At 42.8% G+C, this 124,206-nt stretch overlaps 7 protein-coding genes across 15 annotated transcripts; 1 reads left to right on the top strand and 6 right to left on the bottom strand.

Moving 5' to 3' along the window:
• Nucleotides 1-6,122: 6,122 nt before the first annotated feature.
• On the bottom strand, nucleotides 6,123-16,444 carry saraf (store-operated calcium entry-associated regulatory factor). 2 transcript variants are annotated; one of them, XM_037472778.2, is made up of 7 exons: nucleotides 16,176-16,444; nucleotides 11,610-11,788; nucleotides 10,196-10,376; nucleotides 9,834-10,090; nucleotides 9,473-9,626; nucleotides 7,682-7,773; nucleotides 6,123-6,908 (listed from the first exon to the last, which is right to left on the bottom strand). In XM_037472778.2, the coding sequence occupies exons 1-7, from the start codon at nucleotides 16,243-16,245 to the stop codon at nucleotides 6,846-6,848; spliced, it is 996 nt and encodes a 331-aa protein (XP_037328675.1). In that variant the 5' UTR covers nucleotides 16,246-16,444; the 3' UTR covers nucleotides 6,123-6,845. The 2 variants fall into 2 exon arrangements, with proteins under 2 accessions (XP_037328675.1, XP_037328676.1); XM_037472779.2 differs by having other exon boundaries at nucleotides 9,834-10,121; nucleotides 16,176-16,443.
• Nucleotides 16,445-18,112: 1,668 nt separating this feature from the next.
• On the bottom strand, nucleotides 18,113-38,368 carry galnt7 (UDP-N-acetyl-alpha-D-galactosamine: polypeptide N-acetylgalactosaminyltransferase 7). 4 transcript variants are annotated; one of them, XM_037472271.2, is made up of 16 exons: nucleotides 38,228-38,368; nucleotides 30,801-30,912; nucleotides 29,895-30,213; nucleotides 26,872-27,038; nucleotides 26,441-26,571; nucleotides 26,120-26,199; nucleotides 24,853-25,035; nucleotides 24,425-24,607; nucleotides 23,281-23,398; nucleotides 23,048-23,170; nucleotides 22,679-22,794; nucleotides 21,596-21,698; nucleotides 21,390-21,488; nucleotides 20,936-21,064; nucleotides 20,742-20,772; nucleotides 18,113-20,151 (listed from the first exon to the last, which is right to left on the bottom strand). In XM_037472271.2, exons 1-16 carry the CDS (start codon nucleotides 38,228-38,230, stop codon nucleotides 20,045-20,047), a joined length of 2,004 nt encoding a protein of 667 aa, XP_037328168.1. In that variant the 5' UTR covers nucleotides 38,231-38,368; the 3' UTR covers nucleotides 18,113-20,044. The 4 variants fall into 4 exon arrangements, with proteins under 4 accessions (XP_037328168.1, XP_037328167.1, XP_037328170.1 ...); XM_037472270.2 differs by lacking the exon at nucleotides 38,228-38,368 and adding an exon at nucleotides 33,284-34,010; XM_037472273.2 differs by lacking the exons at nucleotides 24,853-25,035; nucleotides 38,228-38,368 and adding an exon at nucleotides 33,284-34,008.
• A 43-nt stretch (nucleotides 38,369-38,411) lies between these two features.
• On the bottom strand, nucleotides 38,412-52,776 carry asb5b (ankyrin repeat and SOCS box containing 5b). Of its 2 annotated transcripts, none has more exons than XM_037472276.2 (8): nucleotides 52,466-52,776; nucleotides 51,897-52,056; nucleotides 43,015-43,094; nucleotides 40,756-40,863; nucleotides 40,436-40,589; nucleotides 39,748-39,882; nucleotides 38,809-39,000; nucleotides 38,412-38,726 (listed from the first exon to the last, which is right to left on the bottom strand). In XM_037472276.2, exons 2-8 carry the CDS (start codon nucleotides 52,015-52,017, stop codon nucleotides 38,599-38,601), a joined length of 918 nt encoding a protein of 305 aa, XP_037328173.1. In that variant the 5' UTR covers nucleotides 52,018-52,056; nucleotides 52,466-52,776; the 3' UTR covers nucleotides 38,412-38,598. The 2 variants fall into 2 exon arrangements, with proteins under 2 accessions (XP_037328173.1, XP_037328174.1); XM_037472277.2 differs by having other exon boundaries at nucleotides 51,897-52,040.
• Nucleotides 52,777-67,289: 14,513 nt separating this feature from the next.
• spcs3 (signal peptidase complex subunit 3) lies at nucleotides 67,290-71,985 on the top strand. Its single transcript, XM_062564661.1, has 5 exons — nucleotides 67,290-67,559; nucleotides 68,614-68,689; nucleotides 68,881-68,955; nucleotides 69,166-69,281; nucleotides 71,846-71,985. The coding sequence occupies exons 1-5, from the start codon at nucleotides 67,417-67,419 to the stop codon at nucleotides 71,976-71,978; spliced, it is 543 nt and encodes a 180-aa protein (XP_062420645.1). The 5' UTR covers nucleotides 67,290-67,416; the 3' UTR covers nucleotides 71,979-71,985.
• Nucleotides 71,986-72,031: 46 nt separating this feature from the next.
• kdm2aa (lysine (K)-specific demethylase 2Aa) lies at nucleotides 72,032-92,874 on the bottom strand. 4 transcript variants are annotated; one of them, XM_037472267.2, is made up of 26 exons: nucleotides 92,314-92,874; nucleotides 91,664-91,802; nucleotides 90,900-90,978; nucleotides 90,713-90,759; nucleotides 89,029-89,207; nucleotides 88,421-88,527; nucleotides 88,203-88,296; nucleotides 87,849-88,002; nucleotides 87,654-87,769; nucleotides 87,449-87,575; nucleotides 87,109-87,365; nucleotides 86,923-87,000; nucleotides 84,667-84,794; nucleotides 83,398-83,521; nucleotides 83,193-83,321; nucleotides 82,799-82,882; nucleotides 82,254-82,508; nucleotides 79,225-79,260; nucleotides 78,945-79,059; nucleotides 78,192-78,803; nucleotides 77,943-78,105; nucleotides 77,028-77,273; nucleotides 75,526-75,689; nucleotides 73,896-74,042; nucleotides 73,509-73,727; nucleotides 72,032-73,120 (listed from the first exon to the last, which is right to left on the bottom strand). In XM_037472267.2, the coding sequence occupies exons 1-26, from the start codon at nucleotides 92,347-92,349 to the stop codon at nucleotides 72,939-72,941; spliced, it is 4,017 nt and encodes a 1,338-aa protein (XP_037328164.2). In that variant the 5' UTR covers nucleotides 92,350-92,874; the 3' UTR covers nucleotides 72,032-72,938. The 4 variants fall into 4 exon arrangements, with proteins under 4 accessions (XP_037328164.2, XP_037328165.2, XP_062420642.1 ...); XM_037472268.2 differs by lacking the exon at nucleotides 82,254-82,508 and having other exon boundaries at nucleotides 72,032-72,905; nucleotides 73,043-73,120; nucleotides 92,314-92,873; XM_062564658.1 differs by lacking the exon at nucleotides 82,254-82,508 and having other exon boundaries at nucleotides 72,032-72,905; nucleotides 73,043-73,120; nucleotides 79,225-79,257; nucleotides 92,314-92,873.
• Nucleotides 92,875-94,073: 1,199 nt separating this feature from the next.
• Nucleotides 94,074-100,270, bottom strand: LOC119218125 (syntaxin-3-like). The gene is made up of 10 exons (XM_037472279.2): nucleotides 100,071-100,270; nucleotides 99,271-99,345; nucleotides 99,068-99,167; nucleotides 98,913-98,987; nucleotides 98,483-98,553; nucleotides 98,024-98,132; nucleotides 96,963-97,036; nucleotides 96,315-96,449; nucleotides 95,789-95,899; nucleotides 94,074-95,445 (listed from the first exon to the last, which is right to left on the bottom strand). Exons 1-10 carry the CDS (start codon nucleotides 100,098-100,100, stop codon nucleotides 95,368-95,370), a joined length of 858 nt encoding a protein of 285 aa, XP_037328176.1. The 5' UTR covers nucleotides 100,101-100,270; the 3' UTR covers nucleotides 94,074-95,367.
• Nucleotides 100,271-115,019: 14,749 nt separating this feature from the next.
• Nucleotides 115,020-123,774, bottom strand: hand2 (heart and neural crest derivatives expressed 2). Its single transcript, XM_037470830.2, has 2 exons — nucleotides 122,643-123,774; nucleotides 115,020-116,538 (listed from the first exon to the last, which is right to left on the bottom strand). Exons 1-2 carry the CDS (start codon nucleotides 123,258-123,260, stop codon nucleotides 116,413-116,415), a joined length of 744 nt encoding a protein of 247 aa, XP_037326727.1. The 5' UTR covers nucleotides 123,261-123,774; the 3' UTR covers nucleotides 115,020-116,412.
• Nucleotides 123,775-124,206: the final 432 nt, after the last annotated feature.

The following is a 124,206-nucleotide window of genomic DNA, read 5'->3' as shown; positions in this document are numbered from 1 at the left end:
GAGTTTGCGTTCTTTTATACTGATAAAATTGAAGGCATCAGACGCGCCATCAATATCTCAAACAGAAATGTTGGATCACCACCCTAATTAGGCAAAAGTAACAGAGCAATGATGACAAGCTTTAATGTCATAGACTCTCAAACTCCTAGTGGAAACGGTGACAAATCTAAAACCATCCACCTGCTGTCGTGATACTCTACCTACCAACTTCTTTAAGAATGTTTTTGACTGCCTAGCAACAGACATATTGCAAATAGTTAATAACTCTATTCAGTCAGGCCATTTCCCAAAAGCCTTCAAAACTGCAGTTATTAAACCTCTCCTAAAAAAGCGAAGCCTAGATTTCTCTATTATCAACAACTACAAACCAATTTCAAATCTACCTTTCATAAGTAAAATAATTGAGAAAGTTGTCCTACAACAACTTAATCACTTCCTGGCTTCAACTGGCTGCCATGACAACTTCCAGTCAGGATTTCGACCTCTTCATAGCACCGAGACGGCCCTTATTAAAGTTGTAAATGACATCCGTCTGAACACAGACTCTGGCAAAGCTTCAATATTAATGCTATTAGACCTCAGTGCTGCATTTGATACTGTCGACCACTCAATACTTTTGGACAGGTTGGAAAACTGGGTGGGGCTCTCAGGCACAATCTTAAGCTCAAGATCAAATCAAAGACTGGATGTGTCAAAATTTCCTACAACTAAATTCAATTCAATTAATTTTATTTTGTATAGCCCAAAATCGGAAATTACTAATTTGCCTCAGAGGGCTTTACAGTCTGTACACATGCAACATCCTCTGTCTCGAAACCCTCACATCGGCACAGGAAAAACTCCCCAAAATATGAAAAAATCCTTCAATGGGGAAAAAAGGGAAGAAACCTTAGGGAGAACGTCAGAGGAGGCATCCCTCTCCCGGGATGGACAGACTGATGTCATGTGTACAGAATGAACAATGTAAAAAAATGTACAATACATTCAATTCCTCTAACAGAAATTATACAAGTAATTGCAAGTAGCAGAATAGGTGTACGGCAGGACCACTGTGTGGTGGAAATTTGTGGATTGAAGCCTTGTGAGAAATCAAAAGTATCTTGAACTCGCTTTATGATTAAATATTTATTACTAACTAGAATATAGAAAAATGATAAAGATTACAGAAATCATCAACACAAGCCATAAGTACAGACAGAAGTCAAATGACTACAATTCAGCTGAAAAGGGACAGATTGTTCCTTCTCCCTCAGAGGAGCAGGAAGGATCTGACAAAGGGACAGAGGGAAACAGAGAGTCTTATACCTGAGCTAAGAAGTGACCCCTCCCCTTAACCCTCAGGACAGACTTGAGGAAAATTCCAAAAGGTCATAAGTCAACACTCCTGACCCCCCTCGGTGACGCCCAGTCAATCACCAACCCCAAAAACAAACAACACACAGGATAAGGATTAGTCAAGGCATCTGTTGGCTTCTCTGTTTGACTGGAGGCTATCGTAAACCCGGACAGGTCACAGGTTTCCCGAGAAAGGTCACCCCACAGTCCTGAGGGGCTCACACACAAATGCTGCTCATCAAATTCTTCCCCAACACACTGCAGGGACAACCACCATCAGATCGAACCACCATCCAGAGAGGCTTCTGTGGGAAGGGAGAGCAGAAAGATGTTGGTTTATGATGACAGTAATATGAATCATATTTAAAGTAATGGTGATGGCAGCAGCTGGTGTCAGCAGAGCCATGCCAGGAGTCAGAACCAGGGTCCACACGAAACTATGATCCACGGAGACCTGCTAGGCGAGAAAGCACAAAGAACTGCCGGAAAGAAGCTGAAATTAGTGATGTACATAAATAAAACATGGATGATTGTGGAAGGAGAGATTGGGAGTGAGAGAGGGGCTCGGTGTGTCCTAAGAAGTCCCCCGGCAGTCTAAGCCTAGAGCAGCTTAACTAAGGGCTGGTCCAGGCTAACCTGAGCCAGCCCTAACTATAAGCAATATCAAAGAGAAACGTTTTAACCTTTGTCTTAAATGAACTGACCGAGTCTGCCCCCCGGACTGAAAGTGGAAGCTGGTTCCACAAAAGAGGAGCTTGATAACTGAAGGCTCTAGCCCCCATCCTATTTTTTAAAACTCTAGGAACCACAAGTAGCCCAGCATCTACGGAGCGTAGATGCCTTGTAGGGCAGTACAGTGTAACAAGCTCTTTAAGATAAGACGGTGCCTCACCAGCAAGTGCCTTGTAGGTGAGGAGAAGTACCTTAAATTCTATTCTTGATTTAACAGGAAGCCAGTGCAGAGAAGTTAGTACAGGAGTTATATGATCCCATTTCTTAGCTCTTGTTAATACATGTGCAGCAGCATTCTGAATCAACTGGAGAGGTTTAAGCGATTTACAAGAGTAGCCTGATAGAAGTAACAAATGCATGAACTAGTTTTTCTGCATCACTTTGAGACAGGAAGTTCCTGATTTCCAATATATTACCTAGATGAAAAATGGTAGTCCTTGAAGTCTTCTTTATATGAGTTGAAGGACATATCCTGGTCTAAGAGAACTCCAAGCTTTCTGACAGTGCTGTTGGATACCAGAGCAATATCCATCCATAGAGACTATCACGTGACAACTGACTTTCGAAGGCGCTCTGGGCCTATCATGATTACTTTTACTTGATTACGTTTTTTCTGTGTTTAGCATCAGGAAGTTGCAGGTCATCCAAGTTTTGATGTCTCCAAGACAATCCTGAAGTCTAACAAGCTAGTTGGTGTCTTCTGGCTTGATCGATAGATAAGGTTGAGTATTGTCTGCATAACAATGGAAGTTTATGCAGTGTTTTCTGATATTGTCGCTCAAAGGAAGCATACACAGGGTAAATAAAATCGGTCCAAGCACAGAACCTTGTGGGACTCCGTGACCAACATTGGTGGTCCTCGAAGATTCACCATTCACAAACACAAACTGGGATTAATCCGATAAATAAGATTTCAACCAGCTGAGTGCAATTCCTTTGATGCCGATCAAGTGTTCTAGTCTTTGCAGCAGGATACAGTGATCGATGGTGTCAAATGCGGCACTGAGGTCCAGCAAGACAAGAAAAGAGACGAGTCCTTGGTCCGATGCAAGTAGAAGATCATTTGTAATTTTTACCAGTGCCGTTTCTGTGCTATGATGCACTCGAAATTCTGACTGGAAATCATTGTTTTGTAGAAAGTCACATAATTGATTTGTGATTTCTCAAGGACCTTAGCGAGGAAGGGAAGATTAGAGATAGGTCTGTAGTTAGCCAACACCTCTGGAGCTAGAGTAGGTTTCTTAAGAAGAGGTTTAATTACAGCTATCTTGAAGGACTGTGGTACAAAGACAGATTCATAATATCCAGTAGGGATGTGCTAATTAACGGAAAAACTTCCTTAAGCAGCTTAGTTGGAATCGGATCCAGGAGACAAGTGGAAGAGTTGGATTTCAAAATTGTAGAAGTCAGTTGATCAAGGTTGATGGAAGAGAAACTATTCAAGTAGGTATCAGGGCCCACGGCTGCGTCCAAGGTTCCTACATCCGAGGACGGGTCGGCTCCGGTTGGGGGTAGTAGAACATCAATTTTCTCTCTGATAGTCAGAATCTTATTATTGAAGAAGTTCATAAAGTCGTTACTACTGAGGTCCACAGGAATACACGGCTCGACAGCGCTGTGACTCTCTGTCAGTTTGGCTACAGTGCTGAAGAGAAACCTGGAGTTGTTTTTATTTTTCTCGATTAATGATAAGTAATAAGATGCTCTTGCGTTACGGAGAGCCTTCTTAACGCTGTCTTGCCAAGTTAGCCTAGAATAGATCCTTCTGATTTAGTGGAACGCCATAACCGTTAAAGTTTCCGCAGTTTGCTTTAAGTTCTGGGTTTGAGAGTTATACCAAGGGGCGAACTTCCTTCTTGTTGCCATTCTTCTTTTGAGGGGAGCAATACCGTCCAGCGCCATTCTCAAAGAGCCTGTGGCAGTATCAACAAGATGGTCGATTTGTGACGGACTTAAGTTTTCACAGGAGTCTTCTGATATCTTGAGACAGGACACTGAACTTAGAGCAGAGGGAATGGCTTCTTTAAACGAGGCTACAGCGGTATCCGATAAACATCGACTGTAAAAACCCTTGGCAGGAGGAGGAGATTCTGGTAGTAGAAATTCAAAGGTTATCAGACAATGGTCCGACAGGAGAGGGTTCTGTGGAAAGATTGTTAAATGTTCTCACATCACAATACCATACACAAGAACCAAGTCGAGCGTGTGGTTAAAACAATGAGTTGGTTTGTTTACACTCTGACAGAAACCAATTGATTCCAGCAAAGAGAGAAATGAAGTACCAAGGCTGTCGTTATCGACATCCACATGAATGTTAAAATCACCCACTATAATTACCTTGTCCGTTTTAAGGACCAAACTCGTTAAAAACTGAAAATTCACATAAAAATTCAGAATAAGGACCTGCGGCCCTGTACACTATTACAAAGAGAACCGGCTGGATTAATAAATAGCTCATAAATAAATAGCTGCTACTCCACCCCCTCGGCCTGTGCCTCGGGGGATATGAGTGTTAACATGACTTGGAGGAGTCGCTTCGTTTAAGCTAAAGTACTCCCCATTCGATAGCCATGTTTCAGTAAGACAGAAAATATCAACATGGTTGTCAGATATTAGTTAATTTACTAAAACAGCTTTAGAGCACAGAGATCTAATATTCAAAAGTCCCCCTTTAATTCTCCTAGTTTGTTGCACCATTGTATTATTACTTTTAACTTTGATTAAGTTATTAAATACAACTCCTCGGTTGTTTACCTTTAACTTAAATAACGGTGTCCGTGGGGCAGAAACGTGACTGCTCGGAAGGAAATGAAGACAAAACTGAGATCATTGTATTTGGTGCGAAAAAAGTAAGGTTTAAAGTAACCCAACACCTTCACTCTGTGTCCCTGAAAACATCAAATAAAGCCAGAAATCTGGGGGTTATTATGGATTCAGATTTATACTTAGAGTCACATAAAATCAGTAACAAAATCGGCCTACTATCACCTCAAAAATGTAGCACGACTTAGAGGGCTCATGTCAGCTCAAGACTTAGAAACACTTGTACATGCCTTTATAACTAGTAGGCTAGACTATTATAATGGTCTCCTTGCAGGTCTTCCAAAAACTGTCTGGCAGCTCCAGCTTCTTCAGAACGCTGCTGCTAGAGTGCTAACAAAGACCAAAAAATGTGAGCACATTACACCAATTCTTAAATCCTTACATTGGCTCCCAGTATGTCAGAGAATTAATTTCAAAATCCACTACTGCTCACATATAAATCACTACATGGTTTAGGGCCAAAGTATATCACTGATATGCTTCCACTACTACCTACATTGCCCTTTTAATTTTTTAATTAAACAATTTTAATAAGATTTTAATCTCTCACTCTGTAACTTTTAATTCTTTTTATATTTACAATTTTATTTGCTGTTTTTTAATTGTCTTTTAATTCTTGCATTTTATTTCACTTTATTGCATGACATTATGTGAAGCACTTTGAGTCTGCCTTGTGTATGAAAAGCGCTACACAAATAAACTTGCCTTGCCTTTTCTTCTTGTCATGTGAATATTTATGGAAATATACTGTGTATCAAGGCATTATCAAATCCAACCCAATTAAGAATATCAAGTTGCTGATATAATAAAAATAATAATAACCAACACTTACCATGCCTGAGAGCAAAACTGCACCAAAAGCATCTCTCAACTATTTGTCATATCTGATCATTTCTGACTCCTTCTGCACATGTGGATGTAGGCCAGGTTGACCGGATGGTTAGGGGGCCTAGCAAGAACACAAAGGAAGGCAATCAAGCACTTTCTCTGCATACGAGTCAGAAGACAAGTCCACCTGGACTTTGTGGAAGAGGCTGGTGTTCGCCCAGGCGACACAGAGCAGCGCAGCCCCATCACTCTTTTAAAAACATATCCTGCAATAACTGTTTGTTGAATGGCTGAAGCACGCTGGAATGTCTGAGAAACTGGGATCAAATGGGAGATGCTTTTCTGGGATTTCAAAATCCTACGGTTAAGGATGGAGTCTTTAATGAAAAAAAGAATGACAATAGCTTGATTGAAGATTTAATTAATATTGAAAGACCTCAACACATGTACTTAGATTCACTAACTGGTTACAATGGACCTCAAATAGAGACGATCTATTGATCGATTTATTGAAATACAGAAAATAGAAGTTTATATGGCTCGTCTCAAGACAATTACACCAAGTAGAACCTACAGCAATGTTTTCAAAACTCTTACTTCAACTCTACCTACTTTAAAAACTTCAGCAACCAAAGCCCACATTGATAATTGGGAAGATCAAATTTGTGTCTAAATTATTATTTTCTCATTATTTATTTATTTATTATATAAAAAATCTGTTTTTTTGTTCTTGAATGGTAAAAATATGTAGAGACACATTTGATGAATCCAAACTCATTTTATGAAAACAGAATTTATGTTTCAGCGCTTGATTCTTGCCTCTGCTGTGTTCACTTTATTTTGTTCTATGCCTGCCTTTTATTTTACAGGAATGCAATAAAGCCGAACATACTCATTCATTAACAAAGTCAACAGAAAACCATACACTGGAGACATCAAGCTATAGCTCAAACCACCTTTTCACAGGAGAATATGAATGCCTTCATTCGGGAGCTGAGATCTAAGTGACCTCTGAAAGTAGAAAAAAATAAGAAATAACAATGCCGTTATTCAAGTTCCTCCTGCATGTTGAAAGCGCCTCCTCACGGTGCTTTGGTCCATCCGTCCATCACTGAGCCCGTCCTTTATTATTCCGTGTTTATTAACTGTCCACCTCCACAACTTTCATCTTCTTTTAGTTCCTCCAAAACCTGGCGAACAAGGATGTGAGTCAGTCAGCTGGTCTCTGGAGTCTACTGGACATTTATTGTTAACTCTTTGCATTCCCCAACAAAAACTAAAGTGGAGGAATTACCTCGCAAGTATGGCAACCAAATTTCAACATTGTGACCTACTGATCATTGGCCCTGGTACAACCATGATCTGTATTTGCTTTTATTTCCACCTTGGATACCTCCTAAGCAATGCGGATGAAATTGGTCTAAATAATAATATTCATTAGGGGTGGGTGACATGAATAAAATCAGTGAATTTACTAAATGCTTGAAAAACAATCAAAAGAAAAAAAGTAAAAGTAGATGTTAAGGTGGCTTTCATATTTGGATCAGCATCTTTTCCCTCCTTACTAACCAAGACCATTTAGTTGGTATTTCTGGCACACGTTTGAAAAGAAATTGACTCCCCAGCAAAGAACTGTACAAGACAAAGCAAACAATCTAAAATATCAGATATAAGTCAGTCGAAAGCATCTGTTGCACCTGCGCTTCGATCGCTGTCATTGAACGTATGCAACAAGGGCTGAGGCCCATCAGAGCTCAAGTGGACCAGCAATAGAAAAGAGTACTCTTCCAAATTCACAGAGAACAGTGAAAGAAAAAATAACTGGGTCCCTTTCCTGTGGCTCCACTGAGTTTGTGTAAAAACGAACCATATGTGGGATCACCTTAAGCATAAATGCCTTCATGAATATCTTTCCACCAAACATGGTAAAAGGTTGATGACCTGTGTAAACAGACAGTCCTACCGGAAGCAGTGCGTGTCCCAGAGGAAGATGTGTAGCCTCCAGCAGGAGGAGGTCCGTTGTAAGGGGAGCGATCATAGTTGTTGGACTGGTTTCTGCATAAAACACACACACAGCACAAATCACCAGAATGCTTGGAATAGAGTGGAAGCTGAACCATTCCCCTCTCTCTCTGTGTGTGTGTGTGTGTGTGTGTGTGTGTGTGTGTGTGTGTGTGTGTGTGTGTGTGTGTGTGTGTGTGTGTGTGTGTGTGTGTGTGTGTGTGGAAGGAGTGCGGAGTGACCGGAGCGTGGCGTGAGGTGAATTGTTTGATTGTGATTTCTAGCTGTAATTTCGTTTAATTTCGGATCTTTTAGTGTAAATGTGTGGTTGTGTGTGTGGGTGATTAATTTGTGCGTGTTTGTAGCCGATCGGCGTGCAGCACGCACAGATGGACCTCACGGGGCTAACACGGAAGCACGGCGTGAAGCTTCCGCCGTTCGTACCGGACGATGCGCTGCTCGCCGAGTTGGTGAAGCACGGGACGGTGGTGTCCCAAATGAGGAAGGTGTCCTCAGGGTGTAGGTCTCCTTTGCTGAGACATGTGGTGTCTCACAGGAGACAGCTCCACATGGTCCTCACCAAGACCCAGGCTCTCAACCTGGTGATCAAGGTGAGGATCGAGGGGTTCGAATACGTGATGTTCGCTACATCGGACGATGGGAGGTGTTTCCGGTGTGGTGGAGAGGGACACCTGGCGAGGGGTTGTCCAGTAAAGTCCTCCTCTCAGGACCAGAACCGGGAGGGTGCTGGGGGGGCCGGGGAGGAAGAGGGGGCTGGGGAAGCCCAGGAGGTTGTTGGAGAGTTGGGTGAGGGGGTGAGTGAGGCCCAGCCGGTCGGTCAGGTGGGCGAGGGGGTGGGTGAGGGAGTGAGTGTGGCCCAGCCGGTCGGTCAGGTGGGTGAGGGGGTGAGTGTGGGGATGAGTGTGGCCCGGCCGGTCGGTCAGGTGGGTGAGGGGGTGAGTGTGGCCCAGCCGGTCGGTCAGGTGGGTGAGGGGGTGAGTGTAGGAGTGAATGGAGAAGCGAATGTAGCCCAGTGGGCGAGTCTCGTGTGTGACAGAGTGAAAGAGAGGACGAGTGGGATGAGTCGTGAGAGCGACTGTAAAGGAGCTCGGGGGTCGCTCGATGGTGGGATGGGCGTCTCCGACAGTGAGGAGGAGATGGAGGAGGGGAGGGTGGGCTTTAAGGTCCCCCACCTGAAAAGAAAGACGAGGGCCAGTAGAGGAGGCTCTCAGGCAAAGAGGGGAGGGGCGTCGAGCAGAGGGGAGGCGGGGGGTGGGGAGTCCGACTCCTCTTCGGGGTGGGGCTCTGCCATCAGTGTCTCCTCAGGTGGGACGGTCTCCAGGAGGTACGGGGCTGGGCAGGTGAAGGAGTTCCTGCTGGCCACCAAGAACGAGAGGGGAGTGAGGCTGGAGGACTACTTCTCCGACGTGGAGAAGTTCGCTCGCTCTGCCCGACACGGCAGCATGAAGAAGGGAGCTGGAGACTTCACCCAACAGGAGGTCTACAGGTTGAGGAAGTTCCTCCTCAAGCTCAACCGAGAAGGGGGGAGCACAACCGGGACCGAGTGAGGCATCAGTCCGGCTGAGGAGGTTCCTGAGCGGGGCGGCCCATTGGAAAAGAGACTGATTTTTTAAATAAATTATAAATTATATACCTGTTAGATTGTACAAACATTGATATTGCTTTACGAAAAAATAAAGGTTTTTTAAAAATCAAAAAAATCTCTCTCCCTCTTTCCCATCTCTTTACTGACCTATGACGACCAAAGAGATATCCCAGCATTCCTCCTGTTCCCATGCCGGTCCAGAAGCCCCCACCTGTGCCAGGAGAAGCATGGCCTCCTGGGTACTGTTGCCTGTCAGTGTAGTCACTATGGAAACCGTAGCCTGGGTTGGAACCAGGATTGCCTTAAAACACCACAAGAGAGATTCAAGAGTTCAGCAAAGTACGTAAATTATTAACTACGTAGTGCTTATTCAGCTATTTCTACAATAGAAGAAAGCATTGGGCTCATATTACACCCACATGTATTCCTGAACATTGTTTTCCATGGAGAATCGGTGCAAACATCATCTGCCACTCTATCCTCCCTTTAGTGTATCTGCATGGCTTACCTGTGAAGTCGGGTTTGAATCCCGGGGGCGGTGGTGTTGCAGTGGAGCCATGGCGATTATCCCTGGGGTAACCTGCCTGTCCATCGCCCTGCCCCCAGGGGGACGTGTTCCCGCTGAGGAACAGCTTGTATACGCCGTATGCCACGAGCAGGAGCACAGCAACCACCAGCAGACCTCCGGAGTCCCCACTGGCTGCAGGTTCGCTTTGACGACTCTGCTGGCTAGGCGGGTGGCGTTGGTGGTTTCCAGAGAAAGCGCTGAAGAAACTAGATGCTAAACCACCAAGGCCTGAGACAGATAAATAAAAACGGCACTTTTCTAAATATCTCCAGCTTGTGTTTTTATTGCATCTATCCTCCTACCTCCAAAACTTTTGGTTCCAGCGTGTGACGTCCTCCGGCCATGTTCAGTCAGCTCCAGAGTGTACTCCAGCCCACAGGAGCCTTTCAGGATGAGGGCATCAGCAGGGTTTCTGTAGCCCTCACAGCTCACCTCCATGCGACCAAATCGGTAGGCATTGTCCATATCAGTCTTACACTCCCACTGTGAGGAGTACATGCAATTCAATACCGTATCCTCATATTAAAACACACTAAGGGTGAAGGTTACACACAAACAATGTCTCACTTTTTGTATTTGTTTTTAAATCAGACTTTATGACTAGCAGATATGTCTGTTATATGTATATCTCAGTTTATGTCCGCTGAGAGAAACGGAATTAAAGTCTGAACTAGCAACACTATGATGTAATGTCCCCAACTCACTGTGCAGGTGATCACACCAATGCAAATTACCAATAGGAATGTTATCTGTGGATTCCCATCAGCAAACACAGAAATTGGTACCAATGTTTGTCATTACTTATAGGCTGACTTATGCATTGATAGAATTATATTAAGGCCCTTCAGCTTGAGAAATCAGTCAGGGGGGGGCGAAACATTTTGGTTTGTGGTAATTAACAGGCTAAAAGAAGTGACAAAGTGTAGTGGTCAACCAATTACAGTGAAAGTACATCAGTGCTTTACACAAAAAAAAAAGATATTTTCTAGGAAAAAATAACTATACTTATTAAAAGTTATGATCAGTTGTCTGTAGTCTGTTACAATAGTTTATTGGAGTGCCCAGGTATTACAAAAAACATCTGGTGCTCCTAATTACAATAATTTAAACTCTGCTGCATGGTCTAAGTGAACTAACTTAAAATATTGTGATGTTAGCCATGAATCTGCAAATAAGGACAACAGCATAAATTACCAAATACTGAAAACTATAAATGTAAGAGACATAAAAGCATTTAAATCTAATATCAAGGTGTAATAAAGACTGCAGAAATTGTGAAATATAGTTTTCTGTAACAAGGGGTTATGAAAGAGCATCACTACTTTGGTCAATTTCTAGTGTCTGAACAAGGATTCGCAATGCACTTTTTTTTAATATATTCTCTCTAAGTATCTTTTCTGACCATTTTCTAATCAGAGAGCATTTTTAAAAAGTGCAAATATTTAGACTATAGACTATAGCCCACAAATGTAACTGGTTGTAAGGTTTAACAAGTTTATTTTGTTTTATTTTATCTTCTTCATGGCAAAACATCAACTCAGACTTAGGGAAGTATTATGCTAAATGTTCACGGTTTGGTTACATTATGTACCATATTATTGATGGGGAAAGATATATAATTTTTATTAAGGAAGTGTTTCAGCCACATTTGTGAGTAAATGATACTATATACATTGTCTTTCTGTCTCAGCTGCCCACCAAACCAAACCTCTTCACCTGTACATCCTCTCCGTCCCAGCCTTTGTTCTGACATTGCACCACCTCAGGGACGAAAGCCTGGCATCCTGCAGAGCCTCCAACACACTGAAGCTGAGGGACTGGGCTGGAACGCCTTGCTGTGGTGTATCGATCCTTGTACAAAGTCAATGCCTGCACATCACGCAGCAGAACGCTGCCTGAAGGGGGGAGAGGAGAAAAAGAGTGGTTTACATTGCGTCAGCATTGCGGCAACTGAAGTAAAAAAGATAACTGAAAGGGACATCCATAAATATTTTCCAGGCAAATTGCAGGCCTCGGGACGATATTTTGTGGCCCCCAGCTTAATATGAAAGTTTAATGTTAAGGCTGGAACATGCTTCTGTGTGAGAGTGTGCGTCTCTGCATCTTGTGTCGACGGACTCGTTTCAATTCATGGTTCTAAAAGGCTTGCGCGTGTTGCGGAGCAATTCACCACCAGAACACTAGGTGGAAAAACGTTTGTTGAAGACGACCTAGAGAGTGACCTTTGTGTGTGGAAGTCGTTGGTTTGTTTATTTATCCGTTTTGCACCGTGCATCGCCACTGCCGCTTTTCAATCCTCCGCAACTTTGTACACCCTTCGACCGGCAAATCAACCTTTTTGCGGAGATCTACGTCCACTATAAGGACCCCATCCGCACGTCCGTATAGTCCGCCAACAACGAGTTATATCAGTGGACAAAAACTCTTATTCTCTCGTAAAAAAAATCGTTTTAATAATGGCGGAATTATGCTATGAAACCAGAAATGTGAGACTCCTGAAAGGATGTAGTTAGCAGACCAATCACAGCCTTGCGGGCTGCATAGACTCACGTAGCTTTTGACACAAGTTTATAAAATGGGGTGAAAAGGCAGTGTTGAGGATTAAATATAATCATGCATGCTCACGCTAGACTGCAATTACACTTGAACAATAATTGAATAATAATAATAATAATAAGTGGAGGCAGTGTATGACCCGGAGCACACAAACATGTTGATAAAAAGGCTGCACGCACTCTCAGGGTCACGTCCATACATGGGACTGGGTGACCATGGCTCACACGCAAAACAGCCTTAATATGGAGTGAACCTGTTGCTAAAGAACTACACGCACTCCAAGGGTCAAATGTAGATAAAACAGAATATTGAGACTGACATGTCTCACACACAGAGACATGTATGCATTGAACTCATGAACAACGGGAGACGTGATGATCCGAGAGCCTGAAGGGATGGCCATCCCTGTGCTCCAATGGGGCTCTCCGAATATACTGTCATAAATAAGGCCGCCTCCATCATAGTGAACCAATCAAAAATGCTCTTAAAGACTATATATTCCGAGCGCACTTTGTATTTAGCGCCCTTTCATTGCTGTTGCTAGACAGATTGAAACAGGTCCGTGCACGCATGACTGCAGGACGGAATACTCCTGTCACAAATAAACATTGTCATATTGCTTTGATTAAAGTCTCAAGTCTGGTCCTTGCTTTGCTCATCACGACAACAGCAAGAGGCTCTTGTATCTGCGTGTCCTTGCATTTCTCTGAAAACGCAGAAGCATAAACTAGTCTTTACAATGCAGAGGGACTTATTTAGGCTATACTGCAGTGACGGTATCAGTCTTTGTGTCAGTAATTAATAAAGTGACATCTTGAGCAAAGGCGACTTCGGTTTCCAGCAGAGAAAACAAACTGAACACACACACACACGTTTATTTTTGTTAAATTGAAGGCAAATTCAAGGGTCCCCACGGCTCCTTTACGCACACGCTGCAAGGTTTTGGAGCTTCTTTACACAGAGAGATTATTCTAAACCGCAGCAGTTTATAACACGTCATTCAGTAACAACACGCCGGAACAAACATGTATAGAGAAGTGTGATGCTGTGACTGAAAGCAGTGAAAGCCCCGACAGTGTGGCCAGAAGAAAGTCGTGGCAACTGCCTTGAGTTTACGGCAACTGCCTCGTGTGTTTACTCGGTCAAGAGAGTTAGCTCGAGCGGTGCCACGAGTTCAGGTACCGGTCACTCGGTCGAGGTTGAGTTATAACAACAACAAACCCTGGTTCACAGCGGAACTCCGAAAACTACGACTGCAGAAGGATCAGGCATTTAGGAGTGGGGACAAAAACTTGTAGAGTCAAAATACAGGTTTAGCAAGGCAGTGAAAGAAGCTAAACGACTGTACTCTGAGAAACTCCAACAACAGTTCTCAGCTAATGACTCTGCTACAGTTTGGAGAGGCTTTAAACACCTCACAAACTACAAGCCGAAAAAACCCCATTCCATGAATGACCTCCGCCTAGCAGACGAGCTGAAAGAGTTCTACTGCAGATTTGAAAGACAATGTCCTGACTCCATCCCCCACAACTTTACCACCCCTCCCTCCCCCGACCCATCAGTGGCTCACACCTTTGGATTACCCTCCCCTCCCCCACCGTCCCTCTCTGTCCTGGAGAGAGCCGTTAACCGGCTCTTTAAAAGACAGAACCCCCGTAAAGCAGCCGGTCCGGATTCAGTCTCACCCCACACCCTGAAGCATTGTGCTGACCAGCTGTCTCTGTGTTCACCGCCATCTTCAACACCTCCTTGGTGACATGCCACGTTCCAGTCTGCTTCAAGGCTTCCACCATCATCCTTGTTCCCAGGAGAAGCCCAGGATCACAGGACTGAATGACTACAGACCCGTCGCCCTGACCTTTGTAGTCATGAAGTCCTTTGAACGGCTAGTCCTGTCCCACCTGAAGACCCTCACTGACCCCCTGCAGTTCGCCTACAGAGCCAACAGGTCTGTAGACGATGCTGTCAACATGGCCCTCCACTTCATCCTCCAGCATCTGGACTCCCCAGGAACCTAAGCAAGAATCCTGTTTGCGGACTTCAGCTCTGCCTTCAACACCATCATCCTGTCTCTGCTGCAGGACAAACTCTCCCAGCTGCACATGCCCGACTCCACCTGCAAGTGGATCACTGACTTCTGTCCAACCGGAAGCAACACGTGAAGCTGGGGAAACATGTCTCTGCCTCTCAATCCATCAGCACCGGTTCCCCCCAAGGCTGCGTTCTTTCCCCTCTGCTCTTCTCCCTGTACACCAACAGCTGCACCTCCAGTCACCAGTCCATCAAACTCCTGAAGTTTGCAGATGACACCACCCTCATTGGACTGATCTCTGGTGGGGATGAGTCCGCCTACAGGTGAGAGTCTGACCACCTGGTGACGTGGTGCTGACAGAACAACCTGGAGCTCAACACCCTGAAAACGGTGGAGATGTTTGTGGACTTCAGGAAGAACGCAGCCCCACCTTACCCCCTCACCTTGTGTGACTCCCACGTCACCACTGTGGATTCCTTCAGTTTCCTGGGCTCCATCATCACCCAGGACCTCAAGTGGGAGCTGAACAACAGCTCCATCACCAAAAAGGCTCAGCAGACCTGCCAAAGACGATGATGGTGCACTTCTAGACGGCCATCATCGAGTCCATCCTCTGCTCCTCCATCACCGTGTGGTACGCTGCAGCCACAGCCAAGGACAAGGGCAGGCTGCAGCATGTCATCCGCTCTGCAGAGAGGGTGATTGGCTGAAATCTGCCGTCTCTCCAGGACTTGTTCACTTCCAGGACCTTGAAGCGGGCCAGAAAGATTGTAGCCGACCCCTCTTACCCCAGACATAAACTCTTTGTGCCCCTTCCATCCGGCAGGAGGCTGAGGTCCATCAGGACTAAGACCTCCCACCACACTAACAGTTTCTTCCCTTCGGCAGTCGGGCTCATCAACAGAGCCCGGGTCCCACCGACTGACTCTCATGTACATTCACTTTGTCACTTTCTGTTTAGCTGGTGCCATTGTATCATTTATCGGCGTTTTATGACTAAACCAATTACAATTAACACTAGTACAGTTAAAGGGCGTATTGTATTGTCACATGTTGGCCAATTATAAAACATTAATGTCACTTATTTGGCACAAAAACGAAAAAAAAAACAAACAAAAAAAAAACGGCAAGTGTCGAGGCACCACTGCCACAAAGTCGACGCAGCTGTCGTGAAGTCGTGGCAGCTGCCTCAGAGTCGAGGCAGATCCACAGCTCATCCGGGCGTAGATCCCTGTGCTTTGGACCGAGAAGCGTGTGTAGTAGCAGCCGCTACAGGGGACGGAATCTGATGGGAACGCACTACCCGCCCCTTACAATCTACAGAACCATATTCATATTCAGAAGAACCCAATGAAGTTAAATAACTTAGTAATGACAATTGAGAAGTTTGGATTTTTGTCAATTTGTTCTTGTGGAATACCTGATGCAGCCCAGCCTCACCCAGATACTGCCTCCAGCAGCCCCCAGGTCATTTGAGTTTGAGACCCCTGCGTTAACAGTTTCGTTGTTTGATGGACATAAAACCTTTTCAAATTCACGAAACATATTGGAAAGCCGTTTGCGGAAGTTGTATGTTTTGGTTTCGCACTGCTCACTTCAATTTCCAGGTTAAGTAAAAACAAAACATGTGAATTATTAATTAAACAGTTGGTAGTACTGAAACAGAGGGGAGCAAAAAGAATTATGTGACCTACCGTCATCCCAACTTTTGATGTGTCCCACAAACAGAAACTGCAACACAAGTATGACGTTACACCGTTTCATTTCTTTGTCGTCTTTACCCCAAAACGACCGTCCCCGTTTTTCTCAACAACTAACGTGATTTCAAGCTATTATTTAAGAGGTGCCGTCTCACTTCGAGTTAAACTACCGGGAAAAGCATTCAGCTACACTCGATGTTACTGTCGGTGAAACCACAACATGCCGTAGCTTTATGTAACCTCATTTCCGGGTTGTCATCGGTTTTCCGCTGTTGTAGCCAATAGGGGAAGCGCACGACTGCCACACAGAGACCGGATCTGACGTCAGAGAGCATGCACGATGTTTATGATGATTTTTATTTCTTATCTTTTCAACTAGTGTGATTTGTGAACGTGTCTTTACAGAATTGAGTACAGGGAGCTCACAACTGTCGTTTCAAAAGATTTGCTACATTGTAAGACTACAAATTGAGAGAATGACTGGTTGAAAAGTCAAGAGTTGTGAACTCTTTTATTGCCCTGCAGACTAACATAAAAAATAGAAAAGCGTAGATTCAAAAAGTAACTAAAAGGGTAATCATAGCACATATTTCCAAATACCATGGAAATACAACTGATATTTCTACATTTAAAATTATGCGGCTTCAGGTAATTTAGAGTCACCAATCAACCTAATGCCCAAAGCATGTGGAAAGAAGCCGGAATACAGGAGAGAACCCACACAGACACAGGGAGAACATGCAGACTCCACAAAGACAAATTCAGAACCTTCTTGTTGTGAGGCGACAGTGGTAACCACCATGCCGCCCTGGTGATATGCGCCGCTCAAGAACATTATATCTTTTATTAGGATATGGCATGAATTCATTGCCCTTCTCTGATAATGATCTGGTCAGGTAAGTAGCAGAGTTTTTTTTTAAAATCAGTTTCAGCTGCATTGGTGATGCTGGAATTAACAGGTGCTGTCAGGTGCACTAGAGGGGCAACAATGAGACGACCCCTAAACTAGGACTGGTTTTGCATGTGGAGGCTAATTCCAGTTTGTCTCTCCTGAACTCTTTGACTAGTTTCCACTAATGTTGGCTTTAGGTAGAGTTATTATTACTACTGGGAGCATGAGGTCTGTAACCCTACAGAATTGTACTCCAGGATGACACATCCACACGTGTCGTTGCAAGATTTGATGCGTCTCCCAGCACAATCTCTAGAACACGGAGATTCCAGGAGACAGGAAGTTACGCTAGAAGAGCTGGACTGGACCGTAGACGGTCCATAACCCGTCAGCAGGACCAATATTTGCTGCTTTTGGCAAGAAGAAACAGGATGAGCACTGCCTGAGCATGGATGACCTCCAGCAGGCCCCTGGGGTGAATGTCTCTGCCCAAACAATCAGAAACCGACTTTATGAGGGTGGCTTTAGGGCGTCCTGTAGTGTGCCCTGTGCTCATTGCCCAGCATGATTCAGCATGACCGGTTTGGTGGTGGATCAGTGATGGTCCAGGGAGGCAAATCCATGGAGGGACGCGCAGACCTCTACAGACTAGAGAACTGCAGTCTGACTGCCTTTAGGTACCGGGATGAAATCCTTGAACTCATGGTCAGACCCTACACTGGTGCAGTAGTTCCTAGGTTCCTCCTGATGCACAACAATGCCCAGCCTCAAAATCAGGCACTTGCATTGTTAAAGTGATGCAGAAAAATGAGTTCATGAGAGGTAAGATGTAAATGATGACACTAAGTGATAAAGAGGTTTGAGTGGTATGAAGACTAGAAAAGCACAACACATCTACAGTTAATTTACCATTTAGGACTCTCTGGCCACCATGACCCCTTGACCCCTCCACAGCACCATATCAAGGTGCAGTGACTTACTTTACTGAAATCACATTAACAAGGAAATGACATAATAAAAGTAGTAGTTGTAGCAGTAGTAAAAATCAGGTATTTTATTTGCTTAATCATCCATAGTTCACATATTACATTTCTGCTATAAGTTAGATATTTACAACGTCATTCAAGGCCCTTAGAAATTATGATCATCTTTACAAAGGAATTTATTTACATTGTACAAAACATTGCATACATTTTCATCCACTCAACAAACCCGCTTTCCCTTGCAAAACAAAAAAAAATCCCATCAAATCTTCTTTATTTGTTGTTTTCCCTAACATAAATGCATTTTGCACTGGTAGCGTTCCCCACCCAACAACCCGGTATATACTTTTTTAATTTCCAACCGTGAGTTTCTCACAGTCAGTCAGCTACTGTAATTACTCATTAATACAGTCAGTAAGGCAGGCAGTTCATAAGTCCTCAGGCAGTAAAAATATGCTCTCCTTGATATTTCCAAGTTTCTCGACAGTATTTTTGTGTCTGTGGAAGTTGGTAAAACTAAATTTGAGCAGATAGAGATAATAATAGAACTAAAGAAGAACCAATGGAATAGAAAATAACAGTTATTTGTGGTCATGCTATTGTGCATTTGAAAGCATATTCAGGCAATGAACAACAGGAGCGGACCTCACAATGCGGAAACCGCATGGTAAATATTGTAGATTCCTAAGCCATATATTCCTATTCTGCTATACTGACAGTTCTGAACTGAATGTTCTATTCACAGCTGCAAAATCTGTTCTGGCTTTACAATCTGTACACATGAGTCATTCTCTGTCCCAAAAGTGGGGATGACATAGCTGCATACCTGAAAACCCACAGGGGTGAAAAAAGTGACAACGAGAGTCTGGCTCCTCACGTCACATCAAAAACGTTTTATTGCGAAGATCACAACATCACTTTTTTTCCTTGTCTCTGCAATCTCATTAACTCTGGAGGGCTAGTTGACACTACCCCCCCCCCCCCCGCCCCTCCCCCCAAATAAAAAGTCTTTGGATCTGCACCAATCATGTGGATGACCTTTTTTAATTTTAAAACTGCATATTTTGCCAAAAAGATGCAAGGATAAGCTGAAACTGAATTATTCAGTGGGTTGGATGTTGTCGCAGACACCAAGCAAGAATCTGTGTACACTACTATGCACGAGAGGTTTACAGAGGAGAACCTCGGCATTCTGAAGATAAAATGGAAGTGATAACCGAGACCAGCAGGGGGAGGGAAGGATTCTTGATCAATACGGCATTCACTGAAGAACGTATAGCTTCAATACACTACATTTACCATCGACCTTGATAGAACAACCATATTTAAAGTGCCTTTAAAGCCTAAAAGCAATCTTAACCTGACTTGCAGACCAAAGCAAACATTATGCCAGCCAGTGTAAACACATCCTCCACCAATAAAAAGGACTCTTCAGTTGGTGAACTGATCAGTTTGATTAAAAAGTTGAATAACTACATGATGGTTCCAAAGTCGGAATTGATTATTGATTTCATAAATTAATGGAGTGTCTTTTTAAAAGACCAGAGAGCCCAAAAGAGCAGATAAGAGATAAACAGGGTAAACAGAAACGCTTTGAAGGAAGGAGACACAGCCCAAACGGTTTTCAGTTCAGTTTTAGTCCAACAAGTCATTGTGAGGACCCAGAGCCTCAGACTCCAAAGCAACCAGCCCTTCTGCTGCCACCTGGAGTGTCCATGTGTCTGTATAATGCATGACCATGTTGGCCAATGGTACCAACCAACAGTTTGGGATTCAAGCTGTTGCATAGTCAATACTCAGTATCAGTTAATGTTGGAGGTGACACCGAGTGGTAAGAATCAAAAACATAGTTTCTTTGAAAGGACAGTATCGTGTGATATAAGTGTAAACCTATGGTTGTATTTCTTGGTGTGTGTGTGTGTGTATTGTACGGTCACCAGATTTCCCGCCATGCTGCAGGTGGTTTTCTTTGTGCGGGATGTTGACTATCAGACAGCTACTATGTTGTTCATCTCCCATTTCTGCGTGGTTTTACTGGTGTCACAGTCTGATGTGAAGACTTTGTGCAGCAGGTCGGAGCGATCCAGACATTTCCCTATTGGGTTCATACAGAAGATGAACATGTGTAACATGGTTTGAGAAGTTCATATGGATTACTGGAACCATATTAATGTAACAAAAACACATTCCTAAGTAATCTTGTGGTGATTTAACTATGATATGTACAATGTTTTTGTTACAAAAGGGTCCCTTTAAATGGTTTATTAAATAGTCCCAGTAAACCACGATGCATATACCATTCTAAACTAATTGTATCTAAAAAAAAACTGCCAACAATAGCACAAATATATTAAACTTGAGAAACAACACTACATTTCTTCAAATAAATGTTCTTGTTACATATTGTCTGACACTGATATAACTGTTAGCTCAGCTAATTGGGGCTGATGCTATTGTCACTAGTTACTTGTTAATTGTGCCTGACAGGCAACTAGTGTTTGATGCATCCTCCGTCAGAGTGCGGTACTTATGTACAAACCAAAGTGCAATGACTACAGACAACAGTGATAGTGTGACACCACAACTGACTGATAATTTGAAACAAAGCCTTGCTAATCATCCTTCTACTTGTGATGACAATGGATCTCTGTGGTCAGTGTTGAAAAAGTGCAGATATCCATTTACCTGTTGTTACATGAGTGAACCGATGGAGGTCCTGGAAAGAAAGAGAGTGGATTAAGTTTTCTTCATTCCAACACTTCTATTCTAATTTCCAATGCATCCATTTGAGTATGCGCTCATCCTTTCCTGTTAGCACCCACTGAAGAGTAGAGCACTGATGAGATGTTTTGTTTTTATCAGCAGTGTGTGTCGCTCACCTTGAAGTACTTCCACTCATTGTGCTGCTTCTGGTCACAGTGTGTGATGATAACAGCAGAGTTATCCCCTCCTCTCGTTAGGCACTGGTCATACTGCATCAACTGGTCTGCTTCATTGATGCGGAACAACTACACAGACACACACGGAGCCAACGCTGCAGTAATTAATATATCACACAATTAAGTAATATAACCTTAAACATGTCTAACAACTGCAACTAAATGTTTTTTCAGAGTTCCAACCAAGGACACCGTTTATTTCTAACAGAGAGAATAGTCAAACGGTCTGGTTGATCTTTGAGTGGGTAAATCAGACAGGACTGCATATTGTTGGTCTATTCTCTGGCCAACATGCTCATCAGAGACCAAACCCAACCAGATGACGACTGTGTCCATCTGTACTGATTCAAGCTAAAGGAGGTGTGTGTGTGTGTGTGTGTGTGTTTAGGATTACCTGGTTGCCCCCCATCCTGTGGCATGGTCCTATTTCCACATTCCCCCCATTGGTGTGTCCCATACTGTCAATACAGTAACTTGTCTCAAAGCCTCGAATCTACGCGGACACCCAGACACACACAATCTAAAGACACAGCACACTTCAAAATGCTCCAAATTAGTTGTCAAACAACATGAAATGAATAGAAATATGTGTGTCTGTACCTCCCCCCATTCTACATTTTTAGGAGGTAATGGGTAGTGCAGTGGAATGTCATATGCTATTTCCTCCATGAACCACTTGAAGCTCTTGCATCGATGTTCCTCCCTGACAAAACCACAAAAAAACAAACAAACAGTGAACCATAGATCCACAATCAATGAGTTTACATTTTCACTGTGTCACCCATATGACCAATTCTAAAAGTAAATGGAGCAACTGGATGCCTTTTAATCTCTTATTCAACATGTTGAGAATGTGTATAAAGTTGAAGTTCTTTTAAATGTATACAAAAACGCTTATAGCAACTGCATAAATAAGTAAATAAATATACACTATGACCCAGCTGACCTGAACCGGAAACTAAAACTAGATATTCCTGTGTACATTTCTCTTCTGAAAACAGATATAAATATATAGATAAATATGGATAATGATTATAGACAGTAAAACCATTTTTCCAAGTTCATTCCATTTTACAGATGAGTATTATCAAGTTGTGACTGAAAATATATTTCCAGCAGCATGCAGCAGAATCAGGTGCCTCTTAGGGACGGCAAACTTGCCAGAGAAAAGATGCCACTGCATTGATTTTGCAGTACTCCGATTTTGACTGTGACATTGACCTTTGATCCATAATATTTGATATCCTGTGCAATAATCCAATGAGAGTTGAATGCCTGTTCTAGTTCCACTTTTTAAGTGTTGAAGATCTGTTGAAACGTCGTAATCCTGACATCCATCAGCTAACTTCCGCCCTTTCTTCCCCTCCAGAGGTTTGTTCTAAATCAGCCAAATCTATGGACTTTCCCTATAGTTCGATATTATTCCATTATTTACATGTCATTTAGCTGCCGCTTTTTTTCCAAAGGGACTTACAAATGAGTACATTTCAACCATAAGGAAACAAACTCAAATGATCAGTGCAATTTCATCAAATGTTGATTGTCAACGTTTGCCTGGAACGCCTAGAAATCAGAGGGGCTTTAAGGTGTGTAGCAAGTGATGAAATGACATGTTGGTGTTGGAAACATGACAGCAAAATCTAGTCCTAATAATACTAATTACGCATATTTTGTCAGTTATACCTGAAGCGTTTAAGTTCACTGATGTCTCCGTACGCCAGAGTGAGAGTTTCAGGACGGCTGGCGTAGAAATAGTCCTTATATTCATCCCACCAGGTCTCCACCACACGAACATAGTTCTGTAGACACGACAATGTATTATGTTAATATGACATAAAACATTTCTTCTTTCTGAGCTATATTATAATGCTGATAATAATAATAATTATGTTAACTGTGCGCCCATTCCCACAATGAACATGATTTATAAAAGAAACATTGCTTACACAGCATTTAAAATCTAATCAAAGTGTGCATGTGCAGATTTCTGTCTTTGGGGTTTACAGAGTTTTAGACATGAATCTACACAGAACAAAGCATAAGCGGCTTTACCTTTAGAGTGGGTGATGATCCAACATGTGCCGGTGGAGGGTTGCCTTGCCATCCCTGAAGTCTGTAGATATGTCCAATACGAGAGCAGGGTACAAAGAGCAGCTGGCCACCACACTGCCAGATCTACATAAATAATACACACAGTATATTTAAAAATAAAGATGATGATTGGTCTAAACGCTATGTGGCCATTCAGCCTCAGTCGGTATAAAATGGGCCGATTGCATGTCTACCTTGTATGATATTTCAAAATTCTCTCCTCCCCATATCTGCAGTCCTGGGTCATACAGACCGAGCTCAAAGAAGAAGTCTCTCTCAATAGCAAAGAGACCACCCGCCATTGCTGGAGACCTGCCGGTATAAGAAGAGACACGACACATCCACAAACAGGTGCATCACAAGCAATGTTTCCATTCAATTGTCAAACTAATTTAAAATTAGCTTTAGTCACAAAACAGCAAGAAATATGGCTACATAATTTGTAGAACCCATAGATGGCTGTAATTCGCTACTAGGACCAAAGGGCGAGGACCACCTTTAAAGAGCGTAAAAAATATTTTTCTATATGTGAATGGAAAATCGCATCATTAGTCCTCACACTTTCTTCATTTTAAGGTTGGTCTGAAAATCATGCATAATAAGAGTTAATTTATTTGAAACCTTGGCATCAAGATTGCCTACAATTAAAACTGTGTTGTTTACTGTATTCAGGGCATGTCTATGATTAAGGGGTTTAATGTCCACATGGCGAAGGCTGAACCGGTGGATATCAACAGGTGGCGTTAACAGCATTAACACTGATAATAGAGTTACAGCATAAGGGTGAAGGACACTGGATGCTGTGCTTCTGAGAATACTCCCTTCTCTGCTTAAGACAACATGAAAATGTAGCCCCTTTTAAGCACATTCAGTCAGTTACAGTAGTAATAACAAACAGGAAAATCATCCTGACAAAGAAATACACAAAAACAAATTAGTAGAAGCAAATGGAGGAAAAAAGAATGACAGAAAATGATGAATGACAGTGAAAGGGGAAAGGTGGGGGTGATGGTGCCCCAGTCCGAACCCGATTGACACCAGAAGTTCCTCTGTAGACCCGACAAAAGGTCCTAACACAAAACCATCCCGCTTTTTGATTCAGAACCAATCATTCTATTAAATAGAAGCTGATGGTGGCCAGACAGCCAGGTACATTTCAGCAGTTCTACAAACATCTGTATTTCAATCCCTCTGGTTTAAGATTTGTTTTTCTTCCCAAGTTAGTTATGGTAGTCTTAATGTCAGCTATATAATTAGCACCGGGGTTAGTTGGGATACATTTGTCTTCTGTGTTGATGACACTGTCCAGATTAGTCAGTAGGGATTTGCTTTCTGTACCTATATGGCTCAGTCTTAGATTTTCTGAGTTTTTTTTCTGCTTCTCCCAGGGGAACTCTCTTCCAGAGCATGCTCCAATCCCATGCTCCTCTAGCGAAGCCGTCCTCGTCTCCTCCACCCTGGGGCTCGATGGTGAACCTCTGGCCGTGGACTGAGTCGATCAGAGGCACGGTACACACCGTTCTGACAGATTGGGGGTGGGGTCATGCATACAAGATAGGGGGAAGAGAAGGGGATGAAGTGGAGGGGTGAAAAGGAAAAAAACGGACAAATGCGGACAGTAGTGCCAGTAAAAGATGCAAAGACATTGGGTGGGGTGTCAGGGACAGAATGAAGCACAGTAGAAAATGGGACATGTGGGAGGGAGGGGATGGAGAAAACAAACAGAACAGGGATGAGGGTTAGCATGCTGGCTGCGGTGAATGTACCGGTAGGGCTGGGTGGTATGTTTTCTCTGGGCCTTCTCTCTCTGGCTAAGCGGTACTCTCTTCCAGAGCAGGCTCCAATCCCATGCTCCTCTAGCCAGGCCGTCCTCGTCTCCACCTTGCTGAGGCTCCATACTGTACTCATTACCATCTATATAGTCTATTAGTGGCACTGTACACACAGTCCTACAAACATACGAACAAAGACACACACACGCAAACTGTACTGTAGTGATAAGGTCAATTCCTTCCTTTCCATGACCTTGAAAGGTTAAAGATGTGACTTTTACAGCTGGAATATTAAGTAAAGATTACAATAACTAAAATAATTCAGTCACTGACCGAATTCTTTTAACAATGACAAAAAACTCTGCGTCCATCATTTTGACTGACTGCGCGACCCAGATTTGGATAGCTACGGGTCACTGTGCTGTACCAGTGCGAGCAGCAGTCGGAAAATCCCCATTAAGAGTGTGAGGTGATTCCATCATTATCAAGGTTCAAGCACCATATTGGTTTTCCCATCAATCAAAATTGGTTCACTCTTCAACTTGCTGCCTTACACACAAGCTTCATTCAAAGAACGGTGCAGTGTTAAGAATGAACTAGCTGCCCTCAGAGCATACAGACATGATGGGAGTCTTTTCATAACAAAAACATTTTAGTAAAATGACGGGATAAAAATTGACGGAATTTGTAAAACGAGAATGAGTAATGCATATCGTGTCTAATTTCAAAATGACACTAGAAACTTTCAGTTTTGTCACATCAGAGAATCATTCCTGGGAACGGGCAAGATGCATAAACAGTACATACAGCCTGGAGTTGGTACAAAAACAGGATGTTTTGATGTGTTGATAGATATTCAAAATCTCTAGTCTCTGTCTTCACAGGGGGATGCTTGTTTTCATCTGTGGCATAACAAACATACTGCATGGAACAGTTTCCCGCATCAACAGTGCTTTAGTAGTCTGTTACAGCTGAAAGCAGAAGTCGTCTTAGTCGACCACCAACAATGGATAACTGAAATGCTGTTTTAAGAAATAGTGGCAAAACAATTTTGAGAACAGGGTTTCCTGTTCACACTATAACTTACTGCCAACCATAAAAAGCAAAACATGTAAAAGGAAAGATTACTTGTGATTGCGTAGATAGAATGCAAGACAGGAATAAGTCATCTATAGTGGATGTTAACCCATCTTTAGACGGTCCAAAGTAATTGACAGGCCTTATCGTGTACGCTCAACAGGTGTGTGTGTGGGAGCATTACCTGTCTTTTGAAATTGGAGCAACAAGTGGAGCATACCAGTTGATTCCAACCTCGCAATGAGCATCCAGGTAGATCAGCACCTAAGTAAGAAAACAATTGGATGTCTGTGTTCCTTTGTTGTCATGGTGTCAGTCGGATCAGAGCTACCAGCTGTCAATTAGTGTTTCACAACTAGTACGACCTAAGGGTCCAAGGTTAGAAACTGTATCTGGAATGGTGTACTAATAAGACATTTTCAAGGTAGAGCAACAGATTACATGAAATATTCACAGTAGTGACACCATTCATAGTAGGAGCAGCTGAAGTATCATGATTGGATACCTGTCCTTTAGTGGCCTTGTTCGCTCCAATACTCCTGGCCTGGATCAGTCCTTCTCTCTTCTCATTTCTGAAGAGCTGGACAAGACCATTCCATTGTTTGATGTACTCCTCCAAGCGCTCCTTCAAATGCTCTACACACACAATATCATGTTACACCTTCACAGTTTATTATGTAAACCACTAACAGACGTAATTGTTTGACACCTAACAACAGCTGGGTTCAGAGCTGCTCATATGTTTGAACAGCATCAACCTAGCCGTTTTCCCACCAGCTTAACCACACTGCCACTGAGTTACTACATCACACACATCCATGCTTTATGACTTATCGTTGTGCGTTGGTGCTGGAGTATTAAAGAGGTCATCACAATGCAGCTGTGATTACATTTTTTAACCCACTCATATAAAGTATGCAAGGAAAGCAAACCCACCTTTGTTGCTGAAGTCATCTATCATGACTATCTCAGCCAGGTATCTCCTGGGAGTCCTCTTGATGACACTGTGGACTGTTCTCATCAGCGTAGACCAGCCTTCATTGTGGAAGACTATCACCACACTGGAGGTCATCAGTCTTTCATCATAGTGCCAGTACTTACACCTGGAGAGGTGGGACAGAGGGACAAAGTTAAAGTAAAGTTAAACTCATTCATTCCAGGTCCCCATTAGGAATGGCTTATAGGCTGTCACTCATAGAAGGTTTGGTTGTGTTAAAAATGAGTGAAACAGCCATCTTATGCAGTGTGACAATGCATGCATGTGTTGGTGGGAAAGCATATTGAGTGGAGCAGTGGGAACGGTGTGTTCTTTATTTTTTGCTCTGTATCAGTTGAGTTTGGAAACGTTTTTTCGCCAAATCGGCATAGCTGGGATAAGTATGTGTCGCGTATGTGACCAACTGAATGCGTAAAGATTTAAAAATATCTACTAGGAAAGTTGTACACTTAATATGAATTGTATGTGTTTGTTTTATTGCTGTATCTGTGGTCGTGTGCTAGTTTTACTGTAAAGTGTATTTGAGTAGCCTACCATGTAAAATAAATAAAATGTATTATTATTTATCCTATACTTTGCCTTAAAAGTGGTTGGAAAGTGCTGGAAAGTTTGTAAATTGTGTAGAAATTCCTTACAAGATGCCTGCTCACATATTTTACCTAAACTGATTTTAGCAGTTAAAAAAAGGCTAATTTTGCACCATGCAAACTTCACCTTGAGGAATTGGCCCTTGTTTTGGGGAGGACTCAGTGTGGGACAGCTAATGACTCCACTGATCCACCTCCACTTTCCAGTATTACACATCAAACCCAATCACCCATTTATACACATATGTGGAAATCTTCTTAGATGTAACACATTCTTCTGTGGCCATGTAGGTAATAAAGATGTGTGCTAAGGACTTCAGTGCCAAACACATACTTGTCACACTGACAGTACGTGCATTTATTTACAGTTTAGGCATATAGTGCCATACAGAGCATCTGTGGGATGGTGAGAGCTTCATGCTGGTCCCATCTGTCCCCAAACACACTCACGTCTGACAGCACGTCTCATTGTCAGCGCTTCTTCATCCAACACATGGTTCATCATGGTGCAGGAAGAAACACCAGTGAATGGGACTTTATATATATCACCCTCACGTTTACAATTGTTCACTCCTCAATGAACAGTTGCGCCCACTTGGACCCCCACAACCCCGTCCCGTCGGTCCGTCCGCCCGCAATAAGAATTCTTCTTCTTATTATTATTTCACCACTTCAATCGCACTTTTGGGGCCTTTGCCATGTTCAAAAACTCTTGCATTTTTTTAGTTTTGGTGCTGGATGTTAACTTAAAAGTAAATATTCCTGAAAAACATTGCAGGTGTTTGTTACGATCTGAAAAGGCTGTGTGTGGGAAGGCAAACGTGTTTAGTCATGTAATGTGAAAGACTCAACAATGCATAATCTACATAGGTCAGAGCACTTGAAGGCAGATTGTTTACTGGGGTGTGTACAAGCCGCACCTTCGGTCTTTGTGTTTGATAAGTCAATCATCCAGTTAAATTAGACTGGCATTATAATGTCGCATGAACCAAAAGTAAACAGTTTCTCATAAGTTAAGACCAATCACATTTTTGTTTGCGAAGACTAAATGTGTATTTGTTGTTAACCAGTGGGAAACCGCAATAGCAAGATATATATATATATATAAATAAAAGGGAATTTGGCTAAATTTTATGAACATTAAAATACATTAAAATAAGTTTTCCCGAGGTGATCCAGTGATTCCAGAGGATGTCAATGCTGCCAACCACCAAACAGATTCAGAAAGCCAGGGGATAGGCAGGTCTCAGACCCATGCAGAGCACTGAAACAACGGTGTTCTCTCTTGATGTAGCATTTGTTAAGAGATTTTATTGTGAAGAGATTTTATTGTGAAAAGACCGAAAGGTTGGAGTTATTAAGTGTTTACTGTATTAGTTCAGTCCTTACATATTATTTTATTACCTTCATAAAGTATCAGAACAGGAGTTTTTCCCTGTGCCGATGTGAGGGTTTCAGGGCAGAGGCTGTCGCATGTGTTCAGACTGTAAAGCCCCGTGAGGCAAATTCGTTATCTGCGATTTTGGGCTATACAAAATGAAATATATTGAATTACATAACCCTCGGCTTCACATGATGTTGTGGATTGCCTCACTGTTTGGGTGACACATAAACAACAAGCACAATGGGCAACAAGACCTCAATGATTCCTCAATGCATCTTGCATGCATTTGAGATTGGATCACTCGAGGCTCACGTGGTGGTAAACTGGAAAATGCATTGGAATGCTACAAGTGGGTTTTTTGCTGAAATACAGAAAAGAGAAAATACTGCCATGACAAAATGTTGTAGGACAAAATGATCAGTTGTAATAGTATAGTAATAGACTACTAGTACTAATGTTATACTAGGAGTAGTAGTAGTAGTAGTAGTAGTAATCAAACACGTTTGCAGTTGACCATGTGGCTGTGGCTGAATAAATTAACGAAAAACTACAATACCTATCCCAAAAAAGACTATTTTTTGAGACCCAAGCCTGAATGCAGGGATATCCTTTATATGTATATGAGGTCACAAATATGAATTTAGTGGCAGATTCAAAAACTTGTACCTTCCGCCTACTCTGAGAAATGTGTCACCAGAAAAAAAATCCATTGGAAAACCATGTTAATGTTATGTATATGGAGACATAACTCAAACATAAAAAGATAGAGAGCTGAAAAGCTAGCTGGAATGTCCTGAAACAGATAGCTTAATTATTTAATAGCTAAAAACGTGAAGGAGCCGAAAGCTGGCACGGAATAGAAGAAGAATAAATATGGTTAAGTAATATATAAGTTGAAAAAAGATTCAAACAATAAGGCTTAGCATGCTGAAACAGCAATCCAACCAAACGAAGCAGCAGAATTGCACTTAGTGTAAAGAGCAGTACTTACTCTTCATGGCGTATATCATTAATGGTTCTGTCCAGTGAGATCATGTCACTAGCAACCATGTTGAAGCCAAACTCTTTGATTGAACTCTGGACGGCATCTTTGTACTCTGGACCCAGGACAAAAGGCTTGGCTCCCTCTCCAGGACCGCCGGGGACCCCCGGAGGCTCGGGTTCCTTGGGCTCAAAGTTTCCCAGGATACCTTTCTTCAGGACAGGGCTGGTGTGGCCTTGTGAGTGGGGCTTGAATGTCACATATTGCTGCTGGATCACCTGTTTTTGGTTCTGCTGTTGGTCAGGATGATAGCGATCGTTGACCCTCCCTGGAGACAACCAAGCACAATACCACAACATAGTGCTGATTTTCAGCATTAAAAGAAATGGTTTTATCCATAGCGAGATGTACTGTACAACCGGGTTCCTACAATCTAATAAAGTACATTTCTAAACTTTTAATATCGTTTCAACAAGAATGTCATTTGATTACTGTTACACCATCATACTGGCTAAAGTATCAAAGATCAATGAAAAGATCTAGAGCGGGCATTTCTCTTCTTTCTACAGTTATAGAAAACTGATGAGGCAGACATCAATGCATTTTAAGATTTTTGGACGATGATATAACGTATGGTATGAGATATAAAAATAAAATATACAGGCAGAAAATAACAATGATACAATATAGATATAAGTATGTTAAAACATGTATGTATATACATTCATTTCCATTCGTTTACCTACTTTGCAAAAACTCCTTTCCAATAAAAGTCTAAAACTTGTACACATAATATGTCAGATAACCTTTGGAAACCCTTGAACCCTTGCCATTCTAAAAGCCTGTCTTTTTCTCGAGAATATAGAAGATGGTTTTTTTTATAGGATGTTTTTAAAAAATGGAGCTGTGCCTCACCATGTTTTAGTCTGATGGAGTTGAGGTCCACCTCCACCCCTTCCACATGAGGCCAGGGCACCACAGGCTTAAACTGATCAGGTAGGTCTCCTTTGGGCAGCCCACCATTATCCTTTATGGGAGGGATAGGACAAAGACATACACAGAGAATATACATTATTGACATTGCATTAGAACATAACACAGCAATTACAATGCTGGGGCAAAGAATAAATTAGTAATAATAAAACAGCTACCTGTATCATTTGGAAAGTTTAATTAGAGGAGACAACAAACCAGACACATGCTCCGTTTGTCATGATGAGCTTTAAAAGATCATTTATGACTCAGTAACCATTGTGCTTCTACAAAAGGTGACTTTGGACCCCTGGCAGAGCGATGCATTACTTCCCATTATTTGTGTTGTCATGCATGAACACAATGTTTATACATGCACATTCCAACTAATGGTTTTAAACATTACCTACGGTTGTGCTTTTTGGCACAACTGTAGGTAAACAATTTGTTGAGGTCACAGTATCCTTAACCTTTGACTATTAATTATAAACAGTACATTGTGGAGTCCAAATGACCATGGATGCTAAATTTGAGGGGACATTGAAGACATTGAGGGCCCGAGAATGGGTAGACTGAGAAAACATATTGCCTCAGTTTTTTTGTTGCTTCCCTTTTCTTTGAAGTTGTATTCCCTCCAAAAGACAATTTTGTGGTATACTATCATTGATTCACATACACTAATGTCTTTACGAAATCTTAAACGGTTCTAAATATAAGTTTGAGAGCTTTGGTTTAAGAATTTGAACTTCTTATGTTAAAACAAGCACATGTGTTCCTGTGTGACACACTTTACTTCCGCTTTACTCTGGTGTTGTTTGCACTGTTGCCTCATTTGTTCCATCTCTGTTTTGGGATATGAGGGTTTCACAATTGATAGATATGCTTTTAAAATAATATTGTGAAAATAGTTTGAAAGTGTACAACATCTTTAAAGACTTTTAAATGTTGTAAATAATATTAAAGCTTCAAATAACCATTCATATAATGAAATCACTTGGAGTTGCACCACCGGATTTACTGGTTATATCACCTGACATTTGAAACCATTTCAGACTAAACTGACACCTACTAGGATACAAAGAACTAGCTTTGGATATGGTTAGAACCTTCATGTATATAATGTTTGAACAGAATAAGGGGATTTTTAATAGTTTAAAATTTGTTATACCCCCTGATGTGGAAGGTACCAGCATACCTAGTCCATGATTTGAGGCATGGAAATTTGAAAGTAAAATATATATATATATATATATATATATAATATATATATATATATATATATATATAATATATATATATATACATACATACACACACACACATAATTTGAATAACCTTAAATTGTATTAAAACTGGACCGGTTTTAGAAACTTAAATTATACATGTCATTCATTTATACAATTCAATTACGTAAAAGGAAAGCTGGATGGACTCAGACACAAAAATATGCATGTCATGTCATTAAACCATAAATATATCCATCAAAACAGACAACCAAAACAGCAATTAGCTTAGCTAGTGATAATATTCGAATACATTCTTTTAAGATACATTTTTATTCACAATTTCTTAACCCGTATAAGATCTGTTCTTGGTAACCCAACACTCTCAGACCTGCTCAATGTTACTGTTTAGTACTACTTTAAGTCGAGTAAGTAAGTATTGGTTTATTATTGCATAATTAGATCGTTATAGATTTGGCTCCTTATAATATGTGGAGAGTATGTATTCATAATATGTTACATAATATCTACCTCCATATGTCGATAGCACATCATTTATCTGATAACCTCAACATAAACTAACGCTAATAGGCTTTGCGCATAGACAGTTTCTCGTCATGATGCAAAATCAAATGTTAGTCGGGACAAATGTTCGGTCTCGTTACCATATGGCAATAGTGCTCGTCAACATACTTTCTGCGAAGTTAATAAGTAATATTTAACTTCGGGACAGTTCCGCCTTAACGAGGCATGCCACCGACATGGTGACATATGCGGATATGTATCCGGTTTGATTAAGGACAGTAGACCTAATGATAACAGTAACATGGTACTGCAATGGTATTACACGACAGAATATGTAACTGGTATGTGAAATACAAATCTTTACAAAGCATACCAACATGAGAAGAAAGTATCGAGGTTAGCGTTAGTAGCTATTATTTGTTAACAATAAGTCTCCATGACAACGATGTAACGTTAGCTAGTAGAGCTAGCCAAAAAGCCGAATGGGTGATTTTACCATTTCGATCTATTATGAATGATATTTTTACTCCTGGAAACACACAATCCGCTACTAAGACCATGCTTCCATCATCAGTCCTTATACCCACAATTCATTTCGCATGGGCTGACAATTGATTAGGTTACACGCAGTTTCCTCCTGGCTACTTTCGGTCCACTTGGTTGATATTGTCAACTTACCCGTTTTCCAAATGGATTTTCATCGTTGTTTTTCGGCGACAGAGAAGACCAGAACACCAACAACCCAAGAAAGGTCCCAATGAAGAGCAAACTCCGTACAATGAATCCAACTTTTAGCCTCATTTCGGATGCTCTACCCGGCTAAGCAGGCTGAAGACAGATAATCTAGGCTAGATGCTAAGGTAATTTAGCAGGAGCTAACCGGCTGCTGGTGCGGTCACAACTAACGACAGCGCTAGGTCGCTACGACACCGGCGCACACTGGACAGGACGGGGGTGCTTCACGCTAAATACTGACACAGGCTAATGGGAACGGCTCCTTTTCCGGTTTCGACGCTGTGCCCTCGTCACATTTGGTCTCTCTGAGCTGCTCTCGCTGACACAGTTCCCACGGAGCAGCCCCCTGTGGGTTCTTTGGACCAAGCGGGGACGCACACACCTGTAGCGCGATTAAATGGTTCACCCCACTTAGGTAACAATACTGCCTGACACTCTGGAATATTTACCCTGCAGTTTCAATACACACCGTTAGACATTGTCATGGACTTTCAGGTATTAAAGCAGGTTTACTGGGTGTGGGAGTAGTAATAAGCGGTTACATTGGACACGTCCACATCCCTCTGACAAAGGTTTCAAGGAGATGCATTGCCAAGCGATACAGCACAAAAGATCATCTAGAGGATTATGGAAGTAAATCTGTGCCATCGGGGGTTGAAATAAAAAGGTGATTGAATTTCTAGCACTGAATATTTATGCATTGAAATTATGTACCTGAATGTTTTTCAACATTAAAACACTGCAAAAAAATTCAACCTAAAAAGAAAAAAACTGTTGAAATATTCAGCCGCAACAGAAATGGAGGTTACAATATTCAACCCAAAAAATGTCAACCTTGACACACCAACATCCGGGATACTAAGGAAGAGCAATCGATTCTAGATTCAAGATCAGGAGCGTGCGTCAAGCGAAAGGAGCGAGCACCCAATACACCTTGGGCTTCGGATTGTAGCCATGTCCGTTAATAACGGGGATTTAACTCTTCTTTAAGCCATCAGTGTGGCAACGTATGAAGAAATACATAAAAGAACATATAATGTTCACCCTGAACCAAAACGTTTGCTTGCCACTGACGATATACAACTTTATTACAACTATACAAATCAGCTATAATCCTATTAGCTTGGTTGGCCGAGTGTGTAGCTCAGCTGCTTTGTGGCATAATGTTATTTTGCGCAGTTTTCGTACAATTAGCGTTATCATATGAATAAAAAAAGCAGGACAATATTTATGGAGGACTAAAAGTGCCACAATTAAGTAAATAAATACACAATTAAATAATTACTTAAATGTGTCATTAATTAATTAAAATTAGAAAAAAATACATAAATGTGTACTTAAATGTGTCATTAATTAATTAAAATTAGAAAAAAATACATAAATGTGTACTTAAATGTGTCATTAATTCATTAAAATTAGAATTAAATACATAAATGTGTCATTAATTAATTAAAATACAGATTCATTTTATAAAAAATACATATTTCACTATTTACATTTACATTTCATGATCCTGCGTTGCAGTGCTTCATGAATTACTTAAAACTGTCAAACTGACCCATCAAAGTCAGTGGGCGGGGCTAACGCGAATCCAGTCTGATCCATTGCTTTGGTAGAGTACCTGGCCACGGCAGTATTTTGTTCCTGGCCCAAACTCTTTGTGGCATATAGATGGCCACCATAAGCTCATCAGGTCAGTGATATTAGCAGATAATTATCTTTCTAGATGTTTCATTACAATTCATGTGTTTGCAACAGGTGGAGATTTGTTGTCCACGGTGGGGTGGATGGATTCAGTCGTTTAGTAGCTCTGCATCAATCCAGTATCCGGAATTGATTTGTCTTGACTTGATACACAGGGTAACCAATCAGGTTAGGTTCCGCCTACCAACTTTTGATGGGTCAGTTTGACAGTTTTAAGTAATTCATGAAGCACTGCAACGCAGGATCATGAAATGTAAATGTAAATAGTGAAATAAGTATATATGTATTTTACATAACATGAATCTGTATTTGAATTAATTAATGACACATTTATTAACACATTTATGTATTTAATTCTATTTTTATTTAATTAATGACACATTTAAGCAATTATTTAATGATGTGTTTATTTATTTAATCGTGGCACTTTTAGTCACATGTCACTTTTTCAAACATTTAGAGAGAAAATCATGTAAATACATGCAACAACTTTTCCAAGTACAATGTTTGGCAGTAACACAAAGTTGTTAAATAATAAATGTTAAATCTAAATGTAAATGTTAAATATAAATCTAAATGTTAAATATAAATCTAAATGTTAAATCTAAATGTAAATTTTAAATGTAAATCTAAATGTTAAATCTAAATGTTGAGTTTAAAGGTCAGACATGACGACTGACATTCCCCCCACCCCATCGCCGAGCATCCGCATCCGCCAAACGCGGCCGTTTCCCACCGCCGTTGATCGGACCATCGGGGGTCAGAAATGTCCATCTGCGGCCGTTCGAGATGGTCCGATCGACGGGGTGAGAAACGGCCGCGGTGCGCGGTACCCCTGCTCTATAACAAGAGCTAATTCATACGGACTTGCCATCTTGGCTTGCTCCATGAATTACCGTAAATATTGTAATTGTCAGTCGTCATGTCTGACCTTTAAACTCAACATTTAGATTTACATTTAGATTTAACATTTACATTTAAAATTTAGATTTACATTTACATTTAAAATTTAGATTTAACATTTATATATAACATTTAACATTTACATTTAACATTTACATTTAACATTTATTATTTAACAACTTTGTGTTACTGCCAAACATTGTACTTGGAAAAGTTGTTGCATGTATTTACATGATTTTCTCTCTAAATGTTTGAAAAAGTGATATGTGAATATTGTCCTATTTTTTTATTCATATGATAACGCTAAATGTACGAAAACTGCGCAGGATTTTAGAACGTGCAACATTTTACAAACGGCGCCCCATATTTCTTCATACGTGGCAGTGACGTAGTGCTCACTTATACAATCGTAATCGCTGCAATGGATATTGGATGCATTTTTGAACATTTTCAGCACATTATGTTTGCAAATGTGTGACGACTCAAGTGACAGAGGCAGACAACACCTGCCTGCCAGGGGAAAACAAACACGCACCCGTAGCCAAACCAGTAGTTCAAAAACCAGTAGGCACGTAACACCGCCACTGAAAAATGGGTTCACGTTTCAGACTTTATGAGCAAATACAGGATCCCTTTGAGATAAATTCTAAAGCCTCGCATTAAGACGTACATCCCTTTATGTAAGACTCTGCGCTACTTGCAGGTCGCTGTGTTGTGCCAGATCCTCATTAAAGTTTGCCCGTGGTCATGAAGACTCATTTAACGTTACGTGGACTTTGAATGCCGCTTACTACCCAACTGAGATCGGCTTGTGCCGCTCAGAAAAAGGATCCTTCCACCGACCACTTTCCGCACTCGGCGCTACTGCGGTTATTCCTGCATGTCCTGTCGGGTTTATGCGTCTGCACGCTCCGTTAAAGCCGCTGCCCCCTCCACTACGATACAGCGGCTCATGTGCCTCTTCAAGCGCGTTCCTAGATTCAAAACTCCGCCAATCACTCCTCACAGCTTGTCCAAGGATCTCAGCATCATTAAATTAATTCAAAACTAGAAGAAGAGGCGTATTCTGAGCGGCTGTACACTCTCGTTTAACTTCCGCTTAGTTCATGTCCAATACAGTCTGTTAATGTACAAATGTCAGCTGTCTATTACGGAATCTTACAGACACAAACCACACTGATGGAGTTGGTGTGATGTTGGTGTGTCAAGGTTGACATTTTTTGGGTTGAATATTGTAACCTCCATTTCTGTTGCGGCTGAATATTTCAACAGTTTTTTTTTTTTTTAGGTTGAATTTTTTTGCGGTGTTTTCATGTTGAAAAACATTCAGGTACATAATTTCAATACATAAATATTCAGTGCTAGAAATTCAATCACCTTTTTATTTCAACCCCCGATGGCACAGATTTACTTCCATAGAGGATGCTTATATGACTGGACTAAGAGTTTTAACTAGGCTTGTTGCTAATTTTGTATTTAAGTCCGCAGTCAAGCACAAAGAATTATTCCCATGAGACTACATAATTAACCTTACACAATATTAGAATGTTAAAAAGTCTAAGTGGTTGTGTTATAGACAAATATTATGTTAACATAATCATGCAGACACCTGGAGCAGAAGAGCATACTTGGTAGTAGAAATTATAATACATGTGATTATGTTTAGCATTGGAATTATAGTTTGTGTGTTATTGGACAGATGCTAATTGCCATCCCCCAAAGAGGAGTTTTTTCTCCTGTCAGGTAGTTAATGAGGAAAGGATGTACGACCGCCCTGCGAGGAAAATATTTTGATTTTGGACCATATAGAACTGAGTTAAACACAATGGTTAACATGTAATGAAATGTGATGATTGAAGAGTGGAATGAATGAGTAGTTATTAAAATGTATTAGCTATTAGATTATGATATTATGCATTTTATGTTATGTTTTGCTGCCGAAGCTTTAAGCCAAAGGTGTGATCATTGAATGTGCTGGAGTATTAAGTGAATAGGGATTGGTCAGGTCAATGAGGGATAACACCACTTTTTATGACCTCTTGTGGGCGACTGTGGGTGAGTGGGGAGCGGGGTCGTCCTCCAATCAGAGAGTTAGCGGTCTGATCCTAGGCCCGGCTAACCTGCAAGTATATGTGTCCAATGGGTTAGTTACTGATGGGCAGGTGCCACTGTGTATGGCAGGTCCTGTCATTAGTGTATGAATGGGTGAATGATGTCATGTAGTGTTAAAGTGCTTTGAGTGGTCAGAAGACTAGAAAAGCGCTGTACAAGTCCATTTACCATTTGTTTCAGAAGGGCCGAGGGTAACAGTAGTGATCAGAAGTTAACACAGCTGTGAGGAAATAAATTCCAATATTTAGAAATTTTCATATTGAGCTGGATAAAATAATTTCAGTTTGGGTCACCAACTGTCACAAAAAAAACAATGTCAGCATCACAAAGGCATTGCACTATTTTCCCAAAGTCAACTTGCAGTAGAGTAAATCTTTAGTGTATTTTGGTGTGTGACATTGCAGTAGCACAAACAATTATACTGTTTAAAACATTGTGATGTGTTGTGACATGAATTGGTTAATAAGGGGCTTGGTTAAAGTAAGGTCACATGAAATGAAGTTGCCTTCCCCTGTCCTGCTGTATGTGTGCCCATCCTCTTATAGATGCGCCAGGTAGTCAGTGAGCAGGGTAGGGAGAGGAAGAAGAGGGAGCAGTTTCAGTCTGGATCGACCAATCAGGTTCCTGATCCGGAGTCGACATAACTGGCACAGACTCCTCGGGCCACCTAGGAAGAGACATGGGGATATTCTCACTTGAATTCAGAGTGATTACTTGAGTCAATGTTCACAATCAAGATATTGCAATACCTTCAAATGTCAGTAGCAGCTGTTTTGTTTTTCCACCAGCAGGCGCTAGCTCAACGGGCCGCTGATCGTTATCGTCTCTGATGTTGACATTAGCTCCGTAGTCTAGTAACACCAACACCTGTTCTGCACTGTCCTGTCTGGCAGTGGCATGTAGAGGACTTTCAATTCCTTTCCCTACATTAACATCGGCTCCTAGAGAAGACACAGACAGACTCTGACTGTAGATGGAAGAGAAGATAATTTGACAATATGCAGTGCAACGAATTAGAATAAATTGGGGTTCCGAAGATTTTATACAAACATCACTTCTTCACAGATAAACTGTCTTAAGTCATGGAGCCCAACCCTGGGGTCAAAACCCCAAAAGAGGTCCTAAGAAAAATCCTGGTTCTTTGACACTGCATCATTTGACCTCTTCAATCCTTTAACTGACACATCCCCAATAGGAAAAAAGCCCACACCAAGGCCATGACCCATGCCAAGGCAAACATTTAAATAAACAAAGGTTAGAAACCAAAGGATGGGTGTTAAATCCAAGCCTCCTTAGCAGTTTCGGTTTTCATGGATTTTGCTTTTCACTTATTTTAATATACTCATCCTCCTAGTACTTTAAAAGTCTCGTTTCAGAAATCTCCACTTACTGCTCTTTTGTGTTTCCCGCCTGTGGGACTGTACTTTGTCTCACCAATTAGTCTCATTTGTCTAAATAGTTTTTCCTGTCCCTCATCCTCTTTAGCCCTAGTTTGCGTTCCAGCATTCTTATTTCAGTGTATTTCTCTAGATTTCTCTAGAAGACCTTTCATAAAGCAAGAGACTGCAAAATGTATTAGCCATTTTTTGGTGCATTTATTTGACATACGTTTGGGCATTTCACTAAAGCTTTTCATTTTGTCAACAAAAAAAGACCAAAATAGCAGAAATAAAGTAAATGTGACACACCTCTGTGCAGCAGGATCTTCGAGCATGCTGTGTGTCGGTGTAGACAGCTCATGTAGAGAGGAGTACCCAAGTGGGACACTTCATGGTTTGGATCTGCTCCATGAGACACCAGGGACTCCACACACTGGCTGTTACCTGGAAGCACACATACAGTGATTAAACATGCAGAAAGATCATTTTAAAAGAAAATGTGGCTTCTGCTGTGACCAGTTACTGAGCAGTAGCAAGGGATCAAGAGTAAGTCAACAAACTTATCATGGTTTTCGAAAGAATCTGGTACTCACTGCTTGATTTTTGCTACATGTTAACAGCTAAAAATTATACGCTTCTACGTGCATAGGCATCATAAGCTATGTTTAATAGGCAGTCTCACAAAAAATGCAACCATGCATAAGTGAGGCGAAACATTCAGCCAAATTCCACCTACATGATGGGGTAAGAGCTGGCCAATATAGAGAAAATCTCATTAAAACATTTAGGTTCAAATGCTTTTTCAGAGTTTTGCAACAATATCAAAGGGTTCACTAATGGTGCTTTTGCTAAATATTCACACAATAAGATTTTTGGTTTATCGTCACCAGTGATTTATGCAATATCCAAAATCCAAGTAGTATAATATTGTGCCATGACACAGACTAATACATTTCTGACCGTTTAAGAATACACCGTCCCTTCTCTGTGTATTTACCTCTCTTGCAGGCTTCGTGCAGAGCCGAAGGGAAATGTGTGTGGGGTGTGTGTGTGTGTGCTCCATTTTGCAGCAGCAGTTCCAAACAACCGACACTCCCAGAGGCACAACAGTTGTACAGAGGAGTGACACCGTCGATGGTGGCAGAATTCACCTATACTCACACATATGTAGGTCAGAAAACAGTCACTGCACACACACGCACATTGGTGTATAACTGGAAATCTCCTGATGTCTTATGACAGTGAAAATGTTTTAGTGTGGCCAAATGGTGAACATGTGATAACAGTTGTGATGGTTGTGAGATGACGAACACCTACATTAGCTCCAGAATTTAATAATGCTCTGACACAGGCCACATGTCCTAACAGGCAGGCCTCATGGAGAGGGGTCACATGATCGATGGTGACAATGTTGGCGTGATATCCCTAAAAATTCCAAGCACACAACATTACAACTTTAGTTGTTAAGGAACCATACTGCCTTGTTTGAATTTGTCTATATACAGTGAGGAAAATAAGTATTTGAACACCCTGCTATTTTGCAAGTTCTCCCACTTGGAAATCATGGAGGAGTCTGAAATTGTCATCGTAGGTGCATTCCCACTGTGAGAGACATAATATAAAAAATATCCAAAAAATACTAAATTAGATGGTTAGCTGTTACTAACTGCTAACATGGCCAAGACCAAAGAGCTGTCCAAAGACACTAGAGACAAAATTGTACACCTCCACAAGGCTGGAAAGGGCTACGGGGAAATTGCCAAGCAGCTTGGTGACAAAAGGTCCAGAGCAATCATTAGAAAATGGAAGAAGCTAAACATGACTGTCAATCTCCCTCGGACTGGGGCTCCATGCAAGATCTCACCTCGTGGGGTCTCAATGATCCTAAGAAAGGGAAGGAGGTACAATACATGGCCCTGGTCATCCTCTCCTTAATACAGTGCAGTCACCCTGTCCCATGTGCAGAAAAACACCCCCAAAGCATGATGCTACCACCCCCATGCTTCACAGTAGGGATGGTGTTCTTGGGATGGTACTCATTATTCTTCTTCCTCCAAACACGTTTAGTGGAATTATGACCAAAAAGTTCTATTTTGGTCTCCTCTCACCACAGGACTTTCTCTCATGACTCCTCTGGATCATCCAAATGGTCATTGGCAAACTTAAGATGGGCCTTGACATGTGCTGGTTTAAGCAGGGGAACCTTCTGTGCCATGCATGATTTCCAACCATGACGTCTTAGTGTAGTACCAACAGTAACCTTGGAAACGGTGGTCCCAGTTCTTTTCAGGTCATTGACCAGCTCCTCCCGTGTAGTTTTGGGCTGATTTCTCACCTCAGTTAGAGCATTGAAGATGGGTCGAGGCTGGGTGTTCCAACATGACAATGACCCAAGCACACAGCCAAGATAACCAAGGAATGGCTCTGTAAGAAGCATATCAAGGTTCTGGGGTGGCGTAGCCAGCCTCCAGACCTAAACCCAATAGAGAATCGTTGGAGGGAGCTCAAACTCTGTGTTTCTCAGTGACAGCCCAGAAACCTGACTGATCTAGAGAAGATCTGTGTGGAGGAGTGGGCCAAAATCCCTCCTGCAGTGTGTGCAAATCTGGTGGAAAACTACAGGAAACGTTTGACATCTGTAATTGCAAACAAAGGCTACTGTACCAAATATTAACATTGATTTTCTCAGGTGTTCAAATACTTATTTGGAGCTGTTTCATACAAATAAATAGTTAAAAAATAAAAAAAAAATTAGATTATGTCTCTCACAGTGGACCTACAATGACAATTTCAGACTCCTCCATGATTTCTAAGTGGGAGAACTTGCAAAATAGCAGGGTGTTCAAATACTTATTTTCCTCACTGTATTTATGACTTGTAAGACTCAAGTGTCATAACAGAATAACAAAGAGAGTTTGAGATTTCTTTTCTTTATATATTTTATGATTTCAATTTTACTGTGAGCTATACATTTAGGACTAATTCAAAATAATTTAAATATCACATCTGTGTATGGCATCTATTTGCTCGCTTTGTCAATGTGCCTCATCGGGACACAGAATCGAGTTGACCCGATCATTACACCTGATAATTACACCACATACCTTTGAAAAAATAAGATATGTAATAATGCTTGAGCTACAAGGATATTGAAGCCGTTTCATCCAATGATCCAAACACAACTCAAACAAGCCCAAACAGAGTTGGAAAATATCTCATGTATTTCCTTTAGATAATTCACGGACGGCCATGGAAAAAAAGTAAAGAATCGAACAACATTTGAAAAGCTAAAAAAACACGGAAGAAAGCAGAAGATTGTTAGAGCATTCAATGCTCAATCCAGTGATATATGTAACATTCTCTCACGACAATTCGCTGTTTCTGCACTGTAATAAGTCGCTTACATCTTGCGTGACTCACAGACCTTGTTGCTTTTAAATGATCAAATGGATTTTTTTAGGATTACGCACACAAATTAACGAGACGAATTTGGACGAAGATCAATCACTGCAAAAATTCCTGAGTCTATGAGTGTGTGTGTGTGTGTGTGTGTGTGTGTGTGTGTAAGGATCCTACCTGGGCCAGCAAAGTGCGCAGGGCGAGCAGTCGACCCTGAGAAGCTGCTTCATGGAGAGGGGACCGATCTGCCCACGACCCTAGACACACACAAACCATCACGGAAACAGACATACACTTGTGTTACAAGTATGCCAAAATATACCACTTAACTGACACTGTTTCTGTTGTGTTTCAGAAAAGTTTCCAATGTGCCTTTACATTTCAATCACATTCTTTTTTTTGAAAGCATCATGACTTTAACAATCTCAAACTTTTGGCAATTAGATACAACACTTATTTACACCTTGACTTTCACATAAAAACTCACCGTTGTCACAGTTACCTACTGAGGTTTTAAAGTATTGTAGCGATCGGAGCGGCGGATCGAGTTGGGCGGCGCTGGTGGGCGCATTGCATGATGGGACAATCCTTAGATGCATTTCTGTTATGTTGATGTTCTGGTGTTTAAGATTATGTGTGTTTTCTAGGGTCTGTTATGTTGTGCTCAAATGTTACTGTTTAATGTTTTAATTAAATGTTTGATGTTTTGTTACAGTTTAATGTGTAGGAGTGTGGGCACCATGACCCAACTTGGTATGGCTGTGGGTGAAGTTCTTAGTTCGACGCCTTAATAAAGTGTCTATTTCCTGGGGTCGTGCGGTGTATGAAACACAGGAAGGGCAGCAAAATTAATACCAGTCTCCTGTCTCGTTCATCTGGCCAAGCTCGCCACATTGGTGTCAGAAGTGGGATATAGCTACTAGAATGCAGATGGAGATGGAGATTGAAGAGCTGGAGAGGGCCCTAGGGCAGACCCAGGGCCACTTGCGAAGCCTGATGCGGCAAAAGATGGAGTCTAATGAGGATGGACAACGCCTAGCCCTCCCTGATGGCTGCAGCACCAGACGGCTACGCCAGCAGGGGAACGTCTCAAGGCCTCACCCACCACCCATGGCTACGGAAGACCCTCGACTGCCCAGGACGGCTACTACCAGCGAGGGCCTGCTACCTACCAACACCCCCGACCAGCCACGGGTCTTCACCCCTGGCCTACAAGGCTCCTCAATCAAGCCAAGGACATCAGTCAAACTACCCAAATACGATGGGACGACACAGCTGGAGCCATATTTGTCACAAGTCCATCTAGCAGCCCAACACAGCGGCTGGGACAGCGAAGAGGCTGCCACCCATCTAGCCCTAGCATTAGAAGGCAAGGCAGTGCAGGTGCTTCGTGACCTAGCTCCAGCGGAACAAGGGGACCTACAGGCCCTAAAAATGGCGTTAAAGAGGAGATTTGGACAGCGGCTCCTTGTTGACCAGAGCCGGGAGGAACTAGCCAGCCGCCGCCGCCAAGGAGAAGAAAGTTTGGGTACCTTCGCAGCAGATGTGCAGCTACACGCTCGACTGGGTTACCCGCACTTCCAAGCAGCGGCACAAGAAGAACTAGCCCTCCACGCCTTCCTGAGAGGACTTGCACCTGAGCAGTTGCGTCAGCATGTCGCTCTCATCAGACCCCAGACCCTCGGTGATGCACTCCACGAGGCTGAACGAGCAGAGGGAGTACTCACCGCATGGCCCAGCCAGAAAAGAACTCTCCACCAACAGCCATGCGTCAGGCTTACCGATTATGACGAGGAAGAAGAAGCAGAAGAGGTCCGTCAGGTGAGGCCTCCACCACAACGAATGCAGCCCTGGCCTCCAGCACCCAGGCGGCGTCCCCCCCAGCCTACTGACCGCTGCTATCGTTGTGACGAACCGGGTCACATAGCCAGAAATTGCCCAGCCCCAACTCCGAAACCCAGAGTCACTTCACCAGCGGGAAACGACAGAGGAATGGTGTAGCGAGGGGTGCACCATTCCGGCCTCCAGCCCCCCTCCATGGCCGATGCACTTTAGTCGGCCGCCTCGGACACACTGAAGGGCTGTACCTGAACTGCAAACTGGATGGCCAACCGTGTCGGGCGCTGGTCGACACTGGGTCCACCATCTCCTTGGTACGACCTGGCATCCTCCCTGGTACTAGCGGAGACCTCCCAAAGACTTGGTCAACAACCACCACTCAGATGCTCACGGTAACGGGGGAACGAGCTGGCATGAGAGGGACCAAGAGACTGAAAGTCCAGGCTGGGGCCCAGGAGCTGGTGCACAAGTTCTGGCTTGCTGATATTCGGGACCCATGTATCATCGGCTTGGACCTGTTGACCCGCTGGGGTGCCTGTGTCAACGTGTTAGGAGAAACCATCACCCTTGGCACAGAGGTTGTGGCACTCCAGTCCGGTAGGGCCGCACCACCACCTATGCCGTCCATCGCCAGTGGCCCTGCACATCCACAGGCCACCTTGGCTGCCTCCATTGCACCAGCTGTCTCTTCCTCCAGTGAGACTGTGGAAGCCGTCCGTGATTTGTGGGAGCGCAGCAGTGCTGGCCTGGACCCTGAACAGCAGCATCAGTTGAAGTGCCTTCTGGAAAATTATATGGACATATTTGCGGCAAAAGACAAAGACTGCACGCAGACAGGGCTGGTCCAGCATTCCATCGATACCGGCTCTGCACAGCCCATCCGTCTGCGGCCCAATCGACTGGCCCTCAGTAAGCAGCAAGCTGCAGAGGAGAAAATTTGCGAGATGGCTGCTGCAGGAGTAATTGAGCCCTCTGACAGTCCATGGGCAGCCCCGGCCGTACTGGTAAGGAAGAAGGACAACAACTGGCGGTTCTGTGTGGACTATCGACGTCTCAACAATGTCACCAAAAAAGACTCGTACCCCCTACCTCGTATTGACGATGCTCTCGATTACATCGCGGGGTCCAGCTGGTTCAGCTCCCTTGACCTGCGCAGCGGTTACTGGCAGGTAGAGCTGTCCCCCGACGCAAGACCTAAGACCGCCTTCACCATCGGGCAAGGGCTGTGGCAATTCCGCGTCATGCCATTTGGACTCTGCAACGCGCCGGCTACATTTGAGCGGCTGATGGAAAGGGTGCTGGCGGGCATTCCCCGGAATCATTGCGTTGTGTACCTCGACGACCTGCTGGTACATGCCAATGACTTTGACAGAGCCCTTATCAACCTCCAAGAAGTCTTCAATGCCATCCGCCATGCCCAGTTGCGACTCAACCCTGCGAAGTGCCGACTGCTAACAAGGGAAACAGCTTTCCTGGGCCACATTGTCAGTGCTCGTGGTGTAGCTACAGACCCAGCAAAGGTGACTGCAGTAAAGGACTGGCCAACCCCAGCTAACGTCAGTGAGTTGAGAAGTTTCCTGGGCCTGGGGTCATACTATCGGCGCTTCATCCGAGATTTTGCTTCGATTGCCAGTCCCCTCCATCGTCTGACTAACCTGGGCCAGCCATTCCTCTGGGATGACACCTGCACTGTAGCTTTCAACCAACTCAAGGTATCGCTAACCAAAGCCCCGATCCTTGCCTACCCTGATGCCCGCCGGCCCTTTATTGTGGACACTGACGCCAGCAATGTGGGGATCGGGGCTGTCCTTTCCCAACACGGGGACGAGGGGGAACGTGCAGTGGCATACTTCAGTCGATCCTTGAGCCGGGCGGAGAGGAACTACTGTGTGACACGACGTGAGCTGCTAGCGGTGGTCCGGGCGCTACAGCACTTCCGGCCATACCTGCACGGCAGCCACTTCCTGATCCGCACTGATCATGCCTCGCTCACTTGGCTCCTGAATTTCAAAAATCCGGAAGGGCAGGTTGCTCGATGGCTGGAGGCCCTACAAGAGCATGATTTTGAAATTCAGCATCGGGCAGGGCGACATCATGGCAATGCCGATGCACTCTCCAGACGCCCCTGCGAGGCTGTCGAGTGCCGTTACTGTCAGCGACAGGAGGAACAGGACCAATCAATGCCAGCAGTGACGATGGTGCAGGCGGTTGACAACGAAGCAGACCTGTTCCCACTGACAAGCCTGCAGTTGGAGCAGCAGCAGAAAGAGGACGGGACTCTGGCGTTAGTTAGAAGTTGGCTGGAAGCAGGGCAGCGCCCCGAGTGGGCTGTGGTATCAGCACTGGGGCCCGAGGTAAAGGCCTACCACTCGCAGTGGGGTAACTTCGAGTTCCATGACGGGGTGGTGTACCGGAGGTGGAGGGCTCCCGAAAGAGGACGCGACCTTGTACAATTGCTGGTGCCTCGCACACTCCGCCCCCAAGTCCTGAAGCTTGCCCACGGCTCGGTGGGGGCGGGGCACTATGGGAATACCAAGACTCTCTACCGCCTCAGAGAACGGTTCTACTGGCCTAGCTGTCGACGGGACGTTGAGCTGTATGTGCATTGCTGCGACCTTTGCACTGCCCAGAAGGGGCCAACCCAGCGCTCTCATGCCCCATTGCAGCAGTACCTGGTGGGGGCTCCGATGGAGCGAGTAGGAGTGGACATTCTTGGGCCCTTTCCGGTCACGGATTCTGGCAACCGTTATGTCCTCGTGGCCATGGACTATTTCACTAAGTGGCCCGAGGCTTATGCTGTGCCGGATCAGAGCGCCATCACGACTGCAGAGAGACTGGTGGAGGAGATGTTTGCCCGCTTCGGGGCCCCCGCTGAGCTGCACAGCGACCAAGGGCGAAACTTTGAGTCCCGGGTCTTCAGCGAGGTTTGTCGTCGGCTCGGGGTGAGCAAGACCAGGACGACACCCCTGCACCCCCAGAGTGATGGCTTGGTGGAACGGTTCAACCGCACGCTAGCCACCCAACTTGCTATCCTCACCAGCCAACACCAGCGTGACTGGGACCGCCACCTACCATTGGTCCTGTGGTCCTACCGGACAGCTGTCCAGGAGTCCAGCCGATGCACACCTGCTGCCCTCATGTTTGGGCGAGAACTACGGACCCCAATCGACTTGGTGTTTGGGGCTCCCCCCGAGCCCGAGATCAGCGGAGGGACAGCGATGGACTACTGTCGTCGATTGAGGGATCGCCTGCAGGTGGTCTATGACTATACTCGCCAGGCCCAGGCCAGCTCCGGAGTGCGGCAGAAACGAGCCTATGACACCAGGGGCCGGGGGCAAGCACTCATACCCGGGGACCGGATCTGGGTGTATTGTCCAGTCCGGAAGAAGGGCGTCTCCCCCAAGCTTTGCAGCCACTGGCAAGGGCCCGGCGAGATTTTGGAACGCCTGTCGGAGGTGGTGTACCGGGTGCGCATGCCTGGCCGGGGACGCACAGTGGTGTTACACCGGGACAGACTTTCACCGTACCGCCCCCTAGCTCCGCCCACGGTTGGAGAGGACAGTGACGTTTGCAGACCATGTGCTGGTACAAGTGGTTCCCCAAATGTGCCGTCTGCAAGCCGACGACGGCCTGTACGCCAACGGCGTCTACCGGGACGTTGGAGAGACTTTGTGCTAGGTGATGGGGTCGTTGAGGACAACTGACCCCTCAGGTGGGGGCTATGTAGCGATCGGAGCGGCGGATCGAGTTGGGCGGCGCTGGTGGGCGCATTGCATGATGGGACAATCCTTAGATGCATTTCTGTTATGTTGATGTTCTGGTGTTTAAGATTATGTGTGTTTTCTAGGGTCTGTTATGTTGTGCTCAAATGTTACTGTTTAATGTTTTAATTAAATGTTTGATGTTTTGTTACAGTTTAATGTGTAGGAGTGTGGGCACCATGACCCAACTTGGTATGGCTGTGGGTGAAGTTCTTAGTTCGACGCCTTAATAAAGTGTCTATTTCCTGGGGTCGTGCGGTGTATGAAACACAGGAAGGGCAGCAAAATTAATACCAGTCTCCTGTCTCGTTCATCTGGCCAAGCTCGCCACAGTATATTGTGTGGCTCTGTCTCGATGGTAAAAACGACACCTAATTTCAGGGCCGTTTTGCAGACAGCTGTGTTTGAAGGGAAACAATGGTGGTACTCTGTTGAGATGGAAGTAGCCTAGCAGCTACCAACATGTTCCTGGCACCATCGGTCTAAAGTGGTCTGTTTGCCACTCACCCCCTTCTGTTTGACACATGGAGGAATTCCTCTGCCATGCGAGTGTGACACTAGCATTGCATTGGGATGTAATGTATGGTTAAACAGTAGGGCTGCAACAACGAATCGATTAAAATCGATTATTAAAAGCGTTGGCAACGAATTTCATTATCGATTCGTTGTGTCGCGCGACTATTATGTTTGAGTATTAAAAGAAAGTTGCGCGCGCCGCGCAGAGCTGAGAAAAAAAAAGTTGAGCGCTCGCGCAGCAGAACAGAAGAAAAAAAGCTCCGCCCAGCAGAGCGTTGTTAAGAAAAATAAACAAAGAGCAGCGCTGAGGTAGATGAAAGACCATCGGAGAGACCCGTAATACTGTTCTGAAACCAATGCGATCTAAATCCTCCCAGGTATTTCACACTGAAATGGGGGGTGCGGGTCCTAGCGGGCAACGGGGGGGGGGGGGGGGGGGGGGTGCTGCGGTTTTCTTCGCAGCGCCAGTAGTTTTACGTTCTAATCGCCGCGCTCGACTTCAAGGTGTAACCTTTATTATTGTTCGGTCTGAAACAGCGCGCTCAGTGACGGATGGTGCAGCAATATTGTTGTCCGGGTGGAAATCAGGAGAAAGGTCGGTCCGGGAGATTTTCGGGAGGGGCTTTGAAATTCGGGAGGGTTGACATGTCTGATTGTAAGATATGCAAAAGCGACATGGCCTGGCATGGGAGCACCACGGCAATGATTCATGATTTTGTGCCTAAAATATTTAATTTGGCGGCTGTAAAGTATACATCATGCGATGTGTGTATGTTTTTTGTGTTAGTCCATTTTATTTGCTTACTTAGGGATGTTCAAGGAGCAATCTGTTAGTCAAAACATATTTAGAAAGTGCACAGTCAGTTCTATTTTTCAATAAAGGGTTGGAAATTAATGTTTTTACATTTTTTATTTTTTTATCCGATTCATCGATTAATCGAACAAATAATCGACAGATGAATCGATTATTAAAATAATCGTTAGTTGCAGCTCTATTAAACAGCATATCCATGGTTGAGCACGTGGCAAGCTTTTGGCGTCTGCCGGGAAGTTATTTACGTGGAAGGAGACAGGAGCTAGACTTCTAAGTTTCATGGCATCCGTGCAGCACGACGGGTCACCCAGCTCGCTTTGCCCATCAGCAGCATGTTAACCACCTCCCTCCGGGCACTGCTCGGAGACGCCATCTCCACAGAGCTAATGCCATCTGTGGCATGTGCAAAGGTGTGGAGGTGAGGCTGTTAAACTGCACTGTATCCTCCCCCAAGAAACCCACTGCACTAAAGCACTCCAGCCTGGCCATGAAACTGATGAAACTTAACTTGGTCAAGAGGGTTCTACTACAGGGAATTTCAACATTTCTTACCTGATGTTGATGTTTAAACTATCTACTATTCTGATGTGGGCTGGTTAAGTTAAAGCATGACAGGAGATTGTTTGATTATTTTCGTCTTGTCTTTATTTCACGCAGCAAAGCGTCGGCTAAATGACATGTAATGGACTCTCTCTGCTGACATTCATCTGCAGTCATATGTTAAACCATCTGTAACCAGTGTTGTGCCTGAACGCGTGCCTGAACGCGTTCATTGAACGATAGTTCATGAACTCGTTCATATTTTGGGCGAACGTGAACTGAACGTACTGCATTAATGCCCGATGAACGTTACTCTGAACTGGTTCATTCTGGTGTTTATGAACGGCGCGTTCTTTCAGGTTAACATCGTTCAATAGGGTGCCAGATTTCTATAGAAAACACACCGTAAACGCGCCTTAATAAGTAGCGGAAAAACACCCAATCTGGCAACACCAGCCACCAGTGTCGCACCGCGCATGCGTCATCAAAAAAAAAAGAAATGCATGGAGGCGACAGCTGCGTGTAGCAAAGAGGCGGCGTATAATAATTTAAATGAGTTTTATGAAGTTACTGACAATGTCGGTGAGGATGGGAGGAATATGACCTTTCTTTGCAAACAGTTGCACCTTAATGATAACTGTCATGTTTTTATTCCTTATTTAAACAAGACCATTCAAGCAGCATGTGTTTGAGAATGTTGTAGGGGTGAACGCTGCAGCTGCTGCTAGTGTGGAGTGAATGGACAGCAACATTAAAGCAACAATAGGGAAATGCTGTCCCCTCAATGCTAATGTAAACCCTGGTTGGATAAGGATTCAAAATTGGATATGAAGATTAAATCTGATGCATAGCTTCAGTGTTAAAACTGATCAAATAATTGCTGTCTGTGGTTCTATATGAGCTGTGACAATAATTTTGAAAAATAATAGCTTGCAGCAACACATGGGAAAAAAAGAACTGAACTAGTTGGAACTGACAACTTAGTTCAAATATTTTGAAGTTTGAACTATGAACTGAACTAGTTCATTTTAAAATTTGTGAAATGAACTTGAACTGGTTCATGTAGAAAGTGAACTTTCCCAACACTGTCTGTAACTACACCAGAGTTAAGCATATTGATGTGGCAAACTATACTGACCTTGGGGTGTTACAAAAATCTGTATAATTTTATTCCATGTGTCCACCCAGGCTAATTGGTCATCCAGATGTTATAAAAACGAAAATGTTATTTTCTTTGTAATCATCCAACATAATGTTACTAAGTGTTAAGTGGGTATTTTTCCTAGTAGGCCAGTGACAGAACGTGCGATGCATTGAGTGGGCAACGCGCCGCATGTATCGAGTCTCAAAGTAACTCCCTTTCTTCCCCGAGCCTGCCCCTCAGTAAAGGGCCCTATTAAGAATGTCAAGCAGCCCACAAAACCTATAGCCTGTATACTGTAGGTAATTTATGCTGGAACTTTAAATTCTTAACTCATTTTGTATTCTTACAAGGCAGTACGTTTTACCCACCCTCTACGGCAAATATCAACCTTTACCCAGCGGAAAAAACATTTGTGCTTTTAATTACATCAGAGTATTGTACCGACCTTGGCTCGTCATAATGCCCCAGCAGGCCTTTTTCCTCTCCGGGACCTGCTCTGCTAACGGACCGGGCTCGGCGCTTCTTTTCCGGGACATCTCCGGTGCTGCCGGCGGAACTTCTGGCATCTTACCAAGCTCTCACGCGCTTACTGCTCAAATAACAGACTGCAGCAGCTGAGCGTGAGCTGGGCCGAAAGGGGACTAGCAGGGTGGGCGGGGCTCCGATGTAGTGGAGAATGTGATTGGCTCAACGGCAGTGTTGTTTTTGTTATGTTCAATGCACATGACTATCTCACATGCGCAACCACGTGTTGTCGAGAAACTCTATTTCTGTTCATGAAATGACCAGCATATTGATATGGAGGACAAAAAATGACTTAAGTATAAATAAATCAATGAATAAATGCGTAAATACACGTATAAATAAATAGATGCTTATATAAAAGAATAAATACATTAATGTATTAATAGTTTACACCTAAACAGAACATAATTAATAAATCGATTTCTACATTTCTGTATTTCTACATTTATTTATTTATTCTTGTATTTATTTATACTTATTTATACTTACCGGTAAGTCATGTTCTTTTCCTCCATAACACACAGCCCTCAGCTCGTTGGTTAGGCTGCGCGTGGGCGTGCCCAGCGTAGTGTGAACTAAACTAAGTGACAGTTTAGCAGGTTAAATCACAGTGTAGCCACAATCTTAATTCCGTTCTCGTTCCGTTCTCGAGCTTGACGCGTAATGAAAGTAGGCAGCAACTTCGTTTTTATAAAGATTTACTTACATACAATAAACATTCAGTGCTCGAGTTGGCACAACGGTCAAAAAAATGTATAGCTCCACAGACTGATAAAACTCGACTGAATCTATGACGTCATCAGCTACGTAACTTAAAGGAGCCTTGACACATTTTTATAAAACAATAAACACATCTTATTAAGGCAAATTTGGCTTTTACACACAGCATTCTGATCTTTATATTAAAATGTCCACAGAGAACGATGTAACTGAATCACATCATCAAACCCTTTTACATTTTAGATCTCCTTATATTACATTATATTAACTACATCTAGTTCTGTAATGGATTTGCCAGTGGTCAATATTTGTTTATAATACGGGTAGATGAATACAGCGATCTGATTAGTTGAGAGTTGTCACGTAGAGCTCTCAATGGCCCTTTTTCCTGATCTCTGGGGAGCACAATCACCAGACTGAAGCAGAGATGCTCACGAGTCCCAAAGCTCGAGTCCGAGTCGAGTCTGAAGTCTTTCAAGGACGAGTCTCAAGTCGAGTCTGAAGTCACCGTGTGCGCGACTCGAGCCGCACTCGAGTCCGAGTCTCAAACTCCAGTCCCCATCTCTTATCTCTCATCGTCCCTTTTACCGTAAAAAACCATACCAACAACTTTTTACTCCTCCTTTACTCTATGTTTTTTGTGGTTTTTCCCATAAAATGAAAATAAGAAGCGTAGCCGCTAAACCGGAAGTACGTAGATTTTCACAGTAAGAATCGACGCAACCGTCTGTAATGACAGCGGTTACCAGGCTAACAAGAGGAGAAAAGTTCATTAACGGATATAAATAAATAATCCTGGTCCGACGGGATGTGTTAGCAGCAGTAGTTGACTACACTCACTGCTCTTGTCCACGTATTGTTTTGCTTCAGTGAGCAGAGCAGAGACAGTTTAAGGAGATCGCAGAGTAAACGGTCCGCCCCTGGAGTGCATACGTCCCGACGTCAGCGAACCATCGGTCGGACCGCCAGCGGCACCCCCGCCTCCCCGTCAGCGCCACCCAGCAGCGGCCGGTGCATTCGACATCTTTCTCGTGTGTGGCTGCGCGTGCGCAGCCAGCAACATATGTCAATGTACGTGTTACATAGGCAGGTAACGGAGGGAGGTATAGCGAGCTCATCAGATTTTTCCTAAAATTAAACATTGTTCACGAGTCCCAAAGCTCGAGTCCGAGTCGAGTCTGAAGTCTTTCAAGGACGAGTCTCAAGTCGAGTCTCAAGTCACCGTGTGCAGAGATGGGGACTCGAGGTTGAGACTCGGACTCAAGTGTGGCTCGAGTCGCACACACGGTGACTTCAGACTCGACTTGAGACTCGTCCTCGAAAGACTTCAGACTCGACTCGGACTCGAGCTTTGGGACTCGTGAGCATCTCTGACCGTGTGTGCGACTCGAGTCGCACTCGAGTTCGAGTCTCAAACTCGAGTCCCCATCTCTGGACTAAAGGGGTTTAGAAATACATATTTTATTTTTGCACAATATTCATCTAAAAGATAGAGGAGCATTGACACTATAGGAGGGAAGGCGCTGATGGTTGGCCCGTACCCCCCAACATGACCATGGTAGTCGCTAGACTACAAACCCCCCCCCCCCCAAGACAGGTGAACCCCAATAGATAGTTTCTAAACACTCAGCACACAGCAAACCCTTGGCACTTGGTTAATCGGTACAACATGACACAGCAATCCGTTTATACCGGTGTAGCCGAGGGTTATGGTACGCCTATACTTTGGTTAATAAAAAACCACAATACGGCTCCGGTTCTGCACCACGCCGGCCGCAACTTTATTACTCGTCCCTTTTCTTCACACCCTTGAACCCTTCCTCTACTTCCTCTCCTCCTTCACAATAAAAGCACTTACACCGGAACAGGAGTGCAATAATAGCTTACATACCTCCCCACCCCCATAAAGAAACGTCTCCGTTTCTAAACCAAATTTGAACTGCTGCATAAAACAAACAAACATGTCTTTATAACCCAACATCTAACAGTAACTAATATAACACATTATTCATCACCCACTGCAGAGCCTCCTGAAAACATGCAAAACTAATCTCAATGGATACCAGAAATTGCTGATACCCCATAGTGTTTGGACTGCATGTGCAGCTACCGCAATGAACACATGCCAATAAACATTTCCACCTGTATCACATCAACATCAGCTAGCGATACGTAACAAAGTCCCTTAAATATGCTGGCGGCTTCACAGCTCTATTTGAACGAGTCACAGTCCGTTGTGGGTTACCGTTGCCCGTAACCAATGAAGTCTCCATGCCAATAGTAACCCGAGGCTCCTCCCCTCCACCGCCCTCCTGGGACGCGAGGGAGAGCTGGGAAGCTACTGGAAGCACCAACAGGCCGTGGCAAGGTATACGGTTTCAATCTGTCATAATGGACCACTTGCTGCGGTCCATGGAGATCCAGCAGACTGCCCTGGTCACTGTGAACCATCTCAGGAATGCCGTGAATCAGCACGTAATCCTCAAACAGACACTGTGCAACCGATAGGGCTGTCTGATTAGGTAGAGCATACAGGTACACAAACTTGGAGAAGTAGTCTTCTACTACCAGCACATACCTGTTGCCCTTAACTGTCCCTGGTAACTCTAGGATGTCCATTGCCACTCTTTGGAATGGCCGAGTTGCTTGGGACCTGCCCATTGGGGCCCGGTGCCTAGGCACAGGAGCTCTGCGGGTCTGACATGGCCGACACTGTTCGCACCACTGTTGAATGTCTTTGAACATAGAGGGCCAGTAACACGTTAGCCTGGCTCGTTCCCATACTCGTTCCGCAGAGAAATGAACCGACACAGGACCACCATGAAGGTGCTTTAGCACATCCGGTACAAGCGATGATGGCACGACCACCTGATACTGAGCCCCCCCTGTGAGGGAGGAATTCACTCTCCGGCAGAGAAGGCCATCCACCATAGAGAGCCGAGAAAATTCAGTCCACAACTTCCGCAGCCACCTAGAGCTCCCTCTCATCTGCCCCCGAGGCGGTCGCGAATCCCCCCAACTCAACACTATAGCAATATCAAGATCGGCTTTTTGCAGCTCTTTCAGTCCAGTTCCATCATGTGACAGGGAATGGATGAAAGACAGATCATTTGTCTCCTTCTCTGCTTCCAACGGCTGCCCCCCTATGGTGAGCTCAGAGGTCGGGAGGTCCAGCGCAGATGGCTGTGTCAACTGACTGTCGGTTTGAGGAGTCCCTGTCCCCCTGTCTGAGCCAACAGCATTCACGAGTGTGATGACCTCTGGTGAGTCGCCATTCCCCATATCGAACTCCGGATGCTGTGGCCGCCGTGAGAGGGCATCAGCATTGGTATGTTTTTTACCATCCTTGTGTTGAATGACCCAGTTGAAAGGATCCAGCTCCAATATCCACCTTGCTCTTCTCCCAGTGGGATCTTTGTCAATGGACATGCCGCGGAGGCCCAACAGAGGTTTATGATCGGTTATCACGGTGAAGGCAGCTGATCCGATGTAATGTCTGAATTGGCGTACAGCCCACACAATAGCCCACAGTTCTCTGTCGAATGTGGACCAACGCCTTTGGGTGGGGGTGAGTAGCATACACCACCACTCTCTCCAGTCCTTCTCTGTCTTGCGCTAACACGGCCCCCACTGCTTCCATGGAAGCATCTGTATAGACCTTAAAGGGAGTGTTGAAGTCTGGCATAGTGACAATCGGGGACCCTGAGAGCACCCCTATAAGATACTCAAAAGCCTCCTCACAGTCCGTGGTCCATTGGAATGGTGTGCCTTTGCACGTCAGGTGGTGCAGAGGGGCTGCACACCTGGAAAAGTCCTTCACAAAACGTCTATAGTACGAACATAAACCCACAAATGCTCTCACTTCTGTGGGATTCCGTGGGGTAGAGGATGACAATCTTCTGTCACACCGTTCAAGCGACGGTAGTCAATACAAAGTCTCCAGTCACCATTCTTCTTTTTTACGAGTACCACAGGCGAAGCTCAAGGGCTGCAGCTCTGCAATAATAGCTTACACCGGCAATAAAAGGAACCCTCAGACATGAATAGTATACCCCCACACCACAGCACACAGTCCCCGCCGTGAGAAGAGGCACACGTTGGGGGAGAGGAGGGACCGCCCCGTCACGTATCACCCCCTACCTGTCAATGTCTCCGGTGAGGAGGAATAATATCTGTTCCTACTGATTACGCCGGTGCTCGCATCCGGTTCTCTTCCTGGTGGTCTAACCCCGCAGCCCTCCGCGGCGGGTCCGGATCTCCACTGGCTATGCTCCGCCGAACTCTCCAGGCTGGTCAGCAGACTCGTAGGGTTCTGGTCCTTCCTGGACGTCTAGCCCCGCAGCCCTCCACGGCGTGTCCGGATCTCCACTGGCTCCGCTCCGCGGAACTCTCCAGGCTGGTCAGCAGACACGTAGGTTTCCGCTTATAAGGACACACTGGCCCAATCGTGGCACAGCAATCCGTCTCCACCTCCCAGCGGTCCAACCCAGAGTCAATCCGCACGGTCCTTCCGATCTTACGGCTACGCATACACACATCCACACATACTTTTACATTACACTACATTTTACAATTGTTCCGGTGCCCGTACGTGACAGAGTCACTGGGTATTCAGAGATCACTGTCAAAATACGAGAGCAAATCAGGTTCACGCGCACGCGTAAATCAAACATCCACAAGCAAAAGTCTGTGTCGCGCGAGAAATTTGCTCGCCCGCGGAATGTGAACCTCCTTGCTCGCGAGGCTGATTTCTGCTCGCTCTCGAAGGTGTTTTCTGCGCGCTCGCTGTTCTTTTTGACAATAGGGGGCCAGTCACCATGGTATCACTACATCTAATTGGTTACAAACCCCGTCTTTGGATTGGCTGGAGATTATGCCTAGTTTATGCTTCTGCTCTGCGTTTTCAGAGAAACGCAATGACACGCAGACACAAGAGCCCCTTGTGTGACAAACACAAATTATGGTTATGTTGTTATTTGAATTCTGTAAATCTACTGATGATGGGTCTATGGTATTCTATCTGTTGTGTGGCCTGATCAGCTGTGCGGGGATCGATTGGTTTAGTCTAGGGCGTTAACGCCGTTAATTAGCTGTTTGTTGTTAATTACGTCAATTTTTTGACGCATTTCACGCATGCGCAGTGTGACAAATTATTCAGGTCAGTAAAGTGCCTCTTCCTCTAGGGAATGCACTTCATCCTATACAACACATTACTGCCACCTGCAAGCATATGTCAGGCCGTCTCGCGCAGCAGAACAGAGAAGAAAAAAAGCTCCGCCCAGCAGAGCTTTGCTAAGAAAAATAAATAAAGAGCAGCGCTGAGGTAGAGGAAAGACCATCGGAGAGACCCGTAATACTGTTCTGAAACATGCGGAGGAAGAGAAGCCAATGCGATCTAAATCCTCCCAGGTATGGGAATATTTCACACTGAATTGGGGGGTGCTAGCGGATTTCTTTGCAGCGCCAGTCGTTCTAATCGGCGCGCGCCCAGTGACGGGTGGTGCAGCAATATTGTTGTTCGAGTGGAAATCGGGAGAAAGGTCGGTCTGGGAGATTTTCGGGAGGGGCTTTGAAACATTGGGAGGGTTGACATGTCTGGTCATGTCTGGTCATCGCAGCCCTGGACCATCAGGAGCACAAACTCACAGCAGAGTGGGATAAACTGCAGAGGCTCGAGACCCTTCTAGAGCCATGCAGGGAAATCAGTCTGTCAATGTTGTAAATGTATGTAACGTTAATGCATTCTAGTAAACGTATTTACTGGAGGAAACACCACAAAATCACTCTCGTGATTATTTCTCCCCATTGCAGGGGCGTAACATTTTGGAGGCACCGCTGAGATTGCTCCTTAGATGTTTGGTGTCTACGACAAGGCGACCGGACCCTGAGGCAGCTAAATCTCCCCATTAAACCCAGGCGCAGTGTGGAAAGTGTTGCTGTTCAAGGAGAGCTAGAAGCTGTGGAGTGAGTGCATGTCACCGAGGCCAGCCGAGATCATCGAGGACATCAACGAACATCCACTTGGTAGTCGACTCCTGCACAGTAAGCTTTCCTACTGACCTGTGAACATGACGGCGTTGGAAGAACTACAGGACGAGGTAGCGATAAAGTTACAAACACTGACAAAAGACGATTTGCTGGCAATATGTGATTTTCTTCACATTTCGGGTGCACAGAGAGCAACGGTTGAAAGGAAATCACGCTTGTCGGTTTTGACGCACATAATGAAATACCTCGACAGAGAAGAGGTGTCAGAACTTGAAGATGACGGTATGTCTGAACTGTTATGTCTAAAAGATAAGATCACAGATCTGACCACTGACACAAGTTCTGGAACAGCACAGGCTGAGGAAACTGTGTTAACAGCAGCAACAAAGAAGGACATAGACAAACATAGATCTGTAGAACGGCGTAACAATACACAAGTGGAGCAGCTCGATGCAAACTCTCCTGTCCCTGAGACTCTGTAGAAGCCCCAATCAACCATCAGTCCACATGGCAGTGTTCAGCCGAGTCCATCTTGGCGCAAAGATTTCAAAATCTCAGGCCAAATTGGCGAACCACGTCAGAAGGAGAAATTGACATTTTCCAGTCTTGCTCACCAGATTGAAAATGGACTTAACCGAAGTTATCCTGAAATGGAGATTGCTGCCTTTTCACCCCATCTTGCGTGCTTGCCTGTGTCGATCAATTATTCTAGACTAGAGTCAAAAGTTACGCGAGCTCACGCAGCCCGCAAGGCTGTGATTCGTCTGCTAACTACATCCTTTCCAGAGTCTCACATTTCCGGTTTCATAGCATAATTCCGCCATTATTAAAATTAAAATAAACAAACCAACGACTTCCACACACAAAGACGTCACTCTCTAGGTCGTCTTCAACAAAAAACGTTTTTACACTTAGTGTTCTGGAGATTAATTGCTTGGCAACACGCGCAAGCCTTTTAGAACCACAAATTGGAACGAGTCCGTCAACACAAGACGCAGAGACGCACACGCAGAAGCATGTTCCAGCCTTAAGGCTGTGTGTGTGGAAGTCGTTGCTTTGTTTATTTATTTATCAGCTACATTCATGTGGATGTCGATAACGACAGCCTTGGTACTTCATTTCTTTCTTTGCTGGAATCAATTGGTTTCTGTCAGACTGTAAATAAACCAACTCATTGTTTTAACCACACGCTCGACTTGGTTCTTGTATATGGTATTGTGATAGAACACTTAACAATCTTTCCACAGAACCCTCTCCTGTCGGACCATTGTCTGATAACCTTCGAATTTCTACTGCCAGAATCTCCTCCTCCTGCCAAGGGTTTCTACAGTCGATGTTTATTGGATACCGCTGTAGCCTCATTTAAAGAAGCCATTCACTCTGCTCTAAGTTCAGTGTCCTGTCTCAAGATATCAGAAGACTCCTGTGAAAACTTCAGTCCGTCACAAATAGACCATCTTGTCGATACTGCCACAGGCTCTTTGAGAATGGCACTGGACGGTATTGCTCCCCTCAAAAGAAGAATGGCAACAAGAAGGAAGTTTGCTCCTTGGTATAACTCTCAAACCCGGAACTTAAAGAAAACTGCGGAAACTTTAACGGTTATGGCGTTCCACTAAATCAGAAGGATCTAGGCTAACTTGGCAAGACAGCGTTAAAACATATAAGAAGGCTCTCCGTAACGCAAGAGCATCTTATTACTCATCATTAATCGAGAAAAATAAAAACAACTCCAGGTTTCTCTTCAGCACTGTAGCCAGACTGACAGAGAGTCACAGCGCTGTCGAGCCGTGTATTCCTGTGGACCTGAGTAGTAACGACTTTATGAACTTCTTCAATAATAAGATTCTGACTATCAAAGAGAAAATGTATGGTCTCCTGCCCCCCCGATACCTACTTGAATGGTTTCTCTTCCATCAACCTTGATCAACTGACTTCTACAATTTTGAAATCCAACTCTTCCACTTGTCTCCTGGATCCGATTCCAACTAAGCTGCTGCTAAGTTTTTCCATTAATTAGCACATCCCTACTGGATATTATGAATCTGTCTTTGTTGACAGTGCCATTATGAAATACAGTGCCATTATGAAATAAAGTGCCATTATGAAATAAAGTGCCATTATGAAATAAAAAAATGTGTACTTATGAAATAAAAGTACCATGAAATGATTAAATGTATTTAATATTTATGTATTTATTGCCTAATTTATTCATCTCACGGTGTATTTCAAATGCATATTTCATTTATTTATGTATTCATTTATTTAATTTTGAATAAAACGGCATTCCATATTGGAGCAGGCGGGGTTCGAACCTTTTACCGGTTTTGATCGTCCCTTTTACCGTAAAAACCAGAAAACCAAAACACTCGTTTCTCGTTTTTCGTTTCTAATCCAAAACGGTAAAACGGAAGTCGGCGGCCGTTTTCGCGTTTTTAGTTTAGAACCAAAAACGAGAAAACGGAAGTGAGCAGTCGTTTTCTCGTTCAAAAAACGAGACCAACTGACAACTTTTCACTCCGTTTGTCCCTTTTGTGTGTTTTTCCATAAAACGAATATACGAAGCGTAGCCGCTAAACCGGAAGTACGTAGATTTTCACAGTAAAATCCACACAACTGTCTGCAATGACAGCAGTTACCAGGTTAACATGAGGAGAAAAGTTCATTGACGGATATAAAAAAATAATCCGGGTCCGACGGGATGTGTTAGCAGAAGTAGTTGACTCGCTGCTCTTGGTTCTGATATTTATCGTCCCCAGATTCCCCCTTAACAATCTTTCCACAGAACCCTCTCCTGTCGGACCATTGTCTGATAACCTTCGAATTTCTACTGCCAGAATCTCCTCCTCCTGCCAAGGGTTTCTACAGTCGATGTTTATTGGATACCGCTGTAGCCTCATTTAAAGAAGCCATTCACTCTGCTCTAAGTTCAGTGTCCTGTCTCAAGATATCAGAAGACTCCTGTGAAAACTTCAGTCCGTCACAAATAGACCATCTTGTCGATACTGCCACAGGCTCTTTGAGAATGGCACTGGACGGTATTGCTCCCCTCAAAAGAAGAATGGCAACAAGAAGGAAGTTTGCTCCTTGGTATAACTCTCAAACCCGGAACTTAAAGAAAACTGCGGAAACTTTAACGGTTATGGCGTTCCACTAAATCAGAAGGATCTAGGCTAACTTGGCAAGACAGCGTTAAAACATATAAGAAGGCTCTCCGTAACGCAAGAGCATCTTATTACTCATCATTAATCGAGAAAAATAAAAACAACTCCAGGTTTCTCTTCAGCACTGTAGCCAGACTGACAGAGAGTCACAGCGCTGTCGAGCCGTGTATTCCTGTGGACCTGAGTAGTAACGACTTTATGAACTTCTTCAATAATAAGATTCTGACTATCAAAGAGAAAATGTATGGTCTCCTGCCCCCCCGATACCTACTTGAATGGTTTCTCTTCCATCAACCTTGATCAACTGACTTCTACAATTTTGAAATCCAACTCTTCCACTTGTCTCCTGGATCCGATTCCAACTAAGCTGCTGCTAAGTTTTTCCATTAATTAGCACATCCCTACTGGATATTATGAATCTGTCTTTGTTGACAGTGCCATTATGAAATACAGTGCCATTATGAAATAAAGTGCCATTATGAAATAAAGTGCCATTATGAAATAAAAAAATGTGTACTTATGAAATAAAAGTACCATGAAATGATTAAATGTATTTAATATTTATGTATTTATTGCCTAATTTATTCATCTCACGGTGTATTTCAAATGCATATTTCATTTATTTATGTATTCATTTATTTAATTTTGAATAAAACGGCATTCCATATTGGAGCAGGCGGGGTTCGAACCTTTTACCGGTTTTGATCGTCCCTTTTACCGTAAAAACCAGAAAACCAAAACACTCGTTTCTCGTTTTTCGTTTCTAATCCAAAACGGTAAAACGGAAGTCGGCGGCCGTTTTCGCGTTTTTAGTTTAGAACCAAAAACGAGAAAACGGAAGTGAGCAGTCGTTTTCTCGTTCAAAAAACGAGACCAACTGACAACTTTTCACTCCGTTTGTCCCTTTTGTGTGTTTTTCCATAAAACGAATATACGAAGCGTAGCCGCTAAACCGGAAGTACGTAGATTTTCACAGTAAAATCCACACAACTGTCTGCAATGACAGCAGTTACCAGGTTAACATGAGGAGAAAAGTTCATTGACGGATATAAAAAAATAATCCGGGTCCGACGGGATGTGTTAGCAGAAGTAGTTGACTCGCTGCTCTTGGTTCTGATATTTATCGTCCCCAGATTGTGTTGCTTCAGTGAGACGTGTGAACGTGTTCGCATCTCCAACAGTATGTGGCAGAATACGTGTATTTAAACCATAGATTTATCTAGGTCACATATGTCGAACTCCGCCGCAGGTGTCTGGCTACACGTCCAGTGCGGTCCGCCACCGGAGTGAGTGCGTACGGCCGTACAGTTCGCCCCCCCGTCGTCGGTGGCCCGCGTTCGGTCGAACTGGGCAGTATCTGGCCCGAACCTAAAATGAGTTTGACACCCCTGATCTAGGTTATTACAGGTGTATTTGATGCTGTTTATTTCATGTGATTTTTAGGGTTATTTTACAACCATTGTTGATTTTCATCTTGTTCATCATGTTATATTTATATCATGAAAGAGGGAAAATGTGTTGTTTATTAAGCAATAAATAATGACAGATATGGTCAGAGTTAGACTAGAGAGGTCTGGTTCATATATTCTGGTTTGTTTATTACACTTCCATCCATAATTGAAGGCCCAAGAGGTGAAAGGGCCCAGATGATAAGAAATAATGTTGGTCAAATGTGTGCTCTAAGGCAGTGTTTCTCAACTGGTGGGTCGCGACCCCCCCCCCTCCCCCCCCGGCGACACCGCTAGCACCCCCCCCCCACCCTTGACAGATTGAATTGGGTCGCGGCTTGTCATTAAGGGGAAAAGGTGGGTCCCGGAGCCATACAAGTTGAGAACCACTGATCGAAGGAACATGACTTGTGTGGCATTCAGACTCTAGAATATTTTACATTTTCCTCTCTCTAGACAAGAACAATAAAGAGATTAATTCACTTGTACCATGTCACTTAATGTGACCTGTGCAGCTGTGGACAGCACTGTCAGGCTAGAATTGGGTGGGGAACCATTGCAGCGGACTACCTGCTCTTAAGCATGTTTGACACACCACCATGACACTGTTATAAAAAATCTATTTCCTGCCAAATTACACTAGTCTGCTGAAGCCTATTTGGGAAGAGGGTTTTACATTTTAAAACTCTTAAACTGGGATCGTGAACTGAGAAAATAAACATGTCCCTCAAAATGTAGATAAGTTTGCAGTGTAGTGACACTGGAATGTCATTTTTAAGAAGAAATGAATGTTTGGACAGGTTGTCTCCAGTGGCAGAGAGAGAACTTTTGAAATGAGTATCCTCTTTAGTTGTACATTTGAATAAGCTCCTCTATCATCACCAAAGTCAAAGGTCACATTAATCTTGAGGACACTGTGATGTTCTTGATAAAGCAGCAACCAAGAGTCCCATGGTAACTCCGGAGGTGGACAGAATCTGTGCACGGGACAACAAGTTACCATGTATCTGGCAAGAGAAAAGCTGCTATTGAGAAATCCTGTTAGGTGTTTTCCACAAGCCACATTAGAGACACAGCAAACATGTGGACGAATGTACGCTGGTCAGATGAGACCAAAACTGAACTTTTTGGCCTCAATGCCAAACGCTGTGTGTGGTGGACACTGACACTGACCACATGTCATCAGGGAAACATGGTGGTCATGGCATTGTTACACATTCTATATTTTCCCTTCTAACAAGTAGAAGAAAGACATAAATATAACAAGTGCTGACAATATCTTCTTGTAACACCAATCAGGAAATTGAATCAATACATTGTGACAATTTATTGAGAGCACTGTCCAGCACTACACTAACATCTGGGTAAAGCACATCCCATCTCTGCAGCTTCCTTGTCCTGAGCGCTTTGTTGGTGCAAAAGTGTGACTCTTGTTAGTGAGTCCACATGCATTCAGCCTCGCTGTAACTGGGGATACTCTTCCTTGAAATAGGAATTAAATGTTTTTCTCTTGAAAATAAAATGTCTCTGTGCAATTGAGAACCTTCCCTAAAATCTGGCTTTGAGGTGGAACTAACATGGGCGCAATCAGTGATAACTTAAGGCTTAGTTTTTTCAAAAGAGTAACAAATCTGACGGCAATAAAACTGAAGTAATATTCTTTGGAACACAGTCCAACATTAGATCTTCTCATCCTTTCACCTCTTCGGCTTAAAATATTCAATTCAGGATTGAAGTGACAAATAAGTTTGTAGGTCAATTATTCAAAATGTTTAATATAAAGAAACCAAAAGTCTCTTCATTAGAGGTATGTTTTGTTTTTAAATAAAGTAAATAAAACAAGATGTGTACAACAATGGTGGCAAATCAACCCAGAAATCACAATGAATTGTACATTTGAGTAAGCTCCTCTATCATCACCTAAGCTCCTCTATGAGCTTACTCAAGTGTACAACTAAAGAGGATACTCATTTCAAAAGGTGTCTCTCTGCCTCTAGAGACAACCTGTCCAAACATTTTTTTCTTCTACTAAATTACATTCCAGTGTCACTAAACTGCAAACTTATCTATCGAGGCATATGTTTATTCTCTCAGTTCACGGTCACAGTTTAACAGTTTTAAAACGTAAAACCCTCCTCCCAAACAAGCTTCAGCAGACTACTGTTATAGATGATTTAGACTGGATATAGATTTTCTGTAACAGTGTTGTGGTGGTGTGTCCAACATGCTTAAGAGCAGGTAGTCTGCTGCAATGGTTCCCAACCCAATTCTATCCTGACGGTGTGCATCTGTCCACAGCCCCAGAGGTCACTCTGAGGGTCACATGAAAGGTAACATCTAACGAGTAATCTAGCGAGAACAAATGTAAAACATTGTAGATGTAAAGTATTCTAGAGTCAAAATGTCTGAATACCATACAAGTCATTTTGACCACAGCAATTGACCAACATTATTTATCATCTGGGACCTTTGACCTCTTGGGCCTAACCGTTCAAATGGAAGTTTGATAAACAAACCAGAATTAATGAACCAGACCTCTCTAGTTTAACCCTGACCATAACTGTCATTATTTATTGCTTAATAAACAACACATTTTCCCTCTTTCATGATATAAATATAACATGATGAACAATATGAAAATGAATCAACAAAGGGTGCAAATGAACCCTAACAATCACATGAAATAAACAGCATCAAATACATCTGTAATAACCCAGATCGGGGGTGTTTGCCCACTTCGCGCGTACGCGGGGCACGGACGATCGGCGCGAACAACGGCTGGCGGGGGCGGCGCTGGCGGTCCGAACGAACGGTCCGACCGACGATTCGCTGACGGCAGGCCGTACGCACTCCGGTGGAGGACCGCACTGGACGGGCAGCCGGACACCGGCGGCGGGCCGCGAGTTCGACATATGAGACCAAGATAAATAATATGGACAGTTCAATATAATTAAATCTATGGTTTAAATACACGTATTCTGCCACATACTGTTGGAGATGTGAACCCGTTTACTCTGCGTCTCATTGAACTAACCGATCTCTCTGCGGTCACTGAAGCGACACAATGCTTGGAACATAAATATCAGAGCCAAGAGCAACGAGTGTAGTCAACTACTGTTGCACAGATCCCGTCGGACCAGGATTATATATTTATCTCCATTAATGAACTTTTCTCCTCATGTTACCATAGTAACCGCTGGCATCGCAGACGGATTTCTAGCATACACACGTTCCATTGCGTTGATTATTACTGTGAAAATCTACGTGCTTCCGGTTTAGCGGCTACGCTTCGTATATTCGTTTTATGGAAAAACACACAAAAGGGACAAACGGAGTGAAAAGTTGTCAGTTGGTCTCGTTTTTTGGTTCTAAACGAAAAACGAGAAAACGGCCGCCGACTTCCGTTTTACCGTTTTGGATTAGAAACGAAAAACGAGAAACGAGTGTTTTGTTTTCTGGTTTTTACGGTAAAAGGGACGATCAAAAGGTACACGGACCAAAGTTGTCAGTTGGTCTCGTTTTTTGGTTCTAAACGAAGAACGAGAAAACGACTGCTCACTTCCGTTTTCTCGTTTTTGGTTCTAAACGAAAAACGAGAAAACGGCCGCCGACTTCCGTTTTACCGTTTTGGATTAGAAACGAAAAACGAGAAACGAGTGTTTTGGTTTTCTGTTTTTTACGGTAAAAGGGACGATCAAAAGGTACACGGACCCAACTTCTTCCGCTTACTCATCGCTCGCAGTTGAATCAAGTTTGCTTTAAATCATGAACAAAAATACCGGAAATATGGAAAGAGTAAAAGAGATGCATACACTACATTCGAGTTAAAATCATTGCATGAATCTACATAGTAGAAATATTTTTTTTAAAGAGAAAGATCTCCATTATATATATACATTGTTGGGGATACAGTTTTTATTATACAGAAGATAAAGAACAAATCTATACCCGTGAAAATTGTTTTATTCTGAAACTCAGGTTCAGGATGTACTTGGTTAAGATGTGAAACTTGACATTTCCTGTGTACACTATCTAGCAACCGCGTACATCCTGTGCGAAACGTCTATTTTTTTATTACTGTTATTCGTATTAATCCTTTAGTCGTAGCGGCGGTTTAAACATGAATACGGTTCTGTCTCGAGCGAACTCCTTGTTCGCCTTCTCCCTGAGCGTCATGGCGGCCTTAACGTTTGGATGTTTCGTCACGACAGCCTTCAAAGACAGAAGAGTTCCCGTGGACATCCACGTCTCTAGAGTCATGCTGTAAGATAATCGTGTGTCCTGTTTCCACGAAGGTTACGTTATCTGTGTAGTATCACCGATGCTGAAACGGCCTTAACGTTATAGTGCACACCGCCAATGAGCAGTGCGGACGTTAGGTGCAATCAGACGTCACTAGCTAGCATTAGCAGACACAACTAGCACGCGCGCTGCTGCTGTTTGGTCTGATATCCAGCGTCACGTCACCTGCTCGGGTACAAGTACACGTATACGTAGGGATATACATAGGAGGATACATACGAGTATAAATACAAGTGTACATAGGAGTTTCATGAGAATAGGAGGAGAAGCAGAAGGAGTATACATGCTATGACGGTTCTGTGACTACTAGTTTCTGCAGGTTGTATTGGTCGGAAACTTTGACTTTTGACATTGTTCATTTTACACAAATGTATTGAATGGCATCTTGTGTTAAGCCTTTACATTGCACACTATGCTTTTATGGAATGGAAACATTATTGAACATTCATTTTAAAACAGATTTGAAACTTTTATGTATTTGTATTTGATCTTAATTTAAAAGAGCTTGTGGTTAATTTAATGAGTTTCTTCCGTTTTCCTCCCTGTTGAAAGGGATGTCACATGTCTACAGACCGTGAAACAAGGAGACAAATTTGACATTTGGGGTTATATTAGATAAAAATAGTTGAATTAATTATCATGTTACCAAAAAGGTATCATGGTGAGTGTCAAAATAACAAAAATGCAACTGCAGAACTGCATGTTTTGAAATAAGAATGAACACCTGTAGATGGCTATTATTTATTTAGCAAACTATTTCATTACAGTATGATTCATCGATACTACTTAGATTGAATGTCATAGACAGCAGTTACTTTCTTTCCTTCTAGCATTTCCCAAATATTTTACCCTCAGTTCCGTGTGTTATTATGAGGCTTCCAAACAATCTTCTTTCTAAATGCACTCACCCACAGCTCTTGCTCTGTCAACCTCCACTTGAGGTAAAAGTTTGTTTTTCTTCCATAATCTAATTTTCTTCTCTCTCTCTCTCTCTCTCTCTCTCTCTGGTCAACAGGAAGAACGTGGATGACTTCACAGGACCCAGAGAGCGTAGTGACCTGGGTTTCATCACCTTTGACCTGTCAGCTGATATCCTTTTACCCTTGGCTGTTTGAGAAGGGCCAGTTGTTTCTAATATAATCGTGTAAGGTCCTGAAATACGGTAAAGAGTATTCTTTTAACCACTTTGTTCTGTAATGGGTTCACACGTTTCTAATCTGTAGGTATGATGTGGGCATGTTCCAGTGTACTCTCAAGAACTTGTCCTTAACTTGTCCTACATTTGCAGCCCATTTTTGACTGGAACGTTAAACAGCTGTTTCTCTATCTGTCTGCTGAGTACACCACAAAGAGCAATGTGAGTCAAACACAACTGTTTGTGTTGTAGAAGTGGCTCTGCATAGTTGCACCTTGAACTATATTGGTTTGATGGATACAAACTGCTGTACATTCTTAATATGAATCCACAATATTCAGTTTAAAATTCTTGAATCATAATGATTGTGTGTGTGTGTGTGTGTGTGTGTGTGTGTGTGTGTGTGTGTGTGTGTGTGTGTGTGTGTCACAGTCTCTAAACCAGGTGGTGCTGTGGGATAAGATTGTTCTTCGAGGTGAAAACACCAAACTGAACCTCAGAGATATGAAATCCAAATACTTCTTCTTCGATGATGGGAATGGACTTCGGTCAGTACCCTTTCTCACACACACACACACACACACTTTTACCTTTACAGTTCTTAAGAATTAGATTATGATATTTCACAATTCCAGGTAGAAATGTCAACTTAGAGATGCAGATTGAACTTCAAGGATGACCCAAATCATATTGGTTATATATTTTGTCAACATTAATAAAATGCCCAATTTTGAGCTGTTTTTTCTATTTTTGCTATTTCATGGACTGCATGACCTGCATAGACTTATGTCTCTGCAACCTTTCAGATTACAGTCAGACTTATTTCACACCAAGTGTACACAAAAATACAATAAACTACTAATTAGAATATAAAAGAAGTATACATCAACAAACACCTTGGTGGAAGCTTCACCTCTCTCATGGAATATTGTGTTCCCTATCAGGGAACTCGAGCTGCGTAAAGACGCTGTGGGAACGCCCCTGCGTGACCGCGTCATGAAGCACGTGTGAAAATTAACCAATGGCGAGCTGGTACGTCATAGCGGGGGACACCGGACCAGGGTGCTACAAAGGGACCCGAAGGGCAGGACCAGTCATCTCTGTGCCTTCATCTAGTGCGTGTGAAGTTTTCCACTTAGATAGAAATGGCTGAGCGGTTTGTCCAGTGTGTTCCCCCTTGCACCCAATTTATTACGGGCAGAGACTCGCACGACCTGTGTGTTGTCTGCTTAGGCATGGAGCACGCCCAGCTAGCCCTTGAGGGGGCTAGCTGTGCAGACTGTGAGCATTTGCCGTGGCAATCTCGCGTCTCCCGTCAAGCTCTCTTCAATGAGGACGGCTCGTGCCGAGGCGGAGCCCCGGTTGCCTTCCTGGGGATCACAAATGGTTCTCACGGAGGAGTCCGGGACGGCTGATGCCTTTTCCCGGCCTTTCACCATGGGATCCAGGCGTTCGTTTCCGGAGGCGGAGGCACGCTCCACGGCTTCCTCCACCCCGGAGGAGACGCCGCTCTCACGTTTTCCGGCTCCGAGGAGCTGGACGTGGTGAGCATAGAGGCAGCGGAGGCTGACGCCGAGGCGACTCATTCCCCCGCTGCCGCAAAAGTATTGCTGGTGACGGATAAACTCCGCGCCGAGAGGTGGCAGGCAGAGGCGCTCAATTCTTTTGTTCCCCGACAACGCCGCGTCCGGTGGACGAGCTCTCACCACCTGGTGCAGCAGGAGAGCGTCGCGCTGCACGCACCCCCCCGCCGAAGCCGGGCCGCAGCACGGCACGCTCAGACGAGGTTCTCTCGCGGCCGGACTGGTCTGAGGACGGCCGCCGCGGAGAGGACTTAGTCCAATAGGCCCTGACACCATAGGGGGTCAGGGCCCGGAGAGTGACCCCCGACCGGAGGTGGTAGGGAGTCGGTCCGTTGTCCCCGCCGCCGCTCCGGGGCACGACCTAGCGTCTCGTTCCCTTCTGCCCGTAATAAATCGGGTGCAAGGGGGAACACACTGGACAAACCGCTCAGCCATTTCTATCTAAGTGGAAAACTTCACACATACTAGTTGAAGGCACAGAGATGACTGGTCCCTTTGTAGCACCCTGGTCCGGCGTCCCCGCTATGACGTACCAGCTCGCCATTGGTTAATTTTCACACATGCTTCATGACGCGGTCACGCAGGGGTGTTCCCACAGCGTCTTTACGCAGCGTCTCGTTCCCTTCAGGGAACGACGGTTACATACGTAACCGAGAGACTATCAGTGTTCTCTCTATTCCAAGTTCCATCAGACACTCCGTCTTTCCTCAGTATTCAGTACACAGATGGGACCATGCAGCAGTAAAATGACCCTGAGATTTTATTAATGCTCTGCTGGATGCACACAGACCTAATTCTAGTGTCCCCCCTAAACCTTCATCCCTGACCCCTCATGGACTTACCTGAGGTCACCTGGTCAGTAGTTAAGTGTCTGAGGGCTTGAAATAGTGTAAATATGAACGGGACAGGACTTTGCTGCCACGTCACCATGACAACGTCAGAAAATAGGATTTACAATAGAGGGTCGTTCTTTAATACTTTACACTATTTCCTATGAGGTAATTAAATTTTTTTTTTTACATCTTTAATCATTGTTTTAAATGTATACATTTTGATAAGACATTATCATTAACATGATATAAGTGTTTTCGGATTGGGCCTACCAGTCATTTTACAGAAAATCCACGTTGTTGATTTGACATTGGTTCTAACATAAGCCCTATCATAATAGACATGTAATAGTCACAACAGAGTCCATTGGGATAAAACGTTGGAGCAATTGAGTATTCCATGAGGTTAGGGACACAGAGAAGATTAATTAGAAAGAGAAAGGTCATGATTAAAGTTGCTGAGGCTGACATGTCTGCACCTTTAGCTTGAAAAATAATGGATCTTACATTTAACAAATTAATACCAGTCTCATTAAAGCCCACATCTCTCAAACACTACACTTAAGTGTGTAATATGTCAAAGCTGAGATAACCCTCATGACACCAGATGTTTTATCTCAGACACATTTTTAGCTCTGTAAATGTTTATAAATGTGAATAGCATTTGAACATGTGTTGTGGAACATGTGTCCCCACTAGGGCCAATAAGAACATCACTCTGTCGCTGTCCTGGAACGTTGTTCCCAACGCGGGAGTCCTGCCTCTGGTGGGTGGGAGTGGACAAGTCAGCCTCCCTTTCCCAGAGACATACGAGACCACCAGGAGCTATTAGACTTGCGGTTTTTCCTATATGTCTGTTTTTAATAAAAGAATGAGTATGGAACACTTGTTTTTTTTTTTTTAACATTTTTTTAATGGCATGCACACATTTCATAGATGTGTGTTGGTGATAGGGTCGACTCACCCGATCTGCGTATTGTACGTGCTGACATTAATGGCCTAGTTTCTGCACAGCTTTCCTTGTGTTCAGGCTGGTGTGGATCATACACATGTAGGCAGGGACTCACACTGTAGTCCATACGGTTAAGAATGTAATGCTTCCATGTTTGTAAACTCATTGCTTTAGGCTCTCAACAAATGCTTACAAATAGAAATACTGTAGAAGAATTACATTTTCATTGATCGGTAATGGGTATTTTGTACAATTCAATTGTGTGAAAATCTATGAAAGAAAACAAACATTGCACATACAGAATACCACCCAGTGACACATGGAACCTGTTCCTGGTCAATGAGTCAGGATGTATCTGTACACCGTGGTTTCATATTCAGCCAGACTTCCTGTTAAGTGTGAATTTTAGCAATGATAGAATATTAACCTTGGAAAGATTACATCTTTATAGTCAAGACTCTTTACAGAAGTATTTCCGATATTTAAAAAAATGATTAAGTCTTGACAAATAAAGGCTATTAATTTCAAGATAGCACCAAGATTAGAGAAAAGGACAATCTGCTGGCCAGATTCCATTAACAAAAAGTTAATTAAAAAGTATTCATTCACATGTGGAATCGGAACACATTGGCATTTTAGGAGCTTTGGAGACGACTCATTTTGGTCAGGTTCTATGTTTCTGAAAGCCAACTCCAGGTTAAGGAACGGAACAATGAACAAAGAAGGTCACGCTTGCATCTCTTCTTCTCTTCCCATAACCGTAGCCCCATTCACACTGCTTGTTCAAGGCACCGTTATTCCACCTCACTGTTTTTTTAGAAAAAAAAAAAAAAGGTTTTCTTAATCCAGCCGCTGGATTAACTTCTCCTCCATCATACAGTAGAGGGCAATGTGCGACAGGTCAGAGATGAAGGCGTCACAGGCTCGTCTGCTGATGCTCTTACAGCCTCTGAGGTCCAGCAGAGCCAGAGAGGAAAGACGCTTCAGGTAAGACAGACAGCCGTCTGTCAGCTCACTGCAGCCTGGACACACGGAAAAACACAGCCAAGAGGTCAGCAGCTGCTTCCAGTTATGTATAGTTGACAAACAGCATGCTCACACAAAACTTTGGTACGGTTAAAATACTGGTTTGAGGCGTCTAAAAGTGTCACTGACATCCCTGCACAGCCACCCTTTCTCTCATGCAAACTATCAATTTCAGGTGTTGCATTCTCCCACAGTCACACATTAACTATCTAAGTTTAATAGTTAACAATAACATAATCTTTCTATTAAAAGTTCAAAGTCAGTATTTCAAAATCCCAGATATATTTAGCGACTTAGTGAACATTAAGACTAGTTATGTTAAAAGATGATTAGGAAAGGAACGGCCACACGTAAGCAGCCAGCTGGCATGAGCCAAACACCCACCTGCCAGTGTGAGTTCTGTGAGACTGTTGCGGGTGTGAGTCCCAGCTGCTGCCAGCAGGGCGATAGAGGAATCTGTTATGTCCTTGCAGTGAGCCAGGTCCAGTCTCTCCAGCTGGGGCATGTGGCGTTGGAGCAGTCTGAGAGTGGAATCGCTGATGTCTAGGCCAGACAGACGCAGCGTCACCATGTTCCTCAGCCTGCTGCGAGACGACTCAGAACCTAGAGAAAAAAGCAGAGGGAAATTTAAGCTGGATAGAACAATTTTAGAGACATAGGATTCATTTTAGTAAACGGTGGACACATGGCGCTCTCTGCTCCTATCAGAGAGCTCATGAAGCATTGTGGGACTACAGCCGATGGGCATTAGTAACATCTTCTGCTACTGACCAGGTGGGATGAGGATCTCTTTAATTTGGGCATCTTTCATGCCTTCACACCAGCGCAGGTCCAGCAGCCGCAGGTAGGGCAGAGTGGGAGAGACCATTGCTGACAGACAGGGCCAGGACAGACCAGCTACCCTCAGCTCCCTGAGACCTGGACAGAGAGAGAGGAAGTGTATTGAGTAGGGTTGGGTAGAGAGAACCGGTACCACTACAGCACTTAAGCTCTTATAAAGGGGAAACACCAAGTTACTAAACTGTAAACAGTTAATATATTGTTTATAGTTTGAAGTTAAAAAGTTCAAGGCAGTAGTTTGAAACCAATGATTTTTATTTCTTTATATTTACAGTATTGTTTAAACAGTTACTATATTGTTCAATTTGAAGAAAAAATGTTGCTGTGGCATTAAAAAACTACTTTTTTGTTTCAATCATTGTTTTGTGCTTTAAAAAAACCCCAAAGTATCAATTTATGCTGCGTTCACACCAAACGCCTCAAACGCTCCAAACGCGCCGCAGGACTCTCCAAGTCCATTTGTGGTCAATTTGCGTAATCGCGCCCGACGTGACAGAGAGGGGCCGTGGATTATCAGCCTGAAACAGTTTGACTTTCCGCCATTGTTTTTCCTCTGCAAACATAGCGACTCTGTACTTGTTACATACATTACATGTCATTAAGCTGACGCTTTTATCCAAAGCGACTTACAATAAGTGCATTTCCACATAGAGATACAAACTCAGAAGAACAAGTAACAAGAAAGTACAATTTTCATCAAATAAGCAGTTTCAAAACATGTTAAAGAAAAGTGCCATCATAAGTACAATTTAAGGGCTACCATTTGTTCGACTTGTTGTGGTCCTACTGACGTCGGACCTTCAAACGTGTTTTTGTACTAAATAGCATCGGCTTCCTCGGTACATGGTGCTAGTCGTTAGCCCGTTTGATAGCTAGTTGGCTCGGATCGCCGCTGCGTCATACTTCCACGCCGAGGGAACTGTCCCGTGGAGCGACATCGTGTGCTCAAGCACAACCAAACGGCCACACACACATTATTATTGAGCAAACGACCTTAATGTTACTTAACATTAAGTAGTGTGTCGTTAAACAATAAAAGTACCCTACACGTTATTGTACTATATTCAGAGCAGTGACGGGATGTTGTGAAAGGCACATATGGTTATATGCTGTTAAAAGAGGTCTTTCCCGGACCGGTCGCAATGTAACAGTTAAATGGAAACTTAGGTTTACCAGGATGTATCGTATAGCTCGGGATACCGGTGTCTGGGAGCATCTCGGCGCTGATAGGCTATCGCGCCACAGCGTTTTGTCGCTAAAGATGGAATATTTGAACTTTGGTGTTTGGGCGACTTCGCGCAAACCTGACGCTCGAAACACAAGAAACGCACGACTCAACCGCAGATTTGCGTCCCTCCAGCATCATCGCGTCTGTGCAGAGACTTTGTATGTAATCCTGTCGCGCAAAACTCTGGTGACGCGCTCCTGTGAACGTACCATTAGGCACCGGTATCGAAAAAAAACCTACGATACCCATCCCTAGTATTTCGACGTGTTGGGACAGGGGGTTCTGTGTGTGTGTGTGTGTGTGTGTGTGTGTGTGTGTGTGTGTTTCCCCTACCTGGGAGCCTTGTGAGCAGACAGTTGAGCTGTCTCTTGGCCAGGGGGGTCCAGGACAGGTCCAGAGAGGTTGGCTGTCGTTTAATGATGCCGGCCAGTGCCAGGTTACTGAGCGGGCTGCACCGACTCACGTCCACGTGACTCCACAGACGCTTGTCACAGGTCCTGCCCATGACAGGGACACAAGGTTGGTGTAATTACACTCACCGGCCACTTTATTAGGTACACCTGTCCAACTGCTCGTTAACACTTAATTTCTAAGCAGCCAATCACATGGCGGCAACTCAGTGCATTTAGGCATGTAGACATTGTCAAGACAATCTCCTGCAGTTCAAACCGAGCATCAGTATGGGGAAGAAAGGTGATTTGAGTGACTTTGAACGTGGCATGATTGTTGGTGCCAGAAGGGCTGGTCTGAGTATTTCAGAAACTGCTAATCTACTGGGATTTTCACGCACAACCATCTCTAGGGTTTACAGAGAATGGTCCGAAAAAGAAAAAACATCCAGTGAGCGGCAGTTCTGTGGGCGGAAATGCCTTGTTGATGCCAGAGGTCAGAGGAGAATGGCCAGACTGGTTCGAGCTGATAGAAGGGCAACAGTGACTCAAATAACCACCCGTTACAACCAAGGTGGGCATAAGAGCATCTCTGAACGCACAGTACGTCGAACTTTGAGGCAGATGGGCTACAGCAGCAGAAGACCACACCGGGTGCCACTCCTTTCAGCTAAGAACAGGAAACTGAGGCTACAATTTGCACAAGCTCATCGAAATTGGACAATAGAAGATTGGAAAAACGTTGCCTGGTCTGATGAGTCTCGATTTCTGCTGCGACATTCGGATGGTAGGGTCAGAATTTGGCGTCTACAACATGAAAGCATGGATCCATCCTGCCTTGTATCAACGGTTCAGGCTGGTGGTGGTGGAGTCATGGTGTGGGGAATATTTTCTTGGCACTCTTTGGGCCCCTTGGTACCAATTGAGCATCGTTGCAACGCCACAGCCTACCTGAGTATTGTTGCTGACCATGTCCATCCCTTTATGACCACAATGTACCCAACTTCTGATGGCTACTTTCAGCAGGATAAAGCGCCATGTCATAAAGCTGGAATCATCTCAGACTGGTTTCTTGAACATGACAATGAGTTCGCTGTACTCAAATGGCCTCCACAATCACCAGATCTCAATCCAATAGAGCATCTTTGGGATGTGGTGGAACGGGAGATTCGCATCATGGATGTGCAGCCGACAAATCTGCGGCAACTGTGTGATGCCATCATGTCAATATGGACCAAACTCCCTGAGGAATGCTTCCAGCACCTTGTTGAATCTATGCCACGAAGAATTGAGGCAGTTCTGAAGGCAAAAGGGGGTCCAACCCGTTACTAGCATGGGGTACCTAATAAAGTGGCCGGTGAGTGTACAAGCCGTGTGGTAGCGCTACCTTCAGCTAAGCACAAGACTCAAAACATACTGTCCGGAGAGTAAAAGAGGGCGACGTACCACTTGTACCAGGCCTTGCAGACGGTCATGCAGGCCAGCAGCTCGGCTCTGTTCAAGTAGCTGAAAACAGACACCCACACCTCCTTTTCCCCTCCTCTCTCGTTACCCACATCCTTGAAGGACGGCAGGGACAGCAGGGAAGGCGGAGACAGAGCGGAGGACGCAGGAGGAGCAGCGGCCTCTTCTTCCTCTGAAGAAGTTGAGGAGTGATCCCTAAAGCCTCTGTGGTCACCCCGCAGACGTGGCCTACAAAATAGGCAGTAAAGGAATTTGAATTCAATTTTAGGAATCAAATGAGAGTACGGTTATTCAACAGTATGTAACAGAGTTGTTAGAATAAGTCTTACAGTGTTCTAACCCATAAGGCTGATGGGAGAAATGACCCAGCTCAAGTGTCTTAACTACTATGAGCCAGCCAAAGGAAAGAATACTAAAGTGGAGATAATGACGCTTGTGAGTGGAACCACACTGATGAATGTTTCTGTTGGGATGGTGGTGGAAAGTTAATGATGACCTTCATCCAAACAAGTTTTAGATTGGCTTTCAGTGATCTGATGCTCAATAGAAATGATTTATTAAAAAGTCCCTAAAAATGAACTACAATATTTCTGGGGCACAATGTTTCAGTCTGAATGGTAGAGGTGAAATCTGCAATCAAATTAATTGAAATTTTATGAAACAAGAATAATTGTGATCAATATATTTGTTTGAAGTCACTGTTGTAAAATAACTAGTTACTAAAGTATAATAACACTGATCGCAAAACACCCAGATCCTCTAACCTGAGCTTGTGTCTTTGGTCTCAAAGCAAATGTGTATGCGAGCTCTGCATGTGTTGCGGTTTCACATGAATCCATTTTAGGTCAGGAATAATGTTCATGTATCCACCGATTTGGATGGTGTGTTGAGCTCTACCTGCCAGGTCCTCTTGGGGTTACTCCGTCAGAGGTGGTGTCAGTGCTCCGGAGTCTGGAAGCTTTGGATGGCGCAGTCTTTCTCTGGATGAAGCCCTGGAGACCAGCAGCCCCTCCGGCTGTCCTCAGACCCATGGCTGCCTCTAGCTTTGGAACAATGGAGCCTGGGGAGAGCACAACATATCTGTTAGAAAACACACACACATACTTTTCTGTGTTGATATGGAAGACATCCAACTTGCCAGCATACCAGCGTGTGTCTTGGCCTTGTGGGGGCGCTGTAGAGTGACAGTCAGATAGGAGCCACTCAGCAGGTCATCATTTAGATCTGAAACAAGGAGGACTGGAGGTTCTGGGTCCGAATCCCAGCGCCCTTCCTCCTCCTCGTCCTCCTCATCTTCATCTTCCAGCATGTCCATTTCCTCTTCTTCGCGGTCAAACTCCTGTCCCTCACTGTCCTCATCATCATCATCATCAGTCCTGTGCTTCCTTCTACGCTGGCAATGCAGTCTCTCTTTGTCCAGATCTTCACTGTCCTCTTCTTCGTCATCCTCATCATCATCGTCATCCTCATCGTCGTCATCGTCGTCGTCGTCATCGTCGTCCGACTCCTCGGATTCGTCTCTTCGCTGCATCCGAGAGCCTCCCCTCAACCTCACCCCTCGCCCCCTCCGCCCTCCCTCCCTCATGCCCATCCCCCGCTTTAGCTTGAGGGCGCCGGAGGAGCCAGAAGACACGAGCCCTCCTCTGCTTCCTCTGTGGGCCGAGCTTCCTCTCAGCAGGCTTCTCCGGTTGGCACCAAACCCCCTCCTGGAGGAGTGGCTGCCCCGGGAATTTAGAGCCATCTTCCCTCTGTGAGGAGCTGCAGAAATGGAGGGTGAGAAACAAGTCATCACACAGCAAAAGTTGGAATTCAAGACCTCCAGCCCTCAGAGCAATATTTTGAACTGTATTTTGTGATGAATCACTAAAAGTGAGTGTCCCCTCTTCACAAAGACCAAACCTTCATCGTCGTCTTCGTCGTCGTCACTGGCGGAGTCATCTCCGTCGCGGCTGTGTCTCTGCCGTCGGTAGATTTTTGCCATGCGAGCATCCAGCAGGGTGGAAGATTTACGTTTCTGGACATGGGGGTAAGAAGACGAGGCACGAATGGAGGGAAGGGTAGAAAGAACCATGAAATGGAGCAAAGTATGTTGAAAGAGAGCCAGAGAGAAGAACAAAAATGAATATAGAGTATTTTGAAATGTGCAGGTTGTAGTAGGAAGGCAACAGCAATAACTCACCGCTGGAACGCCTTCACTTCTGTCTCCTTTGTACTGCTGGAAGGAAAAGGAAAGAATGTCAACATCAGCGGTAGCTTAAGAAAGAGAAGAATCTCAAAGAGTTTTACCTGGTCATTGGGCTTCACATCATTATTAGTCGCTGTAACTGAAGCTCCCATTATGAGCTGATAACTCATTCTGATCATTTTCTTGTCAGTAGTCTCAAAAGATTATACTAAAAATACTTTGGATTTATTGAATGAAGAATTCACCCTAGAACCATCAGTCTTAGTGTAGTTACATGCACATAACGTACTTAAGGTGGTAGAAGGTCACAAAACAAGAACATGAAGTGATGTAGTGTATCCTTTGCTGAATATCTAACAGATCATTATGCTCTAAACCACCCACTAAAAAAACCCACATACACAGAGCATCTTTGGTGCAACTGTTAACCACTAACAATATTATATGCTCGACATCAAATTTTGAAAGTCACCATTACAACTTATCAACCATTGAAGTACTTTTTACTGCCACATGCACACAGAAACAAAAACCTTTTAGGTGAGCAGCAATGTGCAATTGCACAATGAAGAGAATATTGCTAATTTCTATTATTGATATTTCAACGTGCCTGGGGCACAAGAGATGTACATTAAATATCTTCACCAAGCAAGAGAGGTAGATTTTTTGGACTTTTTGCTTGTAATATATAACTCACAGAAATGCTCAGAAAAAACATTTCCCTGTTGAAGGATCTCTACAATATTCAAATAATTGATATAAAAGCCAACAACTAAATGCCATGTAAAGATAGCACAGACCTTTTAGGGCTTGTGAGCTTTCCCAAAGCGATCGTCTGCACTGATCTCACTGTGGTTTCCACCATGCTGACTGATGGCGTCGTCACAGAAACATAGCATCCAACCACCAAACACTATTCGCTCTATCGGCTGCCACTACCTGGACACACGCCTGTGGAGACATCGCATTCTAAATCTTACATCTAAAAATTGATTATTACCTCCTCAAAATTAATTTAAAAATGTGGAGTTTGAATCCATAATTACACTCACCGGCCACTTTATTAGGTACCCCATGCTAGTAACGGGTTGGACCCCCTTTTGCCTTCAGAACTGCCTCAATTCTTCGTGGCATAGATTCAACAAGGTGCTGGAAGCATTCCTCAGGGAGTTTGGTCCATATTGACATGATGGCATCACACAGTTGCCGCAGATTTGTCGGCTGCACATCCATGATGCGAATCTCCCGTTCCACCACATCCCAAAGATGCTCTATTGGATTGAGATCTGGTGATTGTGGAGGCCATTTGAGTACAGCGAACTCATTGTCATGTTCAAGAAACCAGTCTGAGATGATTCCAGCTTTATGACATGGCGCATTATCCTGCTGAAAGTAGCCATCAGAAGTTGGGTACATTGTGGTCATAAAGGGATGGACATGGTCAGCAACAATACTCAGGTAGGCTGTGGCGTTGCAACGATGCTCAATTGGTACCAAGGGGCCCAAAGAGTGCCAAGAAAATATTCCCCACACCATGACACCACCACCACCAGCCTGAACCGTTGATACAAGGCAGGATGGATCCATGCTTTCATGTTGTAGACGCCAAATTCTGACCCTACCATCCGAATGTCGCAGCAGAAATCGAGACTCATCAGACCAGGCAACGTTTTTCCAATCTTCTATTGTCCAATTTCGATGAGCTTGTGCAAATTGTAGCCTCAGTTTCCTGTTCTTAGCTGAAAGGAGTGGCACCTGGTGTGGTCTTCTGCTGCTGTAGCCCATCTGCCTCAAAGTTCGACGTACTGTGCGTTCAGAGATGCTCTTATGTCCACCTTGGTTGTAACGGGTGGTTATTTGAGTCACTGTTGCCCTTCTATCAGCTCGAACCAGTCTGGCCATTCTCCTCTGACCTCTGGCATCAACAAGGCATTTCCGCCCACAGAACTGCCGCTCACTGGATGTTTTTTCTTTTTCGGACCATTCTCTGTAAACCCTAGAGATGGTTGTGCGTGAAAATCCCAGTAGATTAGCAGTTTCTGAAATACTCGGACCAGCCCTTCTGGCACCAACAATCATGCCACGTTCAAAGTCACTCAAATCACCTTTCTTCCCCATACTGATGCTCGGTTTGAACTGCAGGAGATTGTCTTGACAATGTCTACATGCCTAAATGCACTGAGTTGCCGCCATGTGATTGGCTGCTTAGAAATTAAGTGTTAACGAGCAGTTGGACAGGTGTACCTAATAAAGTGGCCGGTGATTGTATTTTTAAACTGTGAAACACAAGGCCTTTGTTTTATATTTAGCAACTTAAACGACAGGAGGTTTTGCAGACAGTCGGTTACTTACAATGAAACAGAATATCAGCTGGGGAGTTGAAACTAAGAGAGGACACCGAAAAAACACCGGCTCCTTTAACATCTTTTTTGTTGAAGAATTGGAAACCAATGTTTCCAATAATGCACTGACAATACAAATACACTAACAATCTAAAAAGTAGCACAGAAAACAATCATTTTAAAGTTGCCATACTAAGCATCGTCCTTTATGGTGAACAATTTGAAACCCACGTATCCATGTGTCCATGGGCGAGACACTTGACCCCAACATTGCCCCTATAGCTGTGACTACAGTGTGTGAATGCTAGTTACTGATGGGCATGTGGCTCTGTGTATGGTAGCTCCTGTCATCAGTGTGAATGGATGAATGATGACATGAAGTGTTAACGAGCATTGAGTGGTCAGAAGACTAGAAAAGCCCTATACAAGTACAGTCCATTTACCATAGAAACCAATCTGAACTGAAGGCAGATCAGATTCTCAAATGAAAACGAATATGAGTCAGAGAAAAGACACAACTCTTGTAAGAAATATAAACAATAAATTCTTAAGAAATCAGTTTTTCAGCAACTAGATCAATTTAACACTAACATTAACATCAAGAGCTGTGTCTGTTCTCTTAAAGGGTGCGGTGCAATCGACAGACTGGTGGATGAACTCCGAGTAGGCGGCACCTCTCACCAGTCTCGAGCTGATTGGCTGAGAAGGCAGAGGGGCCGCCACCAAAAGAAGTGACGCTGAGGAGGAGGAAGAGCAGGAAGGAAGAGGAGAATGGGGAGAGAAGAAACCACAGCGGACCACCTCCCCATCCTGGTGGGTACCCACAGGACCCCCTAATGTAGCAGAGGCCCCGGGGCCCAGTCTGAGAACCAGGGGGCCTGGGGGACGGTTGAGCTGCGGGTGGCCGGCAGCCAACGATTCATCGCTGCCTGATGACTGACGGAGTTAAACCAAACTCAAACAAAACGGTAAAGTAAAGCCACCAACAAACAAAACAAGGAATGAAGAACAAACAGACAGGAGACACACGATACCCATTAGCGTCGACACACAAGTGTGTGTGAACTGCCGGATAATAACAGACTGTGAAAAGTGCGAGAGAGAGCAGACATGTCTGCAAAGACCCTCAGACGTCTGTGTAAAGCAGTGGACCACATATGCACACATTATGTAGTAAACCCTGACATTGTGTGTGTGAGATAGTTTGTTGATAAGAACTTTTGTACCTCGGGGTCAGTGATCCCTTGGACACACTTTGGACACTCCCAGCAACTAGGAAGGTCTTTATTCACCACTCCTTCCCCCTGCACCTGCGGAGGTAGATGATGCACACATAATATTAGTGTGATCAAGAGAAGTAATAAAAGGATATTTAGGAGTAAAACAAGACTAGAACCCTGTGCACTAATAGCTACACAACTTGTATTTGGAGGATCAGTGAGATATATGACCCATGAGGTCTAAAATGCATCACATTCAGGGGGGGGGGGTACTTTCAGTTCAGTGTGTGTCTTTTCGCTGCTGTCATGCAATGAGCTGTTCCACATCACTAAACGTGACAGCAAGTTAAAACATGTATTGGGGATCTTTTTGCTTGTGGGAATTTGAGGGAGCGTGTACCGTGAGGCAGGCAGGGTGGACTATCTGTGCACAGTTGGAACATTCCATCAGAGTTAGGGAGGGGTCTCCAGATTCCTCCTGATTAGGCTCCTTGCAGATCTCACACACTGCAGACAGAGGAAGGCCCGGCTGCAGGAGACGCAGAGGAAAATTATGTTTTTTAAATCCAACCTACACAAATCAAAACTATGAAAACTATACCCACAGAGAGACACTGTCGTAGAACACAGGTCTGCTTGAGTTTCCCCGGCCCTCCAAACTTCTTCATGTCTCTGCAGAAGTTACAATCTCCACACTCTGGTCTCATACAGGCTTCACAGCGCTTACACCTGCAGAGAAGAAACACCACAGCAGATACAACTTTCTAATGATTATTATTGTAAAATGGTCAGATTAGTGATGGCTCCAAACAACTAGTGTTTCCTGAGCTAAATTAGGAAGGCCTACCACGGGGGGGTCACCAATAGGCGGACCGCGCTCTGGTTATGGGTCGAGATGCCGTTGGGATCCGGACTTGGACAAATACCTCCGGTAGATCCTTTAAATTCTAACATTTTAACCGGCCCAGATTTTCCTGCCTTTAAGGCACCACCCGACCAATTGCATCACGTGATGTTACTCAGTAGGGCTGGGCAGTATTGCCAAAAATTCATATCCTGGTTTTCTGATCTAATTTACGTCTGATTTCTCACGAACAAAAACCCTCCAAAAGACACAGCTTCTTGGGTACAAGTTGTGTTGGTGCATCTCCGGTACCTTGGTTTTGCTTCTGCATCGCTCTTTTCTGTGTTTTCATGTAGCAAGTTTTTTCTTCTTGTGATAGCGGGCAAGCTGTACCCAGCAGGCAGTTTGTAATAATATAATTTTATAAAATTACTCTGCCAAATTGTTTACGTGTCACCTACTGTTTTACTCTGTTAAAGAGTGTTAGTTGTGGGTTAATAATGGTTGTTATAAAGTTATAACCATGACTCACTCTCAACACACCCAAGACAAGATGTTCCGATCGCTCAAACCTCGCCGATGAACAATATTATTTGCTACCTGCCGATTAGTGAGTAACGGTTGTTACGGCTATTCACCGCTATGACGTATGAGAAAAATTCATACCGTAAGGAATTTTATACCAGTATACCATCCAGCCCTACTAATCACACAATCAAAAATGGGTATCCCAATAATCGTTGCAAATCCAGTGACATACACAAACACAGTTGAGTTGCATTTTGACTGACATTTCTTAACAATTGAATGAACTGAATGAAGTACTTTTGTTGTACATTGTATTTTATAATCCAAATCTTTTTTCATTTAACTAAATCACAGAATAACTGTTAATCATAATAGACTAGGTTGTAATAATAGACAATTGTTGATTCAACTCTCAAGGATATTACATTATTTTCATGTTCTTTGTAAGAGAAAATTGTCTCAGTGAACCATGCTGAATCATAATTGAATAACACTTTGTTACCTGACCCTGCGCCGTCTCAGCACGGACATGGAGGAGGCCGGTTTCTGGGGTCGTGGGATTATGGGAGTAGACGGAAATTTAGGACGAGGAGGAGGTGGAGGGGGGGGAGGAGGCTGGTACCATTTGGGCTGGTGAGGAGAAGCAGAAAATGTAAGAGGGGTTAGGCAATAAAAGGAAAAATAGAATGTGGGGGCAAATGTGAGTCCGTTGGATTCCTCATTTCTTTGACCAGCACACAATTTCCTTTCTATCGATCCAAATGAAAATTGTGCCAATGCTGGCAAAATATAAATACATGCTTGTCACGATTCGATGCCTACCCAATGCCCCGGGTCGACGAACTCCTGGACCGGCTGGGCACTGCACGTTTTTTTACGACCCTGGATTTAACTAAGGGCTACTGGCAGATTCCCCTGTCGCAAGAGTCCAAAGAGAAAACTGCTTTCTCCACTCCGTATGGTTTGTACCAATTAACCATGCTTCCCTTTGGCCACCTGGGTGGAGCATGTGCGGCGGGTGGGTGCAGTGCTGGAGTCGCTGAGGCGGGCCGGGCTCACCGCCAACCCGAGGAAGTGTGCAGTTGGACGGAGGGAGGTACGGTATCTGGGGTACCACTTGGGGGGCGGGCAGGTGCGCCCTCAGGTGTACAAGACAGCAGCTATTGCGGCCTGCCCGCGTCCCAAGACGAAAAAAGAGGTGAGGCGGTTTCTAGGGCTGGCGGGGTATTACAGGCGGTTCATCCCCGGCTTCGCGGACCTCACCAGCCCCTTGACCGACCTGACCCGGAAAGGTGCGTCAGAGTCCAGTGGTCGGAGCAGTGCCAGCGGGCGTTTGAGAAGGTAAAACAGACTCTCTGTGGGGAACCGCTCCTCCACACACCTAACTTCTCTCTCCCCTTTACTCTGCAGACCGACGCGTCGGACAGAGGGCTGGGGGCCGTTTTGTCCCAGGAGGTGGAGGGGGTCGACCGCCCCGTGGTTTACATCAGCCGGAAACTGTCGGAAAGAGAGGCCAGGTACAGCACGGTGGAGAAGGAGTGCCTGGCCATCTGGTGGGCGGTGGGCTCCCTGCGCAACTACCTCCTGGGACGCTCATTCACCCTCTGTTCGGACCACGCCCCGCTCCAATGGCTCCACCGCATGAAGGATACTAACGCCCGGATCACTCGGTGGTATCTGGCTCTACAGCCTTTTAACTTCAAGGTGGTCCATAGGCCGGGGGCGCAGATGGTCGTGGCGGACTTCCTCTCCCGCCCTCTTGAGGGAGGGGGAGGGGGGGGAGTAGGCTAGGCCGGACGGCTCCCCGGCCTACGTTGGGCGGTGGGGGTATGTGGTGGTGGGCGTGGTTTTGGCTTGGCTGCAGGGGAGAAGAGAGGGGGAGTGGTTCCGGGAACGGGGCCAGGTGGAGGCAATGAGCCTCAGCTGGGGGGGAAATAATCTCTAATTGTGTCCCCATATAAGATCCAGGGAGGCGGCGAGCGGGGTGGAACGAGCGAGCCGGACGCCTCACAACTGGAGCACGAGCTTTATTCGAGAAATAAAAACATTCAAACTGGACTTTCCGCTGCCTTCTTCCCGAGCCCTCATACCCACGCGTTACAATGCTGAACCACATTTGGAAGCTGCTCTGCACTCTAGGTTTTCCGCCCCACTCCAACCTGCCACCTACATACCGATGTAAATCTCAGAAACAGTCATGAAAGAATGTGTGATATTGAAAAAAAGTTGAATAGATTTTAAAAAGCTAAATTTAAAAAAAAAATGTTTTTGTCAATATAAGTTCAAATGGTGGCTGTAGCTGAACGATTGAGGAAGAAAAAGGATTTGAAGGTTGAATCAGTTTAAGAGGATTTAAAAAAAAAAAACTCCATTGCTAAAACTATTGTTAATCTTGATTTATATTAATTCAGGCATAAGAGGTAGAAAGCTGAAATGCCATAGCACCCCTCTCCTGATGGAGGTGAATATTAGAACAGTGGAATGGTTTGTGTTGCTGAAAATATGAAGGAGGAAAAGAAGTCCAAAATAAGTACGGAAGAAATAGAAAAAGAAGACAGGAATAAAGACTGGAAGAACAATTGTTGGAATTAATAGTGCTGAAGCAGCATTCCAACAACTAAAAATATGTAATTGTGTGAATCTTGATTTGTCGGATTTGCTAAACACTTTTTAATTTAAACCCTGAGAGATGGTTTCTTTATTACTATTATTCTGTAAAGATATTAAGTCATTTAGCCTAAAAGTAAAGACTGCTTACTCGCTTCGGCCACTTGACGATAGGAATTCCGGTGAAGGAGAGCTTCTGATTGTCATTGGCATGTTCCTTCAGCAGAGCCTGCCGGACCGAAAAGACAAAAGTGGTAGGTGAAAAAGCACTTCAAACACTTCAAAGAGATCTGCCTCATATATTAAATTTGTTCCAACTGACAAACAGCAGCCATACCTTTATGTGTGTGATGAGTGCCGGGGCGTTGTGTATGCCTGCTGGGACGCACTTTTTGTTGGAGGGCAGCGCCTCCAGTTTACCCAGCAGGTTCCACATTCCCTCCAACTCGAAGGCAGTCAACAGAACTTTCACTGCAGGCTTGTCGGACTGCTGCTCCGAGGCCTCTTCTTCACTGCAACCCTCCTCTTCCTCTTCTTCCTCCTCCATTAGCATCGGCTCACTGACTGCATCTGAGCCGCACGGCTTTTTCAGACCTGAAGGAAGGAGTGAGACACGCGTTCGTCCAATACATCGAACCCCCCCCCGCACCCACTGCCATGTTTGCCGGTGTTCGTACCAATGCCCAGTGTGTGCTTCTGAAACTCTGGGGTGAGGTAGGAAGTCTTTGTCATGCTGAAGACATAGCGCTCCAGCACGTACCAGCACATCTCGTAGTAGAAGGGGTAACGGAACTTCAAAGGAACCTGCAGTCGAGGGGAAAGAAGCCTTAGCACTGCGCAATTCTGTCATTTACGCCTTGCAAGACAAATTGTTTCCCATACCCGTGTTCTGTCTTCTATATTACAGATGCTAAGTTGCATGGGGATGTTGAAGCTGTGCAGGAAGTTTCCCCCAAACACCATGGAGTCCGTTGGGGTGTAGACGGCATGAATCCAACCTGAGTATAACACATACAAAGTATTCTATTGTCAAAGTGAGTGGGTGAGTGAGTGAGTGAGTGAGAATTAAAAGTATACCTGAAGGTATGATGAAGGTGCAGCCCTGCTTTAGCTCAATCCTTTGGCAGTCAGATGCTCTGTCTCCGAGGAATATGTCCCCCTGTTTCCCTGACAGCACCCAGTTCTCATACAGCTCCAGGTTCTGAGGAGTGGGGGGGATCAGCCAGAACACCTGAAAAAAAACAATTGCCATTCAAATCAAAACCACATGTTAACAACCTGAGGTAACGTGCTAGTTGTTTATCTAGTAAAACAAAATTGTACAAGTGCAATTACAGGACTTTACCATTTCAATCTTTGAAAGATGATAAGATCATTCATTTTATTTGTTAAAATCCCCCCCCTTTAATGAGCCTGAATTGGAAACCCCACCTTGCCTCCTCTGAGAATGTGGTACCACACCGAGGTCCCTCCAAAGTCAATGTGAAAGTCAGTGTAGCAGCCCTCAACACTCATCAGACAGTATCTGCAGGGACACACAAGCATCGGCAATGTTTCATATGTGTAAATTGACAACTAATTCCATCAAAAATAAGGAGTAATTCTTGCTCTCAAATATTTGACATTTAAAGAGAAGTAAGTGGACTTACTTCTGAACTTTGGGGTATTGCATGTCAGTGATAGAGTTGGTTGAGTCTCTCTGTCTTTCCTTCAGGTGACGAGGCCACATGTTGTCAACCCAATCTATTAGATCGACCTGCACACCCACACACAATAGAAGAAAGACAGAATGTTGGAATATTTGGTTTTAGTCAATGAAATTGAAGCTTTCCAGCTGTCGTTCTTGAGACACCTCAGTATTAACACATTTCATCAAGAGGCTAAGATTTGAGACATGACACTTTTCCATATTAGGATAAGTTGACATTTGTCAGGACTAAGATATAAAACAAAAACAGTTCAAGCTATATCTGGACCTTGACTAAACCATCCTGCTTAAAGGCCTTTATGTATATGTTATCTACAGTATATATATCGCAGACTTTTGAGCAGCAACTCAGTCATAACATCCTGTGTGTCCTGATGATTGATTTTGGTTTAGTCAATCTTTTCTTACACAGACAGACCTGTAACTCTGGAAACAGACAACACACTACCATTTTGAGCCACCTGTAGACGCTGAAATGCTTTAATTTGTATGCACACAAACATGAGCCTTTCATTGAGTGTGATTGCGAGTGTGGGTGTGTGTGCATACCGTGGCAGGTCTTTGAACCAGGTTCTCCAGCTTAGTGTGGCTGAACTCGAGGCTGATAACATTATAAAGCTTTTCTCTTAGAGACGGCGGAGTCTCATAGTAACGTGTCCATTGGGCCATGGACATCTCCGTCCCCTTCTGAGTGCTCACATCCATCACATCGATCATCCGTCTGCTGCCTGTGGAGGATGAGAAGTATAAACACATACCATTCCGATACCCTATTGGTTTCTCCACGATGTGCCTGCAGATCAGTGACGCTGAGTGTGAAAAGTGGAAAGATCCTTTTCCAGAACGGCACAAGCAGATCTTAATTAGGTATTTAGCGACATGGACCCTCCTCCTCCTCAAATTCCATGTAACGTTAAATGAGTATCTTCATGACCATCGGTTTGCTGTAAATGTTTTTTTTTTAGGGCTGTCAAACGATTTTCAAACGAAAACATTTTTTTTTAAAGAATTTTCAGTGGATTAATCAGGATTAATCACTATTTGCAATTACACCTGAATCCTAACCATTTTTTCTTTCTGAAATGCATACTAAAGATAAATAACAGGACACAGATACATAATTATCATTATCATCATTATTATTTTTTACATAAATACATGTTATTGATATTTGACTTGGTTTAATTCATTCCAGAAAATAATCAAATCAATGTTATTTGATAAGTTACAGACTGATTTCCCTGCATGGCTCTAGAAGGGTCTCGAGCCTCTGCAGTTTATGCCACTCTGCTGCGGTCGGCAAAACGAGTTTGTGCTCCTGATGGTCCAGGGCTGCGATGACCAGACAGGTCAACCCTCCCGAATTTCAAAGCCCCTCCCGAAAATCTCCCGGACCGACCTTTCTCCCGAATTTCTCCTGATTTCCACCCGTCACTGGGCGCGCCGAACAATATTAAAGGTTACACCTTGAAGTCGAGCGCGGCAATTAGAAGGGAAAAAGACTGGCGCTGCAAATAAAACTGCTAGCACCCCCCCCCCCCTACCTGCAGGTGGCAGCAATGTGTTGTATAGGATGAAGTGCATTCCCTAGAGGAAGAGGTTCTTTCCGGACCTGAATAATTTGTCACACTGCGCATGCGTGAAATGTGTTAAAAAATTGACGTAATTAACGACAAACAACTAATTAACGTCGTTAACGCGCTATTTTTGACAGCCCTAGTTTTTTCTAACTTTATTTAGAATCTGGCACAACACAGAGACTTGTAAGTAGCACAGCGTCTAAAATAAAGTGATAAATGTCTTAATGCGAGGCTTTAGAAATGAACACAATGGGATTCTGTATTCGCTCATAAAGCCTGAAGAAACTGGTTATTCAGTGTTTCCCCATCATTATAACAGTGGTTATAAAACCTGAGAATCTATACTTCTACTTGAGTAATGAATGTGAATACTTGACACATCTGTAATCTGTCTCCCAATTCTTAAATGTGTGCTTCAGTTACTGTCATAACATTGTAAATAGAAATAAAAGCAACTTGATATACTTTGATTACTTCATCGACTACATTATTTTGTAAGAAATTAGTCTTTCAAATAATTGAATTGGAATTCCTATTGCTTATATAGATGTTATTCAAAGACATTTTGACTGGAAACACAAAGGATGCCAGGATTTAAAACCAAAGATGTGTAGCGGCATCAATGAATTCATTAAGTAACAAAAAAATCTTACCAACAAACATCTTGACATCATTGACGCTGAAGTCAGGATCAGGCATCCTACAGAACAACATGTTGAAAGTCTTGTTTGGTTCAAACATCAAATCATGTTAATGAAGAATTGGATAAAAGAAGGAAGAAGCAAAACAGATGGATATAGAAACTCAGAAGAAAAGGGGGGAAATCAAGAGGGTGCCTACTTGATCCCCAATCCATCAGGCTTGTCAAAGATGATTGGGTCTCTCAAGCCGCCTCTCTGGATGAACTCATATGTTAAGTCTAAGAAAAAAAAAGAAAAAAGAAAAACAAGTGAAATGTTCAGAGGCCTTCTCTTAGGTCATTTTGAATTTTCTATCATTCATTGTTGGTTGTAACGGGCAGCCAGGAATGGTAAAAAGGTCTTGTGACCCGTTTATTAGCCTTCAGAAGGCAGGACGTCTTATAGAGGACATGTTATGGAAGTTCCGCTTGATAATTTTTTTTTTTTAAACTTCCTGTGATCAATTCGGGTGCAGGTAAACGGGCATGGCTCCTTTACGATTGTTATTTAAATAAATATCTGATTATGCACGACCACCTTAGGAGGCAAAACAATGGTAAATAGGCTTGTCTTTTTGTTCGTTCTGAACAGTTAACGTTAACCTCCTCCAGGAATGAAACGACGGATTATGGCTGCTTTTGGGAATAACAAGAACAGCCCGGTACGCTACAATAACGCTTGTGCCATTTGTTTACCGTTGCCCTAACCAGACAGGAAGAAGATTATTTACAGTAAACAAATACGAGTTGTGAAAAAGGTCTATAAAAAGGACAATAAATAGTATGTCTATAAATGTAAGTCTCCCATCATTGTCTTATGGTGCAGCTCCCAGACTTTCTACTTGATGACATCAAATATTTGACATTTCAATTGAAATTTGTTCAATAATAATTGTTCAAACATAGTGAATGTGTGTCCGCCCACCTCTTCCCTCCATACGCAGGATCCGGTCAGAGCTGAACCTCTCACTGTGGACTTTCTCCGCCAGGTCAAACATTCTCTTTCCATCAATCTCCTCATCTGAAATGCCATCGTCATGGTAACGTCGCCGGGTACTGGCCCGCTGGAATAAAAGAAAGAAGGGAGAATGGTTTAAAAAAAAATAAAAAAATGATAAGGCACGGTTGACAGAAAGGAAACTGCCTAATGGGAGAATAAAAGATTTAAAACACTAAAACAGAAATAGCTTCTTAATAGTTAATGTACAGTATATTGGAAAACAATAAGCAGTGAATAGGGAAGTACAAATAGAAAAAATCCACAGTTGAGAACGATCTGCGTGGAGACCCACCAAGACACAACGATGGATGGAATAATTTATAAAACATTATTTAAAAAATACATATTAATAAAACGTATAATTATTATTGTTTTTATTATTATTATTATAATAATAAAACAACCAGGCCAAGCAAACATTGATTGGATTTATTGGTACTAGAATTTACGTTTAACAAACACCAAAAGTGGTTTAGTTTATTTTTTCCCAAAAAAGGACGTTAAATTGGTTAGGGAACAAACAAACCTTTGTTCACAAGATGAAAGAAAATAAGGGCCAACACCTCCAAACTTACCAGCCTTTTGCTTTGCCTTGGTTTAGAATCAGCCATTACCACTGGGAGTCTAACTATGCAGGTAACAGAGTTTAAGGAGGCATGGCTCGCAGCTGTAAGACCAGCTCTACTTAACTGAGCTTATAACAAGAAAGTCTCAGTGTGACTGGCTACTGGAGGGGACAATAAACAAAAGTTAATCTTTTAGGTGATCCTAACAAACTAACGTTCACCACACAGCTTTGGTGGGAACACGTCTGCTGGAAAGGGGACGATTCAAAGTAACCGGTGCACGACTCGTATGAAAAGGTAAATCAGTGCACTGCTCGAAGTGGGATTTTTACATCAAATTACCATCATCATAAAAAAGACAATACATTGTTGACCTTTGTTTCTTGCAATTTCAAGTCGTGCACAGCTAATGTTTTTTTCAAATCGATAGACAACACAAAATGAGCTAAAGTGGTATTAAATGGTACGAGGCAGATATTTACAATATGCATCGAGTAAAAAATATTTCATGGTTGCTGCTGTTGTTGCTAGTATGGTGTAAAGTTAATGCGGTTTCCGAACAGCCGCCATTTTCCATCTCATCACACAACACAACACGAGCATGACCCGCCCACAAACAGCACAGCGGACCAATCACAGCAATTCTTGCAAGACGTTCCTTGGACTACAGCGGTGTCACTCACGCAAACATATTTTAAAACTGTGATTGGCCAAGTATAACCAATCGACATAAAGTAGCTGACAAGCCACCAATACCGTCACAATTTAAAAAAAGAGTCGCGACTCCATTGGTTAATATATCCCCAATAAGCTCAGCTCAGACACAAGAAAAAGCCAATCACGCGATGATACAAACGCATTGTCCGCCATCCCAAAAATCTGATCTAAATACATTTATAACCAGAGCTGCACAAACACAAATAACGTTACGTTTCGCAATGCTTACTCCCATCTCCGCAAAGGTCCGTAAATGATCAGAGTTGTGTGTTCTTCTGTGGTTCAGCTAGCAGCGGAGAGACACGTTTTCCAGCTCTCACCACAAGGAGGAAGTGCCTGCAGACCCATACATGGAATCACACTCTGCACGCGCGATCAGCAATTGGTGGAAACATGTTGCATCGCTCTTGTGATTGGTGGTAGTGACTTGTCGGTCGAACATCTACGGCGAGCGAGAGGAACATGCGTAATGTTCAGAATGAATGTAACCTAATACAATGTAACGTTAAATAATAATTTGCACGCTAAATAAAAACAGTTACATTGTATTATTAAGCAGTGGAAAAAGCTGATGTTACGTGTCACGCGGGCTAATGAAAGAAAGATGGCCAGAATGTACCATTGTTGAGACCATTCATTTTTCCAAACGTCCAACCTGCACCATGAGACAAAGGAATTGTAATTGTTCACATTTTAATATCAATCTTTTCTTTTCTTCCTTTTCAAAAATAAATGTAGCTTTCTGGAAACCTGGCTGTCACGTGGATGTCCACATCTGACGACCATTACTTCATGTCAGACCAAATCTAGTCCAAATCTCAAAAAGAACAAATTCATGATTAAATGGTAGGCAAAAATTAAGACATTGCACTGTATCCAACTACATATATGGATTTTAAGCAGAAAAGAAAAAAGCTGCAAATAGCCAAAACCAACTTAGCCATGTTACAAACACCTTTAAAGCAGACTGTAATAGATCCACAACGACATGAAGCAGTAAAACACATCCAAGGCATTGTGTAATCATGAAGGAGGGCGTAATTTATTCTTAATTCTAATCCCACACATGACATTATTGACAATGACAATATTCATTAAATTGATAGAGTTTTGAATAAAGGCGTACTATGGAGTCATGGCAGCTGCAGGTATCATTAGATGCTGTCAATATACTATTATACTAAGCACAGTAGCATGGTTTCCTAATTAAAACACAAATGTACAAAAGCATAACACCAGTGTACTACGATATATACTGATACTCAGATATACAAGGTGCATACATATGGACCTTGCTGATGTGCAGTGGCTGGTCATGCTGCTATGCTACAGGGATATCTGTCTGATGTCTGTCTGCTTTCACTTTGTTCATCTGTGAGCAGCTGCTGATATTCATTCTTTACTCATCAACAAATCATTGTTTTTCTTTCCGGGGCATATAACAACATTTCACTTTTCGTTTACGTTTCAATGTATTTGAGAAGGCAGATCCTGACAACTATTCAGTGTCTTATGAGTGTTTGAATCATTTGAGAAAGTAGTTCCTGAGCCAATAAAACTCACTTCATAGATCACTTCAAGAAAGAAGTTTGACAGCGTTGTAAGGAAGCTTTTCCTTCCAGTTGAAAATGAGTATAAGCTGACTTTTCAGTGAAAGTGGACAAAAATGTAAATAAAAGCAAATGAAATACCCTGCTAGTCCACGATAGCATCAGGATTTACACAAATTTACACATTTTTGTGACCTCTTGACTTGTTGTCCAGTGTCTATCTGGTCGACTTTTCCAGCTATTTTAAACTCAACGCTAATGAAAAGTCCTACACATATACAAAGTAATTTACTGACAAATCCTGCACACAATACCGCAGAAATGCATGTTCATGCTGCCACAGTAACTATAGTTGCTTCTCATAGCCAAAGAAAATAATTGGACTTTGTCATTGTGAATGGAACATTTTCTTCCTTCAGTGTGTCAGAGAGAAACACTGATTTTAGGCATTGCTCTGCAATACATCTGATATTTATGAAGACATTAATATTCAGATATTTTGTGTAACTATTGGTCTGGTGGTTCAAATATTGTTGCGTTGTCTATTTGTCGTTATGCTTTGTGTATCCATCTGACATCATGTGGCTCTCAATTAGTTCTGCAGTTAATTTTAATCTGTAAGGGACAGGTTAATTCAATCTAAATGGGATCATTTAACGGTATCTTCTTTGGCCAGAGTTAGCTTTATTTTAATGAATAAAAAACAGAAGTGACAGTAAACTGAGCCCATGTTGTGACCACCTCCTTATCCTCCTTAACATTGTGGACAGCCTGTGGTGGGTCTAAATCGATGCTTCTACTTGAAGAAGCTGAAGACAAATGAACCCAGTATCAAGGCCAAGATAACACAGCAGCAGAAGATCATCATTTGTTTCTGGAGAATAAGAGGAAAAGGGATAGAGAGAAAGGAACATGGTATTACATGAAAGTTCAGGGTCTTTTCATTTAAATTGTGCGCATAAAATATACAAAATATAAAATGATTATCCTTGACCACGGTTAGTTTTCTGACCCAGAATTGATAATGGTCAAGGCACATGTTCGGGAACAAGAAAACAATGACAACGAGGACTTATTTTTAAATGCCTGGTATTCATTCTAGAACACAACAAAATGACCAATTTGAGAGAGGCCTCTGACACAGAAGGAATTCTCATATAACATATGTTTTGACAGGTTATTAAATCAATGTTAACAGTGAGTCAGTCTCAACCTACTCTGCGCGCCTCCTGCTGGAATTTGGCTGCCTTTTTGGTGTCGGCCACTGCTCTCTCTACAAAGCCCACCGACTGGTCCATGTTGCCCTCAATTCTGTCAATCATACCACCCTGGAAGATGTCAGGATGAGATGGAACAATGCCAGAGAAGAAAACAACAATCATTGGTCATATTGGCAACATGCATTTGAGCAGCGACAAAGTGCTAAGACTGATGCTGGACTTTGTTTCTGAGAACATTAAACACCACAATGTGTATTATGGGTAGCGGTGGACAAAATTTATTTGTATGATTCCAAAAAGTAAAAAGGCAACATACAATAATCTTCTCTTAGCTCATTTGGAAACCCATATTTTCACCAACTTGTGTAAAAAATAGCACTAAAAGATACTGTTAATGCAGTAAATGATACTTTCATCTTTTTAAATTTTTTGTGAGAAATATATATTTTTTAGACTTTTGCCGTATCAAAAGGCTAAATTTCAACCTGCATAATGAGTGGTTGTTGTTGTGGTGTATGTGTACCTGATTCTCAACCAGCATGGCAATGTCAACAAACATGTCATGCAGCTCTTTGATGCTACTTTCCAGCCTCATGATGTCTTTATGACGTGCCTCAATCTCATTCAAGGCCTGTTGGTTGATCTTAGAGTCCATTATCTGTGGAGGGAAGGTGTGTGCGATGAAACAAACACACACAAAGTGAAGTCAGCACAAGAACAAGAATACATTCAAAAGAAAAATGAAAGATCAGAAGCAGATCCTTAAACAACAAATTACTATTGTGGCAATGATACGGTCACTCATGAATATTTCAGGAAATATCTAGTAAAATTTTACTCAGGAAAATTAATATTTGCACTCACTAGTAAATAAGTCAATTGTCGTGATTTGGCGGAAAAACAGTCTGAAATCCAGAGATTTCCAGTTAAATATAATGTAAGAAAAATATAATTCTTTCACAATTGTTAGACAGACTGTTAAATATGCCGATAGATGATCAAATTATTACACCACACGTGAGCCTGGGAGGAAAATATGTGTATCATTGAGCGAGTGAGCAAGGAGGTGTTGGCTGTGATTCCTGTTCGACAAACACACATACAAACATCCGCTGTGGTTGTGCTATTTCCATGTTTGTATTTAGAGGCACATCCACCCTGTCGATCTCACCCCAGCACTAAAGACGGCTGAGTTGCCTCCCTCGAGCATCTCTTCCAGCTCCTCATCCGTTGTAGCTTTTCCGGCTATAACAACCACAAAGAACAGTTATACACTGTTTATATATATATATATATATATATATATATACACACACCAAATTACCAATGAAATAAAGAATAGCAATAACACATTATTCATTGTTTGTTGGGTCTAGACTCTAGAGGGTCTTTTATGCTCGCTGCAGCCCCGTCATTTAAACCCAGGGAATAGGATACCTAGGGTTTTTATTTTATATTTTTTGTGTTTGAATATTGAATATAGGCGTATTTTTATTGATGCATGTGGTTATGTGACTACATATGAATACATTTGTATTATTGGTCTATTATATCATATCATGGATTATTGAACATAATGTAACTGTTCCGATTTCAATAAAGAGACAAATTTTAAAGTCTGCTCTTCATCTCTCATTCAACGAAAATAGCAAAGTTAAATTAATAGAAATGATGAACGCAAGTTTTAAGAATACATGACACCTTTTGCATATCTCACTGAAGATCCAAATTCCCAATAGAGCCCTAATATATCTGGCAATGGACTATTCAGGATTCAGTATTACAGTGTCACAAAAACAAAAAAAGAATTATTTAATCATCTTAATTAATAGGTATAGCACCTATAATGCCACAAAACAAAGTTTTTATGCAGGGCAGGGATTAACAACAATATATCTATAGTGTAGACATTAATTTGCATCAATTCTACAGTTTAAATAAAGCATACGTTCCGGCTTGCACGCCTTTGATCTGTTTTGAATAATATGTATTTATCATTGGCAACATCACCCAAAAGAGATAGTATGGGAGACGAAAATAACTAAAATAAAAACGTGACGCTTCCACCAGCTGGTTGGTTTTAGCATCCAGAACAGCTACTCACTGTAGCTGTGAAAGTAAAGTATTTCTGCTCATCTGGTCAGTGCCTAAATGTTTCCTTCTTATTGTTTACAGTAAGTGATCATACTATCCTTTTGTGATTGTAGCATGAAATAATAAACTGTAACTCACTGATCTCCAGCTGACGGGCAATTCGTCCTTTGCTCTTATCTCTGAAGTCAACCTGAGCCTCGTTGTATTTGGTCATCACCTCTACAAACTTCTTGGCCAGGATGGCATGCTGGGGGATACAAGAACACAGTCCTGGTAGTTTACTCTAAAACGTGAGTAAATGTGCTGGATTTTGAGATTGATTGGTTTTGGAAATACACATTTCTGCAATATACCAAACTTTTTAAAGTATTACCTGAAGATACCAGTGGTTAATTGCCGATGGATATTGCACAGAACTAATTGAATACTTGAAATTGTGGTCTTGCTGCTTCAGTGTCTTCTACAAGAAGCAGGAGGGCTCTGAACTTCTACCTTCCCATCTACTGTAAATTCAATTTTTTTATTTGAGACCCTGTTCAATACGGCAAGATTTAGGTCAGGTAAACTTAAATTGAAGTTGTTGTAATATTGTCTGACCTGTGATTTGCGTATCCTAATGTCTGCGCCGGCTCTCTCATCTTTGTTCGACTCAAGCTGGCCCTCAATACCTGAGGCATACACACACACACACATGCACACACACACACACACGCACACACACACACACACACACACACACACACACACACGCACAGAAGAAAGCACAAGGTTGTTGTAAAAGTTTTCTGTCTCAAGCAGAGACAGTATTGGTATACTGTGTGTCTAGTCAAACATGTCATTTCTTGTAATGTTTTTTCAAGGGAACAGATTTACTCTCACACATTGCATCATTCTTTATATATGCACACGTTGAGCATGTAGGTGCTCAACTCTTCTATCCATCCATTTTTTTCCCTGTTTGAATACTTCTACGACAGTTTAAAAAATGCAAAAAGAAAAACTGGGGCTGTAAAGAATAAATACTGACATTTAAGTTTGTTTCTTGCATTGTTGGCTGACTTCTTGATCTCGTTGGTGAGGGCTTCAACGTCATCTTGTGTTTCTGAATGAGAGAGGAAGAGCAGAGAAGTTTACAAAACAGTAAAGGAAAGTAACAGAGGAGAATATGTGTGTGTTTGTTACTCTGTTCAGATGTCGGGGCAGACAAGATGGTGGAGTAAAGTTTTTTTATTTCTGTGACATTCTCGTCAATCTTGTCAATGCTGCTACGGATATCTTCAGCCTGATACACAAACACACACACACACACACAATTTATCAATAAACCAGAAACACCTTTTCTGTTGGAAATGTGAGGAAAAGACAGACTGACACAAATAGAACACCTGATTAAAGAAATCATCCATGAAAGCCTCATTCTCCACAGGAACCTCAATGTCATCGCCTCCAGCATCAGCCTTCTGTTATTAATCACACAGAAGCATTTAAAAGACGGCACTTGAGGGTGAAGTCTATACACCGACCAACTACCGAACATTTAGTGCTATTGGTTATTGATATCACATTACGGACTGCCAAATACTAATACATATTTATATACATGCATGTACATATATTTTAAAATAAACCTGGACGTGGATCGCTTGAGCATATTTATATTAGATATAAATGTATGTACATTTAAACTTGTACGTTTAAACCTTAGGTTTACCAATAGTGAAATTATCTCTGTCCTGGACAATACATAAACAAATAATAACCTTTGTGTTTTTGTAAATTTAGAAGCAAATAATTTTTGAAATATGAAATATTGTCACAAACTGTGTAAGGATAGGTAGGATAACTGTTTAGTTACTTTTTAATTATTCTTTAAAATCATTTTATTTTACAGACATGGACGTTCAATAGGCCCAGAACCATAGACGCCCCCCGCTTCTTCCCCCCCTCCCCACCTGTTCTAGATCTGAGCTATATGTTGTATATCTGGGATATGGTAACAACATGCGTGTCTCTCCAGATTTAATTATGCTTTCCCCAATATCACAGTAACATTCAAAAGATTATAGTCATAAAATAGCAGTGACTGAGCTTACATTTTGCCCGCAGTTTGGTACAGTTATGTGTATTTCAAATAGTCGGCCGGAGCCTACTGTTATTGATTGATTGATTGACAGATTGTATCTACCTCTTTCAGCTGCGCCAGTCGGTCCTTCATCTCGACAAGTCTGCAGCTAGAATGATCACAAAGAAATAAAAAGAGCAAACAAACAAAAAACGGGTCTCAGAACAGTGACTTGTTTAGCCCGGAGCAGCTATAATGTCCTCCAAATGAGCCCACGGAAATGCTGAGATAATTCAATTAATCCTGGAGATTTGGACGGAAGAGATTAGGGTAGAAGGTAGTTAGAAATAAGGAATAAACTCAAAAGAGAACATGCATAAAAGGCCCTGATTGTTTGATTTCTTTCTGAGGCAATAGTTGTGACCAACCTAACCTGAGGTCTTACTAAGCCTCTATTCTCTAAGAACGGATTAGGACAACAGCGGCCAGAACGATAAACCTGTCTACCCTCATCCCTCCCATGTCTCCCAACACTGTATGTGTGTGAACCCTTAGATTTAGTCCATATTAAAATGTACTCTGAATGCCCCAACATTTTATTGTATTAATAATACAAGTAACTGTACAAAGTGGTGAGGATTCTGAAAATAACAAATGCACAGTACAATAATATTTTAGCATGCAAGGAAATATATAAGATTTAAGCATAAGGGCAGTACATTTAATGTATGCCCTTTTGAATGACTACTTTAGTGAGACAGTATAATTATTTCTGAATGGTAATGTTAACTCTTTAAATATCAAGTATATTCTGTTGTATCTGCTTTTCACATTTTATTTTAATGGTCACCATTTCATGTTCTGCTTAAGAGAGCAAAGGGCTCTTAGTGGTTGATAATGTTGCTCAACACCAGGTTAATGTGAAGAGCTTCATGCCCTCTAGGGGATGCTGTCATGGCATATAAGGAACTGAAAGAGAACAAAGGTTACATTATTACTATGAGCAAGTTGAGCCCTCTACTGGACTCTATGGAAATAGTGGGGTGAGCCAATGAATGCAAATGCTGCTGGGTTATAACATTGCTCCAACCACACTGATTCTGACTGACTCAAGGTTGCAGCCTACCTACTTTTTTAAAACCTTGTTTGCCATAGAGAAGAAGAAGGGAGACCCAGCTTATCCAGTTAGTACATTACTGGACTAGATAAAGCCATGGCCATACTGCAGGTGTCAAAAAGACAAATTGAGTTTACAGTGCTTGTCTAGTCTTCTCACCACTTCAAAGCGATTTTACACTTCATGTCATCATTAACCCATTCACGGCAGGAGTTACCATACTCAGTGACACCAACCCATCAGTAACTACCATACACATCATTCACACACTGTAGTCTCAGCTACAGGAGGAATGTTGGGGTGAGTGTCTCGCCCAAAGACACAACAACACGCGGGTTAGCAGGGCATAGAATTAAACCACCAATCCTACTGTATTGGAACTACTATGTTGTTTAATTGTATGTTCTATACTGACGCCTAGCGGCGAATGTTGATTGCTGCACTTACTAGCTAGCGACTGTTTAGAATAACAGAATGTGACATACAGGATGTGAGATTCAGGAAGATATCGTGCCCTTAAACTCGCATCTTGGCTAATAATCTTCATAATCCTGTGCTTTAAAGTCCACAAAATCAGCTTCATCTGTAAGTTGGCAAATATTTACAGTTATATTAACATGTTTAGGTTAATAATTGTTCTCTAACATATAGTCACGATGTTGGTTTTTTGTAAACTACATGTGAGTGTGTTATTACATGCTTATCACATCTTGGAACTAACATAAACAGAACGCACAGTGCATTTCATCTATTGTTGTATGTATTAAACTTCTTATATCTGGTTTATACTAACAGCCTTTAGTTTGTGACAGATATCATTTGTACTTTCAACACACTTACATTGTGCTCTTTTCAGTGTTCCTGCCAAATACAACAACTTATCTGTTCCTTGGAGAATGAGGTGCTGGAAAATACAACTTTTAGCGAGGATAGAACACCTGCGATTGGGGACCGTGCTCTACACTCACCAAGAATTACCCACAATGACCATGTTTGACATGTGAGAAAATAATCTTTGTAAAGTGCACATTAGAGTGATTCAGATAAGCACAGACCCTGAAAAGAAGCATGACATGTCCAAGACAGGGAACCGCATGGACAGACAAACAATCAACCACTTTTCCGCCATACATATGTCTTTGAAACTGGCTCCTCTGAACAATGAAGCTGCCCCTTCCGCTAAAGCAGCATTCTTGGCCCTAGCAAAAAAACATAAATTTACAGGATTTTTTCTTAACAATTTTACAGAGAAACACATTTATTTTACAGATTTTCTCTGTATTATTACAATCAAACACCTTCAATAAAGTGATATCACCAAAGGTTTTGCAGTAAAACAATATTATTTTAAGGATTTGTCCTGTAGTTGCCAGCCAATCACAGAGCTAACACAGACAACCATTCACAAAAAAAGTGAAGGGTGTGGTGTTGCAGAAATTTGAAATCAGCACAGAGACCTATCGAGTAAGGTTCTGTGTCACTGTGCCAGGTGAAATGGAAATGCCTAAAGAGCTGCAGGTCCGCCTCAAAGAGTTTTTCAGCAAATGGATGCCGCAAATGGATCCCAGACCTGTGTACCTGGATTAAAGAACGAAACCCGAAGTCCTCCAAAGAAGCAGCTGAACTGGCAGAAGTTCGAGTAGGGCAGTTAGTAATGAATTTAGAGCTAACACAGAACATAGCTCCCTCCCCTCAAACTCAGGTGCACGTGAGCAAGAAACAAAGCCCTCTTAGCATGTCATGCTTGCGGCCAAAACACTTAATACGTTGTTTGCTAAATGTGTGCCTGAGTCAACCCAGGTGATGGGTAGAGGAAAGGAAGAATTTGCTATATGGACATCCAGTGAGGGGTCCAATGGATGTCTTGAAGGATACCTGGAAGCGTCCTATGCCAGAACAGCAGTGCAGTGAACTCTCATATGTCCTAAAAATGTGAGACAAACTGAACCAATATCAGGAGCTTGTCAATGGTCATCTGACTGATGCACAGCAGCGTCAGAAGAAGAGTTATGATAAGGCATCCAAGAGGAGAGTTTTCCAGGAGGGCCAGAAAGTTATTTTATTGCTACCAACGTCGGACAGGGGTCTCCTTGTGAAGTGGCAGGGGCCATACAAGATTACAAAAAAAGCTGGCTCTCTCACGTATGAAGTCTTTACACTCTTCCCTTTATTCTTCAGAAAGATGCTTCTGGAGTCGGTCTCAGAGCCGTGTAATTGCAAGAGAAGGATGGAACCCGGTTGCCCGTGCAGTACATCAGCCGGAAGCTCTTCCCAAGGGAAATGAGGTACTCAACAGTGGAAAAGGAAGCTCTTGCCATTAAATGGGCATTGGACATCTTGAGGTACTACCTTATTGGGAAAAAGTTTGTTCTTGAGTCTCACCATCGTGCATTGCAGACCGGGACCCCAGAATATGACTTCCTGTCTTGTGACGCCGAGGAGTAACATTAAATAAGGGGGGGGGGGGGGGGGGGGTGACAAAGTGGGTGACAACTCACCTTTGCCCCATTTTGGTGTGCTGGAGACTAGAGGGGAGGAGGCAGTGAGGCCTAGTGATGGTGCAGGGGATGATGTCAGCGGTGACATCATCGGGTCAATATGTCAGAATGGGTGTCACCTGTGCACATCGTGCAACCTGGGGCGGGTTGATTGACAGCACTATAAAGGTGAAGGACATTGACTGTGGTGGGGAGGGGGGAAATGGCGTTGCGTCCATGTAGCTAAATATATATGCATATATATTATACATGTATACATACACAATACCCTCTACTAAAGGTGTTTCATTGTAATGAATTTCTCTGTAAAATTGTTATGGAAAAATCCTTTATATTTATGGTTCTCGCACTTTATTTGAATTAAGTTATTTGACCTTGATTTTACGTTTTTTGTTTTAGCCGCCAGTCATTTGACCGTTATTTTACAAAACAGTAAAATACTATATAAAATAGAATAATTACAGTATTTCTTACGTAGAAAATTGAGAATAACATTAAATTTGTCATTATTAGCATAATACTTAAATATACAGTTGAACTGTTAATTTACAGATAATAGCTTTATTTTTGACAGAGTTTGCACATAATTTGAAAAAACAGAAAAACTATCATAAAAAAGTTATTTTCCGTAAAAATAGGATTTTTTTTGCCTAGGTTATCTGTGAAATTGTCTACTGGCAGTAACTGCACAGTGTAGGGGATAGTTGACCAATCAAGAAATGATGTTGCACATCAATAACCAAGATGTCCCACATCTAGCTACCCAGCTACTGGGCAAAAGTAAAGCCATAGTCGGTGGACAGAGTTCAAAAATCTTTATTTTCTTTTTCCTTAACATCACTGTATTTCCCTGGTATTTCTGACTATGTGTCTCTGACAGGTGTATTGCTGAAGACCAAAGGAAAGAAGTGCTAAATGGATAATTTGTAGTTGTAAAGTGTTTAATGTGTTTTTTGAGAAAGCTGCAAGCAGCAACACAACAGGTCAAGCACTAATTCATTCTAAACAGGCATGTATTGAACAATAGGATAACATCTTTGGGAATGTGGATGTTGTGGAAAAAACTGTCTTTCATCTTTCAAATGTCATTCTTGACCAGCTGACAGAGTACTGCATTCCAGGGTATGCGTTTGACAATGAAGTTAATATATATTAAAGAAAACAAGGTGTTCAGGTCTATCCGCCAGAGATGCTCACAAGTCTCTGAGCTCGAGTCCGAGTCAAGTCTGAAGTTGTCCGTTCGATCAGACCATCTGCGGTACCCCTGCTCTTTAGCAAGAGCTAATTCATAGGGACTTGCCATCTTGGCTTGCTGCATGAATTACCGTAAGTATTGTAATTGTCAGTCGTCATGTCTGACCTTTAAACTCAACATTTAGATTTACATTTAAATTTAACATTTAAATATAACATTTAACATTGTTACGGCCACAGCCTTCTGAGTTTGTTACTTTTGTGATTATTAATTGGTTTGGCCTTTCTGAGTGCAGGCTCTGCCCCTGCGCACCTGAGAGCGGTTGCGGTGATGGCTCAGGCTGAGCATATAGAGGGGAGAGCGACTGAGCGCCGGGAGAAGGAGGAGACCTGCGAGAGCGCCAGGCCCCGGCCTCAACACCAGGAGACCAGTGTTTTGTGTTCGAGCTACTATTGTGTTATGTTAATGTGTAAAACGGAGAGGCTGGAGGAGGGAAAACTATAAAAGAACTTTGCATCGCTTCCTGCCTATCGCGTTTTCTTTATGTTGCTGACCCCTTGGCTGAACGAGCCTTCACCTTATCGAGGGGTTCGTAACAAACGTTTATATTTATATTTAACATTTATATTTATATTTAACATTTAGATTTATATTTAACATTTATATTTAACATTTACATTTAGATTTAACATTTATATATAACATTTAACATTTACATTTACATTTAATATTTATTATTTAACAACTTTGTGTTACTGCCAAACATTGTACTTGGAAAAGTTGTTGCATGTATTTACATGATTTTGTCTCTAAATGTTTGAAAAAGTGACATGTGAATATTGTCCTGCTTTTTTTATTCATATGATAACGCTAAATGTGCGAAAACTGCGCAGGATTTTAGAACGTGCAACATTTTACAAACGGCGCCCCATAGTATAGCAAGCTCATCAGATGTTTCCTAAAATTAAACATTGTTCACAAGTCCCAAAGCTTGAGTCGAGTCTGAAGTCTTTCGAGGACGAGTCTCAAGTCAAGTCTGAAGTCACTGTGTGTGCGACTTAAGTCGCACTTGAGTCCGAGTCTCAAACTCGAGTCCCCATCTCTGCTATCCGCTACAGCTAAATTTACGAGCCTTGTTTGTTTCTTGTGGAGTATCATTAATCTGTCATGGGGCTACTGCCGAAAGGTGCCATCTTTTATTTGCTATTGGCACAAACTGCATCACAGAATAACACAGTAATCTTTTCTACCAGTAGCCATAGAACTATATAACTCTAGAACTATAGATATAACTATAGAGCTTTCGCAATTATGGATACAGTTACTGTTATAAGTAGCTCACATCATTTTCAATACTAATATTTTTTTTAAACGTCAGTCTCAATGTCATACTCACTTTCCTCCACTTATCTTGGGTTGGGTCACTGTGGCAGTGTGAGGTCTCAGCCCCAGCGTGACGGCAGGAGGCCGAAAGGGGGAGCCGAAGGACGCGTCCTCCGGAGCCAATCACCGGAATTCCGAACACCTGCGAGCGAGAGAACCCTTTAAGAACAGCCCGACGCAGCGGGCAAGTTGTGAGGTATTACAAGCACGCTTCTGTGCTGAACCTCTTTGTTTTGCTGCCCCTAAATCTCCGTAGAACCAGTGAATCGCCGTGCATCGACCTTCCACCTTCTCCTGACTACGAACCTGCCTATCCCTTGGACCAGATCCGTCTTTTGCCTCCTGTGTCTCCGAACTACTGCCTGTCCCCAGATTTCCCGTATTGATTTATCCCTGGATTCAACTGGTAACTGTCGTCCTAAGTAAAGGTTGAGAGCGCTGCTCTTGAGTCTGAGTCTGCCTCCAGGGTCCATTCGTTACAGGCAGCAGGCCCAGCAGGCAGACCCAGAGAGAGCAAGTCTCCGGTTTCACATTTGAAGATGCAAACCCTCATCCCTGCTGCTCAGCTCTCAGCTGCAAATCGCCCATTTAAGGCTAGGGGTCACTGTTTGATGAGACCAACAGCAGAGAGCCAATTCCGAGACCCCCAAACCTGACGTTCCCAACTTCATGGCTGCGCCTAGACATCCTGTCCATGAACGTCTCGAACAGGGCCGATGATAAAGGGCAGTCATGGCAGAGTGCAACAGCCACCGGGAAGATGTCGTACCTTTTGCTTTTCAACCATAATCTCATTTAAACATTCCTGTCTTCATCCATAGGACCGTGACTTCTCTGGTCATTCTCTGGATTATCAGCACTCACACAGTAACTTTCATGTAATGACCTCATTAAATGTACTGGAGGCAGGAAGTATAAACAAATAAACAACCTTGCGCCACTGCTGCAAAAGGGGACTAATTGTATAGTTGCTTTTTATGTAATATTAGCCACATAATGGAAACATATTTCTTAATGTTATTGAAGAAATAATTTCTGTTTGTACTTGTAATCCGTTTCAAATCATTCTGACAATAACCTTCGTAAAATGGATGTCTACACATGGTTTAGTGCAACCAAATGGCGAGCAATGACACTGCTTCCTTATTTCTTGCCATGCAACCTATCCCTACTAATTTCTTCCCTTCCTTTGTACATTTCTTTACAAGCATTCTTTCAGAACATGCTTAAATCCTTCCACCCTTCTTACTTGGATTGCTCTATACATTTCTTCCTTCCTTTGTCCTTACTTTTTCCTTCCTCAGTTCTTGCCTTTTCTGTTTATCATTTGATCCAATTTCTTTCTTTCCATACATAGTTTTTTTGTAGATTTGTAAACAGTTATAGTTGTGTGCAGCTAAAACAGTTAGCTGTTTCACATTAGTTAACAATTGGTAATTAGTTATGATCCTATTTAATTTCGCTGCACAGATCTGGAGACATGTTTCACTAGCAACTTTAAATACATCTCAGCATTAGCCTGTGCCAGCTCAAGTCTAATTAGCCCTGGAGATGTTTCTGGTTTCTCCCATGTTAATACCCATCTACATACCCACTCCCCTACTGTGTTGGACCATTAGTTCACATCATCTCACACACAGCCCTAATGGTGTTAGGCACACACACACACACACACACACACACACACACACACACACACACACACACACACACAAACACGTACGTACTCACAGCCGGACATAAATATAAACATAAAACCCTGCGCTCCATTATTGTCCACGTGTGTTTCTGTGTGTAGCTGTGTGTGACAGCGTTATGGCTCAACTTATGTGTGTGTGTCCACCTTTTACCAGGTTTAACGTCTGTTCCCAGACCTGCTGATCAAAAACATGCAGCACTGGACTGGTGGTCTGTCCGGACCCGGGTGGTCTTAGGATTTATAGCATAATGTGTGTGTTTTCAGCGGGGAGGAGAGGTCGGGGTTGTGGGGGGCTTGTTGTCACAAGTGTTGTTGGATGATGTATATGTCTTGGCAACAGGTTTAATATTTTGCTCATGTGTGCAGGACAGGTGTCACGGACCCCCGGGTGTTGTCACATTTCACATTTCCTTCCATTTTAGGTAAAACGTGAAAATAAGTGAGTAGGCAGTTATTTCCATGTAATTAGATTAAGTCCAGCACTCTGCCCCGAGATCCGCCTACAGGAACTCTCTGCTGTTCTTAAATCCAGGATGAGGACTTGAGGGGACTGAGGTTTTGTCATTACCACCCTCTGTGCCTGGAAACAGTTAGTACTGCCCTTTGGAATTCCCTTTCGCCTGTTTGTATTTCTACTGCATCATCTGTATTTTTATTATTGTTGTTATTATCTTCTTCATTTATATTCATTGATTTCAGTTGTGTGCTACCATTCCAGCGGTAGCTGGACTGAAATGATATAAAAACTTAACATTTAAGTTGAGAAGGTCAGGCTCATCGCAAACAATTTCCTGAAATACATTTAAATATACAGGCAGAGGTCATGCAGCCAAATGAATAAAAATGCACATTGAGTATTTCATTCATATCGGTCTGAGGCAGAAAGAAAAAGTCCGGCCAACTGAAGCCCGCTAAACCCAGTTGAAATGGCTAAAGGCATTTTATCGTTATTCCCCTTTATTTTGTAGATACTTACACAGAGCTTTTTTGGAACGCACACCAGTAATTCTAACACATTACTGACACAGCTAAGATGTGCTTTCCCCTCAGTCAAACTCCTGGGATGGAGCATGACGCAAAGGTAGGCAAAGGGCCATCCAGGATTAAGAGGTGTGTAGCCCTATGGCCAATTGGGTTGTATCTTGGAATGATTGTATTTTATTTGTGTGTTTGTTATTGTAGTTAATGTTGAGCATGGTTAAACATTGTATTAATTGAAGGGATAGTACTCCAATCAGAAAAGAGGGAGAGAAGAAGAAGAAGAAGAAGAAGAAGAAGGGAAAACACGAGAAAAGAAGAAGAAGAGGGAAGAACACGAGAAAAGAGGGAAGAAGAAGAAGGGGATACGAAGAAGGATGACGGACAATAACAAGACAGCGTAAAGTGAGATAGTAGAGGGATTAACGAGCGGAACGGCGAGTGACTCTCCACTAGAAAAGACAGCAATATCTGCACGATTTGCGCTACGTTGGTTTTGTTTTGTGTAACGGAACTCGGATAGAGATCCGCGCCGTTTATAGGACCGCGGCGGCAATAGCGGAGTGAGCCAGGCTTTAGCTTGGGAGATCCGGACCTGCACGAGAGGGAGAGAGAGTATCCAACCCGGCCACTCTTTTAACCATCGGTTTGCGGATCTGGAGGGACCAACACCGCTACGGACGTCTGCGACGCCAGCCCCGATTCCGACTCGCCAACACCGTGAGGAGGACGAGTGAGTGTTTCCTTTTCGGGGGGCACTTTGGCGCGAAGTAGCCATTTTTCTTATTAGGAGGCTTCCCCGCTCCCTCCCCCGCGCAACAGGCCTGCACCGTACAGTGGACAATTGATTGGGTACCCACGTTTGGTTTATGTATATTAGTTAGTTACCTGCCGGCTTAGATAAGTAATGGTTGGACAGAAGCCTAATGTTTGAGTGTTATTTTATGTGTATTTGTGAATCCCATGTCAAGTAAAAGGTTAAATGTATTCTATTGTGTACGTGGTATGTCTTCCTAAATAATTGGTGTGATAAGGTGCTAAAATAATAGGGATAACAGTGTAGTAACCTAGTATTGATTATATAAATTAAATAGTTAAGAATTCGGGCAGCGCACTCCTTTAACAAAGCCAGGACAGCTAGGGGGCGCTACAGGTGTAAAACCTGTCAGAGCGTCTGACCTGCCCAGTAAATCAAAAGGAGAATACAAAAGAGACAGAGGAGGAGAAGAGACTGCATGGTGGTGACGCATTTTTCATTTTGAATAAAGAAAATCATAAAGTTGTTTTGCAATAACACTAAATGGATGGTTGATGTACAACTGGAACAGGAAACACTAGAGTCTGAATTAGCAGTTGCTGGAGAAATGCTGTTTTGACAGCAAGCTATGACTGTAAAGACTATGATAGTGTGTTATGTTGGACATGTGGAAAAAGCTTTTAATTTGGTGTTTATCGGGCAGGAGGCTGAGGTCCATCAGGACCAAGACCTCCCGCCACAGAAACAGCTTCTTCAATTGGTCTCTTGAACCGAGGTTGACTCATCTCCATACTTATCTGTTAATAATGTTTCATTTATGATTGTACATTTTATCTTAAGATATCTACTAACTTATTGTATTATTTGTATTATATTGTCTAATTTTATTGCACCATCCACCAAGACAAATTCCTGTTTATGTAACATACGTGCTATAAAGTAAATTATGATTGATAATGATATGATAATTATGATTTCTTCGGCTGGATGAAATATTGTATACTTTTATTGAAAATAATTTTGGTTGTAAAATATTTGTCAGAATGACTATACGAGCTAACCCTAACCACTTATTTATTTCAATTGAGAGGTCTCATATAAACCACAGCACATTAGGAAAGCTGTACGAATATTAGGAGGACTGATGACGTGTTACGTACACAGTGTATTGTTTGAAAGGAGAAGTTTGTCATCATATTGTTGGAACCTTCTCAAATATGCATTTGATTGAAATCACAAACACTGGAGGAAGGTTTGCAATTAAATGCAGTAAAGCGGTGTGTTGTGTTGCAGTCTGTGACCCTAAATGGTTGAATGTGGAAGTCCGGCTCATTAACACATGTAGCTCATGTGACCAGAGTGAGGAAAGCCTGAACACATGGTTCTAAGACTGTAAAATGCTTGATCAGGCAACAATGTGAAAAATTGGAATCCATTATTGGAACATTGGAATATGTTACTAATCCCTGCTGTATGCTGTTCATTTATATATAAAGTTGCAGTTGCAGTTTGCAATGCAGTTTTAGTGAGATGATAAACTACCTGTATCTTGTGATCCCATGTGAGAACGTTTACCGTACCACAGAAACAAGCAAATTGATAACAGTGGTGTCAAACTGAATCATGGAGAGGGCCAAAATTGGTCAACTGGCCAAACTGGTGATACGTTGAGGGCCAAATTAGGTAAACATTTTTTTAAACAGGAAAGATAGCGTATGGGATAAAAATATTCAGGTACAATGAGCCAGATTCTTTCCTTGACTGCCAGTTCATTAATGCTTCTGTTTTCCATCTTGAAAACTTTAAGATGGAGAAGACTCCTGTGTAGGTTTTGGTTCATCTTTGTCAAAGAAAAGCTGCTTACACAGATGTGTGCTTCCCAACTTGAAGAGATCATTTGAGCAGCATACAGGAAGAGTAGAGGCATCGTTTTGCGGATGACTTGAGTTTGATGTTTTGATGGAGTGTTTTCTCCCTTATCTTCAGCCACTGCTCTTAGCTGCTCATGTTGTCACTGGCTGCAAATCATTCCCAATACAACATGAAAATGAATAAATGATGAACCACAAATAAACAACAGTGAAGGATAACTATGTGTCTTGTGTTATTATCGAGCTGGAAAAAGCAATGTGACTCAGTAGCTGGAGACATGCGGTGGTGTTGATTGCTCTCCACTGGGCAAATTGAAAGAAGGCTCCATATGGTAAGAAACCATATAATTCTCCAGATTGAGTGTTTTTTTCTCTTTTCCTTTTTTTCTCTCTTTACAATCTATAAAATTGGAACAATGGTCTGTCTGTCTTTGGTTTGGCTGTTAATGAATCCAATACTTCCCCTCATGGCAAGGGCTGATTACAAAATAATTAAACACGTTTTGTTATAGTCTCTTTTGAAGGAAAGCCTTATCTGTCTACTGCATGTGAGTCAGAAGTGCATATGTGTTTTTCTGTGTGTGTGATGCGTCATAGCTCTTATAGGGTACATAGAGTGACCTGGGGGATTTTTTCAAAGGGTGCCAAGGGCCCGCCCTCTTTTTTCCTCCTCTCTTTTCTTCTCCTTCTCAAACTCGTTGTTTTACAATCTACCCTCAAAAAGCGTCTTTTTCACATTGAAAACACCATCACAATCTTTACAAATTGCTGTATGTGCTCCCTTTTCCAGATTACTTGTTGTTTTCCCTGTCTAGGGTGATCACTATAGCCTCCAAACACGCAGTGAAAAGAAGCCTGCAGAGATCCCCTGTGTTGACACAAGCACACCCTCTGTTGTTGCTGATGCAGTTTTCTTTATTTAATGCTTCAGCATTATCTTTGTTATTTAAGGGTCAATTGGACCTTCAAAAACATCTGGATCACTTTGTAGAAATGTGGCCTCCTAGTGGAAGGAAAACACAACAGCACAAAAGTAAAGGGAGGTGGAAAAGGAAGACGAGGTGGAGGAGGGGTGAGCGAGCGAGGGAGGGGTCTGCTGGAAGTAATGACTGCCAGATGTTTTGGTATCGCAGGGAAAAATTCTATTCCAGCCACAGTCATCTATCATGTTTGCCAGTCGACTGCACTTAGAGGGCAGCGAATAGAAAGATAGGAGTCACAAAGAGAGGTGTGTGTATATGTGTCTGTGCGTGATGGTTTTGTTTGGTTGTTGATGGAGGTATGTAAACATGAACCTACATATTGGTATGTGCTGTTGATTACTTGCCTTGAATGCAAAACATAGTTTTTTGAGTTTGTGGAAATGTAAATTTGGGTTCCAGAATTAAATCAAATGCTAGAAGTAAAGCATTGCAAGATGTTTCTCTTCCTCAACTGGGATTTAGTTCAGAAAATTGTCAAATACACCTTACTTTTTGTACAATGTTCCTTCATTTGTAGGATGAGGTGGGGAAAAGATTAATATTCTGTCATGGTCTCTTGTAGAGGAAGACGACAGATTGGGATTTTTCAATGTCTGCAAAGGAAGGATTTGCTCTGAAAGATGACTTAGAGACAGATTGACCAGACAGATTGACCAGCCCCTGGCAGCTCCTTACTTTCTGTGCTCTACTTACTACTACTACTAAAATGTATCATTCTATGCACCTGCATGCTATATTGTTTTGTATTATATGCACATCACCACCATCATGGACTTGGAGAGGTTCATCAGTGTAACAGGTTCTACGTCACACGTGGGTTCCACGAGCCCAGTACCGATGGGGCACCAGTCAGAGTGTTGCAAATGTTTTATTTATTTTCATTCCCCCGAGCTACATATTCTCTCCAGGTAAGCAGCACCCTCTGGATCGTCTTGTCTCCACCATTTCACTGAAGTCATATTAGGAGTTGCTACCATATAGGAAGAGAAGAGAGAAGATCCGACAGCCACCAGGTGAGACTCATTAAGCCTCTTCCCGGTACTGTTCCCTGAACCACTCCCCTACTAGGTATCCCTGGTATCTAATATCCACTACCACTATGGGATACTCACAAACATCCCCATGCACACGCATTATATTCCCTCATAATAACCCGGAAGGCGGTACGTCGCTCCTGTGCTGGGGGAGGGTGTTGGAGGGCCGGTAACTGGAATCACTTTGCCGAACTCCATAAGCGGACACTCTCTCTGAAAGTGTCTACGCTGCCAAAACCTATGGAGCCGCTGCCAGCGCCTCTCCAGTCAGCAGAGGCAGGAATTGGAATGCCACTCCCCCACCCGTGGCAGCACGGAGGCGTTTGCAGCAGGAGCAGCCTTTTTTTCCTGTTGCAACTTCACTTTCTTTTTATTACTTCACTGAAGCATGTTGAGTCAGTATGTTATTTTTTTTAAAGGCTTCCTTTGTCATTGGATGTTAAGCACAGTTGAAAATTCATTTAATGCATTTGTTCAAAACGTTTTGAACAAGAAGAAGAAAAGAGTAGGTTGCATTTCTTTGGTCTCTGTGAAAAGAATTACAATTTGCCATTGAGCCTTAGTTTGTAGTTGAAAATAATAACAATTTATAAACTGTAAATTCACCTCCTCCATTGCTCCCTACAGCTGATTCAGAGACAAACAGCTTCCTTAAATTGGACCTGGTTTGTATGTATGTGTTCGTGGAGTTGAAGACGGGAGAAAGATCATTAGTGAGAGAGATGCCTTCAAACTGACTCAGGTCATTAAATCTCCCCTTATTCCTTGTCAAGACAAGAAATATCCTCTTAAGATCTCTTTTCCCAGTCTCCCACTAATGACATACTGACTGGGATGCCAGATAAGGCCTTGAACGACAAGTGAGTGACAGCTCCATCAGATACCGTGGCAATGTGAAGCATGCAGATAGTTGCTCTTTTTGTTTGGTTAAATTTGTGTTTGTGTGTCAGCTGTAAACCCGACAAATCTACAGTTTTAAGGTTTTATTTGTTTTGGTTTGATTGGTACAAGTTTGGGATCAGTTGTTGCCCAAACCAAAACGGCTGTTTACAACAGGCCGAAATAGATTGCTTCTGTTTGTCATTATTGTGTTAGTTACAATGTTGCCAGATTTAAAACCTTAACCCACAATATGCAATCGACACACTAAACAAATGCCTTCAGCTAAAAATGTCAGTGTTCAGCATGTTAAAGGATTACTTAACACTAAACATAATTTAAAAAAATACAGCACTTTCTCCCAATTAAGACCTGTGATTTTATATCACATGCAAAATACAAAGTAAACATGTTCTATTGATTTGCTAATTTCTATAGCTATTTAGAAATTGGGCGAGTTGTTTGTTGCTCACTATTGATGTAAATGTTGCACTTTGTAGGGAAGGGAGTAGCTAGTAACTCAAGTTAAAATCAAACACTCAGAATTTAGGGAAACAAAGTCAGCCTAAATAATTGTGACAAAAGGCATAATATTCAAAGTATTTTATTGTTCAGCAACTTATAAAAACATAGTTGTTGATTTTCTATAATATATATATAACTTGGTAGTGCTCGCCACCATCACCACCTTCACTCAATGGAAAATCAATGGAATGTGTTTTCCCATTTGTGGTGCTTTATTTATAAAAATACCAGACCTGCCTGCTTATACATCCCTGTCACTTTTTAAATATAACTTGTAGGTACTGTTTTAAAGATCAGATCAATACAGTGTTTCTTTTTTTAGGGAGTATTTTTTTGTATTTTCACATCACTCCACTCCATCTGTCCAAAAAAGCCTAGGCTCAGTTTTGTCATGACACAAAAACTCCATTTCAAAATGAAAACTGAAATGAAGACATTAGGCCAGTTTGCTTCAGTTAACATGTAACCAGGGGGGTTTATTAAATTCATGACGCTGATTACAGCCCACATAAAGCATTGTCTACACACCACACAACATCAACACTTTGTCACCATTGTGACATCATTACATTTACAACCGTATATTGTAGGGACGGAAAAGAGAGAATGTGAGAGTGAGTGTGTGTCTGTGTGTGTGTGTGTGTGTGAAAGAGAGAGGGCGAGAGAGAGACAGACAGAGAGAGAGAACTTGGCCAGTAAATGTCATAATGACATTTATAGACCGATTTGGGTCCTTCTAAATGGCCACATTGCACATAAATATATTCCGTTAAATAAAGCAAGGATCACGTCAATCTCGCATACGCTTGTGTGTGTGTGTGTGTGTGTGTGTGAGGGTGATGGAGAGAATGAGAAATGATTCCAGGAAGACGGACTCCGCTGCACTATATGAAGCTTCTCTGCTCAGACGTGTAGGCCCACATACGGTACATAAGAGGTTTTTAAAAGACCACTCAAAAGCATCCTTTTCCTTCAAATGCGTTATAACCGCTTGGTAAATTGGAAGAGTATCACAGAGGATCCTATGATTTACTTGCTCAAATGTGTAAATGAATGTATTGTATGGGTGGCATAGGCCATTTTAGATTAATCAAGCCCGCGAGTTGGCCATGATGATCAATCATTTTCATCTAGAATGTGAATTTACCATACTGCGAGTTTTTGTATGTATCTATGATAAAATAAACCGTTTTTTATGGGGAACTATCACGGGGTTAAATTAAAGGATTAAATCTCAATTCAGGGCCAAATCCTTGTAGAACCTGCAGAAAGCGCCTTCGCTGATGAAAGTAGTGTGTGTGTGTCATACATCTGAAATGATGTTCTATGAAGAACTCCAACGAATCACTTTCCTCGTGCCTTGCAATAGCAGAACGGAACGGCGCTACAACCACCACTGCGTCCACCGCTGTGTGGGAAGAGAGCAGCATCAAGGTCCACAGAGATCACAATGGGTTCCACCAGTCCATCGGGCGGCTCATTGATGTCCCATCATTCCCCTCTAGGACTTAGCCGGAGGAGGTAGAGGCTTCTGGGCAAGGGGGCGCTACTGTTTGAGTTCCAGAGCCCAGACATGTTGAGGCCAACCCGTCCGGCCTTTACTCTTCTTATCGCTTGCCAACGAGGAGGATGACGAGGAGGATGATGACAAAGTTGTCTTCGGGATCTCCACCTGCAGACACATGATATTTGTTATGTTTGAAAGTCAGGCCTAAGCCATATTGTGTTTCAAAGAATAATTTATATTATGTTCAAATAGAGAGACAGTGAGATCCTTCTTGTGGCACCACCAGCTGAGTGGACGGAGCCACGGTTTCAGAGAACGACTGTTGTTTGTACGACAGGTCAGCTGCCGTAAATCAGTTTTACCGGTGTGTTCTTTTGTTTCTCATTCATTTCATTTGAAAGTTGTAATTTTGACAGTTTGCAACAATAGGGATCATAATATACTCTTTACATCACATACAACAATCGATAAAATAGTGAAATTAAATCATCCGTTTTATTATATATTTATTTATATATATATATATTAATAACTTTTTGAAGTTAAAATCAATGAAAAGTCCAAACCACAAATATATGTCTGAAAATATCTTCACTCTTCATCTGCTCATATGTAGGTGTCAGGCATCAGGACCTTTACTGACTCAGTGGCTACACAGTGGCACCTCAGTGGCAACTCTCTGACCACAAAACATACTGACACCTACATACAAGCAGAGTTATATATATGCTTCTAAATTATGATTAAATTGATGATTTATTTTCAGTATTTTATCCGATTGCAAATGACTTACTATATGGAAAGAGTGTATTATGATCCCTATTGTAGAAACAAAAGAACACACCATGGAAACTTTAAGAGAACGGGTGGCTCAGGTGTAAACTAAAATCGTAAAACTGATTTACGGCAGCTGACCTGTCGTACAAACAGCGGCCGTCAGCGTAGACGTGGCTCCGCCCACTCAGCTCGCTGCTGTGGAGATGCCACGGAGATGCTATTGCGTGCCAGTGCCACAAGGAGAATCTCGGCCATACTGTTCAGATCAATGGCTCTATAACATACCGCCAGAGGTTTCATCGTTACATTTAGAAATTCGGTTATCTAAATAGTTTCTTAATAGCACAACCATATAAATGGTGTTCATTTATGATTCAAGATATTGTCACGTGTACAGTTTAAAAGGGTTACTCTGTACAATTAAATTATTTTTTAGCTGTGCCTTCTTTCCACAAAGCAACATATCGAAAATGAGAAAACAATAAAAATGTAAGAAAATAAATATATACACACACCAAGAACAAAATATGTAAATATTCACTTTATTGCCAATATTTCACGTCGAAATGACATGAAGTCCCATCGGTCAGTCACAGATCAGCAGTGTATCTCTGTGTGTGCGTACGCGTTTGTCTGTGTGTGTGTGTGTGTGTGTGTGTGTGTGTGTGTGTGTGTGTGTGTGTGTCCGATGGTATTGTATTTGGGACAAACCCTTTGGGCTGATGGTCTAGATCTACAGCTTAGACACAAGGGATCTTTTTACTTTTTACAAGGCTGAAGCTCCACGCGGTTCTTGAATTAAAAAAGTTTTAATTCTCTACAGTGTTTTTCACAAATGTCCCATTTGTTTTTTCCTCTCGACTGTGTCAAATAGATTAAAGGGTGTAATGTTGTAAGGACCATCTTAGTTAATGAATAAACTTCTGTTTTATTTATTTTGTTTGCTCCTTTCCCTTTCTTTTTTGTTTTTTGTTAAGAGTTTTTTGGGTATATACAAGCGCTTATTATTATTAAATTATTACTTTCAAATAATTTGAGCAATAACTATAAATTATATATATAACTACTGTTATGATCGTAATAGTTATTGTTACTGCATATATTATATTATTTTTTGAGCCTGCTGATTAAGACACAGTTTCCATTAACTATACTCTTATATCAACATAATAAGTAGTACAATAATAGCGTAATAGTTTGCACGATGTAAGCAGTTAATAATTAAAAAAGTTATTTTTCTTTCCCCAAATCCGACGTGAACACGAGAGATCACAGTGAGTGTAATTAAAAAAACAAAAAAAATTAAAATAACTACAACACTAACAATAACAATAGGACCATCACTACTACTATTACTACTACTAATAATAATAATACAAATAATAATAATAACAATAAATAGGACATGGTCTGGATTAATCAAAAAGGCTACAAATGATGAGACTTGAATAACAGGAGGGGATGGAAATGAGCAAAAAGTTCATTCTAAAATCTATTCAGAAACATTTCCACAAACAGTGAATACATTCACTCTTAATCGGATGGTTTATTCACCCTGAATGTCTCGGAGTTTATTATTAAAATGTGAACATGAGTGAAACGCCACCGACGGTGAAGCGGTCGCAGTGTTCAGTTCGGTAAAGCACTGTGAGCTTTGTGATAGGTGAGTAATAATAGAATATGAAACAGGACCATGACGAGCAGTGCTCAGACCGAACACTTAATCTGCACTTTCACGTGATAGTTTGGTATTATTTACGGTGGTGCGTTTACTTGCATGCTGACACGTTTAAATGCTTTACTCATACTTTTTTAGAAAGTAACATGTTTGTGTTTCCGGTATTGGGTCCAAGCCAGTCAAAGCTACTTCTTTGGTCCGGGTGTGTTAATAGAGCCGTGTACGGTGTACCGATACCAAACATGTCTGATGTCAGCGAGGAGGAGGCGGCGGTAAATGATGGAACATCCAAACCATCCCAACTCTTTGTATTATTTGATATCATCCTCTCTGCGTCACACAACGTAACAGCACGTTGTGTGTTTTTATCAGAGCAATCAGTAAAGGTTCTATTACATTTTAAAGCAGTAACAACAAAAGGGAAAAATAACAACAATATTTTAAATATATATGCAGTAAAAAGTGACCACACGTTCATTTAATTATTTATTTATAATTTTGTAAGAAGGTATTATTTTAATTTGAATAATTATTAATAATAATTTGATAAAGATCTAACATGTCAGCATTTTGCAAGTCCCAACCATCAATCTTTCATTCAGCTTAAGCAAAACTAAATATTAGTCCACAAGCTATAATTTACACACAATTTATTAGGATTTCTGAAGTTCCTCATGTGCTCACACTTACAGTTTCGTTGCTCTTTAGTCAGACAGCAGTCAGTGATGTATCCCTGTCTTCAGTAACAACATTGTAACATGGATCTTGTATAACATTAAAAATGTCTAAACCTAGCATATATTTAAAATGACAAAACCCACCAGCTTTGACAGGGGAAGGCAACAAAACGTTTTTTCATCTGAACTATTGCAAAAAAAGGTGTAACAATTCAGTAATAGAGTTGCAGGTTTGAGGATTAAGGTCAACATATTTCTTTCACAAATCATTTCAGATAATGGGTCTGAATCTAAATCCAAATGCTTGGCACTGCTGTCTCATCAAATTGTTTAAATTGTACACATATTTTTATTTAAAAAATGTAAGTTTAAGTTTATATTTGAAAACATTGTGCACAACACAAAAAGTGTTGACTTAAAATTGATCAAACTAAATTGTCTTTGTTAAAATTGACCAGTTGAGGATCTCTCGGCTCAAGTTGATTAAGCACAAACGGAATAAATCTGTTGTAGCACATCATCCACATTAAGCAGAACAACACCACAGTTGCAATCAGTGACTAACAGCATGAATCAGTGTGGATGAAGAAACATCTTACTTGGCATTATATGTTGATTCTCTCTTGCACACAGCTCAGCGGATACAAGTCCCCGAGAGGAGAGTTTATTATCTCAATTCCCCACTTGTTTGCACGCATATAGGGCCCTCATGAATGCACTTTGAATTCACTCATGGGTTAACCACTTCATCATTAATGTGAGAGCAGAGTGAGGAGCATAAGCAACATGGAGTGCTTACTTTAGACGGAGGCCAGATTGAACTAAGTCTGACATGTTTCATGTGAAGGAGAAAATGAAGCGACCGTTATTTCTTTATTTGTGATGTCTCTGTTACAGCAAGGCAGTGTGTCTTAGAATCAAGGGCTGCTGTTTTATCACAAGGTTGAATAGAATTATTAACAATATTCTTCTATGGTTAGCAGTTTGAAATGTGAGGAAAAATTACTTTATGGCTTCAATTATTCTGCCACACTTCACAGGACAGGAAAACTATAGTGTTTGATTCTCTTATGTCTTGTATTTTTTCCAGTTCCCCTGTTCGACTAAAGCTTGATGTTAGACCCGGATGAGCATTTATTTTGAGATAAATGTGCGTCAAAACAACAGGTTGCTAGTCAAAGCATGTAGAATCAATTACATGGTGCTTAGTTCTGTTTGCATTTAATAGTAAATGAAAAGGGAGTGTAAATGATTACATTTAGTCAGTGATCATAAAGGGGATAGGTAACTGAAATATAAATAAAATGCAATTTGAAACTCCTATATTGTGTTTGAGATGGGTTTAAATGTCTGGGCCAAACTATACATCCTTAGCAGCGGTGGGACCTTGGAAAGCTGAGGCCCCAGCAAATGGGCAGAGCTGGGACACGGATGATTATGCATAAGAGGAAAGCATCCAAAAGGGTTGCTGGGAATAATGGAGGGTCTACATGCTGAACCTGGCCCCTCCTGGCTCCAAGCTGTCTGAGGATGGAAACTACCCATATACCATTTACCATTAGGGGAATACACGCTTAAAAAATCCTGTTAATTAATACATCAAGTGTAAGTTATAAAAACGCTTACTCTGTCTTTAGTGGTCAGCCCATATGTTTTATTTCCAAATAAATTGGGCTGTGAGATTACATTGTGTGGGCCTGCGCACAAGGGAACATCTTTGTTGCCCGTTAACCTGTCGTTTTTTATTTAGCTGGGTGCATTACTGGCCTCCTCATGACAGAACATTGCATGTAGTTCTGTAAGAAGCCGGTTTGGAAGGTCTAAATAGTATTTTCACGCTCGACAGTGTCCATAAAGACGGACGCATGTAATTAGATATTTTATTGATATATATATATATATATATATATATATATATATATATATATATATATATATATATATATATATATATATATATACGCATGACAACGGTTTCCTCATTTACATTTCATGGTTTTGTTGAATCTGATTTTGATCGTATTGTCCGTCTTCTCCTTAATAAATGACATCCGCTAATTATAATAATTATTCATGACTTGTAAATCTCGATCAACTCAGATCCGCCGAGCAGCTTCCCTTCATCGTGTCTAGCAGAACTATTTATAGCTCAGGAATCTCACTTCATAAAAACAAAGCAACGAAAAACAGATTAAAGGGAAGTTGGACGGCTGTGTCATTCGAGTACCTGGAATGACTCAACACAGCATCCGTAAATGCAACGATGACCCTCGACCTCCAGGGTCCTTCATTTATTCAGCTGACATGTATAGCCTATCATGCAGCATTATATGTAATTACTTTGTAATTACATATATTTGTTAAGAAAAAAGCTGCATTTTATTGGAACAAATGTTTTTATGTTGTGCATTATATGTCTAAATGTAGGCCTAAATGATCAGATATTCTAAATGTCTCTGTTGTCCAATATAATCCAACAACTAATTATTTGTTATTGAAACACGCACCCCGAATTATCTTTTTTCAATGGAATTGTAATTCTCTTGTTTTCTAGCGTCAATGGAAATGGACCAAAATAACTTTGAAAAAGAAACTATACAAAGTTCCTTTGCAGAATAGTTTATGGAACAACGTTATTTGGAGGATGGTTAACTGTGACCTTCTCTCATTCATTTTTAGACGAACCCCTGTAAGAAATAATAAATATGCCTCAACAATATATGGTCTTCTTCCTAAAAAAACTATGAATTTAGGTCATGACTTGCGTCAGCCACATATGTTTGTATGTATTTTTGCTTATTTCTAAAAGTAAAAAAATGAACGGCAAAAGTTGTGAATGCGTTTCTTTTATCCACTCGTTTGGCGCTAGGCAGTAGTTCAGAAAATATAGCTAAACCTTCGACTGTTTAAGCTATTGGTTTCTCACATTTTGATTTGACAAAATGGGCCAGTAACATAAGTCTGCTAAAATATGTTGCATGAATGCCGAAGTGAAGGAGCTTGATTTCAGATTTATACCGGGGCCCGTTCGTCCCGTACGTCATGACGTGTTATCTCTAATAACAGGTAGACTCCTATTCATGACGTCACTGAAAAAACAAAGTTTGCAGCTGTCGGTGCACGGTCCGCGCTCTTACCGCCTCTCTCTTTCTCCGCTCCTCCCGGGCCTCTGTTTTCTTCAGCTCGGCTTTAAAGGCCAGAGTGTCTCCTTGCTGTCCGTCCTTGTCCAGGATGTCCATCAGGTAGGAGATGTAGCTGGTCGCCAGCCTCAGCGTCTTGATCTTGGACAGCTTGGTGTCGGCCGGCACGTTGGGGATACACTCCCTCAGCTCCGCAAAGGCCGAGTTGATGCTCTGTGTCCGCCGCCTCTCCTTCCGGTTGGCTGTCGGTCTCCGCTTTACGGGCCGAGGGGGCGTGTGGTGGGGGTGCATGCCGACCGTGGTTCCGTTCACCGAGATCTGCCCGGCCCCCGGGACCAGGCCGCCGGGTCCGTAATGGTGGTGATGGTGATGGTGGGGGTCCATGCCGCCGGTGGACCCACCGCCACTGTTGCCATGGTACTCTGGGCTGTAGCTGGGTGCAAGGCTGTATTCGGTGGGAGACATATCCGCGTGGCTTATCAACCAGCTCGTGAAGTACGGAGGGGCCCCGGTGTCCTCGTGACACCGACCAGCCGCCGCCGCATGTAAGGAGTAGTGGTGGCTGTCGTGGTGGTGCATGACCGGGTGGTGAGGGAAGCCCGACACCAGACTCATGGCGACACACAAACACGCGCGCGTTCACACACGCAGACACACACACACACACACACACGCGCGCGCGCGCGCGCGCACTCACCGTCTCTCTCTCTCTCGCTCTCTCTCTCTCTCTCTCTCTCTCTTTCTCTCTCTCTAACAAACACGTCTTTCCCGGAAACTGCAGCAGTGGATTGGCTCAACGGCCTTGCAGAAAAGATGTTTGCATCGTGAATAATCTGCGGAGCGGCTCCCAACAGAGACAGCGTAGCGGTCGGTATTCCGTACAGCAGTAGACCGAACCCGGGCTGGTCCTGTCTACAGTGGCCCCCCGTAGGCTGCTCAGTTCTGTCCAGACAACTCCTCCTCCTCTAAGACATTATTCCTCTACCTCTAAAGTCATGCAGCTGTATCCCTCCTCTTCTTTTAGAGACTCACTCACAGTGCGTAGCCCTGCGCTCCCCCTTCCCCCGGTAACATACTGGGTGTCATCCTTCTCAATGAGTCAGTGAGCCGCTGTCAGCCTCAGAGGGTCTCTACTGGCTGGATACTGAGCAATGGTACAGCCAGCTTGTCCGTATGAGAGAGGGAGAGTCGGATACGTCATCTTTTTACTAGGGAGGAGAAACCGACTTCCTAGCATCCGTCAACCAATGGCAAGCCCCCTACCCCCTCCTCTGGCCCCGTCTGCAGGCTCTGTTTACTTCTCTTTAATGTCAATGGGCCTGCTAAGTAGACCTGCTGACTCTCTTAACACTCACGCACATACACATGTGGGGCACGCACACATATGCACGGCAACAATTAGCCTGCAAGGTCAAGAAGGTCCTGTCCTCGGTTCTGGCATATATATATATATATATATATATATATATATATATATATATATATATATATATATATATATATATATATATATATATATATGGATGGGCTGCGACGCAGATACAGGGGTCCTCGGCCCGGG

This window comes from Pungitius pungitius, chromosome 9 (assembly GCF_949316345.1).
Source record: "Pungitius pungitius chromosome 9, fPunPun2.1, whole genome shotgun sequence".
Taxonomy (NCBI): domain Eukaryota; kingdom Metazoa; phylum Chordata; class Actinopteri; order Perciformes; family Gasterosteidae; genus Pungitius; species Pungitius pungitius.
Note: the sequence above shows the minus strand (reverse complement) of the source record. Positions and strands in the feature narration are given on the sequence as shown.

What these genes read in the sequence shown, in the direction of transcription:
- asb5b (XM_037472276.2), bottom strand. Translation starts at nt 52,017, where the DNA reads ATGCCAGAAGTTCCGCCGGCAGCACCGGAGATGTCCCGGAAAAGAAGC. An exon ending in TGCGCACTTTGCTGGCCCAG is followed by an intron (nt 40,864 to 43,014) that starts GTAGGATCCTTA and finishes TGGAATTTTTAG; the next exon opens with GGATATCACGCCAACATTGT. An exon ending in GCTGCTACTGACATTTGAAG is followed by an intron (nt 38,727 to 38,808) that starts GTATTGCAATAT and finishes GTCTCTTCCTAG; the next exon opens with GTGGCCCGAGGAGTCTGTGC.
- hand2 (XM_037470830.2), bottom strand. Translation starts at nt 123,260, where the DNA reads ATGAGTCTGGTGTCGGGCTTCCCTCACCACCCGGTCATGCACCACCAC. An exon ending in AGCGGAGAAAGAGAGAGGCG is followed by an intron (nt 116,539 to 122,642) that starts GTAAGAGCGCGG and finishes ATGTGTCTGCAG; the next exon opens with GTGGAGATCCCGAAGACAAC.
- kdm2aa (XM_037472267.2), bottom strand. Translation starts at nt 92,349, where the DNA reads ATGGCTGATTCTAAACCAAGGCAAAGCAAAAGGCTG. An exon ending in CCTGATGGATTGGGGATCAA is followed by an intron (nt 90,760 to 90,899) that starts GTAGGCACCCTC and finishes GTTGTTCTGTAG; the next exon opens with GATGCCTGATCCTGACTTCA. An exon ending in CGACGAAGACGACGATGAAG is followed by an intron (nt 78,804 to 78,944) that starts GTTTGGTCTTTG and finishes CCATTTCTGCAG; the next exon opens with CTCCTCACAGAGGGAAGATG.
- spcs3 (XM_062564661.1), top strand. Translation starts at nt 67,417, where the DNA reads ATGAATACGGTTCTGTCTCGAGCGAACTCCTTGTTCGCCTTCTCCCTG. An exon ending in CCTTTGACCTGTCAGCTGAT is followed by an intron (nt 68,690 to 68,880) that starts ATCCTTTTACCC and finishes CTTGTCCTACAT; the next exon opens with TTGCAGCCCATTTTTGACTG. An exon ending in AGTACACCACAAAGAGCAAT is followed by an intron (nt 68,956 to 69,165) that starts GTGAGTCAAACA and finishes TGTGTGTCACAG; the next exon opens with TCTCTAAACCAGGTGGTGCT.
- LOC119218125 (XM_037472279.2), bottom strand. Translation starts at nt 100,100, where the DNA reads ATGAAGGACCGACTGGCGCAGCTGAAAGAG. An exon ending in TGCCCGTCAGCTGGAGATCA is followed by an intron (nt 97,037 to 98,023) that starts GTGAGTTACAGT and finishes TGGTTGTTATAG; the next exon opens with CCGGAAAAGCTACAACGGAT. An exon ending in CAGCCGTCTTTAGTGCTGGG is followed by an intron (nt 96,450 to 96,962) that starts GTGAGATCGACA and finishes TTCCCTCCACAG; the next exon opens with ATAATGGACTCTAAGATCAA.
- saraf (XM_037472778.2), bottom strand. Translation starts at nt 16,245, where the DNA reads ATGAAACGGTGTAACGTCATACTTGTGTTGCAGTTTCTGTTTGTGGGA. An exon ending in CATCAAAAGTTGGGATGACG is followed by an intron (nt 11,789 to 16,175) that starts GTAGGTCACATA and finishes TCCCCCCTTCAG; the next exon opens with GCAGCGTTCTGCTGCGTGAT. An exon ending in ATTCAAACCCGACTTCACAG is followed by an intron (nt 9,627 to 9,833) that starts GTAAGCCATGCA and finishes TGGTGTTTTAAG; the next exon opens with GCAATCCTGGTTCCAACCCA.
- galnt7 (XM_037472270.2), bottom strand. Translation starts at nt 33,406, where the DNA reads ATGAGGCTAAAAGTTGGATTCATTGTACGGAGTTTGCTCTTCATTGGG. An exon ending in TCTAAGACTGAGCCATATAG is followed by an intron (nt 23,399 to 24,424) that starts GTACAGAAAGCA and finishes TTATACCGGCAG; the next exon opens with GTCTCCAGCAATGGCGGGTG. An exon ending in ACAGGATGGGGGGCAACCAG is followed by an intron (nt 21,065 to 21,389) that starts GTAATCCTAAAC and finishes GTGTCTGTGTAG; the next exon opens with TTGTTCCGCATCAATGAAGC.